The sequence below is a fragment of the Loxodonta africana genome, chromosome 4 (genome assembly GCF_030014295.1).
Source record: "Loxodonta africana isolate mLoxAfr1 chromosome 4, mLoxAfr1.hap2, whole genome shotgun sequence".
In the NCBI taxonomy this organism is placed as follows: Eukaryota; Metazoa; Chordata; class Mammalia; order Proboscidea; family Elephantidae; genus Loxodonta; species Loxodonta africana.
This window is the reverse complement of record NC_087345.1, coordinates 26,391,798-26,535,976: the sequence shown is the minus strand read 5'-3', so window position 1 is coordinate 26,535,976 and position 144,179 is coordinate 26,391,798. Positions and strand designations below refer to the sequence as shown.

The window sequence follows — 144,179 nt, the reverse complement described above, 5'->3', positions numbered from 1 at the left end:
TTTTTTAAGATCAAAACGTATAAATATTTTGCTGTGTAGATTGGCATAAACCCAGGACTAATGGCTGCTTACAAAGGGCATCATTACCCTGGACCTGGAAACCATTTTTGTAAGTGATTGCTTTTCTTACTACTTTACTTTTAGACTAGACTTCTTTGTTTATAGTTGTTTTTTGTTTTTGACCAAAAAGAGAGACTAAATGTGTGTGACATGTTTGCTTGTTTTGTGTTTGAGTGTGTGTATATACATAAAAGTGATGGTTTGAAATGATACATTGCTGCTAATGTTTTGGTTTAAGAGAGGCACAAGAAGTGATTTCTGTTCGAATTGTTCTCAATGAGTTTTACTACTTTTGACTTTTTTTTTAAATGATTTTAAAAACTGTTATCTGTAGATGTGGTAACAATAGTGCATCTTTGTGGTGGTACAGACAGAGTAAATGCCCTTTCCAGATTTCTGCTGGCCTTATTTCCTAGGAGAGAAACACATTGATCATTGGCAATCAAGTTGTAATAGTTACAAATGCTGTGATGGAAGACATTCTCTATTTACACTAGCACAAAATAGTATTAACCCAAAAAAAACCCATTGCTGCTCCTTATAACTATTACCAAAAAACCAAACCCATTGGCACACAGTTGATTCTGACTCATAGAGGCCCTGTGAGGACAGAGTAGAACTGCCCCATACAGTTTCCAAGGAGCTCGTGGTAGACTCAAACTGCCGACCTTTTGGTTAGCGGCTGTAGCTCTTAACCACAACACCACCAGGGCTTCCATAACTATTACAGTGACCTTTAAAACCAGGTGTAACTACTGCCGTATTATCCTGAATATAAGTTGTTTTATGTGACAGTGCCTAGTAGAGCAAGGCATGTGACAGGCCCTCAGAAAATAGCTGATTAGCTTAAAAAAAAAAAAAAAAACCCTTTGAGTCGATTCTGACTCATAGCAACCCTGTAGGACAGAGTAGAACTGCCCCATAGGGTTTCCAAGGAGCGGCTGGTGGATTTGAACTGCCGACATTTTTGGTTAACAGTCGAGCTCTTAACCACCACACCACCAGCGCTCCAAATGATAGTATGCATTTTTAGAACTGACTAGAGAAATTTGAACTTACTTCCTCCACTTTCAAGATGTTTGACTGTTTTCTGTCCATGGGTTGGTTTATCTTTGAAAGGAAAATTAATGGTTTCAAAGTTTCCTACCCTGACCAGCTGTGTATTCTTGAACAGGCATTTGTTTACCATATATACTTGTTAAAAGTAGTCTCTATCTCCTAAAATGGTGTGATGGTTAAATGAGATAATCCATGTAAAGGGCTTAGCATAGTTGTTGTTGTGAGGCGCCATCAAGTTGATTCTGACTCATAGTGACCCTGTGTACAACAGAACGAAACACTGCCCAGTCCTCCGCCATCCTCACGATTGTTATGTTTGAACCCCTTGTTGCGGCCACTGTGTCAGTTCATCTCATTGAGCATCTTCCTCCTTTTCGCTGACCTTCTACTTTACCAAGCATGATGTCCTTCTCAAGGGCTGATCCCTCCTGAAAACACGTCCAAAGTACGTGAGACAGTGTGTCACCACCCTTGCTTCTAAGGAGCATTCTGGCTGTATTTCTTCTAAGACAGATTGGTTTGTTCTTTTGGTAGTCCATGGTATATTCAGTATCTTTGCCAACACCATAATTCAAAAGCATCGATTATTCCTCGGTCTTACTCATTCATTGTCCAGCTTTCACACACATATGAAGCAATTGAAAAGACCATGGCTTGGGTCCAGGTGACATCTTTGCTTTTCAACACTTTTTAGCATAGTACCCAGAATGTATTAATCGCTCAGTATAGTATTTGGTCTGTGTTATCAGTTTAAAAATGTCCTCAAGTTGTTTTGGTTTTTTATTTCGAGATTAGAATGTAGATTACTACAGTACATCACTTCATTGGGGAAAAACCTTCAACCTTACACAGAAATAAATGAAACTCCTCTCTTTTGCAGGGAAGTGTCTATTTATGTCAGGGCTGAGTGAGGTCCAACTGAGTCATATGGATGACCACACTTTACCAGGGAAGTATGGTATTGGATTTACCAATATGGTGGAAAGGACAACCCCAGGCAGCAAGGATCTTTCCAGGTAATTACATAACATTTTTTTTTTTTTTGAAAAGTTGAGACCTTCGCCATGCTGGTGGCTCAGATACTCTAGATGCGTTTAGTTTAAGCTGAGTTCAACAAATAGGTGATTTGACCTCTTGTTGAAAATTGCCTGAACTTAGCATATTACAAACATTGTTGTATTTATATTTTGATGCCTTTTTAATTCAATTTTAGTAAAGAATTTCGTGAAGGAGGACGTATTCTAGTGCAGAAATTACAGAAATATCAGCCACGAATAGCGGTGTTTAATGGAAAATGTAAGATTTACTTTTAAATTTGAGCTTTTTTTTTTGCTGATATTATGGGCAATATAAATATGTTTGTATTTCATTTTAGGTATTTATGAAATTTTTAGTAAAGAAGTTTTTGGAGTAAAGGTTAAGAACTTAGAATTTGGACTTCAACCACATAAGATCCCAGACACAGAAACTGTAAGTCTTTAAAAATGCATTTGTAAATCAACTAAATGATTTTTTTCAAGCTGTTTTTCCATTTTTCTTTGTCTTACTCGTTGTAGTTTATGCTATAAAAACCTCACACTGTTTTCTTGAGTACTATTAGGTATCAACTTGAACTAATATTTACACATTAATTCAGATATTGTCATAGTTTTATTAAAAAGGGAAACATTTGTTACCCAAATGGCTTAATGATGTTATATTAATTGGCTAAAATATTGAGAGGTGTTGACTCACATACTATTCAAAACATTTAATGGCATCTACTTGTCAAATTGAAGCCCTTACTTGATTGTGAACAAATATGTAAATTGAGACACGATCTTGATTACTAAAGCTGCTAATCGCGCCCTGTTTATGTATCTTATCCCAACTCCATTTTAAAGCCATATAAATAGTACTTTCCAGTTGCAGGCATCCAGCCAGCCTGACTGGCATTTGGCCTAGTGTTTATGCATAAGGGCAGGATGAAATAACACAGTGGTTTTCAAGTTCTTACTTTCTGCAGAGCTGCTGCAGACACTTGTTTCAAATTTTGCTTCTTAAATAGTTCAACTTTTGTGTAAAACTTTTGCTTGTACATGTGTACACACATGTACAGACCTATGTATTGTGCACTGCCAGATTTTGGGGGAAACCTCAGAATAAAGTTTCTCCCACCTACATACATTTAAAGTCTCCTTTTAAAATTTCTTCTGTTATTCTTATAAATATTTGACTGGTAAAGTAGGTTGTAGCACTGGTCTTTCCTTGAATTAAGGCCTCCCCTCGTCTACTTGGGTGAAGTTGTATGAGTGAGTTCACTACTTCCTGTAGTGCACTGCAGACTTGTCCATTAAGTGCCACACAAGGCTCACATACATCTCTTGGATCTGCAATTATAGTAGTGCCATAATCAGTAAACTTGAATCATGTTGTGATGGTTAGTTTTACCTCTTATAATAAGCTGTGGGTGCATTTATCTCTTTAAATTTATTCCTTATCATGGATTTTGAGCAGTTAATAGATTGTGTTAATGAATGAGTTTTGAAACAAAAAAAAACCCTGCTTTTGAAAGTTGCTAGTCACTTGAAGAATATTTGGAGATTGGGGAATATGCTATTACAAAACCTGGTACCACAGGGCACCTACATTATCTTTATGAATCAGGATTTTCTAAATATTGCATAACCAAAACAAAATATTTTTTCTGTAATACGTGCTATGGAGGCTAATTTAAAAGTTACAGCTAATATCCATAATTCAGCAGCCTTACTCTCATGTTTTGTTGGTAGAGATATAAATTGGTACAAGTTCTGTGAAGGGCAATCTGTCATGATCAACCAGAATGATAAATGAAATGTCTTTCTCCCTAGCCATTCCACTTCTAGGAATTTGTCCAACAGATATACTCACATGTATTTAAAGTTAAATATGTACAATGTTATTCACTGTAACTTCTAATACCAAAAGATTGTAAACAACCTAAATATCCGCAGTTGGGCTCTGGTTAAATTACTAAACTAGTACACAGCTCTAGATAAAATAGCTGTTTTTATATAGGTATTTGATATAGGATCATCTCTGAGGTCATTGTGGAGTGAAAAAAACAAGGTGCAGAACAGGAAATAGGGCATGTTAACCATTTGCATGTTCCTTGAAAGGGATGAGAGAATATGTGTCAAGACACATTTGATTGTACCTTGATTGCTTTTGGGATAGGGTTGGGAGGGAAGGTTTTTCATTGCATGCCTAGTATACCCTTTTGTACCTTTTAAATTGTGAGACATGTATTTGCTATTAAAAAGAAAATACTGGTAATTGATAGATGAACACTTGAGGGGGGGAAGCCTCATTGTTTTGATTTACTTACTTTGTAATAAGCATTACAAATTTGAACTTAAGCACTACTACTCTTGACTGATTTTATATATGTTGATGTAATAAGTAACAATTTATTAACCCCACTAAAGGTAAATTTTCTAATCTCAATAAAGAGTGGATTCAGAAGAATTATAAGACTCTTGTAACTCTAAAATTTTATGATTCTAGCTGTGCTATGTTATGCCGTCATCCAGTGCAAGATGTGCTCAGTTTCCTCGAGCCCAAGACAAAGTTCATTACTACATTAAACTGAAGGACTTAAGAGATCAGTTGAAAGGCATTGAACGAAACACAGACGTTCAGGAGGTGCGATACACGTTTGACTTACAGCTTGCCCAAGGTATGTTACCATCATCATCCCTTGGATTCTTTTCGTGTATATGCACATCACAGAAAGTATGTTGGGGATTTAAAAGCCAGGAGGAAAGAAAAAAATTACTGCATCTGTAGCCAGGGTGCTTTAATGATGGGTGTTACAATCTCCTTTGACCAGTGTCTTCCATCTACTCTGGATACTGTTGCAGACACTGAGGATCTGAGAGACATTGCAGCCCACCTAAAATGAAATGTAATAGGTTTTTACAACTTGTGTGAGAGAATTTAGCATACATTACAAAGAGTTTCAATATATGAGAGACATGTATTTGATATGTTTATGTGAGCATTCAGGGGAAAAAAAAAAATTATTTTTCCTGATTTCTGAATAAACCTGTTTCGAAGACTAGGGTACAAAATCCGTTTTAAATTCTCTTTACTCTCCTCACAGAGGATGCAAAGAAGATGGCTGTTAAGGAAGAAAAATACGATCCGGGTTATGAAGCAGCGTATGGTGGTGCTTATGTTGAAAATCCATGCAATAGTGAACCTTGCAGCTTCTCTTCAAATGGACTAGGTATGTCCCCTCCCTATGTTTGTTCATTTCAAATACTTGATTTTATCAGGATTGTGGGGGGAATTATCAATATAAATTATTGAACAGTGGGAATGGTCATATAATAATCTAGAGACTGATGATGAAAATTTAATGGTTATTTGATGTTTAGTTACACAAACTTTTACAGCTCATTTTCTTGAAATTACTGACTCGAAGTCATCCTCTTGTGTTTTCTTCTTGGAATAACAGACGAGGATTTATAAGTCCCGAATCTGAAAAAAGAACACTTCTAGTTCCATTCAAGAAGCTTGCTTAACTATTTTAAAAGCAGTTCTCCTTCAGTGGACTGTTAAAATCTTCTAATTTGATTATTTGAAATGTTTAAATGGAATAAACTAACACTCTTCTTCCCGACCCCTCCCAGTAGCTGACAGTGCAGAATTACATGGAGAATCAACTTTGAGTGACATTCCAAACGGACAGTGGATGACCCAGTTGTTTACAGACCAGATTCCTTCCTTTAATAATCACTGTGGGATGCAAGCCCAGGAAGAAGGAAACCATGCTTAAGAATGGTGCTTCTCAACTCTGCATAAGTGCTGCAGTTTTAATGCGGTGATCAAGAAGTGAACCTCAGTTTGCTAACTGAATTATTTTACTAGTATTCTACTCTAGTGGTATAATCAGAGTACAGAGAACAGTTCTGTGATAGAATCAACTGTATGAACTAGGTAGTTTGGAAGGAAGAAGTAGGATTTTTTTGTGTGTATGAGTTTTTATATATGACTTAACCATCATTCCAGTTTTTTATAAACTGTATTTCATTTATGAAGAAATTGATATTCTTTTGCAAGTCACTTTTAATCTGTAATATTTAAATGCAACAGTCTGAATATTAATAGTTGATTTTTAACTTACTGTATATTATACACCATTATTCCTTTTATGCCTAAGGAGGGCATGCCAATAATAAGGATTATCACTGGTGAAGAGGCATAGGTGCTGGCTTTCATATAGGAAGCGAACCCTCAGTGGGGCCTCATTTGGTAGTTTTTAGAGGTGTTTGATGGTTCCCCGAGTCATATTCACACCTGGCCCTCTTTGCTTTACCAGTGGTGGGCATCTGTGAGAGATGCTTAGTAGTAGAAACTTGGAGTATGGACTTGCAGCAGCAAAGCCAAACCAGCCTTACCTGGCAGAATGTTGAGCCCTGGCCTTGGCCTCCACCCATCTGTTAATCCTCTAGTAGACAGAAACTATTCTGCTGGGATGGTAAGTTCCAGAGAATGCAGTAGACCTTTTAAATTTTGTCCCTTAAGAGAAGAAACTGAACTTCTCTCTCAGCGTCTACCCCTGATTCTGATATCGCCCCCCTTAGCTTTGTGGCCATGACGTGGGAAGTGGTAAGAAATGAACTTTCAAGCTGATAAGGTGCAGGAGGTGTTTGATCATCTTATTTAAACTGGTGCTTTATGTACATGGAATGTACATAAAATACATAATACAGAATTTTTCTCGCTAGGTAGATATCATAAGCCAGTAATTTAAAGAATCCTTTCTCTCCATCATGGCTGTTTATTACTGTGGACTAAGTGAACCTCATGGATAGGTTAATCAGAATTACATACTTTGTGATTTTCCAATGCCTTTTTCCTTGGTGCTACAGATGGTCCACAGCTACTAGGTCTGGTGGATATTAAAACTGGATATTCAGGTGCCGTTTGCATTCACCCCGATCAACCTGAATATTCTGATTTCAGACATATCCGGGGAGCATGCTGTTTTTTCAATATGAAATATTTATGAGGGTCCTCCCCCCACCCCCAGGAAATTATAAGGCCTTGTTCTTTCTCTTTATAATAAGAGAAACAAATTCTTGTTGTGAATCTAAATATGTTTTTTAGCTGTGGTTGTGATAGAACTTTTTTCCTTAAGTCTAGATCAGGCCGTGTAAAGGTCTTATTCATGTTATTTAAATGATGTACTGTACTGCTGTTTACATGGACATTGTGTGGGCGCTTTGAAGTGCCTTGCATCAGGGATTAGGAGCAATGGAATTATTTTTTCATGGGACTATGTAAAGCATGTAACTAGGTTTTGCTTTGGTGTATAACTATTGTAGCTTTGCAATAGTTTTTTTATTATTATTATTTAAGTGGAGAAAATACCCTTTAAATTATGACAGGCACTCAATAGAGAATGGGTTTAAGGGTTTTCCAAGCATACATACGATGATGGTGGTGTTTTTCATTAAACAATACAGATGAGTAGTAAATGTTGACTTACCATGTACATGAAGTATGAGAATTTTTCACTAAATAATATTGAAAAGGTTTTCAAATTCATTTGAAAATCTGATGGTTTTTACAATAAAGAATATTATGAATGGTTACCTTTAAGTTGCGGGCGTTTTCTTTTCCGTTTAAGCCTGAGATCAGTTTACTTTCTATTGTTAACATGAATAATAATATATGTAATGAAAATAAGATCTATGGATATTTGATTTTTTTCAGACATTCGTGTTTTAAACGTAATATTTCCATAAAAGACAATATTGGCACCTGCGTAGAAAAACACTTGCATGTAAAAATACATTTAGAAATACGTCATTAGAAATTAAAAAAAAAATGTCAATAGAATTGTCATTCAGGGTTAAGCAAACTGATTACTGATATCTCGATGGGATTATTTCTGTCCAACAATATATTTCACTCACACAAATTTTGAATTCCATACATACCACTTGTACTTAGGAAATAAATCAATACCTATATGGTCCAGGATACAATTTGTACACAGTAGTTTTTTGTTTTCTAGTATGCATCATCTGTTTCAAAGTACAGTTTATCTCCTTAATGTGCTAACATTTTTTTTTTCTAAAGGGTCTTGTTTTTACAATTTGTGTACATTTTTTTTGTTTTCTAGTAAGGATCATATGTATCAAAGTACTGTACATAAAGAACAGTGTTATAGTAGGCACAGATGGTCAGTTCCACAATTTTAACAGGAAATATTTAAAAGGTAGAGTTATATCAGCTGTCGTGGTGATGGAGTTTAAATATCCCTGCAGGGTCAGGAACAAACCAGCTTTCCCATAAGTCATTGTGAACACTCGGGAAGTCCCAAGGTTTATGTCTTCCATTCCAGTGGAGTAATTTAGCTTCCTGCAGAAAATGCTCCGAATATCTGGCATCTGGATTCCAGCCTTTGAACATGTTTAGAGGAAAATAATAGGCTTGTTAGAGAATAAAAATTTTATATTAAAAATTGAATACAAACTCATGGTAAAAAAAAAATTTTTAAACATGAAAAGGATATACGATGAAAAATTTTCCGCCTACCCCAAATCTGCAAAGCAACCATTGCCAAACAGTTTTTCACGAATCCTTCCATTGAATTTTCTACCTATGTATGTATGCGTACATAACCTATTGCCGTTGAGTCGATTCCGACTCATAGCAACCCTATAGGACAGAGGAGAACTGCCCCATAGGGTTTCCAAGGAGCACCTGGGGCATTCAAACTGCCAACCTTTTGGTTAGCAGCTGTAGCTCTTAACCACTGCCATGGTTTCCATGTGTGTGTATACATAAACATATATACATATATGTATACAGATAGATAGATAGATAGATAGATTTTTTTTTTTTTTAAAGAGGAGACTAAATAGCATACCACATAGAATATCTGCTGCTTTACCTTTTTAAATTACTGGCTTAGAAACTTTCCATAGCAACACTTGTGGATTTGCTGAATTCTTTTTTCTCTCTCTTTTTTTTTATTGTACTTTAGATGAAGGTTTACAGAACAAACTAGTTTCTCATTAAACAGTACACAATTGTTATATGACATTGGTTAACAACCCCATGACATAGCACTCTCCGTTCTCAACCTTGGGTTCCCTATTACCAGCTTTCCTGTTCCCTCTTGCCTTCTAGTCATTGCCCCTAGGCTGGTGTGCCCCTTTAGTCTCATTTTGTTTTATAGGCCTGTCCAATCTTTGGCTGACGGGTGAACCTCAGGAGTGACTTCATTACTGAGCTGAAAGGGTGTCCGGGGGCATATTCTCAGGGTTTCTCCAGTCTCTGTCAGGCCAGCAAGACTGGTTTTGCTTTTTGAGTTAGAATTTTGTCCTACATTTTTCTCCAGCTCCGTCCAGAACTATCTATTGTGATCCCTGTCAGAGTACTCAGTGGTGGTAGCCGGGCACCATTTAGTTGTACTGGACTGAGTCTGGTGGAGGCCGTGGTAGATTTGGTCCATTAGTCCTTTGGACTGATCTTTCCCTTGTATCTTTGGTTTTCTTTCTTCATCCTTGCTCCCGAAGACGTGAGACCAGTGGAGTATCCTAGATGGCTGCTCACAGGGTTTTAAGACCCCAGACGCTACGTCACTAAAGTAGAATGTAGAACATTTTCTTTATAAACTATGTTATGCCAATTGAGCTAGATGGTCCCCAGGATCATGGTCTCCACAGCCCTCAGCCCAGCAATTCGGTCCCTCAGGGAGTTTGGATATGTCTATGGAGCTTCCGGAAACCCTGGTGGCATAGTGGTTAAGTGGTACAGCTGCTAACCAAGAGGTCAGCAGTTCAAATCCGCCAGGCGCTCCTTGGAAACTCTATGGGGCAGTTCTACTCTGTCCTGTAGGGTCGCTATGAGTCGGAATCAACTCGACGGCAGTGGGTTTGGTTTGGTTTATGGAGCTTCCATGACCTTGCCTTGGACAAACTGTTCTGTCTTCCCCAGAGTTGTATACTCTCTTACCCTTCATCAAAGTTACCACTTGTCTATTTAGTGTTTTTCCATCCTCAACCCTCCCCTACCTTGTAACCACCAAAGATTGTTTCTTTTTGTGTGTAAACCTTTTTGTGAGTTTTTACAGTAGTGGTCTCATACTATATTCGTCCTTTTGTGATTGACTTTTTTCACTCAGCATAATGCCCTCAAGATTCATCCATGTTAAGAGATGCTTCACAGATCCATAGTTGTTCTTTTGTGTTGTGTATTACTCCATTGTGTGTATGTACCAGTTTGTTTATCCATTCATCTGTTGATGGGCATCTAGGTTGTTTCCATCTTTTTGCTATTGTGAACATGCCGCAGTGAACATGGGTGTACATATATCTATTCATATGACAACTCTTATTTCTCTAGGATATATTCCTAGGAGTGGGATTGCTGGATCATATGGTATTTCCATTCCTAGCTTTCTAAGGAAGCTCCATATCATTTTCCAAAATGGTTATATCATTTTGCATTCCCACCAGCAGTGCATAAGAGTTCTGATCTCTCTGCAGACTCTCCAACATCTCCAATGAGATGGTATCTCATTGTGGTTTTGATTTGCATTTCTCTGATGGCTGGAGATCATCAGCATTTCTTCATGTGTCTGTTATCCACTTGAATGTCGTCTTTGGTGAAGTATCTGTTCATTTCCTTTTCCCATTTTTTAATTGGATTATTTGTCTTTTTGTTGTAGAGGTGTTGGATTTTCTTGTAGATTTTAGAGATTAGACCTTTGTCTGATTTGTAATAGCCAATTTTTTTTTTCCCTGTCTGTAGGTTCTCTTTTTCCTCTTTTGGGAAAGTCTTTTGATGAGCGTAAGTGTTTAATTTTTAGAAGATCCCAGTTAACTAGCTTATCCTCTGGAGCTTGTGTGTTGTTAGTTGTGATTTGTATCCTGTTAATGCCGTGGATTAGGGCCTCTAGCGTTGATCACATTTTTTCCTCTATAAACTTCATAGTTTTTGGCTTTATATTTAGGTATTTGACCCATTTGGAGTTTATATGGCGTGAGGTATGGGTCCTGTTTCATTTTTTTGCAGATGGACATCCAGTTTTGGCAGCACCATTTGTTAAAAAGCCTGTCTTTTCCTACTCAATGGACTTTGGGCCCTTGTCTAAGATCAGGTGACATAGGTGAATGGATTTACATCTGGGTTCTTAGTTCTGTTCCTTTGGTCAATGCATCTGTCATTGTACTAGTACCAGGCTGTTTTGACTACCATAGCTATATAGTAGGTTCTGAGATCAGGTAGTGCGAGTCCTCCTACTTTATTCTTTTTCAATAGTGCTTTACTTATCTGGGACCTCTTCCTTTCCATATAAAGTTAATGATAAGTTTTTCATCTCTTTAAAGACTGTTGTTGGTATTTGGATTTGGTATTGCATTTGTAATCACTTTAGGTAGAATTGTCATTTTCACGATGTTGACTCTACCTATCCATGAGCATGGTACCTTTTTCCATTTATGTAGACCTCTTTTGGTTTCTTGCAGTAGTATTTTGTAGTTTTCTTTGTATAGGTCTTTTACATCCCTGGTTTGATTTATTCCCAAGTAAATAAAAAAATATATTATTTTATTTTTTTAGGGGCTATTATAAATTTTTTTTTATTATAAATGGTATTGTTTTCCTGATTTCCTTTTCATGGTACTCTTTATTGATGTATAGGAATCCAACTGATTTTTGTATGTTTACCTTGTATCCTGCTGTTCTGCTGAATCTTTCTGTGAGTTCCAGTAGTTTTCTCATGGAGTCTTTTGGATTTTCTTAGTATCATATCGTCCGCAAATAGGGACAGTTTAACTTCTTCATTACCAATTTGGATGCCCTTTATTTCTGTTTCTTGCCTTATTGCTCAAGCTAAGACTTCCAACACAATGTTAAATAGGAGTGGTGATAAAGAGCATCCTTGTCTTGTTCCTGTTCTCAAGGGGAATGTTTTCAGCCTCTCTCCATTGAGAACAATGTTGGCCGTTGGTTTTGCATAGATGTCCTTTATTATGTTGAGAAATTTCCCTTCTATACCTATTTTATTGAGAGTTTTTATCAGGAATGAGTGTTGGATGTTGTTGAATGCCTTTTCTGTGTCAATTGAGATGATCATGTGAGTCTTTCCTTTTGTTTATGTGATGGATTACATTGATTGATTTTCTACTGCTGAACCATCCATGCATACCTGATATGAATCCTACTTGGTCATGGTGTATTATTTTTTTGATATGATGCTGAATTGCATTGGCTAGAATTTTGTTGAAAACTTTTACATCTATATTCATGAGAGATATTGGTCTGTAATTTTCTTTTTTTGCGATGTCTTTGCTTGGTTTTGGTATCAGGGTTATGCTGGCTTCATAGAATGAATTCGGAAGTATCTCTTTCCTTTTCTATGTTCTGAAATAGTTTGAGTAGTACTGGAGTAAGCTCTTCTCTGAATGTTTGGTAGAATTCTTCAGTGAAGCCATCTGGGCCAGGGCTTTTTTTGGTTGGGAGTTTTTTTTTTTTTTTTTTTAATTACCTTTTCCATCTCTTCTCTTGTTATGGGTCTGTTTAGATTTTCAATGTCATTTTGTGTTAGTTTGGGTGGGTAGTGCTTCTCTAGAAATTTGTCCATTTCCTCTAGATTTTCAAATTTGTTGGAGTATAGTTTTTCATAACACTCTATTATGATGCTTTTTATTTCATTTGGGTCTGTTGTAATGTCCCCCATTTCATTTCTTATTTGGACTATTTGATTGAGTTCGCTTTTGTTTTTCTTTTGTGAATTTGGCCAGTGGTTTGTCAATTTTGTTGATCCTTTCAAAGAACCAACTTTTGGTTTTGTTGATTCTTTCTGTTGTTTTTCTAGGCTCTATTTCATTTATTTCTCCTCTGATCTTTGTTATTTCATTTCTTCTGGTGGCTGTGGGCTTCTTTTGCTGTTCTCTTTCTGTTTGTTCAAGTTGTGTAACTAATGTTTTGATTTTGTCCCTTTTTTCTTTTTTGATGTGTGCATCCAGTGCTATAAATTGACCTCTGAGGACTGCCTTTGCTGTGTCCCAAAGGTTTTGGTATGATGTGTTTTCATTCTCGTTTGATTCTAGGAACTTTTTGATTCCATCTTTGACTTCCTCTATTACCCAGTGGTTTTTAAGCAGGGTGTTATTCAGTTTCCATGTAATTGATTTTTTTTTCCCTTACCCTTCCTATTGTTAATTTCTACTTTGATGGCATTGTGGTCAGAGAAGATACTTTGTATTATCTCAGTGTTTTGGATTTTGTCAAGGGTTGCTCTGTGGCCTAAGATGTGGTCTATTCTGGATGTTCCATGTGCGTTGGAAAAGAATGTGTACTTTGCAGCTCTTGGGTGGAGTGTTCTATATATGTCTATGAGATCAAGTTGACTGATTGTGCTCCTTAGCCCTTCTGTATCTTTGTTGAGTTTCCTTCTAGATGTTCTGTCCTTTACTGAGAGTGGTGTGTTGAAGTCTGCTACTATTATTGTGGAAACTGTCAATTTCTCTTTTCAGTGCTGTTAGAGTTTATGTATTTTGGAGCCCTGTCATTGGGTGCATAGATGTTTATTATGGCTAAGTCTTCATGATGGATCGCTCTTTTAATCATTATATAGTGCCCTTCTTTGTCTTTTATGGTAGATTTTGTTTTAAAGTTTATCTTATCTGAGATTAGTATTGCCACTCCTGCTCTTTTTTGGTAGTTATTTGTTTGATGTATTTTTTCCATCCTTTAATTTTTAATACATTTACATCTTTGTTTCTAAGGTGTGTCTCTTTGTAGACAGCATATTGATGGATCCTGTTTTTTTAATCCATTCTGCCACTCTGTCTCTTTATGGGTGCATTTAGGCCATTTACATTCAGTGTCATTATTGACAGGTATGAGTTTATTGCTGTTATTTTGTAGTGCTTTTTTTTGTTGTGCTAACATTTACTTTGTTCCCCTTACTGTCCTGTGCTGAGTTCCTTTTGTTTGTGGATTTCTTTTTCATTTCTTTTGTTTTTGTAGATTTTGTTTTTATTGAGACTTTATGTTTTTCTTCTTTATTTCGATGAGTAGGTTTGTTAACTTTCTTTGTGGTTACCTTGAAATTTACCCTTATCTTCCTAAGTTTGGATTAGTCTACTATTACTTGGTATCGCCTTGCCTTCCTCTCCGTTAGAAAGTTCTATACCTATACCGTTTATTCCTTCTTTTATTGTTCTGACATTGTTGTCATTTACAGATTAGCCTCTCTGGTTCCCTGCTGCAATTGTTTTGGTTTTGGATAGTCCTTGAGAGTTCATTTCCTAGGTTGGTATCCGGCTGGTACAGTCTTGCATCCTAGATTCAAGCTGTGGCCTGATGTTGTTTGTTCTCAGATTGAAGGACTCCCTTTAATAATTCTTGTACCTTTGGTTTGGTTTTTACATATTCCCTTAATTTCTGTTTATCTGGAAATGTCCTAATTTCATCATCATATTTGAATGAGAGTTTTGCAGGATATATTATTCTTGGTTGGCCCTTTTTTCTTTCAAGGTTTTATATATATGTCATCGCATTGCCTTCTTGCCTGGATGGTTTCTGCCAAATAATCAGAGCTTAGTCTTATTGTTTCTCCTCTGAATGTGACTTTTTGTTTTTCTCAAGCTGCTCTCAGGATTTTTTCTTTGTCTTTGGTTTTAGCCAGTGTGATTATGATATGCCTTGGTGATTTTCTTTTGGGGGTCTATCCTATATGGGGTTCATTCAGCTTCTTGGATGGTCACCTTTTCATCTTTCATGATATTAGGGAAATTTTCTGTCAGCAATTCTCCAATGATCCTCTCTGTGTTTTCTGTTTTCTCCCCCTGTACTGGAAATCCGATCACTTGCAAATTTTTGCTTTTGATTGTATCCCACATAATTCTTGGGGTTTCTTCATTTTTCTTTGTTCTTTTTTCTGATTTTTCCTCAAACAGTTTGGTATCCAAGTGTTTGTTTGCAATTTTGCTCATCTTGTCTTCCATCATTTCAAACCTGTTCCTCAGCCCTTCTATGACACTGTCCATTTCTGAAATCTTGTTTATCATTTGGATTTCTAGTTGTTTTTGTATGATTTCTAGTTGTGAGTTTATTTTGGCATTTTGTTCCTGTATTATTTATCTGAATTCCTCCCATTTTTTTGTCTGTATTTTCCATGAATGTCTATTTTTTTTCCTCCTGTTTTTCTGTTTTTTGCTTCAACTGTTGGATAGCTCTGAATATTAGAGATCTGAATTCTCTATCTGGTAGTTCTAATACCTTTTCTTCTACTGGAAAGTTGTCTGGTATTTTCTTTTGGATGCCTGTTGGAACCATCCTGTCCTGTTTTTCTATGTTTTGATATTGTCTGCTGTCTTTGGGACATTCAGTAGTTATTTTCTTCATTTACTGATTGTAGATCTGTTTGTTTCATCCTAATTTTTTGTTTTATTTGGTTGTGTCTGAGCAAGCAGGCTGTGTGTTCCTTGTTGTTTACTCGTCTGTGGTCACAATACTTTTCATCTCCCTGTCCAATGGGCAGGGCCAGTCGCTCAGCTATGGTACAGCAGAGCAGGTCCAGCTGAAGAGGAGGATCTGGGATGGGTTATTTGTGGCACGTTCCAGGGCCAACAGAGTGTGCTGGGAATCAGTGCTGGGCAGGTTCCAATAGGTCATGCCTGTGCTGTTCAGGGGTGTGACATTCAGCACACGCTGTAGGTAGGCAGGAAGGTAGGGGGAGGTTGTGACGTGTGGAGCTAATATGGGTTTGGGAAAGAGGAGAGAGAAACAGGAGCCAAAAACAAACAACAACAAAAATAGTGCTAACGGTGTTGCTGTTGGAGTGGAGAGGTGAGAAACCGAGAAATGGAGAAAAACAAACAAAAAAAAGTAGTTAAAAATTTGGAAGAAAAAAAATAGTAAAAAGCCCCCAGGGGTCCCACTGATGCAGCTGCAAAGGCCGGGGAAGTGGCTCCCAGACTGTGCAGTATAACCTGGCTAGAGGGGGTACAGATGTCACACAGCACCATGTATTCAGGAGACAGGAAAAGAAGATAAGTATAGAGAGACAAGAGCTTAGAAATGAAGAAAGGAAAAAAGCAAAAAAAAAAAAAAAAGAAAGAAATGCCTCCAGGGATCCCACCTATGCAGCTGCGCAGATTAGGGGAGTGGCTCCTAAGCCATGTAGTGCAGCCCTGCTAGAAGGGGCTCCCAAGTCATGAAAAAAAAAAGAAAACAGAACAAAGTGAAAAAAATAATAATAAAGCCCCGAGCCACTGCTGCCAGCCCAGAAGCAAGGAGATAGAGCAGTAGAGAGGATGGGGGGTGGGGAAAGCATGTGTCACTGGTTACTGGGTGCTCTGTCTCCTGCTGGAAGCTCTGTGAAGCTGCTTTCCTGTGCTCCCTGTTTGCTGATCTCTGACAGGAGTCCAAGATGGCAAATCTGTGCTGCGTTTGCTGATAGAGGACCTCTGCACGTATCTCTCTCCCTGCTGTCTGTTGCTTTAAGCTAAATGTGTTTCATAAATTTTTAAAATCTTAAGCCTACCTTTTTAGACCCAAACTTAACCAGTTAAACCAAACGCGTTGCCATTGAATTGATTCCAACTCATATAGTGACCCTATAGGACAGCATGGAACTGCCCCATAGGGTTTCCAAGGCTGTAATCTTTATGGAAGCAGACTGCCACATCTTTCTCCCATGGAGCTGCTAGTAGGTTCAAACCCCAGACCTTTCAGTTAGCAGCCAAGTGTTTAACCAGTGCGCCACCAGGGCACCTTAGACCCAAACTTAACATCCCTTAATGTCGAGTGGCTTTCTGCTCCAAAACACTCTCCAAACTAAAACCAAACCCGTTGCCATCAAGTCAATTCTGACTCATAGCAACCCTGTAGGAGAGAGTAGAACTGTCCCATAGGGTTCCAAAGGGCGTCTGGTGGATTTGAACTGCCGACCTTTTGATTAGCAGCCGAGCTCTTAGCCACTGTAAAACAGTCTAGTGGATTGTTTTCCAAATGATTTCTGTACAGATTTACTTTGCAGAACCACTCCTGATTCCAAAACCTTCAGTACAAGTGTAGGCTCTGTTCTACAGAGAAAAATGACTCATTTCCTTGGGAATATTCTGCCCCCTTTTACTTGTCAGTAAGTTAGATATTTCATAAAATGTAATACTGAGTCTCTGTTCCAAGATCATAAGATGCTCTAACCCTATTGATCCAAGGTTCATATAGCTGTTCCTACACAACATTTGTTATAGACATTCTGCTTCGATGGGATTTTTCTGTACATTTGTCAAATAGTAATGGTGGTATTTGATCTAACAGTGAACCCGACATTATTACAAATTAAGTAAGATGGACACTGGTGCCATTAACTTCCCTGGGTCACTGTTCTATGCACACACTCAGGAAAATGGTGCAGAAGTAAAGTGACATGAGATCATTAATAGGAGACAGGGGGCCCACCCTCCACAGTTAAGTACATCCTTTCTTTCAAGGACAGTAAAGGATATACTGGGATCCCTCGGTGATGCAAACAATTAAGCGTTCAACTACTAGCCAAAAGGTTGGTGGTTCGAACACACCCAGCGGCACCTTGGAAGAAAGGCCTGACCATATGCTTCCAAAAGGTCACAGGCTTTAAAACCCTATGGAGCACAGTTCTACTCTATACACATGGGGTTTCCACAAGTAACAATCAACTCAACAGCGACTAATAACAACAGGACATACTGCTTATTGTACTTGCAGGATTGTAAGAATTAGAAATATTCATCTTTATTCTCAGAACCTAGCCTAGTTCTTAGCAATGTACTGGGCACTTGGTAAACACAAGTCTTAACTCTCTCCAATTCTAAAATAGTTCTCAAACTCTGGAAAGAAGGTTTTTTAATAACTCTTTTGGCAGTGAAATCTGGACTTGAATTGACAGGGTATTTATGGTCCTCATCACACATTTTGCTACAAAAATTAATTCTGGGCTAATAGCTCAGACCCCACTGAGGGTATTGCGTAACATAGAACATGCACATCACCTTTTTTAAATCAAGACATTTCTAAATTTCTAAATGGGTCTGGCCCACTGGTTCTGGATAAGGGTAATAAGTTCACCAGGCCATGTGTTTGGGTGGAGAGCAGTGTATATTCTGTGCCAGACTCTGTCCTAAGCAATTTCCATCTATTAGGTAATTTATCCCTTACAAAAACTTTATAAGGTTCTATTAGCTTATGTTTACAAATTAGTAAACTAAGGCACAGAGAGCTTGAGTAACTCGCCCATGATCATAGGCAACAGCAGAGTTGGGATTCCAATCCATACCCTAGAGCCTATACTCCTGTAGTGAATCAATGACTGTTAAGGAACTCATATAGAGTATACAGTCCATAAAAACTGCTTTTTAAAAGATAAATTTTTAATGCCAGTTATCTAAATCCATCATAAACCGTTATGCTACTTCATTTGGTTTTGTCCTGCTATAGGCTACTACAGGAAAACCTGGTGGCATAGGGGTTAAGTGCTACAGCTGCTAACCAATCCTCCAGGTGCTTCTTGGAAACTCTATGGGGCAGTTCTACCCTGACCTGTAGGGTCACTATGCGTCGGAATTGACTCAATGGCAACGGATTTGATTTGAGGGTACTGCAAGAAGTAAAGGCAAGAGAAAAAGTTTTCACAGTGAGAGTTCTATTATAACAATAGCTAATGTCTTCTGAGCACATACCATATACTAGACATTAGTCTAATTCCTTTTCATGAATTCCTGGAAATCAGCCTTTCGGGTAAGCACGATTATCAACCTCATTTGAAGAATCTGGACACTGAGGGGTTAAATAACTCAACCAAGTTCACCTGGTGGATTTGAATTGAGGAACCTGGCTCTAGCACTCTCTTCACCCTGTTGCTCTCTGGTCTATGTATTTGCATTTTTTCCTAAAATACTTACCCAGGTGCCTTATGTGCCACAAAGGGTTGATTGCAGAGTATTTCCCGTGAAACACAATGAGCATGGGGGAGGTGGCCACCCCTCCACCCAGGGAGCTGCTGTAGAGGTTTTCCCTAAGAAACGAAATAGAAAAGTGACATACGGCAGGGAGCTTCCACAATCTTAAATACAACAGGGTTTAATACTTGAAAAAGATATGAGACATTCTTCCACTATATTTCACTTTTTTCCTCCAACTTTTTATTTTGAAAAACGTCATACCTACACAAAGTTGGAAGAATAACACCATGAACTGCCATATACCTCACTAAAATTTGCAGAGTTAATATTTTACCATTTTAAAACTCAGGGTTTTGTTTTGTTTTGTTTTTATGGCAAACACAGAAGATCAAATTCTGATCCTACATTAATATATTAGAATAATTTCAATCATATATTCAAGGTTATGACAGTATTTTTAAAAATCCAGATAAAAAAGACTGACAGGAAATATAATGACATGATAATAGTGGCCATGCTAGAGTTCTTTTCATTTTCTTGATTTTAAAACTTCTATAATGAAAAATTTCAAATTTTAAAAAATCCAACCCCAAAGACGAGAGTTGACTTTACAAAATAATCCTTAAAACAAATCTATGCAAGAAGGAGAAACTCAACTAAAATCAATGAGGATTTGCAGTGGAAAAGTTCACTAAGATTCTGGGAAAAGATGGAAGGTTACATTATTGAACTCAAATTTATGAGGAAAATGTTTGTATAATAAGGGACTCCTCATTTCACAGGCTTTCAAATTCCTCTGATTTATATTTGAGAACAGATTTTCATCTACTGTTCCCTTTTCTTTCTTGCTAGTGCCTCTGTAAGAAAATCTAAGATTTCTGTGAAATAACATTCTAATCTTTGAACTATGCATAGAAAATGAAATTGAAGAATTTTGTGCTCAGGCATGGAAAAATGTTAGGGAGGTCTACACATACTCCACATTTTTTTGCATCCACTTCTCCAGTTGTTTGGTGATACGCTGGTGCTTCCATTCGGTCATGTTGGCAACGATCACACCAGGATTGAAAGAGCAGGTGCTGGGGCTAATGCCAAGGTCTTTTATGGTCTTCTTCCGGTAATCCAGATATCCCATATATGTATTCTATAAAGAAACAGGATATGCATGAATTTGACCAAAGTATCTTATTAAAACCTTTGTTTCTGGAAAATGATCATTTTCTTGAAGGTATTGTACAGTATCTCCAGGTTTTCCTGCTGTGTCACTGGCCACTTCTTGTGTCCTTTGTTGGTTCCCCCTCATGTTTCCAACCTCTGAATACTTAGTGCCCCAGCCTCAGTGCCAGCACCTGTTCCTTTCTCTAGCACCAACTTCCTTGGCAGCCTCATCCAGTGTCATGGCTCTAAATACCATCCATGTTGACAGCCCTGACTTCTCCTCTGACTTCCCAACTCCTGCTACATCTTCCAACTCAATGTGTCCTACTGGATGCTTAGTAAGGCAATTCCAACTTACACCCAAAAACTGATACTGATCTTGTCCCCAAACCTTCCCTATAACCTGCCCCACCTCAATGCATGGCAACTCTGTCCATCTAGTTACTTGGGCAAAAAACCCAAGGTCATTGGGCGATCCTTGACTCCTCTTTCTCACTTCTCATCCAAATCAGCCAGCAAATCCTGTTGGTCCTACCTTCAAAACATATGCAGACAACTTGACCAAGGCAAAGGAAGACACTTAGAGGAACACATGGAAAGAAAAAAAAAAAGGCAACCACAGTAAATTCTATAGCATATACAACCCTATAAAATCAGTAAAAAATAATAACTTACAAGGAGATATATAGGCAGAGACGTATGCTGAATAGGGCAAAGAGGGTGTACAGGAGTATACACATGAACATATATGGGTTAGGCTGTGGATATTGTTACATACACATTTGTATGTCCGGCATGTATATTCACATAACAGAGCACATAGGAGGCAGTCATCGAAGCTTCCTAGACATATCCAAGCACCTCGAGGGACTGAGTTACTGTGCTAATGACTGGGAGCCAAGGTCTCAGGGGACATCTAGGTCAATTGACATTACAAGGTTTATAAAGACAATGTTCTAAATCCTACTTTGGCGAGTAGTGTCCGGGGTCTTAAAAGCTGGCGAGCAGCCATCTAAGATGCATCTATTGGTCCCACCACTTTAGAGCAAAGGAGAATAAAGAAAGCCAGACAGAAGGAAAATATTAGTCCAAAGGACTAATGGACCATGTGAACCATAGCCTCTATCAGGCTGCACCCAAAAGGACTAATGGTGCCCGGGTACCACCACTGGCCGGTCTAACAGGGACTACAACAGAAGGTCCCAGAGTGGGAGAAAACAGTAGAACAAAATCCAAATTCACAAAAAAAAGACCAGACTTACTGGTCTGACAGAGACTAGAGAAACCCCTGAGGGTATGGCCCCCAGACAGGCTTTTAACTCAGAATTGAGCCACTCCTGAAGTCCACCTTTCAGCCAAAGATTAGAAAAAAAAAAAAAAAAAAAAGATTAGACGGGCCTATAAAACAAAAACACGTGAGGAATGTGCGTCTTAGTTCAATCAAGTATAGGAGACCAAATGAGCAACACCTACCCAAAAGCAAAGATGAGAAGGCAGGAAGGGACCGGAAAACTAGACAAATGGACACAGGGAACCCAGGGTGGAAAGGGAGAGAGTGCTGTCACATTGTGGGGATTGCAACAAATGTCACAAAACAGTTTGGGTATAAATTTTCAAATGAGAAGCTAATTTACTCTGTAAACTTTCACCTAAAGCCCAGTAAAAACAAGCAAACAAACAACATAAAGAAGCTAACCACTTCTCGCTGCCTCCTTGCTACTTTCCTGGCCCAGGGCATAATTATCTCTCACTTGGAATCTGCAAGATCCCCCTCCCTGACCAGTGTTCCTGCTTCCACCCTTAACAATCCCACCCTGTCTCTAAGTTACTCCTCTGCTCAAAGCCCTCCAGTGGTTCCCCAATTCATTTGGAGTAAAAGCCAGGATTCCTGAAATAGCCTACCATGCCCTATACCACCCAGCCCCCATTCCCTCTGTAACTTCATCGGCTATTCTCCCCTTAATCCCTCTGCCAGATTGACCTCTTTGTTCCCTTAATACACCAGACACACCCCAGCCTCAGGACCTTTCCTCTTGCTATTATCTCTCCCTGGAATTCTTTCCTTTCAAATATCTGCAAAGGTGGCTTCCTCAATGTCACCATTTCAGTGGCTCCTTCCCTGACCAGGCTATTTCAAATGCAACACCCACCCCCATCATGATTCTTTATAAAATATTTTACTGATTTGTTTACTGTCTGTCTCTGCCCACCAGAATGTAAGCTACACAAAGGCAAGAATTTTAGTTTTGTTGTCTGCATTACCAGTACCTGGCACATAGGAAGCACTCGGTAAGTAGTTGTTGAGTAAATACACCATGAGGCAGGAGATATTGTTTCACCTCTATAGGCTGTCATAACCTATTTCAGTGTGATGCTCAAATAGGGCACAGAAATATTGGAAGCACTTGAGCACCTCCTATGTGCCAGGCACTGTTCTAAGAATTTTATATGCATTACTTCACTAATTGCATGAAACAACTTACATGTATTCACTTACTTAATCCTCACAGTAACTCTACAAGGAATGTATTATAGTTACCCCTATTTGGAAAATGAGGAAACAGACAATTAGTTAAGTAACCTGCCCAAAGTCAAAAAGCTAGTAAATGATGGAGCCAAGATTCAGGCAAAATTGGGTCTGGCCCCAGAACCTAGGCCTTAAAGTGTGTTCCACCTTAAATGTCACACACATAAAATTATTTGCTGGAGCTTTTGTTGAACAGCATTCACTTCTTAATAACCTAAATAAATAAAACAAAACCCACTGCCATCGAGTCGATTCCAACTCATAGTGACCCTGTAAGACAGAGTAGAACTGCCCCATAGAGTTTCCAAGAAGTGCCTGGCAGATTTGAACTGCCACCCTCTTGGTTAGCAGCCATAGCACTTAACCACTACACCACCAGGGTTTTCTTACTTCTTAATAGCACCTTGTATTTTAAAGGCATTCTTTGGGTTTCAATGTTACCCATAGGTTTGACTTTCCTCATTTCCACCAGGGTAAAGAAATCTTTACCCTTGAACAAAATCAATAGTTACTTCTACAGAAAGAAAGAAAAAAAAAGTGAACATCAAAACTCTGAAAATCAAATCAAAGTTCAGTGACGGTCTCCTTTCCAGAAAATACCATCTCTGCCATAGAGTGTGGTTATAAGCAACTTCAAAGACCACAACTCTCATTTCTGGAGCATTTACTTCATGCTGGACAGTTTTACATCATGTTATTTCATCATAAGGAGCCCTGGTGATACAATGGTGAAGCGCTCAGCTGCTTATCAAAAGGTTGGCAGTTTGAGCCCACCTAGCTGCTCCATGGAGAAAAGACCTGGCGATCTACTCCTGTAAAGATTACAGACTAGAAAACCCTACAAGGCAGTTCTACTGTGTCACGTGGGGCTGCTACTAGTTAGAATCCACTCCGTGGTTCATCATAACTCACAAAAACATAACTACATAGATATGTACTTTCCAGAGAAGGAAACTGAGGCTTTGCGGGGTTAAATGACTTGCCCCAGAGTCAGTAAGGGGTGGAGCTGGAGTCTGAACCTAAAGATCCTTAACCCTGTGCTGTTCTGCCTCCCAACAGTCCAAACTGACCATCAGGGCTCTTGAAGGTATAGATTACACTCATTTTGAGTTATGGGGAAGGAGACGAGAGGGGCAGGGTGAAGGAAGGATACCGGAGAGATGGCCCACCTGCAGCCCTACCAGTCTGGTTATGTCCTGAGTGGTGGGCAAATCGCAGTCATCGGAAAAAGCTGCCGCGTGGCCCAGGGCCAAGGTGGTATCGTACAGTTCTTGGATATCACCTGCATTTAGAAAAGCAAAGAGTTAAAATATTTTAGCATTTGTTTTAGTTAGAGCTAGATAGGGCCTTGGAGCTTAAGCAGCCCCTGATTTTGCTATGGGGGAAAAGTCTAAGATAGGCTCCTTGACTTCAAGTAACTTGGCAATTTATTTAATAAGAACAGCTCATATCAAAGCCACTTGTTAACAAATTTAGATCGGCATTGGCCAAATGTCTTTATTTCTGTTGCTAGGTAGGCAACACACCAATGCAATCCTATTTACATGTGGGAAAGACAGACTGCAACGTTTTAACCCCAAAACATAGCTCGCTCCTGAGAACATCATCAGGGAGACTTTATTCCCCATGGGTTAGGGATGCAGGAAAGGAAAAGCTACCAAGTTATTTATTGCAGACTTTGACAGTCAGAGAACGGTCCCGCAGAAAGTCAACTGACTGTCCAGGGACCTGAGTATCAGCCTCTGCTTTCAGGAGATTCCCACATTTTAAACAGTACTCACGTGACTTTAATAAGCCATGAAAATCACTGGACAACTAGCTATTTGGAGAAATGCAAACAGACAGGCATTCTACTTATCAGCTAGTGTTCTTGGCAGTCAGCAAGTATACCTTGTACAATGACATCATCGTCCACATAGATGACTTTCTCATGTTGGTGGATAAGCAGAGGGAGATAGAATCGAACAAAGTTCAGCTGTTAAAACAAGAGAAACAACAGTGAGGCAGAGACATATGGCTAAGTTCTTCCGAGGGTGCTGGAGATCAGCTTTGACCATGGCCGGGGCTCCGCTCCAGGTTGGGAGCAGAATCAAACAGGGGCTGCGAGGGTGCTTTGCTGAGCTTCCTTGTGCTCTCAGATCAATGGCTCTCCTAGATCCAGACCTCCCCACTGCTGAGGCTGTTCTCATTCTCTGTGACCTGCTGCAGTGGGGGCAGAGGCTTCCTAGCCAATCTTTTGTAAGATTGCCTGCCTTCCTCTACATTCAGTAATTCTGATGACTGTCAACTAAATCAGCCTTAAACACGCGTGCACGCACGCACACACACACGCGCACACACCATCCTAGCACCAAGCTCAACCTTAGCTCCTTGAACCAGAAAAAGGTCGGAGAAGCATGAGCTGGGGGTGGGAGCGCCAGTTTTATCAGTGACAACACCATTCTATTCTAAGTCCCAACTCCGCTCCCACTGTGACAGTAAATATCTGGAATTGAGAAAATACCGTATCATTAGACAGGAGGCTTATAATTTAGTCAATTTTCGCGGATGGATCTGAGTAACAATCTTGTAGAAAGTGGTTGTATTTTTTTGTAAAATTGTCATCAAAACCACTGATCTCTGTGCAGTAGAGAGAGGGTCCCTTTTGTAAGAACTCCTGGAATAAAATACTTTAACCTTTCCAAAGCTAGGGAAAAAGTTGGTGTCTCCTGAAAATACTATCTTATTTGATACTGTGAAGTATAGGATCCATCATGCTATTGTTTTTCCATAGCTGCTGGGATATTCCGTGCTAAATTTAATGCACACAGTACATACAACAGCCTACGTGTTCGGAATTTTTTTTCCTGGCCTCACTACCTGCCTCACCCCCACAGATATATTCATGCACTTAATGCTTATTTTTTATGCTTCATTTTTTCTTTAATAACTCCCTTATGTTTGGGTAAACCATTCTAAATCCTTTCTGGGCCAGGCGGTTTATAATTATAAATCAGCAGAGTTCAGTGAAGATGTAAGACAGTGAGGCTTCAGAAATATTCCATCCACATCCCCGTGGATGGTGCTCCTCCAGGTCTTGCGAGAACATTTCCACCTTGAACAAGGGGCTCGGCAAGGATTTTCCCCGGCAGGTGCGTGATTCCTACTCACAGGCTGGAGCAATTCAGGCCTTGAGGAGTCGGGTCTGATCTTCCCTTTGAGGACCAGGGGGTTGAATTCCACAACTTTAAAGTTTATTTCTCTCAGTTTAGAATGTTCAATCCATTTTCTAAAAAGACAAAACAAACAAATGAGACTCCATTGCCTAAGGGTCAATCTGTGGCCTACTTGTTAGCTGCCATGGAGTCGCCCCAGACTCATGGCAGCCCCATGCACAAGCTCAGCATCACAGCGACATGCAAGAGCTACTGACAGACAAGTGGTGGCTGCACATGAGCTGCATCACCAGGAATCGAACCTGGGTCTTCTGTATGAAAGGCAAGAATTCTACCACTGGACCCCCAATACTTCGTGTTTACTCCTCACAAAGTTAAAAATAAAATGTGCAAAATCTTAGAGTTTCGTCTATAAATCTTCCCGATTTTTCCCCCCACCTGGTCTGTCTTCAAATCTTTTATTTTCTTTCTTGTTCTTTCACATAACTCTTTCAGCAAAGGAAATGAAGCAAAATGGTAATAAGCAAATAGCTCCCAGGTCCAAATACTCTCTACAGGAAACTGGAAGATGAAGAAGGACAACATCAGCAAATGTTCCTTCTTTCTTCTAAAGCAGCATCTGTGAGTCTGGTTATCTGGTTTCCAGCCCACTGATAACCCAAGGGCTGTTAATACCAGGCTAAGTGAACAATCAGTGGCAACAAATGATGAGACAGTGAGAAATGACACACAAAAAATCTATAAGGCACACATAATCCTCAAAACACCAGCAACCAAGGGCCATTTAGAGTAGACAAATGTTGTATCTCAGTACCTACTGATAGTGTCGTTACCAAAAAAAAAAAACTGTAACTATTAAAAAATCTAAAAAAGCAAACCAGTTGCTGTCGAATCGATTTTGACTCATGGTGTCCCCGAGTGTGTCTAAGTAGAACTGCACTTCACAGGGTTTTCAGTAGCTGAGGTCTTTTGGAAGTAGATCACCGGCCTCCCTTTCAAGATGCCACTGGGTGAACTCGAAGGGACAATCTTTCCTTCAGTAGGCATGCACTTAAACATTTGCACCAAAGCAATATGTAAATACTTCCTCCTTATGAATGATGGACCTAACACAGAAATACCTTAAATTCTCCCTCATCAGTCCTAACTCCGACCCCTCCATTCTCCCAGAGATAGTCACTGTTAATGATTTGATATTTTTCCAGTTATTTTTCTTTACAGAAATGCACATAGATAAATAAATAAATAGACAGACAGATAGATGATACATACATACATACTTGTACACATTTATATTTTAGGATTTTTATTTTCAAAAAGTGGATCATGCTCTAAGAATTGTATTGCAAGCTGCTTTTTCCACTTAACAGTGTGCCTGGGGGATTTTCTTTGTCTGTGTATACAAATCGAATTACTTATTTTTTAATAGCTATATCACATTCCATAGCCCATTTAAACATTTCTTCATTGTTGGACATTTAAGAACTTTCCCATTTTTGACTATTTCTCATGTTGCTGAAATTAACATCATTTTACATATATTTTGGCAATATGTGCTAGAATTTTTGTAGCACAGATTCCTAGAAGTAGAAATGGTGAGTCACATAGTGCATATACATGCAACATTTTAACAGATATTGCCACACTGCCCTCTCAAAATGCTTTTCCAGTTTATGAGGTGTACATTGTGTAGAACAGGAATAAAAATGTCCATTTTCCTGCACTAGATAGTTTCAATCTTATTTAATTGCTGCCAATCAGATAAGTGAATAATTATATGCTATTTATTGTTTAAAAAAAATTAATTTGCGTTTCCATATTAGAAACATACAACATCTTTTCATGTTTATTGACAATTTGCATTTTTCCTTCTGTGAATTGCTCACAGGTTAAGAAAACAGAGGAAAGAGCAACTATTTCAGAAAGAAATATTCTTCATATAAGATAGTTAAGGACTCGTGGTGTCCCCAAATGTGTCAAAGTAGAACTGCACTTCATAGGGTTTTCAGTTGGAAATTGTCAAAAATGAAATAGAACGCATAAACTTCTCTGTCCTAGGCATTAGTGAGCTGAAATGGACTGGTACTGGCCATTTTGAATTGGACAATCATATGGTCTACCATGCCGGGAATGACAACTTAAAGAGGAATGGTATTGCATTCACAGTCAAAAGGAACGTTTCAAGATCTATCCTGAAGTACAATGCTGTCAGTGATAGGATAATATCCATATGCCTACAAGGAAGACCAGTTAATACAGCTGTTATTCAAATTTATGAACCAACCGCTAAGCCCAAAGATGAAGAAATTGAAGATTTTTAGCAATTTCTGCAGTTTGAAATTGATTGAACATGCAATCGGGATGCATTGATAATTACTAGTGATTGGAATGTGAAAGTTGGAAACAAAGAAGAAGGATCAGTAGTTGGAAAATAGGGCCTTATTGATAGAAACGATGCTGGAGATCACATGACAGAATTTTGCAAGACCACAACTTCTTCATTATAATAACCTTTTTTCACCAACACAAATGGCGACTAGACACATGGACCTTGCCAGATGGAATACACAGGAAACAAATCGACTACATCTGTGCAAACGGATGATGGAAATGCTCGATATCATCAGTTAGAACAAGGCCAGAGGGCAACAGTGGAACGGACCATGAATTGCTCATATGCAAGTTCAAGTTGAAACTGAAGAAAATTAGAAGAAGTCCACGAGAGCCAAAGTATGACCGTGAGTATGTAACACCTGAATTTAGAGACCATCTCAAGAATAGATTTGACGTGTTGAACACTAAACGTGTTGTGGGATGCCATCAAGGACATCATACATGAAGAAAGCAAAAGGTCATTCAACAGACAGGAAAGAAATAAAAGACCAAAATCGATGTCAGAAGAGACTCTGAAACTTGCTCTGGAACTTGGTGCAGCTAAAGCAAAAGGAAGAAACGATGAAGTAAAAGAACTGAACAGAAGATTTCAAAGGGTGACTTGAGAAGACAAAGTAAAGTATTATAATGACATGTGCAAAAAGAGCTAGAGATAGAAAACCAGAAGGGAAGAAGACGCTTGGCATTTCTCAAGCTGAAAGAACTGAAGAAAAAAATTCAAGCCTCAAGTTGCAATAGTGAAAGATTCTATGGGGAAAATATTAAAGACGTAGGAAATATCAAAAGAAGATGGAAGGAATACAGAGTCATTATACCAAAAAGAATTGGTTGACATTCAACCATTTCAAGAGGCAGCATATGATCAGGAACCGATGGTACTGAAGGAAGAAGTCCAAGCTGCACTGATGCCACTGGCAAAAAACAAGGCTCCAGGAATTGGCAGAATATCAATTGAGATGTTTCAATAAACGGATGGAGCACTGGAAGTGCTCACTCATCTATGCCAAGAAATTTGGGCAACCAACTGTAAAAGATCCATATTTATGCCTATTTCCAAGAAAGGTAATCCAACCGAATACAGAAATTAACAAGCAATATCATTAATATCACATGCAAGCAAAATTTTGCTGAAGATCATTCAAAAGCGGCTGCAGCAGTATATTGACAGGGAACTGCCAGAAATTTAGGCTGGTTTCAGATGTGGAACCAGGGATATCACTGCTGATGTCAGATGGATCCTGGATGAAAGCAGAGAATACCAGAAGGATGTTTACCTGTTGTTTAATGACTACACAAAGGCATTTGACTGTGTGAATCATAACAAATTATGGATAACGTTGTGAAGAATGGATATTCCAGGACACTTACTTGTACACATGAGGAACCTGTACATAGAGCAAGAGGCAGTTGCTCAGACAGAACAAGGGGATACTGCCCGGTTTAAAGTTAGGAGAGGTGTGCATCAGGGTTGCATCCTTTCACCATACCTACTCAATCTGTGTGCTGAGCAAATAATCCAAGAAGCAACAAGGTATTTCAGGATTGGAGGAAGACTCATTAACAACCTGAGATACGCAAATGACATGACTTTGGTTGCTGAAAGTGAAGAGGACTTGAAGTACTTACTGATGAAGATCAAAAACCACAGCCTTCAGTACGGATTACATCTCAACATAAAGAAAACAAAAATCCTCACAACTGGACCAGTGAGCAACATCATGATAAATGGAGAAAAGATTGAAGTTGTCGAGGATTTCATTTTACTTGGATCCACAATCAACACCTATGGAAGCAGCAGTCAAGAAATCAAAAGACACATTGCATTGGGCAAATCTGCTGCAAAGAAACTCTTTAAAGTGTGGAAAAGCAAAGATGTCACCTTGAAGACTAAGGTGCACCTGACCCAAGCTATGGTATTTTCAATAGCATCATATGCACAGGAAAACTGGTCAAGGAATAAGGAAGACGGAAGAATAATTGATACCTTTGAATTGTGGTGCTGGCAAAGAATATTGAATATACCATGGACTGCTAAAACAGTGACCAAATCCGTGTTGGAAGAAGTACAACCAGGATGCTCCTTAGAAGCAAGGATGGTGAGACTGCATCTGACATACTTTGGACATGTTGTCAGGAGGAATCAGTCCCTGGAGAAGGACATCATGCTTGGTAAAGTACAGGGTCAGCAGAAAAGAGGAAGATTCTCAACAAGATGGACTGACACAGTAGCTGCAACAATGGGCTGAAGCATAACAATGATTGTGAGCATGGCACAGGACCGGGCAGTGTTTCGTTCTGTTGTACCTAGGGTCACTATGAGTTGGAACCAACTTGACAGCACCTAAGGACAACATCGACAAGTTAAGGGTGTGGGCTCTTTGGTTTGTTAAACAAATTGCTTCTGCAGAATGATGCATTTCCATACCAGAATAATGAGGCTTTGCTGAAATTTCCCTATATCTGTCAGGTCACCACATAGACCTTAGGTCACCTCCTCATTAATTCTCATGACATGTATCAAACCAAAAAAGAAGGATACCCATTTAAGGAACGGTGAGGAAAATTAAAAGAAAATAGAAACCTCCAAAATCTACAATGTATAAATTACCGTATTCGAGACAGAGTATTCCGGAGTCCAACTACATAGAATAAAATGTTGGCATCAGTGTTGCTGTAGATGCTGTTGATGGCAGCCATAGCAGCACCCATTCTCCCTGCCGCTGCACAAATCACCACAGGGATTTCCTCTTCTACTTCCTCAGGAGTCTCAGAATCGTCATCTGGAAACATCAAAAGCAGTGTCTTGGAGCATGACTTAGAACAGGAAGGAATTTCACAATACAGCCAGTTTAACTTGTCTTCCACACTCATGGGGAAAGATGGCGCAGTGTGGAAGAGACTACCAATTGTTCTCCAATATCCATTTTCTCCTTCTTCCCTTAGAAACAGAACTCTGAATTTTACCTGGCACAGAGCCACCCATTAAGACCATTATTCCCGGACTTGCTTGCAGCTATATGTGACCAAGCTCTGACCAATGGAATATTAGTGCAAGTGAAGTGTGGAAATACTGAGTCGTCCCTTAAAAGGAATGTGCTTATTCTCCCCATTTCCCTTCCCGCTGGCTGGAACGTTGATATGATGGTGGGAGTTGGAGAAACCATCTTGGACCACAAGATGGAAGCTATCTACTGAGGACAGCAAAGAAATAAGATAGAAGGAGTCTTGATCTGGATGATTGTGGAACTGAAATATCAGACTTTTACTTAAAAGAGAAAACAAATAATTGAAAAAATATGTGAAGAGCTGAAAAACCTCATTTGATTCAACAATCCTCAACACTTCCCTGAAACAGATTATTTGCCTTGACTACACCCCTAAAAGACACACTGTGATTTTCCTTCCCCTATCCACCTTCTAATCAAGTTTCTCAAAAGTTTACAGCAAGAGAATGGAGGTAAATGAAAGTACATAACTAACACGCACAATGAATCACTTTTGTTTTGAGCACAGGCTATGATATAAAATATTAATGCCATAACATCATATTTTGGTACCACAATACAACTTTCAGGTATGAAGGATATTATCTTAATTACCAGCATGTAGAGTATCCACTGGAGACCCTGGGTAGTGCAAACAGTTAACACATTTGGCTGTTAACTGAAGGGTTGGTGGTTCAAGTTTACCCAGAGGCACCTCAAAAGAAAGGCCTGGCCGTCTACTTCCAATAAAGCACCCATTGAAAACCCTATGGAGCACGGTTCTACTCTGAGACACATGGGGTCACCATGAGTAGAAGCTGACACAATGGCAACTTTTTTTTTTTAAGTGTTCACTATTAAACGCTCATCTGATTATTACTTCAAGCAGTCTCTCTCTTTAGAGATACTTTTTTTGCAAAACCTCTATCACTCAGATCCAGCGTAGTTCTAAAAAAAAAGCTGACATGTAATTCAACAAACCTTTTTTACTGAAATTAACCACCAGCTACTGCACATTGTGAGATTTAAGAAACATTGAAGAGCCTCCCCTTTCTCCTCTTCCATATTTTCCATCATCTTGCCAATGCATTTGAAATTTCTACCACTAGAATAATTATTTTTGTTTTCACAGTATATTTACTGACATGAGAGAATGTTCATCATAACACGTTAAGGAGCAAAAGAATATATGAAATTCTTTTTCGTACGTGGCCCCAATCTGATACAAACATATTTGCCGATGGATCTACATCTATTTATGGAATTAGGAGTGATTTTCACTTTCTTCTTTGAGTTTGTTGTATTTTGCTAATTCTCAAAAGTAACTATGGGTTACTTTTATAAATCAAACAAACAAAAAAAAATACCAGACTCATTGGTTCTGACTCAGTGACCCTATAAGACAGAGTAGAAATGCCCCACAGGGTTTCCAAGGAGCGGCTGGTGAATTGGAACTGCCAACATTTTGGCTAGCAGCCATAGCTCTTAACTACTGCACCACTAGGACTTCACTTCTTTTTTTTTTAATTGTTATTGTGCTTTAAGTGAAAGTTTACAAATCAAGTCAGTCTCTCATACAAAACCTTATATAAACCTTATATACACCTTGCTAAATACTCCTAGTTGCTCTCCCCCTAATGAGACAGCACATTTCTTCTCTTCACCCTGTGTTTCCGTGTCCATTCAGCCAGCTTAGGACGTAACTTTTATAAACAGGAAAAAAATGGTTCTTAAAGAATTCTTCATTCTGGACCACGTTGTCACCTTGGGGCGGAGGGGTGGATCCCTCTAACCATGTGGTACACCACCTGCTGGCTGTGAGGCGATCTGCCTACCGTGCAAGTTTGACTATGTGTCTCCACAGCTTAAAATCCTCCAGTGGTTGCTATATGGTAAAGTTGCATGCCTTTGCCCTGCACACATGATTCCTCATAAGCAGCCTCCGCTTACTTCTCTAGCCTCTTTTCTGTTCCAGAAATATCAAACTTCCTGTAGTTCTTTGAACACCACACCACGTTCTCTCTTATCCTAATGCCTTTGCACAGGCTGTTCCCGGTGCCTGGACTGCTCTCGGCCTCTTTCTACATGGCTAAGAGGAGCCCTGGTGAGGCAACAGTTAAGTGCTTGGCTGCTAACTGAAAGGTTGGTGGTTCGAACCCACCCAGGAGCTACACGGGAAAAGGATCTGGCAATCTGCTCCCATAATGATGACAGCCTAGAAAACCCTACGGGGCAGTTCTACTCAGTCACAGGGATCAAGATCAGTCAAAAATCAGTTCAACGGCACCTAACAACAACACTTCTTATGTATTTATCTTCCATATGTAATACAGACATCAGATCCTCTAGGAAGCCTTTCATAGCTCCGTACACAAATTGGTGTTCCACTCCATCTGTGCTAACTCCTTCCTTGCTCAGGACTGAATTTACCAGCTGCCTTGCTATTTAATTGGTTACATGCCTTTCCCTTCTCTCCTATTACACTCGCTATCCTGCGAGGGCAGGGATGCTATCTTGTTCATCTCTGTATCCTTTACTTAACCCAGGGCCTGGTAGATTCTCAATACATTTTGGTTGGATGGGTGGATGAGCGGACGGACGGTTGGATGAGTTTTTAGATACTTTTACCTGAACACTTACCACATTGCACTGGGAGAATCTATTTCCGTGCCTGTCTCCTCCACTAGGCTGTAAGCTTGTTAGGCTATTCCCATAGAGTCTGTACCTAGGAAGCACTCAATGAAAGTTTGCTAAAATGAACTCAGTGGAATGGATGGATTGGTCCCAGAGAACAGGGCCCTGGAGGAATGATTTGTGGGCTGTAAGTGGGGAGCAAGGAGAGGGAGGGTTGAAAGGCTGGGTGGTACCTGGTTGTCAGGCTCAGGCTGAGGCTTTCAGCAGGTTGTAGGCATGATGAGGTCTGAGGTCAGAGGAAAGTGTTCCCCTGAGGGAGGGGGCACCACAGTAGAAGATCAAACGTGAGTTTACAGCTCCGCTGCAGAAACATTACACTGCCATGCTTTTTGAGAGTGCCTGTTAGTCAGAAAGGGAGCCCTGGTAGTGCTGGGGTTAAGCACCACGGCTGCTAACCAAAAGGTCAGCAGTTCGAATCCACCAGCTGCTCAAACGCATCAGCTGCTCCTTGGAAACGCTATGGGGCAGTTCTACTCTGCCCTATAGGGTTGCTGTGAGTCAGAATCGACTCAACGGGGCAACAGGTCGCTTAGTCAGAGAAGCCGGGAGGTAAACTACGCCAGAAGTATTGTTCTCTGCCAAGAAGTCTCCCCCGGACAGAATGAAGGAGTGCTGGAGAAAGGATGGGGGAGGTTTACCAACTGCAAAATCTTCACAAGTGCTCCAGCCTTGAAGCTTCTTTGGTACTGTACTATTTGGATCAATTGTACTAACTGATGCCTGAGCCAGCGCATTAAAGCCAAACCCATTTGATGTCCAATAAAACTTTCAAAAACATCATAGTGAAGGGAGAAATGGACTGGAAATAATATTGCCTTAGTCCATGACAACAAACAGCTCTTATCAAACTATGACCATTCCTGAAAAAGGTGAAATGTCTGCTCTCCCAATGCCAAACCTTTAAATCCCATTTCGAGTTAAGATTGTTTTAGCCAAATGTATAAACTTGCCTCACCCTGCATGGACTGGGAACGAATCAAAACTGGCCTCACTCCAAATGGGTTAGGAGTGAATCTCCAGCATGCTAGTCACAATGAAATTGTCAGGATATTACACGGAATGTCATTATCAGGAGATTACATGTTTCTCTTCAGCATACAGCTTCATAGGATGTCTGGACATTACCTTATACCACTGTTGTTGCTGTTAGCAACCCAACTCATGGCAATGCCATACACGACAGAAGGAAACACCACCTGGACCTGCACCATCCCCATGATCGGTTTTGGATCATGCTGTTGTGATCCATAGAGTTTTCACTGGCTGATTTTTGGAAGTAGATTGCCAGGCCTTTCTTCCTAGCCTGTCATAGTCTGGGAGCTCCATTGAAGCCTGTTTAGCATCATAGCAACACACAAGCCTCCACTGACAAGATGGGTGGTGGCTACATATGAAGTGCATTGGCCAGGAGTCAAACCTGGGTTTCTGTCATGGACTGAATTATGTCCCCCAAAAATGTGTGTATCAGCTTGGTTAGATCATGACTCCTGGTATTTGTGGTTGTCCTCCATTTTGGGATTGTAATTTTATGTTAAAGAGGATTAGGGTGGGATTGTACTACTCTTACCCTGGTCACATTCCTGATCCAATATAAAGGGAGTTTCCCCGGGTGTGGTCTGCACCACCTTTTAACTCTCAAGAGATAAAAGAAAAACGGAATCAAGCAGAGAGTTGGGAACCTCATACCATCAAGAAAGCAGTGCCAGGAGCAGAGTGCGTCCTTTGGACCTGAGGTTCCTGCGCTGACATCCTCCCAGCAAGGGAAGACTGATGACAAGGACCTTCCTCTAGAGCTGACAGAGAGAGAAAGCCTTCCCCTGGAGCTGGCACTCTGAATTTGGACTTCTAGCCTACTAGACTGCTAGAAAATAAATTTCTCTTCGTTAAAGCCACCCACTTGTGGTATATCTGTTATAGCAGCACTAGATGACTAAGACAGTTTCCCACGTAGAAGGCAAGAAATCTATCACCAAACCACCAATGCCTCAAACCAGTTGCCACTGAGTCAATTCCAACTCATGGCAACCCCATATATGCCAGAGTAGGCCTGTGCTCCGCTGGGTTTTCAATGGCTGATTTCTCGGATTCTTACATAGGCTGAAATTTGAACAACACTGGTCATTCCAGAGCACACCCAAGGGGTTGGCCTTGGGTGGATATTCTACAAGCAGGTCCTCTGGAGCTGAACAAATTATTGCTTCTATCTGAACCCAGCTATGGAAAGGACCCATGAGAATACATTTCAACCACATCCCCAGGTATTCTATCTCAATGTATTCCAGTGCCTGCTTACCTGCTTCGTTCTTAAGCACAGTCCCCTTATGAACCTTCTTATACAGAATCACACAGAGGGTCACAATCAGAAGGAAGAGCAACACCTGATTGACTGAAATAAAAATAGAAACATGTTAGAGCTTAGCCTATCAAACTGAAATCTTCCAGGAAAGTTTACGATGGCGGTGTGAGCAGATGCCCCCATGACATACAGGGTGGTGGCCTGGGACCTTTCTTTAAACAAATGGCACATGGAGTAAAGAGTTAACCTGGAACACTGCTGCTGCTCACGGATGCAGAGACTTAGTTTAATGAGGCTCCAGGGCTGAACACAGTCTGATGGCAGGGGCTTCCACCTTAGTGATCACATTATGCTGCCTTTGGAACCACATTCCATGCACGAATATTTTGTTTCAAATAATAGCCACCATTTATATAATGCTTATGATGAGCCAGTAGTTATCATGAATACATGTGCTTAGCTATTATAACACAGCTATTTCTCAATTCATTCCACAACTAGACAAAGATGAAGTGCAGAAAATTCTCACCCTGGGTAAGAGGTTAGAAGACTCCAACGTCTCTTCCAGTTCTAAGCCTCTAGGAACATCTGTTCCTCATCAGTGATACTTGCTCTTAGTACCTACCCGAGATGCAGGGTGGGTCAGGACAGTGTTTTTCCTCAGCATGAAACACATATCACGGGTTGCGCATGAGACGGTTTAGGAACGTTTGTGCTCCTAGCATTAAACCAAAGCCAAACTCGTTGCTGTCAAGTCAATTTTGACTCACAGCAGCCCCGTAGGACACAGTAGAGCTGCCCCATAGGGTTTTCACGGCAGTAAATCTTTAAGGAAGCAGACCGCCACATCTTTCTCCCGAGGAACAGCTGGTGGGTTCGAACTGCCAAACTTTTGGTTAGCAGCCGAGGACCTTTTTTAAGTTTTATTGTGCTTTAGGTGAAAGCTTACAGCTCAAGTTAGTTTCTCATTCAAAAATCTACACACATTTTGTTTTGTGACATTGGTTACAATCCCCACAATGTGTCAGCAGTCTGCCCCTTTCCAACCCAGGTTCTCTGTGTCCATTCATCCAGTTCCTGTCCCTTCCTGTGTTCTTGTCTTGCTTTTGGGCAGGAGGCCTCATGTACATGATTGAACTAAGAAGCAGGTTCCTTGCGTGTGTTATTGTTTGTTTTATAGGCCTGGCTAATCTTTGTCTGAAAAGTGGGCTTCGGGAGTGGTTTCAGTTCTGAGTTAGCAGAGTGTCTGGGGGCTATAGTCTTGGGGGTTCCTCCAGTCTCTGTCAGACCAGTAAGTCCAGTCTTTTTTTGTGAAATTGAGTTTTGTTCTACATTTTTCTCTTACTCTGCCTGGGACTCTCTGTTGCGATCCCTGTCAAAGCAGTTGGTGGTGGTAGCCAGGCATCATCTAGTTCTTCTGGGCCGTCAAGCACTTTAACTACTGCTCCACCAGGGTTATTTTGCTTCTAACATTAAAAAAAAAAAAAAAAAAAAAAGACTCATTGCTGTCAAGCCAATCCCGACTCATAACAACCCTACAGGACAGAGCAGAACTGCTCCATAGGGTTTCTAAGGAGCAGCTGGTAGATTCAAACTGTGGACCTTTTGGTTGGCAGCCATAGCTCTTAACCAATTCACCACCAGGGCTCTGCTTGTAGCATTAAGTAACACTAAATCACAGAATGAGAAAGTCAGTCCTTCTGATTTCCTGTGCATGCAGGCAATAGCAGCTAACCAGAATTGAGTAACACTGTTCTCATCATGAATATTTATACTGTTATTTCATTTAGAGTAAGGATGTTTGTTGTTTTTGTTGGGTGCCATCGAGTCACGCTCAGCTCACAGTGACCCTATGTACAACAGAATAAAACACTGTTCAGTTTTGCCCCATCCTCACAATCATTGCTATGTTTCAGCCCACTGTTGCAGCCACTGTATCAGTTTAACTCACGGAGGGTCTTCCTCTTTTTTGCTAACTCTTTACTTTACCAAGCTTGAGGTCCTTGTCCAGGGACCGGTCCCTCCTGACAACATGTCCAAAGTACGTGAGGCAAAGTTTTCCCAGCCTTGCTTCCAAAGAGCATTCTGGCTGTTCTTCTTCCAGGACAGATTTGTTCGTCCATGGTATATTCAACATTCTTCACCAACACTGGAATTCAAAGGCATCAATTCTCCTCCAGTCTTTCCTATTCATTGTCCAGTTGTCGCATGCATATGAGGCAATTGAAAATATCATGGCTTGGATCAGGCGCACCTTAGTCCTCAAAGTGACATCTTCGGTTTTCAACACTTTAAAGAGGTCTTTTGCAGCAGATCTGCCCAATGCAATACGTCATTTGATGTAAACTTTCTATTATAAAGTACACTTATAAATTTAAAAAATGAGTCCATTTAAAGAAAACATTAACTGATGCGTAGAATTGAGGGTACACAGATGGAGAAAAGTTGAGAAGGTAATACATTGCCATATGAGGTACAATAATGCCTGAAGTTTCAGAAATACTGGGATCTGAAGTCAGATTCCAACCCCATTTTTAACACGTCTTCGCTGTGTGGCCTTGGACAGATTACTTAACCTCTCTGAGTCTCTGTTTCTTTATTTGCCAAATGTTGTTGTTGTTAGTTGCCATCAAGTTGGTTCCAACTCATAGTGATCTTATGTACGACAGGATGAAACACTGCCCAGGCCTGTGCCATCCTTACAATAGTTGTTATGCTTGAGCCCACTGTTGCAACCACTGTGTCAATCCATCTTGTTGCGGGGTCTTCATCTTTTCTGCTGACCCTGTACTTTGCCAAGCATGATGTCCTTCTCCAGGGACTGATCCCTCCTGACAACATGTCCAAAGTATGTGAGACGTAGTTTTGCCATCCTTGCTTCTAAGGAGCATTCTGGTTTTATTTCTTCCATGACACATTTGTTTGTTCTTTTGGCAGTCCATGGTATATTCAGTATTCTTCACCAACACCACAATTCAAAGGCATCAATTCTTCTTCCGTCTTGCTTATTCACTGTTCAGCTTTCACATGCATATCATGCAATTGAAAATACCAGGGCTTGGGTCAGGCGCACCTTAGTCTTCCAGATGGCATCTTTGCTTTTCAACACTTTAAAGAGGTTCTTTGCAGCAGATCTGTCCAATGCAATGTGTCTTTTGACTTCTTGATTGCTGCTTCCATGGGTGTTGAGTGTGGATCCAAGTAAAATGAAATCCTTGACGACCTCAATCCTTTCTCTGTTTATTATGATGTGGTCTATTGGTCCAGTTGTGAGGATTTATGTCTTCTTTTTTTTTTTATGTTGAGGTGGTCTTTGATCTTCATCAGTAAGTGCTTCAAGTCCTCCTCAGTTTCAGCAAGCAAGGTTGTATCATCTGCATAACACAGGTTGTTAATGAGTCTTCCTCCAATCCTGACGCCCCATTCTTCTTTATGTAGTTCAGCTTCCTGGATTATTTGCTCAGCACACGGATTGAATAGGTGTGGTGAAAGGATACAACCCTGACGCACACCTTACCTGACTCTAAACCACGCAGTATCCCCTTGTTCTGTCCAAACAACTGCCTCTTGATCTATGTATAGGTTCCTCATGAGCACAACTAACTGTACATCCGCCAAATGGGGATTTAATAGTAATCATTACCTCACAGGGTTGTTTTGAGAGCTAACAGGGGCCACGCAGGCCCAGTAAAGACTTTATCTTTGTTATATATTATTATTTATTATTATTATGCATCAAGATATTTATATTTATTGGCCTCAGAGTGCTCTATTTTCTGAGCCCTAGGCCTTTGTCTTCTCATTTATATAAAGAAGGAGTTGGACAGTCTCCCTGGGTGCCTTTTAGAACTAACGTTCTGAGGCTCAATGATTCTACCTTTCTAATTTCTAGCTCCTCCCTGCCTTTCTGAATCCTCAAATTCACTCAGAGAACACCAGGTGCTGGATTTAGTTTAAAACAAAACCATAGAGAAGCAGAAGGTAAGTGACAGAGTTTCACAGTTTATAAATAGGTCTAATAAACATTCATCTGGCACAGCCAGTACGGGGGGGTGGGCCAGTGCCTACTATTTCTTGACCCTTTCAAACATGGCTGTTACTATTGAGGTAGGGTTGCCAGATAAAATAATTTTTTTAGTATAAGTATATTCCAAAATATGTGGGGCATACTTATGTCAAAAAATTATTCGTTGTTTATCTGAAATTCAAATTTAACTGGACATCCTTTATTTTTACTTGCTACGTCAGGCAGCTCTACCCTGAGGGTAACAGTAACACATTATTGTTGTTACGTGCTGTTGAGTTGGTGCCAATTCATGGAGACCCTACAAGACAGAGTAGAACTGCCCCATAGGGTTTCCAAGGAGTGGCTGGTGGATTTGAACTGCTGACCTTTTGTTTAGCAGCTGAGCTCTTAACCACTATGCCTCCAGGGTGTATTTCCCCCCCCAAATTGACAAACGACTAAATCTAAAATCAAGGGCAAATTCAGGTTTTGACAGGTCTGAATATTATACAATTTGAGGGGGCGCTTTAAGAATAAGAATACAAAATAAAAAATGCAAAATTAGACATGAATATGAATATTTACAGAGAGAAAATAAATTATATTTGTAAGTTTTATGAAAACATATGATCCCTCCCATGATAAGTCTACCTCTGGCCAAAATACTCAAAACTTTCCATAGGAATCATCCTGAAGTGATCCTGACAAGAATTGCCTATGGGAAAACTGTTTATGAAAATCAAATAAGATTTCCAAATGAGCCAAGACTCAGTTCTCTAAAACATTATATTCTTATTGTTATATTAAAAAGTCGTAATCTTACTTTTTCGTAAGAGAGCCATGTGTGTTCTCGTAGATAAGCACTGTAACCTGTGGGTTAAAGAAGAAAATTTTATTTAAAAGAAAATCAACTGAAAGTCATCAACATTTGTTAAGAACTATGTCTTCTTTGGAAGTCCAATATGTCGTGAATTGGACAATCATCCTTTATTTTTCTGAATCTAGAATTTTGGAATCAATATAAATATTTCTTGAAGGTCCAGCTCACCTTTGTGAAAGTGGCTTCGCTGGCTGTGCAAACCTTACAAAAGGCCCCCAAGAGTTTATCTTTTGTCTTCAAGTGTGTTTACTCACCACTGACCATTGCCATCCAGTCAATTCTGACCCATAGTGACCCCGCAGGGTTTCCAAGGCTGTAGATCTCTATGGAAGGAGGCTGCCCCATCTTTCTTCCATGTAGCCTCTGGTGGTTTCAAACCTCTGACCTTTTGGTTAGCAGTCGATCGCTTTAACCACTGCCCACTTTTCCAAAAAGAGCCCTGTCAGACTTCTGGGTCAATAGAGCAGGTGGCGATAACTAGAAGAAGCATCACACACTGGGATCTCTTTGATCCCACCATTGGCACCACCAGAGAAGTGAACATTCACACTGTGCTACAGCCTTTACACACATCATGTTGTTTAATTCCCAACTCTATGACATGGGTACTATCATTAACCCCAGTTTACAGATGAGGACACAGAGGCACAGACAAGTAGCTCCCCCAGAGTCAAAAACTTGTAAGTGGCAGAGTCTGACAACTCCCCTCCCCCAGTCTTTACTTCTAACTGTACTGGATGGAAGACAGGAATTCCATTTAAAAAAAAATAAAAAAACAAAAAAAAATCCAAGCCCGTTGCCATCGAGTTGATTCCAATTCACAGCGACCCTATAGAACAGAGCAGAACTGTCCCATAGGGTTTCCAAGGAACGGCTGGTGGATTCAAACTGCAGACCTTTTGGTTAGCAGCCGAGCTCTTAACCGCTGTGCTACGAGGGCTCCGGTATTCCATTATGTAATACAAAAAGGACATTGTACAGAAATACTACACCAAAACATTTGTGGAGAAAACAAAAGACAAAAACAAATAAACCAGTATCACTTCTGGATATTTGGCTGCACAGTGCCAAAAACTAGAGGACTGATTTTTTTTCTACAGTACATCCAGATGTTTGTGATAGTTAGATACAATTATGTTTACTTTCTCTTCTGTTACTCTTGCGTTAAATATTTGTCTCTTTTTGTGTCGTATAGTCAGGCTTATCCCATGTATTACGTTTGCTAATAAAGTAAACATAAGAAGATTTTTTTCGGTGTTAAAAAACATATCCAGCCCAAACACTGTGACTACTGTAAATACAATAATCCTCATTTACATTTCTACAACTGCCAGTTCTTTTATTGGAAGATCTCAGAACAGCCTCCTAGAAGCAGAAAACATGAATCACAGCTCGATTAAATCATCTGTGGCTGAGAAACATACCTGCAGTGGATGCTAACATTTATCCACGTCGTATCTAACTGCTATTTCCAAGCTTAAAATCTGATGCAAAGTGTAAATCACACAGTTTGGGGGGTGGGAGGTGGAAAATAAACCCAGGTCTGGATTAGCAGTTCAGACTGTGGAAAATTTACACACTGAGAATTCTGGATTTGCTGCGATGGCAAAAAAAAGGCCTGTTGGAATGCTATAATATCAACTGAGGAGTTTCTGAAGGCAACGTTTGTTTGGGACAGCCTGACACTTCTGATTTATTTTCTTGAGTCTACAGCAAAACAACGGCTGCAGGCAGGCCAGGGTAAAATGGAAAGACTGCCTCGCTGCTCCTAAACGTCTTTATTTACCTGGTGAATGCTGAGCGCAGGGCTTGGGCTCGGGGTCCAGAAGAGCTGCAGGGCAGAGCGTTCAAATTCTGCCTGGCCTGGGGCTGCTGCCCTTCAGGCTGCTTCTGCTGCTTCCAAAGACCCCACTGGAAATCCTGAAGAGATGGAACGCCCCAAGGCCAATATTACATTTCCAAGACAGCGTTACTTCTCCACCCGCCCCCTCTGCTTGCGTTGACTCTGGGGCAGCTCGGGTTTCTTCTACCCAGGCGGACGGCTGCTGGGAATCCAGACGTTGCGCTGGCAGAGTGAGGCGGGCCCTGAAACCACGTCCAGATGCTCTAGGCAGGCAGGTCCAGAGCAGCCAGACTTCCTCTCCTCTCCTTGGCCAGCAGTCAGCATGCAAACTGTTTCGACAACAGCACTCATTCAGGAGGAAAAGACTCAAAACCGTGAAAAGCAAATGCTTGGGGAATGAATTTCCACCACTGGTGGGGTCTAAATTAAACTTGGAAAGAGCAGAAGTGAGAAATAGAGTTCATACTAATTTCAAGAATATCTTCTTAGTCACTAACTTCTGAAATCTCTTCGTCATTAAAACTCTGTCGTCCTCAAATCAAAGCCCAGCTAACAACTACGGTCTCATTCTACCAAGGCGGTGATAGTGACAAAAGTTTCAAGATGGTATGTTTTGTGCACGAATGTGGAGAGGAATAAGACAGGGAACTGACATCAACCACACACAACTCTGCAATGTTTCTGCCTGGATTCTCAGAAGCCCAGAAAGTGGTGCCAGCACTTTGCCTGGGATCATGAAATTTATCTTTGCAATGGCCCTTGTCCCTATTTCCTATAAGGAAATGAGGGTCCCTCTGCTCACTGCCTCTTTCTATAGCAGTACGTCCGATACAAATACAACGCAAGTCACATTGTAATTCTAAATTTTCTAGTAGCCACATAAAGAAAAATACAAAGAGGTAAAACAGTGCTAATGATAATACTATATGTAACCCAATATATATAAAATGTTATTTCAAGACACAACCAATATAAAAATTTTAACAACAAAATGCTTTACTTTTTTTTTTGTACTAAGTCTGTGAAACCTGGTGTGTATTTTACACTTGCAGCACACCTCAGTTCAAACACCTAATTTTCACTGGAAACGTGATCTATACTTGCATTTCATAAAATTTAGTTTCAGACGTAGATTCACATATCCAGGTGGTTCCAAACATATTTACATTTTTTCTGATAGCTGAATCGAGTATCAGTTTTTCAGTTTAAATTAGTTAAAATTAAATAAAATTTAAAATTCAGTTCCTCAGTTAGATTAGTCACATTGTAGGTACTCAATAGCCGCATGTGGCTAGTGGCTACTGCACTGAACCAGTAAAATCAGTTGCAATCAAGTCAACTCCACCAACTCCAACTCGTGGTAACCCCGTGTGTAGCAGAGTAGAACCATGCTCCATAGGCTGATTTTTCAGATTGCCAGGCCTTTCTTCCAAGGAGCCTCTGAGCAGACTCGAACCTCCAACCTTTCAATTCGCAGCTGAAGGCCTTAACCATTTGCACCACCCAGGGACTTCTGTTGTATTGAATAGTGCAAGGCTAAAGGATTTAGTAGAGTTTTCTTAGACTTGAACTCAGAGTGTGGGACTATCTGGGATATTTTCCATTTGTATAGAACTTTGAACATTGCCAAAGCACTGTCACACGTTCTATTTCATCTTATTTTCACAACATTCCTGTTAGATAATTTTAGCAGATGTTATTTGCCCTAATTTGCAGATGAGCAAACTGAGGCACTGGGCACGTTCAAGTCCAAGTTCCCAAAACAAGTTAGTGAGGAAGCTAGGACTGGAATTCCCACTTAGCCCTTCTCTACTGTTTCCTGGCATGTTTCTAATACTAGATTTTAGTTTAGGGTCGAACAACATCCAGTAATTGCATTCTTCACTTGGTCATCCTTCAGCATGGAGTGGCTGTTTGTGCAGAATTATTGCCTGTTTTTTTTTGGCAGTGCTCTCTTACATATTCCTATAACATTTTTTTTTCTCTTACATATTCCTATAACAAAGCCTTCATGCAATGCAGCAGGTGTGTCATTTTTCTTTAGAGCAGGCTTGACATTGCCCTAGTCCTCTTCTCTCTTTACTCCCAGCAAGTTATAACCTACTTGAAGCCACAACTCCACTCAATATTTTAGCTAACAGACATAGTTGTAATGGTATTTATCTTTAGTTATAGCAAAAATACATTTTATGCATTGATCACCTGTGGGAAGTCAGAAGGTTCACTGGCAGCACAGGGTGTTGTGCTCCAAGTACTCTTGCTCCACACCTCATTGCACACATATGAGCAATAATACGATCAACACTTCATGGCCCAGGGCTTGCCGCTGCTCTTTGAGAACGATGTGCTCTCATGAGCAGCAGGACAATCTCTCAGACAAGCCCCAGACATCGTGGTGGATGGCATCTCAAGATGACTCTTGCCCATTCCAAACCAAAACCAAACCCGTTGCTGTCAATTCCAACTCATAGTGACCCTATAGGACAGAGCAGAACTGCATCATAGGATTTCCAAGGAGCGGCTAGTAGGTCCTAACTGCCAACTTTTGCCTAGCAGCCAAGCTCTTAGACACTGCATCATCAGGGCTCCATACCAGTTTTCTCCAAATATCATGTCTTCTTCTCCTTTCCATCTGTCGTTCACCTAGCAGAATGCCTGACCTAGGCAGTGAAAGAGATGTTGAACAAGCGGGTTCGGGGAGTGTGACTACAAAAGCACCCAAGAAGGGGACTCAAAACTGACGCAATAATTATGTTGCTTTCATAGACTCTGCCTGCTATTGCTATTCATATTAGCTTTGACACAGACCCGAATCTCTCTTTCTTTGTACACCTTCTCCCTGATCCCTTCAGTATCTGATTGCAGATTATTTCTCCTCTGTTTCTGCTGTGTCACGTTCTCAGGATGGAAAAGGCTTACTACCAGTGACCTAGATTTCCACACTGTATTTACAGATTCTTCCCTGGGAAAGAAATGAGAACAGAAATGGATATAAATGGCACTCTGACAGTGCAGTGGCTATAAGCATAGAGACAGACAGACGTAGGTGTTTGCTCAGGCATTTCACTTACAAGTTACTGAAGGTCTCACCTTGGCTTTCTTCACCTATAAAGTCCTTGCAGAGCTCTTGTGCAGGTTAAAAGACATCATGCACATAAAGCTCTCAGTAAGGTCTCAACACATGGAAGTTATTATTATTATTGTTGAATGAAGAAGCCCAAGTTGTAAACTAGGAAAAGGAATTTAAATGTAGGTTATTTGTAACTTAAAAAAAAAAAAGTCTAAATGCTTGCATTGCTTACACGGCTGGTGGTCTGCTTAGTATCTCTTCTCCTTCTTCCTTTCCTCCGTTCCAATAAAAATATGGTTTTATTTGGGGCTGCAGTGTGCCAGGTTAAATATACTCACCTCTTCAGACACCCTGCAGCAAGAGTGGCAAGTAAGCAGAAGTCTGCTGTCTGAGGCTTCCTAGATTGCTTTCCTGGCAAAGAGCTGCTTGGTGCCTTTTGCCCTTTCTTCCTGTTTGAAATCCAACCTGATGCCTGGAGATGGAGTAGCCACTTGCAGACCTGAGGATAAAAGGCCCACACTGGGCTGTTGAATACGGCCGCTTGGCTATGCAGAGAGAATGCAGTGTGGAATCAGTCAGGGTCCTAGCAGGACACAGATGACTCACTCAAATGAGGTAGTGAAGGAGAATTTTTTCAAAGGCGCTATTTAAAAAGATATAGTGAGTATTAGGGAAACAAACACCGTTAAGAGATGGTCCAATACCCTGGGGTTAGCACAGCAGGGAGCCATTACCAGCCCTAATCCTACAGGTAAGGGAAAGGAGTGGTTAGCAGGCCTGGGAGACAAAAGTTGTATGGAAAGCGCTACCCAACAGGAGCTGTGGGCTGTGACAGAGGGATATAGTCAACCTATAGTGACTTGCGTAAAGGCGACCAGGGGACTAATTACCCCAATCACACAATCTCCTGTTGGTGGTACCATACACAACTGGAAGCCAGAGGACAAGGGAACTCAAGTGATGAAATCTGTACAGATCAGCCTCCCAGAACACTGAGTGGGTGAAAGAAGGGTGGAAAGAAGGTCTGTATAAGCAAATGGAAATATTTTTAATCCCAGCAGAAATATGATTAGGGTCCCAGCAGAAATATAATTCGGGTCCCCTGGAGTTGTATGATTCAGCAGCTCTTTTTTTTATAACTTAAAAATGGCAGAGTAAGAACATGGGACGAACTTTAGTTCTTGATGGCATCAGGAGTCACCATAGCAATCCCGAACTACCTACCTATGGTAGTTTTTCTATGTGAGGAAAGTAAATCCTTATGTTCTTAAGTCATTGTGGTCAGGTCTCAGTTATATGCAGCTGACTGCAATCCTATGTGATATACACCATATGCATTTCACATGCATTTAAAATTTGTGATATCATTTGTCAACATGTATATCAGATTCACTATTAATTCAAGTTTATTTCTTAGTAGCTGTGGTGTGGTGGATCACTTTTACATGGCCTTTTTCTCCATGGTCTTGTAACTCGCACACAAGCGATTGGGTTGGACTATGCAAATAAGATAGTTGTGGCCCACCAAGGGGATCAGTCAGTTCTTCCATTCTGCTAGGCTTAAAAATGAGCCACCCCAGAGGTGAAAGGAGAGAGTCTCACCACCACCAAGAAAGAAGAGCCAGGAGTAGAGTGTATCCTTTGGACCTGGGACCCCTACACTGAGAATCTCCTGGAACCGGGAGAGAGACAGAGAGAGAGCTGTAATACTGAAGACGGCAAGAAGTGACAGCAGAGAAACAGCAGCAGGAGAGATGGCAGGAGACTGCATGGTGGGCTTCCCAGCCCACCACATGAGGAAGCTGAGTGTCTTTGGGCAGGAGGTTCACTGGCAGAGTAGGGTACCTCTGGGCACTTGGTGGAGCTAGATTTGCCAGCTGAAGGAGCTAGAGCTGAGGGCCTTAGGCCCAGGCTTACCAGGCAGAGTGAGGTGCCTCTAGGCACTTATCGGCAGAGCTAAATGGGCTTTGTAACGCTTTGTAACACTTGCCCAACCAGGGCAAAGGTTGAGAGCCAGAGAGAGGCGTGTCTGCAGGCACAGCTGAAAAGAGGCTGTCCTGATGGAAGAACTGCATCCTGAGTACTCCCAAGACTGCATTGCAACTTGTTACTTCCCTAATAAACCCCATAATCATGAGCATTGTCTGTGAGTTCTGTGTGGCCATTGCAATGAATTATTGAACTCAGCAGAAAAGTACAGACTGCCTCGGGAAGGACAGTTGGTGTCAGAATTGGTAAAAAAAAAAAAAAAGGGCTAGGGAGATGAGGGTCAAGCTGGCAAGCCTCTATTTATTGCCTCTGTCTCCCACAGCTGGGATCTGAGATCACCCACATGGGGCAGGAAGTACAACTACAGCAGCCTGAGTTTCCTTCCTCTTGCCTGGTGGGCTTCAGTTGTGGGTCCCTCCTTTTTGGCCTAAACTTATATGCTCTGGGCTCTTCCCTGCTACCCCCTGAGCAGCAGCATTTTGCTCCTACATCTGAGTCTTTGCAGAACCTGGGTTTCTTCTCATCCACATGATATGACTGTTTTTCTTTTTTGGCTTTTGTGTCCAGTTCCCTGTTCTGGTAACTGGTTTAGGCTTTACCTGGCCTGGAGCCCTGCCTTGGTCTTGCCAGCTGCCTTCTCCGTGCCTGGGCTCCAGTTCTAGCCAAGATCCATGGCTACAGCCCTGCAATCTGTGAACAGACTTCTCAGACACCATCTGCCTCCCTGCCTCAAAAACAACGTCTTCCCAGGCTCTCTGTTATTGTGTTCTGCCCACTTACTGGCATTCCCCAGTGCCTCTTCTCAGATTTCTGCCAATAACCCCTTGGCCTGAGTTCTCAATCAAGATTAAGTTATCCCTTGGACATTGCAACTTACACTTTTGGCTGGAAACACAGCACTGTCTGCCACTTCCCAGCACTAGACCTTCCTTCTAGGGCTGAATCTTCAGTGGCCTGTAGCTCAGGAGAAGGAGTAGAAACAGTAATAATATACTGAAAATGATGATGATGATAGAAATAAAACAACCTACTACTAAATGCTAAGTATATGCCAGGCATTGCATAAATACAGCACAATCCTTGCTTTACATGGCAACAGCACAGATTTCAAGTATCACAATTTAGTTAAATAACATCAGTTCCCCAACAACACAGCTCAAATTTCCATTACCACGGTATATTAACTGCGATTAATGGCACAAGTACAAATTTTCTGGCTAGCTTTTTAGTCCACAAAATTGCCGTGCAAATAACAGATATACATCATCATCAGGGACCAATCATATCATTTCTTTGAAAGTGTTCTGGTGATTGGTCACTGGCCATCTATTATTCTGTTCACATGCAGTCAGCAAAACATGTAGTTGTATTGCCCACTTGTCTACCAGTGATAAACTCCTGTGACACTTTACAAAATAGGATGAGCAAAAAGAAAGAATTGGCCCACAAAGATGAGAGTGTATGAAAGAAACAAAAATTGATAATGCTGGGAGTAAAATTCATACCCAAGGTGAATGAAGTTGTAGATGAAGGAGCTGACCATGGGAATGTTAACACCGCTACCATTCAAAGAATCCTAGATATGCCGCTGGAGACATTTGTACAGGCGAATTTAGGAGCATAAATGAGGAAAGTGGCTGTGATAGAAAAAGTGAAGATATTCCAAAGGAATGCTGGCAAAAACTTGAACTTAAAGGAATTCTCAGAGATATGCCATTGAAAACATAAAATATAAAATGCTGGAAGCGATACCAACTTAGAAAGTAGTATTATAATTCACCAAGGCATTCAAAAGATGCTCGCTCTGTATGGTGTTATACAACCAGAAGAACAAGACAAGCGCTATTCACACTGTTTGTTGCTAGGTGCCTTCGAGTTGGGTCAGACTCATAGTGGCCCTATGTACAACAGAACAAAACACTGCTGGGTCCTGTGCCATACTCACAATTGTTACTATGCTTGAGCCCATTGTTGCAGCCACTTGTCAATCCATCTCGTTGAGGGGTCTTCCCCTTTTCTGCTGATCCTGTACTTTACCAAGCATGATGTCCTTCTCCAAGGACTGGTCACTCCTGATAACATGTCCAAAGAACATGAGATGAAGTGTTGTCATCCTGCTTCCAAGGAGCACTCTGGCTGTACTTCTTCCAAGACAGATTTGTTCATTCTCCTGGCAGTCTGGGGTATATTCAATATTCTTCACCAACACCATAATTCAAAGGCATGGATTCTTCTTTGGTCTTCTTTATTCATTGCCCAGCTTTTGCATGCATATGAGTTGATTGAAAATACCGTGGCTTGCATCAGGCGCACCTTAGTCCTCAAAGTGACATCTTTGCTTTTCAACACTTTAAAGAGGTCTTTTGCAGCAGATTTATCCAATGTAATACGCTATTTCACTTCCTGACTGCTGTTTCCATGGGTGTTGATTGAGGATCCAAGTAAAATGAAATCCTTGGCAACTTCAATATTTTCTCCATTTATCATGATGTTGCTTATTGGTCCAGTTGTGAGGATTTTTTTCTTTTTCTTTATATTGAGGTGTAATCCATACTGAAGGTTGTAGTCTTTGATCTTCATCAGTAAGTGCTTCAAGTCCTCTTCGCTTTCAACAAGCAGGGTTGTGTCATCTGAATATCACAGGTTGTTAATGAGTATTCCTCCCATCCTGATGCCACGTTCTTCTTCATATAGTCCAGTTTCCTGGATTATTTGCTCAGCATATAGATTTAACAAGTATCATGAAATGATGCAACCCTCATGCACACCTTTCCTGATCTTAAACCACGCACTATCCTCTTGTTCTGTTCAAACGACTGCCTCTTGGTCTATGTACAGATTCCCCAATTAAGAGCACAATTAAGTGATATGGAATTCTCATCCTTTTTTTTTTTTTTAATTTTTATTGTGCTTTAAGTGAAAGTTTACAAATCAAGTTGGACTCTCATATAAAAATTTATGAACACCTTGCTATATACTCCTAAGTGCTCTCTCCCTGATGAGACAGCACACTCCTTCCCTCCACTCTCTTTTTTTGTGTCCATTCAGTCAGCTTCTGACCCCCTCTACCCTCTCATCTCCCGTCCAGACAGGCTTTGCCAACATAGTCTCATGAGTCTACTTGATCCAAGAAGCTCATTCTTCACCAATATCATTGTCTATCCCATAGTCCAGTCCAATCCCTGTCTGAAGAGTTGACTCTGGGAATGGTTCCTGTTTTGGGCTAACAGAAGGTCTGGGGACCATGACCTCCGGGGTCATTCTAGTCTCAATCAGACCATTAATTCTGGTCTTTCTACTAGAATTTGGGGTCTGCATCCCACTGCTCTCCTGCTCCCTCAGGGGTCCTTTGTTGTGTTCCCTGTCAGGACAGTCATCGGTTGTAGCAGGGCACCATCTAGTTCTTCTGGTCTCAGGCTAATGTAGTCTCTGCTTTATGTGGCCCTTTCTGCCTCTTGGGGTCATAATTATCTTGTGTCTTTGGTGTTCTTCATTCTCCTTTGCTCCAGGTGGGTTTAGACCAAGGAATTCTCATTCTTCATAATGTTATCCATAATTTGTTATGATCCACACAGCCAAATGCCTTTACATAGTCAATAAAACACAGGTAAACATCTTTTTGGTATTCTCTGCTTTCAGCCAAGAGCCACCTGACATCAGTAAAGATAGTCCTAATTCCACATCCTCTTTTGAATCTGGCTTGAATTTCTGGCAGTTCTCTGTCTATGTATTGCTGCAACCATTTTTGAATGATCTTCAGCAAAATTTTACTTGTATGTGATATTAATGATATTGTTTGATAATTTCTGCATTCTGTTGGATCACCTTTCTTTGGAATGGGCACAAATATGAATTTCTTCTAGTTGGTTGGCCGGGTAGCTGTCTTCCAAATTTTTTGTCATAGATGAGTGAGCACCTCCAGCACTGTATCCATTTCTTAAAACACCTCAATTTGTATTCTATCAACTCCTGGAGACTTGTTTTTCACCAGTGCAGCTTGGACTTCTTCCATCAATACCACGAATTGTTGATCATACGCTACCTCTTGACATGGTTGAATATTGACCAATTCTTTCTGGCACAGTGACTCAGTGTATTCCTCCCATCTTCTTTCGATGCATTCTACATCATTCAGTGTTTTGCCCATAGAATCCTTCAATATTGCAAATCGAGGCTTGAATTTTTTTCTTTAGTTCTTTCAATTTGAGAAATGCCAAGTGTGTTCTTCCCTTTTGGTTTTCTAACTCCAGGTCTTTGCACGTGTCATTATAATATTTTGTCTTCTAGAGCCACCCTTTGAAATCTTCTGTTCAGTTCTTTTACTTCATCATTTCTTCCATTTGCTTTAGCTATTCTAAGTTCAAGAGCAAGTTGCAGAGTCTTTTCTTACATGCATTTTGGTCTTTTCTTTCTTTCCTGTCTTTCTAATGACCTCTTGCTTTCTTCATGTATGATGTCCTTGATGTCATCCCACAACTCGTCTGGTCTTCAGTCATTAGTGTTCAATGTGTCAAATCTATTCTCGAGATGGACTCAGGAAAGAAGGAGGACAATTCAAACTACTCTTAATGAATTTTATAAAAAGAAATAAAACCCTTTAATTCCCAGTTTTCTAATGTTTTAAATTACAGTATACTAAATGTTTTATTTTTTTTTCTAAATGTTAGTTTTACCTTTTTCCCCATTTCCCTATATAACAGGGACAGTAAGAGAGCTTTTAATATTTTAACAAAAACTTTTAAAGGTCACAGAACAATTGTAATTTTTCCCATTGATAATTACAATTGCTTGGTACAATTTTAGCTTGCAGTCATTGAAACATGGTGTCAGGTTAAAATTGTTCCATGTGAAATTCTCTAACTGGAAACTGATGTGCTGGGTAAATGGCTGAATGTGCCTTTATCTGAATGTCAAACATCATTTCTTATACAGTGTTCATTCAGCACATTTTCAGGTAAAAAAAAAAATCATTTTATCGAAAAAGAAGGCATCATTGTCCAAAAATGCTATAACTTTACGGCAAACATTGTTAACTGAACAGTTATTGTGTGAGGTAACTCTATACTGTTGTTGTTGTTGTTAGGTGCCATTGAGTAGGTTCTGACTGATAGCAACCCTACGTACACTAGAACAAAACACTGCCTGGTCTGGTGCTATCCTTACATCCTTGCTATGCTTGAGCCCATATTTGCAGCCACTGCGTCAATCTATCTCATCAAGGGTCTTCCTCTCTTTTGCTGATTCTCTACCATATCAAGTAGGATGTCCTTCTTCAGGGACTGGTCCCTCTTGATAACATGTCCAAAGTACGTGACACAAAGTCTCACCATCCTCTCTTCTAAGGAGCATTCTAGCTGTACCTCCGAGACAGATTTGTTCATTCTTCTGACAGTCCATGGTATATTCAATATTCTTTGCCAACACCATAATTCAAAGGCATCAATTCTTCTTTGGTGATCTTTATTCATTGTCCAGCTTTTATATGCATACGAAGCGATTAAAAATACCATGGCATGGGTCAGGCACACCTTAGTCCTCCAAGTGACATGTTTGATTTTCAACACTTTAAAGAGGTCTTTTGCAGCAGATTTGCCCAATGCAATATGTCGTTTGATTTCTTGACTGCTGCTTCCATGGGCATTGATTGTGGATCCAAGTAAAATGAAATCCTTGAGAACTTCAATATTTTCTCTACTTCTCATGATGTGGCTTATTGGTCCAATTGTGAGGATTTTTGTTTTATGTTGAGGTGTAATCTATAGTGAAGGCTGTAGTCTTTGATGTTCATCAGCAAGTGCTTCAAATGCTTTTCACTTTCAGCAAGGAAGCAACTTTATGCTAGCAACCTTAAATATGCAAACTGTTACTTCCAGCATTTGTAACCAGACACATATATCAAGGCTCTAAAGGGGGAAAATTGCAAAACAGTACACAAAAAACTTCCACTAATGACTAGATAGTGGGGCATTTAATTTAATTCAATAAGAGTAGCCCTCTGATGGGTTTCAGGGAACTTCCTAACACTCTCTTCTGTTAGCCTCTACTTAAACTCTTTTGCCCCATTCTACCTCTGGCTCCCCACCCCACAGTCACTGTTTTGTTCTCAGCAAATGACCTTTCCTTCTACAACCCAGGGAAAATTGAGGCCATCATACATCGGCTCTCAGTTCCCTGCTCACCTCCTTTTCCAGGTTTCTCTATAACTCCCTTCCCACCAGTCTCACAAAAGAAGCATTCCTCCATTACTAAGCTATCTCCTACCTGTAGTTCAATTTTTTAAGTTTTTACTTTGAAATAATTCCAGATTTACAGAGGAGTTGCAAAGATAGTACAGACCATTTCCAAATACTTTCACCCAACTTGCCCTAATATTTTTATCTTACATAACCATGTTGCACATATCAAAACTAAGAAATTAACATTGATACAATTTTTTTTTTTTTTTTTACAGACTTTATTTGGATTTTTCCCAGTTTTTCTATTCATGCCCTTGTTCTACTCCAGGATTCACTACAGGATGCCACATTGCATTTGATTGTCATGTCTCCTTGTGGAGACTCATATCGACTCCATGTGACAGAGTAGAACTGCCCCATAGGGTTTTCTAGGCTGTGATCTTTTTTTTTTTTTTTTAAATCTTTAAGACAGCAAATTTTTCCCTTGAGGCTGCTGCTGGGTGGGTTTTAACTGCGAAGATTTCCATTAGCAGTCAAGCACTTAACTATTTTACCACCAGGGCTCCTTAGGTGTTGCAGCAGGTGTGCCACCAGGGCTCCTTCATGTCTCCTTGGTCTTCTCCAGTCTGTGACAGTTTCTTAGTCTTTCCTTATCTTTTACGACATTGACAGTTTTCAAAAGTACTGGTGATGTATTTTGTAGCATGTCCCTCACTTCGGGTTTGTCCAGTGTTTTCTCATTATTAGACTGAGGTTACGGATTTTGGGGAAGAACAGTACAGAGGTGAAGTGCCCTTCTTATCACATCATTTCATGGTATCTTATGATATTAGCATGACTTATCACTGGTGGTGTTAACCTTGATCATTTGGTTAAGGTGGTATTTGCCAGGTTTCTCTACTGTAAAGTTATTATTTTTTTCCTTTCCATATTCTATTTATTAGAAGTGGGCCATTAAGTCTAATTCACTCAAGAAAGGAATTAAGCTCTACTCCCTGAACAGAGAAGTACCAAAGAATTTATAGACATATGTTAAAATCACTGCACTATTTAATAAGTATTTGTGGGGAGATACTTTGAGGTCACACAAGAATCCTGTTTCTCCTAAAATTTTCCTCTGCTAGTTTTAGCACTCATCAGTGAATCTTGCCTGTAGCAATTATCAATGTGGTGTTCTAATGGTGATATCCTATTTCCCTCATTTCATCCGTATTTATTCATTGGAATTTGTCTGCAAGAAATATTGTCCATTCTTCCCCATTTATTTATTTGATCATTTCTATCAGTACTGAGTATAGGTATTTATTTTTATTCTTTGTGTTATAATCCAATACCATCATTATTTACTTTGTTGTTCAGACTGTTCCAGTTTTGTTCATCGGGAGCTCTTTAGGTTGGCTCCTGGGTCCTTTTGACATGCCTCTATCTCCCTCCCTTCCCCCACCCCCTCCCCTTTTTTTTGAGCATTTCCTCCCTTTTTGGCACTACAAGATGCTCCAGGCTCATCTTGTATTTTCTCTGCCTCACTCCTGGAATCAGTCTGGTTTCCTTTATTGAGAAAGGGTACTTAGAAACCAAAATCTGGGTGCTAGGTGTACCTGTTGCTAGAGAGGTGCCAATGCTTCTCGGTCCTTTCAGCAAACAATGCTAGGAAATATATGTATGTATACTTACATATGTATACACACATATCTATGTTTATTTCTGTATCTATCTCTCTATGTAGCAAAATAAACATGACTTCATACTCTAATCCAGCACCACAGGGTTCATTCTAGCCTTCCCTCCTTGCTTATTTGTAACTCCTTACTCTACAGCGAGAAACCTGGTTCTCATTATCTGTATTTACTTATTTGTTCAACCTTAGTATATATGTAAATTTATATGTAGTTTTTTTCCTCATAGATAGTATTCTATGAATTGGGCAAATTTTCAGTTAGGAGTTTTTGTATATTTATACTGGCTCTTGCTCTATGGTCCCAATTCTCCCTGAGGCAGGCATAGTTGGTTAGCTCAAACAATTGCTATCTCCAACCCTCCAATCCTTGCTTGGTTCGCATTACTAAGGCCACCTCCCAAAACAAAACAAGCTCCCAAGCAGAAACCACTGTTGTACCCACATGTTGCAGAGACTGCAAGATGGCTCCCAGTGTCTGCTCTCCCTTTCTTTCTCAAAACAGAATTTGAATAGTAGCTGGACACATGGCAATTCTAAATAGACACTACATTTCTGAAACTTCTTTCAACTAGATGCTGCCTTGTGACAAAATACTGGCCTACAAGATACACACAGAAGTAATGTGTATAATTTCAAAATGTGTTCTGGAGAAGGGACGATTCCTTTTCTTTACTCACTCCTGCTGACTGGAATGTAGATGGGATAGCTCAAGCTGCAGCAGCTATTCTGGACCATGAGCTAGAAGGAGCCTAGGTTCCTGATGACTTGGTGTGAACATAGCTGTCATGCTAGCATCAGGCTGACACCTCCAAAATTCATTTACATGAGAGAAACTTTTGAAGTCAGTTATTATTTTGGTATTTCTGCCACTGCAGCTAATGTAATCTTAATATATTAAATGACCCAGGTCTGGCTAACAAAAACTAAGGGGAAGTTTGATGGGTTGCTTTTGAGCAAAATGTTCTTCCTTCCCATAAGAAGAGATTCTTCTCTCCCCACCCTGGCTCTCCTCCTGTTTCCTGCCACTATGTGTTGGATAAGCAGCTTCTGTGCCAGAAAGCATTTACAAATGACATATTCCCATTGGTCTTCAGCCTTCCCCTTTCAACCGATCCTCTTTCAGGGCCCACAATTATACCCAAGTCTAATGTACCTGAAATAACAACTTAGCCTGTACCCATCTGTCGTAATCATCTCATGTTGCTATAACAGAAATACCACAAGTGGATGGCTTCAACAAAGAGAAATTTATTCTCTCACAGTTTAGTAGGTTACAAGTCTAAATTCAGGGTGTCAGCTCCAGAGGATGGCTCTCTCTCTGTCAGCTCTGGAGGAAGGCCCTTGTCATCAATCTTCCCTAGTCGAGGAACTCCTCAGGTGCAGGGACCCCAGGTTCAAAGGACATGCTCTGCTCCTACTGCTGCCTTCTTGCGGTATGAGGTCCCCTGTCTCTGCTTACTTCTCTCTTTCCTATCTCAAAAGAGATTGGCTTAAAACACTATGTAATCTTGTAGATCTCATCAATTTAACTGCCGCTAATCCATCTCATCAACATCATAGATACAGGATTCACAACGCACAGGGAAATTATATCAATCATGAAATAGAAGACAACCAAACAACACTGAGAACGACGGCCTAGCCAAGTTGACATATATTTTGGGGGGACACGATTCAATTCATGACAGACATCATTGTAGAACAGAAAACCAAAAAAAAAAAAAAAAAAAGGTAAAGTAGAGGGTCAGCAAAAAAACAGGAAGACCCTCAACGAGATGGACTGACACAGTGGCTGCAACAATGGACTCAAACATAGCAATGATTGTGAGGATGGTGCAGAACCAGGCAGGGTTTTATTCTGTTGAACATGGGTCATCATGAGTCAGAACCGACTTGACCATACCTAACAACATCTAACAACAACACACTCACCTCCCAGGTAGTTGCTTCCATTCTTGTGGTTTCAAAGATTGACGGTAGCTTTCTTGACAACTGGGGACCTATTCTAGACTCCTCAGTTAAGCAGAGGTGAGTCAAAGGTGCTTTGGTTAATACTTCTTTTCTGTTAGATTAAGCACATCCTCCCTAGTCCCGCAGTTCCTTATGTAAGATACCAATTACTACCTGTGGTCTCTTTCGCCTTAAGAATATTTTGCCTTCACCATTCCCCTAGTTAAGTGGTTCCCAGATTTACATATTTAATTTTTAAAAAATTTGCAACCCACACCTACTTACAATATCGTTCATAAAAGGATATTTTAACACCAAACTCTAAGGATCTAGTGCAGTCCTTTAAATTAAATACTTCTGGCTTTATGAAAAACTCACTGCTTTGCTCTAACGTTTCCTTTTTTTGCTGCAGATCCATAAAAACTTTATAACGGGAGCCCATGTTATGTATGTAACAAGGAAATGTATTAATGCACAAGCATTCATAACCTTTTTCCTTTGTTCCCCAGCCACCTTTCCTCCCTGCTCAAATTCTTTTTGGCCTTATTATGCATTTGGGTTAATGGAGTAAACTTGAAAAGAGAACTCGAAAAGCAGGAGCTGTAGAGAATAGTTAGAATTCCCTTAAAAAGGTAAAGAATCACTTCCAAAAAGAACACTTAGGTAGGCAAGAAGGCGAAGAGGCATGTCTAGGCTTGAGGGAGTTACGAGATGAGCTAGACATATGAGAGAAACCGAAAATGATGAAACGTGAAGAAAAAAGAATTTCAGGAAATTTGCTGTATATTGCGTGTAGTCCCCTTGGTACCTTCTTGAGAGTTGAGGTAGGGATTTAAATTTTCTTTTTCCTTTCTGTTGTACTTTCATCTTTTTTAGTGGGATTCCAGAACACAAGGTTGTTGATAGTTTAGTTGCCATGGAGTTGGTTACCACTCATGGCGACCACAGGTGTCTGAAGCAGATCACCATGCGTGTCGTCCGAGGCACCTCTGGATGGGTTCAAACTGCCTATCTTCTGGATAGTCCAGCGCTTAATCATCTGTGCCACCTGAGGGCCACGAATACAAGGCAAAGGCTTACGCATAGCTCAATGGCTCCAGGCAGAGGCTCTGGAATCTCGCAGCTCCCTGCGCCAACTGCCCAGATGCCCTCTCTCCCTCTCCAGCATTCTCGACGTCCCAGGGCCCGCCCTCGGCGTGCATGTCGCCCCCTCTGCGGAGACAGGTCTCCTCCGTGCGCTCACAGCACCTTGCACCTTTACTCCAGCTTTCCTCGCAGTGTGTTGTAACTGTTTAAAGGGTCTGACTCCCGGCTACACCGAGGGGCCCACCACGTTTCATCGCTCCCCATCCATCCCTGGGACCAGCACAGCGCAGCCTGGCACTTCACAGATCCTCAATTAAAGTGGCCGTGAAGGAAGACGCTGTACCTTCTGGGTGGGGAGGCGGGGAAAGGCTTTCCCCCTACAACTTGTTGCCAGGAACGCCTGGCTTAGCAGCGACGCCTGGTGGGGCGGGGAAGGGAGAAGACGGGGGGACACTTCCCCTGCCAAGTCGCCTCGGCCTCACCTCGCGCGCCCTCGGTCACTCAGCGCCCTCCCGGCGCACTGCCGGGGGCGGCTCCCCCGCCCTCCCCCGGGAGCCGGGCGCTGGGGCGGGCGCGGTGCATTGTGGGCAGAGGGGCGGGGGTTGGGAAGATGGCGGCTCCCAGCCTCCTCAACTGGAGGCGGGTTTCCTCCTTCACGGGGCCGGTCCCCCGCGCCCGGCACGGACACCGGGCCGTGGCCATCCGGGAGCTGATGATCATCTTTGGAGGGGGCAATGAGGGCATCGCGGACGAGCTGCACGTCTACAACACCGGTAGGCGCGGTCGCGGCAGCGGTTCCTCTGCCGAGTCTGCGGCCGCGGAGGGGGAGGGGAGGCGAGGCGGCAGCCCCGGGCCTGACAGCTGTCACCGCCTGGCTCCCGGGGCCACCGCGGTCACTGCCTACCCGGCCGGCTGGCAAGGAGCGCGATTCGGCCGGGCGGCCGCGGCCCGCCAGTGTCCCGGGCGGCAGCTCCATGTTCTGGGGCCGGCGGGGCGGGACCGGACCCCGAGCGGGGCGCGCCGGCCCTGAGGCGGGCGGTCCAGCGTCTCTCCCCCGCCCAGCCCCGCTGGCGGACGTACGCGAGAGAGTTTCCATCCGCCTGGGCCTTTCCCCGAAGTCTCGGCCACTCCAGGGCCCCGAGATCCCATCCCTGTCAAAACACCAAAACGACTGAAAACCAGAGCTCTGGGCCTTTCCGTCTTTGCCTTTCTTCAAACTCCCTTAGGAGGAGGAGAATCTTGGGGTTGACGAGGGAAAAAGGAGCCATTCTGGTACTTTCACCCCAAATACAGCCCCGTTGTTTGGCAGGTGGCAGTCACGATTTACCCTATTGGTAGCTTTCTAAACTGAGGGGGAAGTGGTTCGTGGGTGAGACCGGCGTTGTCACTGCATGTATAGGTAGGTGGTTGGGTGTGTGTGCCAAAGCTCAGCAGCGCAGCGTTCTTCTGGACTGGTCCTACTGTCATAGCTCCAGCACCACTGCAAATCCCTGCTGCCTCTGGCGGTGGAGGCTCAGCTGTTGAGTACTTCTGTGGCATAGAAAGGAGGTTGGGATTCCATTTTTCCCACTTAGAAATGCTCCGGCTATCATGTTTCTTTGGTGTAAGGCGAATTACTGAATTTTGAGTCTGTTGCAACCATCAGTACATTTTTTGTTTGACAAGGCCACTTAATCATAGTGGTCGTTTAAAGGTGAAAAAAACAGTGGAGTAGGGAAATTTTTACTTTTTGCCCTCTTCGCTTGCCAGCGCTCCAGCATATAAAGTTGAAAAGTTATTTGACAGTTTGATATAAAGTAAAAACTCTGGCTTAGACCTGGTTTGAATCCTGCTCTGCCAGTTGCCCAGGGTCAGAAGTATAGTCACTAAACCTTTGTAAGGCTCAGAGTTTTGATTTATGATTGTACCCACCCAGCCAGATTTTTGTAAGAAATGCTGTAGATCTGGGCGTCTCTACAGCAGTACGTTGACATTTGGGGCCAGGTAATTCTTTGTTGTTGGGGGCTTACCTGTGCATTGTAAGATGTTTAGTAGCTTCTGTCCACTAGATGCCAGGAGCACTCTCCCCTAGCACTCTCCTCCTCTCCCTCCTAGTTGTTAAAACCAAAAATGTCTCCTGACATTGCCAAATGGCCCCTGGGGAGCAGTCATTCCCAGTTGAGAACCACTGATATAGATGATACATGTAAAGCACATACCACATAGTATGTGGTAGCAGTTGTTTATTATAATTGGTTTTAATTTTATTTTGGCAACTAGTTACCAATCAGTGGTTCCTACCAGCTGTTCGGGGAGACATCCCTCCAGGCTGCGCTGCCCATGGATTTGTCTGTGATGGCACCAGAATATTAGTATTTGGGGGAATGGTTGAATATGGAAGATACAGCAATGAGTTATATGAGTTACAAGTAAGTGAATTTCAAATTTATTATCTCAATCTGAAGCTTTTATAACTCTTCAAACGATTGCAAAATATTTCATTAACATATTTAAAATAGTGTGAGCATCGCATATTACAGTTTCAAAGAAAATGTTTCCACTTAACTAAAAAGCATTAAGTTTCTAGTGTAAGCCTTTTTTTAATACCCAGTGCAACATTTCTAACATTAAGACATCTGTTACTTTAGTATCAGTTGTACATGTATTTAGGTTTTCGTATCTTAGGGCAGCAGTTCCAAACTTTAGCCTGAGACAGAGGCTCCTGGAGGACTTGTGAAAGCAGATTGTTGGGTTTTGCCCCTGGAGTTTCTGATTCAGATCTGTGGTGGAAGCCTGGCATTCGCATTTCTAACAAGTTCCTAGCGGTGCTGCTGGTCTGTAGGCCATACTTTGAACTACTGCCTTAATGTTGTAGAAATTGTTACCCTCACACCAATAATCGCTCCCCCCCGCCCCCTGCCGCCCGGTAATACATATAAAAAAAGGGTAATGGATTCATATAGTTTTTCTAAATTTGACTCTCTTTATTAAATCAGACTCTTCAACAGCCCTAGCTGACTTTTCTTCCTGAACTGTGCATGTGTTCAGGACCATAATTGTGAGGGCATCTGCTCTTTGGCCTGCACGTGTGGATTGTACCTATTTACAAGCAACCCATTTCAAAAATAGCTTCAGATAAAGAAAATACCAATAACCAGAGAATAAGTTTTGGAGTTTAGTTTGTTAAAGCAGCTTTATGTTTATTTAAAGGTTAAAATATATACCATTCATGGATTTCCTAATTTCAGAAAGTAGAAATACATAAATTATATTTAGTTAAAGCTATACATGATATTTATTTTTTCATTTAGAAAATACTTTAGAACTGTTAAAAAACCCAAAACCTATTGCCATCAAGTTGATTCTGACTGGTAGCAACCCTATAGGACAGAGTAGAACTGCCCCATAGAGTTTCCAAGGAGCGCCTGGTAGATTCAAACTGCCGACCTTTTGGTTAGCAGCAGTAGCACTTAACCACTATGCCACCAGGGTTTCCTTAGAGCTGTTAAAACAAAAAAAAACCAAAACCCAGTGTCGTCAAGTTGATTCCTACTCATAGCGACCCTATAGGACAGAGTAGAACTGCCGCCTAGAGTTTCAGAGGAGCGCCTGGTGGATTTGAACTGCTGACCCTTTGGTTAGCAGCCGTAGCACGTAGCCATTATGCCACCGGCATTTCTTTTTAGAACTGTTAGTGGTTATTATTATAAGCTTTCCATAGTTTGCCATTGCGGAAATCTGTGAATATGAAAGAATAGATTGAATTTCTATTGGAACATTTATTTTAATTCCAGAAATTAGCTTACTTGTCGTTTGTCTCAAAAATAACTTATTAGAGCCTTCTGATTGGATTTGGATTAAAATGTATTGGTCTGATGTTAAGGGACCTGGTCTGCTTCCGTAAAGATTTACAGTCTTGGAAAAGCTATGGGGCAGTTCTACTCTGTCATATAGGGTTGCTAAGAGTTGGGATCAACTTGACAGCTTTGGGTTTTTTTTTTCAGGGGGGAAAGGGGCTTCTGATGTTGCACTCCTGACAGTATAGGAGTATTTTTCTGGTTTTATCTTAGTGTACTTATGCTCTTTTTTAGGCAAGTCGTTGGTTGTGGAAGAAAATGAGACCCCAGCCCCCTTCTTCTGGTTTACCTCCTTGTCCTCGGCTTGGACATAGCTTTTCTTTATATGGTAACAAATGCTATTTGTTTGGTGGCCTGGCAAATGAAAGTGAAGATTCAAACAATAACGTTCCCAGGTATGCTGACTCTTTTTCAGACCAAATTCTTACTTTATGATTTAAATTAGGGACATTTGATTTCTTCCATCTCTAACTATTAAAAGGGATCAATCTTAGCCTTTTGCATTTAAACCTGAACAATGAACAAATCTGCCTTCCTGTGTTTTGCTTAGTCCCTGGAGGATATAGTTTTCGAAATTGCCCTTTCTAATCTGAAATAATCTTACTAAGTTGATATTAATGTAATTGCTTATATCAATATATTTGCATATATTGAGCTGTAACGTATTTTAGCTAGGTCGTAAATTATAATGAATAGTATTAGATGGCTATTTTATAATTAGGTTTCCCTGGGAATTTGGTGACAAAAATCTGACTATAAATTGAAGGCCATCATTTTCATTTTTCATACAGGAAGCTGTTAAAATGACTCACTAGCGAATACTTTTAGAACAAATCATCTCCTTTTTGCAAACAATTAATCACTGCTGCTTTTTTTCCCCCTGAATAGTGTTTTGATCACATGGTCATTATAGCACTCAGGATTTGGAGATTTAGAGCCTAAAAAGCTGTTTTCTGATTCTGGCTTCACTGATTAAGCCATGTGCATTCTTTAGAGCAAGTAATCCAAGCCTAGTAATCTAAGTTTTCCATCACTGTAAAATGGAAGTGATAAAAATATTTAATTTACATTGTCATTGTGATGGTTAAATAATATCATTGGCCTAATTTTCAAAGCACTTTCACGCAGCCCTCTAGCATATAGTACAATATGTAGTTGTCATCCCCAGTGTGTATCTTTTTACCTATACTAGATTGATGGTAGGGTCTTTAGCTTCCCCACCCCCAACTTTTAAAATCTGGAAAATAGAGAAAAGGAAAAAAAAGATTATTCTACCACACTATGCTAGATACTTAGGCTTTTAGCACATCTCTTCATTTTTCCATTAAAAAAAAACAGGTTTTTAAAATACACAATTATAAAACATTAAAGAGGTTAAAAATTATTCAGTTCTTCCTCACACTTGTTATTTTCTGTCTTTTTGATTATAGCCATTCTAGTGGGTGTGAAACGTGTCTCATTGTGGTTTCAATTTGCATTTTCCTAATGACTAATGATGTTGAACGTTTTTTTGTTTGCTTATTAGCCATTTTATCTCTCTTCTTTGGTGAAATGTCTATTCAAGACGTTTGCAAGTTTTTTAATTCGGTTGTTTGCAATCTTATTACTGAGTTATAAGAGTTCTTTATATATTCTGGATATAAGTATTTGTGTTTTTTTTTTTTTAATCAGGATTACAAATTGCAAATATTTTCTCCCATTCTGTGGCTTGTCTTTTCATTTTCTTAATGGTGCACTTAATGGTGGTGGTGATGTGTGTGTTTGTGTGTATGTGTGTATACGTGCACAACTGTCACCGCTATTTATTTTCAAAACTCCTGATAAAAACTCTGTACTCATTAAGCAATAACTCCCAATACCGCCTCCTTCAGAGCCTGGTATTAATGGTGTCTTTTGAACTGTAAAAGTTTTAATTTTGATGAAGTCCAGTTGATCAAAATTTTCTTTTATGGATCATGCTTTCAGTGTCATATTTAAGAACTCTGCTTAACACAAAATTATGAAGATTTTCTTCTAAAAATTTTATAGTTTTAGCTCTTACATTTAGGTCTGTGACTCATTTTGAGTTAATTTTTGTGTGCGGGATTAAGTAAGGGTCTAAATTCATCTTTTTTGTATGTGGCTATCCAGTTGTTCCAATACCATTTGTTGAAAAGGCTATCCTTTCTCCATTCATTTGCCTTGGCGTCTTTGTCAAAAATCAGTTGATCATAAACATAAAGGGTTATGGACTCTCCATTTCAGTTCCATTGATCTGTATGTTCATCCTTATGCTAGTACCACACTGTCTTGATAATTGTAGCATTACAGTAAGGTTTATCATAGGAAGGTGTAGATTCTCAAATTTTGTTCTTTTGCAAGAGTGTTTTGGCTCTTCTAGATTGTTTGTACTTCTATGTAAATTTTAGGATCAGCTTGCCAATTTTTACGAAAAATGCCTGGAATTTTGATAGGGATTGTGTTGAATCTACAGATCAGTTTGGAAAAAGTGCCGTTTTATTAATACTGGGTTTTCTAATCCATGAACATGAAATGCCTCGCCACTTATTTAGATCTTCTCTAATTTCTCTGAGCAATGTTTTATAGTTTTCAGTGTATGAGCCTTGCTTTTATTTTGTTAAATTTATTCCCAAATATTTTATTGTTTTTGATGCCATAGTGAATGAAACTGGTTTATTTCGTTTTTAGATTGTTTATTGGTACTATATGGAAATAACAATTTTTTTTTTAATATTGATCTTTTATCCTGAAACCTTGCTGAATTTATTTATTAGTTTTAATTGCTTTTTCATGGATTTCTGTTTTTATTATTGATCCTTTAAGTGTCCTTTATAAATTTTGTTTTATTTACTCCAAATAGTTATGTCATTTTTTTCATTTTAAATGTTTGTGTTATCTGTCCCATTCTTCTAATCAGACTTGCTAGTGATTTGTTATTTTATTGGTATTTTCAAACAGCTATTTCTTAGTTTTATTGACTTTTTCTTTTTCATTTATTTTTTTAATCTCTATTCTTTTTTTTCTGACTTCTTGATATGAATGCTTACTTAGTTCATTTATTTTCTGTTGTTTCCGAATAAAGGCTATACATTTTCCTCTGGATACTGTTTGGCTCTGTCCCATAGGTTTTGGTATATAGTGTTCTTAGTATAGTGTTCTTAGCATATATAGTGTTCTTAGTATCATTAATTTCTATTTCTTCTTTAATGTAAAAGTAATTTTTTTTTTCAAGTGGAAAATGTTGTTGTTGTTAATATCTGGTTTTATTATATCGTGGTTAGAAAATGTAGCCTAAGAAGTTTCTCCTTTTTGGAGTTTGTCTTTGTGGTCTCCTTTACAGTTAGTTTTTGTGATTATTTTATAGGTATTCTTAGAGACCTGGGCTCTTGATTGTTTGGATACAAGGTCATTTATACATTAAATCAACATTTTAAATTATTATTCAAATGCTTATTTATTTTGCAGGTCTAGGTGATATCAGTTTCTGAGTGACATATTAAAATCTCCCGTGGATTTGTGTTTTATTCTTACATATCTAATAATTTTTGTTTCACATATTTTTTATGAGATATTATGTGTATAAAGGTTGATTTTTGCTACCCTTACTTTATTTTTTTTGCACATTCCTGATACATTTGTTCAGTCCTTTATTTTTGACCTATGTGCATCATTTTGTTGTAGACTTACCTTTTGGAAGTAGTACTAAAAGTTAGCTAGTATGAACTGGTACAGCATTCTGGTTGGTGTCCATTCAGATTAGTTTAAGTCTATGCCAGGTCAGTTGTTAAATAGTTTTAATATCATCCTTGCTTTTAATAGCTTATGGCTAGATTCAGGGTCCTTTTGTTTCCCTTGCCTCCTTCTACTTCAAAGACTTGAAGGGAAGTTTTTCCTACCCTCATATTTTATGTTTTCCACCTACTCTGGTTTGTTGCTGCTTTTTCCCTCTTTTCCTGTGTTTGCTAGATTATTAAAAGTTGTAATGAGGTTGAACATTTTATATGTTTGTGTGTTTACATGTGTGTGTATAAATACACGTCTATATAATTTTTATTTCCTATTCTGTCAACTGTCAGTTTACATCTTTCTACCTATGTCTGTTGTGTGGTTGATCATTATCTTACTGATTTTGTAGGAGCTCTTTATGTTAAGGAAATTTGATCTTTTTTTGTGATGTGCACCAGTTTTTTTTAAAATACATACCTTGTCCTTGTTTTGTTTTTTAAACCATCTTATTAACTGCTTTCCATTTTCTATTCTTTGCTTCTTTTTTCTTTTCCTTACTTTTTCTTGATATATTATTTTTCTTTGACTCTTTTCCTGTAGTTATTTGAAAGTTATACATGCTAATTCTAGTTGTCCCTTAGTTGCTCCGAAATTAATGTATTTAAAGGGCTTGTCATCCTTGAGAATAAATTACTGCCATTTAGCATTCTTTTGCCTATCCTCTTATTCTGTATGTTCCATATATTCTTGAATTTTATTCTGTATTATAATAATATTAAGAAATTAAGTTTTTATAAGTCTTTCTTCATGATTCCTTAGATTTCACAACCACATTTATCAACATCGATTTAATGTTAACTATAAATTTCTAGTTTCTTTGTGCTACCATTTCTCTTATCCATTGTATTCTTTCTTGGACTTCTTATTTTTCCTGGATAACATCCTAGAATTATTTCCCCCCAAAACAATTATATGGCTGAACTATGAGGTTTTATACATCCTAAAATGTTTTAATTTTACACTCTAACTTGGATAATAATTTGGTAGGAAATAAACTCTTATAAAAGTCATTTTGCTCAAAACTTTGAAAACATCCATATCACAGCTGACAAATTTAATCCCAGTTTCTAAAGTAAAAAAAGCTGTCTAAGACGTTGCTATAGAGTGAAGAAAAAAAAAAGTTGTAACTTAGCCCTTGTACTATGGTTTCATTTATCCATATGTGGCTATCCATAGAGAGAGATGTCTGAAAGGTCTGAAATGTCATTAATAGTGATGGTTCTAGTTAACTATTGTCATGTAACAAACTGTCCCAAAACTTAATGATGTAAAACAACAGCCATTTTATTATGCTTATAGATTCTGTGGGTCAGGAATTCAGACAGGACACAGATGGGAAGGCCTGAATGGTCACTCTCTTATCTGGTACCTCAGCTGAGATGGCTGAAGGACAGACTTAATTGGGCCTGTCACCCTACATGCCTGCATGTAGCCCCTCCAGAACAATGATTTTGTGGAAGTTGGACTTCTCACATGGTGGTTCTTGGTGCCAGGATCGAGTGTTCTCATGAAGCTGCACTGGCCTTCTATGACCTAGGCTCAGGAGTCACATAGTGTCCTTTCAGCATACTCTATTGATTGAAGTAGTCACAATCTTCCCCAGATTCAAGAGGAGGAGACATAGACCACACCTCCTGATAGGAAGAGTGTCAGAAAATTAGCAGCTAGATTTTAAAGCCACCACAGCCATCATCGACAGGAGTATTGGCTAAATGATGGCAGGGATTTTTTCACATTTTTGTTCACTACTGGTCCCTGGTGCTTAGAGGAGTGCCTGGTACATATTACTGTTTGATAAATATGTGATGAATGAATGAGGTGTGGGGTTTCTGCTCTCCCAATACCTTTTTAGTACTGTGTGAATTCTTCACAGGAAGCATGTATTGTCTTTAGAAATAGAAGCAAAAATTAAAGCAAATAAATGGTATATGTTATCATAATGTTTTGATTTCTTTCATAATATTCTAGATACTTAAATGATTTCTATGAGTTGGAACTACAGCATGGTTCTGGTGTTGTGGGTTGGAGCATTCCAGTGACTAAAGGGATTGTGCCTTCTCCAAGAGAATCCCACACAGCCATTATATATTGCAAAAAAGATTCTGGAAGTCCTAAAATGTATGTTTTTGGGGGAATGTGTGGTGCTCGCCTGGATGACCTATGGCAACTTGAGTTAGGTAAGCTTAACTTGATTCAGGTTTGGGAATTGGTAATGATTGTTGGTGTTGTTAGTTGCTGTCTGGTCGATTGCAGCTCATGGCAACCTCATGTATGCAGAGTAGAATTGTTCCATAGCGTTTTTTAAAGGCTGTGACATTTCATGAGCACATTGCCAGGCTTGTCTTCAAGGAGCCTCTGGGTGGGTTCAAACCACTAGCCTTTCAGCTAATAGTTGAGTGCTTAGCTCTATGAGCCATCCAGGGTTATGATTAATAAAGGCAAATTAAAAATCCTTTGAAAAATATTTTTGATTGTAGTGTTTATTGAGTTGCACACACTTTATAACCAGTGCTTGTAGCCCCAGGGGCAGCTAAGGTATGATGTGCATGGTTGCTGATGAATCAGGTTGAACAAACTAATGTTAGATTTATGGTAGTAACTCTCCTGTGCTTCCTGAAGGTAAGGTACATATGTCTTGGTTTGCTGGGATGGTCCTTATTTATGCTTATTGTCCCATGTAATTATCAAGAATACCCTCTTCCACTCTCAAAAGTGCCCCAGTTGGGGATGATGAATTATATGGTTACCGTACTTACAAGAAAGGCAGCATTAGTAATGTTATATGCTAGTCAGTTAAAAAAAAAAAACCCTGGGTAAGCATTTCTAGGGTATAAGAAAGAGTGATAGGGATACTAAGAGTATATAACAGTACTCTTATTTAAAATTGTTAAAATCCTTAATCTTAATTTTTAATTGGTGACTCTCTGAGAATACCTTCATTATAAATATTAACATTCAAATGTAAATAGATTTCTGTGATTGGCAACTTAGGTCAGCTGGAAATGTTTAAGATGAAATTCAAATAACTGTCTTGAAACATTTTTGCTTCAATTTGGTAGTCCTCTTTTTTTTTTTTTTTTAACTGTAAATTGAGGTCATTTGCTGTTATTAGATCAAGTTGCTAATATACTTATTTTTACTTTTAGAAACTATGTCATGGTCAAAACCAGAGACTAAAGGAACAGTGCCACTTCCACGAAGCCTTCACACAGCCAATGTTATAGGAAACAAGTATGGTTTTGTTTTGTTTTTTTTTAACCATCTTAAGAAAGATACACACAAAGAAAAGTGATGCTGCTAGTTTCTTGGAAACAGGTTACTGAACTTAGCAATGTTTGATTGTGCTTACTGAAGCTAAAATAATGTTCCTACAGAAGCTAAAATACTTAATGTGCCATTTTTTCATCATACTTCCTCTTATACTTCTTCACATACCTCACAATGCTTGCACAGAGTAGGTATTACATAGTGTAAGGCACAGTGTTGTCAAGCTGATCTGCCTTCTTGAAAAGCTTGACACACCTAACTCACTGTTTTCTTTGTACATATTTTTGGTAGTGCTTGATCTGTACTCAGCACATACTCTCAGTGGTTATTCTTTGGACGGTAGTGTAGAGCTATGGTTAGAATACAAACTCCATAACCAGATTGGCTAAATGAAGTCTCAGCTCTGTACTTGTCCTGTGTGAGCTTTGGCAAGGAAACGTAATCTGCCTGTGCCTCAGTTTCTTCAGGTATAAAATGAGGAAAATAATAGAGCCTACTTTACAAGGTAGTTGTGAGAATTAAGTGGATCAATACATATAAAATGCTTAGAACAGTACCTGATATATAGAGAGCACCCTATAAAGGTTAGCTGTTTACTACCATCAACATGTCCTCTTGTTTATGCAACAGTGATCTGGGATTAGGAGTACTATCTAAGTGGAATTTGGTGAAGTATTTACTAGTATAGGGATTTAACCTTACAAATAATGTTTTAGAAAACTACTAGTTATAATTTAGAACCTCATTAGTTCTGTTTTAAAAATAGCCCCCAAACCAGTCTTTATTCTTAAACATAATCTTATACATTTTTTTATTAGCGTAACCCTTTTATAAAATGCAATTTTCCATTGGAACCCCAATACATAAAATAAAAATAGCACTTCTCTGGTTGGCAAGACGTCTCCTGGGTCCTGCACCTGGCCTGATGAGTCGTTTTCCTTCAGCAGCCATTAAGCATGTCTCAAGAACCCCTAGGCCCTGAAGAGAACATAGTTTAAAATTTTTTATTTGAGTGATATCAGTGACCCAAGTTATATGAAACTTAATCCTCTTTGGTTACCATATGCATACAATTCAAAATTTGACTGGGTGTCATAGATCACTGGGCACCCTTCTTATACCCTTAGTATATTATAGACAATATGGATTTATATATGTTCTATAATTGAAATTTTCCCCACATTAAATATCTTTTCAGAGAGAAATAACTATGATGTTGTATTGCCTCATAAAATTGTGAACTCTTGAAGGTAGACATCATTTTATTCATCATCTTATTCCCATTGCCTTGACAGTGACAAATGTGTGACTAGTCCTGAAGCTTTGAGTCAACAAATAAGCAATTTGTCCATTCTTCTCAGCATTTCAAGTCCAAAAAGTAACAATAAAACTTAAAAAAAAAAAATTAGCAACTACTTTATGTTCTTTTTTCTTTTGGTATTTCAGGATGTACATTTTTGGTGGATGGGTTCCATATAAAGGGGAAAATATTGAGACGTCACCTCATGATTGTGAATGGAGATGTACTAGTTCATTTTCTTACCTAAATCTGGGTGAGTCTTTTAAGAGTTACTTATTGAAATAAAATTTCTTAATAAAAGAATTTTTTGTCATTTTATTGTTTAAGGACCATAGCTTAGTCATTTCTCTGTTTCTCTATTTTTAGATACAGTTGAGTGGACCACCTTAGTATCAGATTCTCAGGAAGATAAGAAAAATTCAAGACCAAGACCAAGAGCTGGACACTGTGCTGTTGCAGTTGGCACTCGATTATATTTTTGGAGTGGAAGAGATGGCTACAAAAAAGCATTGAATAGTCAAGTTTGCTGCAAGGATCTTTGGTATCTTGATACTGGTAGGTAAGAGTACTTATTTAACAAAATTTGTCCTTTATGTATATAAATACTCAAATAATGTCTGTCTTTTGAGATTTGCTGTAACTGTCACCACCCTCTTTCCCGTAATTAAAAATAAATGGGAGAAATAGTATATGTAGATACTCCGCCCTCCAAGAGATGGAGCTTGTTTCTCCTCCCCTTGAGTGTGAGGGGGACTTAGTGACTCGCTTCCATAGAGTATGGAAAGGGGAAAAATAGTAACTTTACAGTGGAAAAACCTGGGAAACACCACCTTAATAAAGTGATCAAGGCTGACATTACTAGTGATATGTTATGTGGGTATCATTTACCCTCTGATATCATGCAAGTCGAAGGCACTTCACGTCTGTGGTATTCTTCCCAAATATCTATAACAACAGCCTAACCATGAGAAAGTATCACCGGACCCATATTGAGAGACATTCTGCAGGACATATGAACATTACTCTTCAAATGTTTCAGGGTCATGAACAGCAAAGAAGGACTGAAAAATAGCCGCAGATTGGAGGAGACTAAAGAAACGTGACAGCTAAATGAAATGTAGTATCCTGGATTGCATCCTGGAACAAAAAAGGGCATTAATTGAAAAACCAAGGAAATTTGAGTAGTCTGTAGTTTAGTTAGTAGTGTTACACTGTCTTAGTCGTCTAGTGCTGCTATAACAAATACCACAGGTGGATGGCTTTAACAAAGAGAAATTTATTCTCTCACTGTCTAGTAGGTTACAAATCCAATTCAGGGCATCAGCTCCAGGGGAAGGCCCACACCATCAGTTTTCCCCAGGTCTGGTAGTATTTCAGCACAGGAACCTCAGGTCCAAAGGATGCACTGTGCTCCCAGTGCTGCTTTCCTGGTGGTATGTAAGGTCCCCATGTCTTTCTGCTCACTTTCTTTTGTATCTCAAAAGAGATTGGCTTAAAACACTATCTAATCTTGTAGATCTCATGAATATAACTGCCACTAATCCATCTTAGGAAAACCTGGTGGCGTAGTGGTTAAGTGCTACAGTTGCTAGTCAAAGGGTCAGCAGTTTGAATCTGCCAGGCGCTCCTTGGAAACTCTATGGGGCAGTTCCACTCTGTCCTGTAGGGTTGCTATGAGTTGGAATCGACTTGACAGCACTGGGTTTGGTTTTTGGTTTGGTTTGAATCCATCTTATTACATCATAGTGATAGGATTTACATCACATAGGGAAATCATGTCATATGGTAAAATGGCAGGCAGTCATACAGTCATACAAGGGAATCATGACCTAACCAAGGTGATAGATATTTTGGGGGGACACCGTTCAATCTATGACATATACCAATGTTAATTTCTTAGTTTTGGCAAACGTACTATGATTATTTAACATGTTAACATGAAGGGAAGCTGGGTAAAGGGTATGCGAGAACGCTGTACTGCAACTTTTCTCTAAGTCTAAAATTATTCCAAAATAAAAAGTTTTAAAGAAAGTATTAGAACACCAATTTTTTTAAAAACTGGAACTCACATCCATTTTTCAATAAGTATTGATTGATTGACAACTGTGTATCTAGAATTATTCTAAATGCTGAGAATACAGCAGTGGACAAGACTAAGAATGTTCTGTTGTCAAAGAACTTAAGTTCTAGGCGGTGTGAGGGCAGGGAGGATGACGGGCACTAATCAAATAAATTAACAAAATAATACCAGTTCCTGGTAAGATAATAAGACACAACCATAAGACAGTGATAGGGGCTGCTGGGAATGAGGTAGGGTGGCTTCTTCAGAGTGGGTGATCAGAAAAGGCCTCCATGATGAGATGGTATTTGAGATGTGATCCAAACGGTCAGAAGGTGCTACCTATGTAAAAAGCTGGGGAAGGACACTGCAGGTCGTGTGAATAGCAAGTACGAGGGCCCCGAGATAGGAATACTTGGCATGTTAGGGAACGATTTGAACTGAGTGAACAAAGAAGAGAGTGTTGAAAAGGAGATTAGAGAGTGACCACAGGACAAATCATGTAGGGCCTGGAAAGCCATGATAGAGTTTAAATTGTATTTACAGTACAATGGGAAGTTATTTATAAGTTTAAAGGAGAGATGTGACATGATCTGATGTACATTTTGGAGTGCTCACAGGGAGTTGTATGGAAAATAAATTGTCAGGGGGGCAAAAGTGCAAGCAGGGAGACAAGCTAGGCAGCTTTGGCAGTAGCCAGAGCAGTGTCTTAGACTATAGCAGGGACAATAGAGATGGGGAGAAATGGATAAATTCAGAGTATATTTTGGAATTCTTGTTGACAGAACTGACTGATGAATTAGGCATGACAGGTGACAGAGCGACATGAAAGATGACTCCTAAGTTTTTAGCTTGAATAATTTGGTGGTGTTTTCATTTAGTGAGATGGGGAAGGCCGAGGGGAAAACAAATTTGTGGAAAAAATTGAGTTCCATTTTGTCCGCGCTAAGGATGTAGTAAGAATGTGAAATAGACAGTTGAATGAGTAAACAAGTCTAAAGTCCAGTAGAGAAATCAGATCTGGAAATATGTGTTGTTATAGGGGAAAAGCATGCAAAATGGGTAGACTCCATAGCATTCATTATAGCTTCAAAAAGATGCACTGTGACTTTAGTTTTTTTTTTTTTTTTTGATGTATAAATAGAAATCTCTGAAGGGATATACACCAAAGTATTATCTGAAAAGGACTGTACATTTTCTTAACAATTTTTCTCTTACCTATATTTTTTACAGTAATATGCTTTTGTAATATAAAAACAGTCTAATTTTAAAATTAAGGTAATCAAAAAATTAATAATGGAACAATTAAGTTAGAGACTAAATGTTTTCTGTGGGAGAAGCAAGGAAGAAAGAAGTATAAAAAATCCAACTTACTGATTCATCTTTGAAATCAAGAATTATCAACCAAGGTCCGATGATGGGCTTTGGTCTCAGAAATTGGATGAAAAAATGTGTGCATATGAATTTTGCTCAGTTGAGAATCCATCGCTGTAAGCAGATTCTCTAAGAGATTGGTGACTTAAAAAGGTTATAAATCATTGGCTCTGAATGGCCAGTTTTTCCATAAACCTTTCCATGAAAGATTTTAGACACCAGTGTCCATCTAAAAGTAACTGTGCCCACTATTGTAAAGTTGGCCTTATCTCTTGATAAGTTAGCATCAGTATTTGGGGGGATGAGGGACTCTTCATCTTGCATTTTTTCACTTTTAGTTAAACTTTGTGCATTCAGTGACAATTAAAAGAGTAATACAATTCTATAAGGCTTTTTATGAAAAATAGCAGTCCTTTGATTCCACCTTCCCCCCCTTTTCCTTGCCTCACAAGCATCTGCTTTCAACTCTGTTAAAGGATTCTTTGGGCATTTATTTTCATGACTCTATATAGCATGTGTGTATTGTTACTTCAACTTTTTTTCAGATTAGGTATAATGTCACTTTCTGCGGTGTATGTAAGGATTTATCTCTTCTTCCCACCATTCCTCTCCTCTCTCTCAGACACCCTCCCTATCTTCCAGCCTCTCAATATGTTTACACTAAAATTTTGTTAGATGAGTATTCAGTGTTTACACTATGACAGTATAAACACTATTCACAGTTAAACCATGCAGAATACTGTGAATTCCTTCCTTGCACAATTTTTTTATTTGCCATGAAGTAATAATAGTCACTTTTGTTTAAGTTTGTATGTATTTACCACTGATTCAATCCATATTCTTTGTCATTTGTTTAAATCATCTCTCATTTTGGTTAGATGCATCAGATATTCTGCCACATTTCATTGTCTTGAAAAAATTTCTGCTGTTCCAATCTGGGATGGTTACCTTCTACAGATCGAGCAGGGGCTGTCCTGGATTCTCTCTTCATCATCTTCCTGGAGATATATTTTGCCACTCACCTGTGCTGGATTCCCAGTTTCCTGGACCCCACATTTTTTCTCTTTCTTAAGCGTCTTAGTTATCTAGTGCTGCTATAACAGAAATACCACAAATAGATGGCTTTAACAAAGAGAAATTTATTTCTTTACAGCAAAGCAGGCTAAAAGTCCATATTCAGGGTGTCAGCTCCAGGGGAAGGCTTTCTCTCCCTGTTACTCCTCTTATCAATCTTCCCCCTAGACTAGGAGGTTCTCCATGTGGGGACCCCGGGTCCAAAGGACATGCTCTGCTCCCAGCACTGCTTTCTTTGTGGTATGAGGTCCCCCTGCCTCTCTGCTCACTTCTTTCTTTTATATCTCGAGATTTCCTCAAAACACAATCCAGTCTTGTAGATTGAGTCCTGCCTCACTAACACAACTGCCACCCATCTTCCCTCATTAACATCTTAGAGGAAGGATTTAAAACATATAGGAAAATCACACAATACTGGGACTCATGGCCCAGCCAAATTGATACATGTATTTTTGGGGGGACATAATTCAATCCATGACACTTAGCTTACTTCATTTTTCTGTGAAATACTTCCCAGGAAAAGGGTGCACAGGTGATACATTTATTTTGAGATCTTGCATTGTTTGAAAATGTGCTTAATCGTTCCTTCCCAGTTAACTGGTAGTTTGGATAGAAATAGAATGCTCCGTTGGAAATCATTATCCTTCAGGATTTTTAAGGCATTGTTCTGTCGTATTCAAGCTTCCAGTATTTTTATTGAGAGATCCAAACCACTTCTGATTTTTGGTCCTTTCAGAAGTGACCTTTTTCCCCCCTCTGGAAGCTTTCAGGATTTTCCCTTTGTCTCCACTGTTATTAAATTTTATGATAGTGTGCCTTGTTTCTCTGTTTTCAGTCTGTTGTGTTGAGTATTCAGGGGGCCTTTTTTCAGTCTGGAAATGCATGTATTTTATCTTTGGGTAGTTTTCCTGATTTATTTCATTGATTTGCACCCCCCTGTTTTCTCTGATCTCTCTTCAAGTAACTTCTGTTATATGGGTGGTATATTTCCTGGGCTTGTCCTATTACCAGTTTCTGCTTAGGTCTGGGTTGTCTTACTTTGAGAAACATAAATAAACTGGATTATGAATAGGATCACAGAGGAACTTACAGGAACAGTTAAAGGAATGAGGCTTAATTATCCTTTAAAACAGTCATCAATTTTTTTTCTTTTCTGTAAAGGGCCAGATAGTAAATAATTTAGATTATCAGGCCATGTGGTCTCTGTTACAACTACTCAGCTCTGCAGTTGTAGCTTCAAAGCAGCTGTAGACAATACATAAAAAAGGAGCATATCTATGTTCCACTACAACTTTATTTACAAAAATAGGCATGAGCTGGATTTGGCTCAGGGGCCATAATTTAATGACCCTAGGAGCCCTGGTGCCCTAGGAGCGATAGACTGCTAACCTAAAGGTCAGCAATTGGAATCCACCAGTTGCTCGTTAGAAACCCTGTGGGGCAGTTCTGCTCTGTCCTGTAGGGTCGCTGTGAGTTGAAATCAACTCAACGGCAGCGAGTTTGGTTTTGACTCTATACAGATACAAAAGAGGATGAGGATATTGTAGAAATAATCTCAGGTCCTTTTTTCCAGCCTTAAGATTTTATGACTGTTTTAGAAACGTTAGTAATATTTACTACTGAGGTCATTACCTGTTTTGATAGCACAAGTCTTGATAAGAGGATATTAATTTTAGAGAAATGATATTTTTCTAAAATATGTTCACGTAATCTCTGCTGACATTAGTATTTCTAAGATATATGCTTTTGGCTAAAAATTGGATCATAAAAAGTTTAGAACTTCTAAAGAAGGTAAAATAATGTAGCTATAACTGTGTAATACTTCGTTTTTCTCTCTACTTCTAGAGTTAAACATTTTTTCTGAATCTTATGACTCAGGTAGTTTGGAACTGGATTGTTTTGTTTACAGTTTTGTCTCTTTAAGGAATTAAATAGAGTCAGAACCCCGAATTATTTTCATTTGACCTATTATAGCTATGTTTGTCTGAGTAAAATTTCTCCCACTTGATAAACAGATGAAATATTCATTGCTGATGTTTTCAAAGTTCCTTGTCCCCACAGACTATGTGGCAAACTGTTGATAAATTTGAAGCTTAAGTGTACAATATGGATATTGTTCTTTAGAGAAACCATCAGCACCATCACAAGTACAACTGATCAAAGCCACTACCAACTCTTTCCATGTCAAGTGGGATGAAGTGCCTACAGTTGAGGGCTATCTTTTGCAGTTGAATACAGACTTGCCATACCAAGCGGCATCATCAGATTCTTCAGCAGCACCAACTATTCAAGGTAACATAATTTTCACGCTTTAAGAAAGCATGTATGCTTCTGTGCTTTTAACAAATACACTGCAGAAAAGTCTATGATTAGGTCTAGTTTATGAGATTTTATGATCTGATGATTCATTCCTGGTAACGGAAATATGTTGATTTTCCACTCTGAAACTTGACTGTCTTACCATTATGATATAGTAGACCATGGATATATAGAATTTTTTTTCTGCGGTTCGTTTGATGCAGTTTCTTAATTTGACATGCTACTTGACTTTCAGAGATGGTTTTAATTAGCTTTCATAAATATTTCAGCTTTTCTTCAAAAGTATTTTTAACCAGACAGGCACTTGGAAAGTAAAAGCAAATGTATTTTTACATGTCCTTTTAGAAAGGAGTCCAGTCAACTCTTAAGCAAACTCTTAAGAAACCATGAACTTTGATATATGTAACTTTTAAAAACATTTGATTATAATGTATTTTATTGAAGCTAATTTAGAGCGTGTCTCATTCGTATAGGAATCAGGATGGACCCTCACAGACAAGGCAGTAATAGCATCATTCCCAACAGTGTAAGTAAAAAAACGTGTGATGGTAGATGAATGTTTGTGGCTGTAGCCTCAATCTGTGTTACAAATTTTTGGCACATTACCCTAGGACAGGGTTTCTTAACCCTGGCTGCACGTCAGAATCTCTTCTGAGATTAAAAACAGATTCCCAAACTCTTCCCAAGCGCAGATCTAATGAAGCAAAATCTTCAGGATGATGGCTAGGCAGCTGTGTTTTTGAAGAGAGCTCCACAGATCATTTGTGACTGTAGCTGGGATTGAGAACCCCTAGCCAAGAGATTGAAGCCTGTCCTCATTTTATATAGCATCAGAGTCTAATCCATTATAATTTGTATTTTCAGTATTTTGAATTCCAGATTTTGACATTTGTAAATGTCATGCATACATACACACACTCGAAAATTCTGAAGATATACTTATGTGTATGAAACGCGTTTCTTCACTATGTATTTTGTTTACCTGAGAATATGAGTTGCTAAATTGAACACCTGTGTTTCTTTTAAAACTCAAACCTTAGCACTTTGGATTTGTGAGGTTTCTTCTTATTTACGAAGTGCTTCTCAGTAGGCCTTTGTGGAGACTAATAAATACGCTTACTAAGTGTCACTATTTTTAACTGGCAAACTGCTATCTGCATCCACAGTGGAACCCTTTTGAAGGAAAGTGATAGAGGTATAGGCTCACATATTATAAGCATGGCTGAGGACCAGTAATAAGCAGGAAAGGCTCTAGTGTGTCAGGAAGGCCATGTAACAAGTAAAGCTCATGCAATTTGTGAGCAGTTGCCTCAGCCTATTTTAATAAAAAAAAAAAAAAGACATATATATATTTGTATTGTATATCCATTTATATTATTATGTATACTATATGTATATGTGTTACTACAAGGTTTTTAATGAAATAGTTTCTTACTGTGTCCCTCCCTGTACCTGATTGTGCTCCCTACAGGCAACTACATTCAAGCATTTCTGCTGTTTTAGCTTTCTTCTGGTATCTACTTGTATACTTCTAGATGAAATCTTTTTACTAGCATTTCTTGACTATCTAGTTTTAGATCAGTTATCTTCAATAATGGAAGATGAAGATTTGAAGATCCCTTAAAATACTGCCTCTTCTCTCTTTTTCTCCTTCCTGCATACTTCAGATATTTTAGCTGAATCATTATTTGATGGTTTTGGTTATAACATTCACAGCTGAGCCATGCAGTGTGAATATTTTTTCTTTCTTATATTGCTTTTTATTTTTACCATTAAGTTCCACACTTTTTTATTTGCTTAGTTTTCTTCTTACCTATCATGAATACCCAAATTCTCCAATAAAATTATAAAACTGCTCTCAAAGTATTCAAACATCTGGGACTGAACTGCTGGACATGAAGGCTAAGGACCGTAGTCTTAGGGGACACCTAGGTCATTTGGCAAAACACAGTTCATAAAGATAATGTTCTACATCATAGCCTTGTGAGTAGCATCTGTGGTCTTAAAAGCTTGCAAATAGCTGCCTAAGCAGCAACTGTTGGTCTCTTCCCACAAAGGAGAACAAAGAAAACCAAAGACTCAGTGAAGCAATTAGTCCAAAGGACTGATGGCCTACAGGAACCATAGCCTTCTCTACCCTGAGACCAGAGCCAGGTGGTGTACTGCTACCACTACAGACCAGGATCATGATAGAAGGTCCTGGGTAGAATGAGTAAAAAACATAGAACAAGATTCAAATTAAAAAAAAAAAAGACCAGACTTACTGGTCTGAAAGAGATTAGATGAACCCCTGAGACTGTTGCCCTAAGACAAGCTTCTAACTTGAAACTATAGACACTCCTGGAGGCCACCTTTCAGCCAAATAATAGGCAGAGCTATAAGATAAACCATAGTATCTGTGAAGAGTGTGCTTCTCAGAACAATCTACTATACAAGACCAAAAGGGCAACATTTGCCCAAAACCAAAGACAAGAAGACAGGGAGGGACAGGAAAACCAGACTAATGGAAATGGGGAACCCAGGGAGAAAATGGGGAGAGTGCTGGTACATTGCAGGGATTGCAACCAAGGTCATGAAACAATTTGTGTAAGAATCATTGATTGGAAAATTAATTTGCTATGTAAACTTTCACCTAAAGCACAATCAAATGTTAAAAAAAAAAAGAATGTATAAGGTAGTTTCTTTTTTAGTATTTCCTCCTTGGACCCATCCCTCCTGGGGTCCCCTGTCTTTATGTTCTAGTGTGTTCTGGTCTTCTCTAGGCCTGCTAGTGTACTGGTCTTCTCTAGGCCTGCTGCACAGCCATCATCTTGGAACTTCCATTTGTTTCATCTTGTTGTTAGTTGTCATTCAGTTGGTTCCAACTCATAACGACCTGATGTATAACAGGACTGAACGTTGCCTGGTTCTGCACCATCCTCATGAACACTGGTATGTTTGAACCTATTGTGTTACTGTGTTAATCCATCTCATTGAGGGTTTCCCTTGTTTTTGCTGATGCTCTACTTTACCAGACATGAATGATGTTCTTCTGTAGTGCTTTGTTTTTCCTGATGATATATTCAAAGTTAGCAAGACTTGTCATCCTCACTCTAAGGAGCATTCTGGTGATATTGCTTCTAAGGCTGATTTGTTCTTCTGGCAGTCCATAGTATAGTCAATATTCTTTGCCAGCACTGCAGTTCAATGCGTCAGTTCTTCGTCTTTTTTTTTTTCATTGTTCAGCTTTTACATGTGTATGAGGCGATTGAAAAAACCAGGCACACCTTAGTCATCAAAGTGACATTGTTGCTTTTTAAAATTTTAAGGAGTTTTTTGTTGTTGTTTTGTTTTGTTCCAGCAGATTGGCCCGGTGCAATATGTTGTTTGATTTCTTGACTGCTGCTACCATGGGCGTTGATTGTTGATCCAAGGAGAATGAAATCTTTGACAGCTTCAGTTTCTTCACCCTTTATCATGTTTATCAGTCTGTGTTTCATCTTAAGAATTCCTTTTATCTCTTTCCATGTTTCCTGTATCTCATTTCTTCCTCTTTCTTGAAATTTTCCCTTGTTTTGCTGAAACCCTCCCTCCAGTAGTTTCCTGAAAAAGGGTTGATGAAAGGTAAACTTTTTGAGATCTTGCTGTACAAATGGCTTGTGGGAGGTGTCTGACCTCCTCCAACCCCACAAGGCAGAAGGAGAACCAAGATCAATAGCCCAGGGCTGATTCCTATGAGGTGGAGGTCAGACACACCTCATCTCTTTGCCATCTGTACTAATTCTGATACCAACTGTCCCGCCCACAGCACTCTCTACTGGGTTTGAAAATTCATTGCAATGGCCACACAGAACTCACAGACCATTCTCACAATTACAGGGCTTATTAGGGAAGTAACAGTTACAATTCAGGCTCAAGAGTGCTCAGGATACAGTTCTCGCATCAGGATAGCCTCTCCCCAGCTGTGCTTTCAGGCACGCTTCTCCCAGGCCCTCAGTCTCTGCCCAAAGGCACTCACTCAGCTTTCTCCATGGGCCGGGAAGCCCATCGAGCCATCTCCTGCTGCTGGGTCTCTCCTGCTGGTCCCTTCTTCCTTGGTGTCGGTGGGCTCATCCTCTCCACTCTGGGAATTGGCTCTCTTTTAATGCAAAACTGATCAATCCCCTTGGAAGGCCACAGTTACCCTATCATATGATCACCTGGGTAGAAGTTACAAGACCATGGCTTGAAGGCCACACACAAAAGTAATTAATCACACTGCACTTGTGTATCTGAAACTATGTTTCATCTAGTCACAGTTTGGCTGGGTTATAGAATTCTGTGTTGGAAACAGTTCCCTCCAAAATTTGAGGGCATTTTTCTACTGTCTTTTAGCATTCAGTGTTGCCACATGACTTCCTGATCCTTTATATGTGACCTAATTTTTTTCTTTTTACCCCCAGTATTTTGAAATTTCAACAATGATGTGCCTCAGGGTTTATCTTTTCATTTGTTGGGCTGTGTACTCATTGAACTTCATGATTCTGGAAACTCTTTGCTTTCATTATTGATTATTCTCTCTTTTTTTAAAACTCCTATTAATTGAATGATGTTCCTGAACTAGTCCTCTTATTTACTTTTTTCTCCTGTTTTCCACCTTTTTGTTTATTCTACTTTCAAAAAAATTTCTTTATTTTATATTATAAATCTTCTACCCAATTTTTAAATATATTCAAGCACATACTTAATTTCTAAAAGCCTGATCTTATTCTTTGTTTCTTTTTATAACATCTTATTCTTGCTTCAGAGCCCTGGTGGCACCCTGGTTAAGAGTTCAGCCGCTAACCAAAAGGTCAGCTGTTCGAATCCACCAGCCACTCCTTTGAAATTCTATGGAGCAGTTCTACTCTGTCATATAGGGTCACTATTGAGTCAGAATCAACTCAATGGCAGTGGGCTTTTTTTGATTTTATTCTTCTTGAATATAATATCTTCCTTTATCTCTTTAAGGAGATAAATTATGCTTAAATTTTTTCTTTTTTTGGAGTTTTAGTATGTAATATTTCTTTCAAGTTCTTTTTTTTTTCCTTTGGTCTCAGCCTTTCACAGTAGAGGCTTTCGTCAAATGTCTGGTGATGCTTGCCTCTTCTTTGATGAGGCATTAAGAAGGGACTTGGGAGCTCTATGTATGCAGGCATGGCTTGCTGATTAGTAGATCTTAGGGTGATTGGGGGAGCCTACAAATATCAGTATCTGTGGGTCTTTTCACTTGGGCCAATAAGTTTCCCCTGAGAACTTTCCCTTCTTACCTGGGGGTTATGTACCTGGCTGTCAGTATTCTGGGAGGCTGGTAAAGGACTGAGGGGAGGGTCTGTGTTCACCATGCACATTTTCACTCATTCCCTATTTTCAGAATGGGTTCCTCTTCTTTACCCTCACCTGAGGGACACTGTACCATAATCTAGAACCTCACATTTTAACCTTTCTGCCTCTTTTGCATCTTCAGTTAGTAAGGGGGAGAGGAATTTGTCTGCTGGCAGAGCAGGCCTGGAGCTATGACCACTTCTTAGACAGTCTTCCTTATTATCAGCCTCCTGTGTGTGTACTTACACTCTCGTTTGTTTTTTGTATACTTGCACTTTTCACCTTTGCTTCCAAAATACCTGATGCCTACAATTCTAGCCTTTCTGAGTTCTGTGGCACAAATGGTTTGTATCTTAGAGATTTTCCAGCTACAGGTGCTTAGCTTTCGCGTTTCTCTGTTTTACTTCTTCTTATCTACTATTGTCTCTTCTCCCATTCTCTCTCTCTTTTTTTTAAATAATATTTTATTGTGTTTTGGTAAAAGTTTAATAGCAAATTAGGTTTCCATTCAACAGTTTCTCCTCAGATTGTTCAGTGACATTGGTTACAATCTTCACAATGCATGAACATTCTCATTATTTCCGTTCTGGTTGTTCCATTTCCAGTAATTGAGTTTCCCTGGCCCCTTACCTTCTCATCTTTGTTTTTAAAGTAATTGTTGACCATTTCCCATTCTCTTTTTCCTTGTGAGTTTATACCTTCAGAGTTTTTTTTTTTTAATTACAATCATTTGAGTTAGTTTTTTTGAGGAATCTCCTGAAAGATATATGTTTAATCTACCATGTTTAACCAGGGCTTGTTTTTGTTTTACACAATTCTGATTAAATTATCTGATATTTAAGCAAAGAGCACATTAGTGACACTATAACATGGAGACTTTGGAATTAAATAAACTTAGGTTCAAGTTCCAGCTCTGCTACTTACCAGCTACCTGACTGTGGGTATATTACTTAAGTTCTCTGACCCTCAGTTCCTTCACCTATAAAATAGAGACTGTATTATCCAATTTAGATTGTTGTGAAGATTAAATGAGTTACAAAGTATATAAACATGTAGCACAATGCCTGGCACATAATGCCCTATGAATGGTTGTGGCTATCATCATCATCATTCATTAACAGCAGCACCATCACCACCAATTAGAAGGGAAGTACAGAGCATGTTACAGGACAAGTATCCGTACAGCCATGAGAAACTACTGTTGTTGTTAGGTGCTGTCAAGTCGATTCCAACTCATAGCAACCCCATGTACAATAGAACTTAACACTGGCCTGTCCTGTGCCATCCTCACAATTGTTGTTACGCTTGAGCCTATTGTTGCAGCCACTGTGAAAGTCCACCTTGTCATTGAGGGTCTTTCTCTTTTTCACTGACCGTCCACTTTACCAACATGATGTTTTTCTCCAGGGACTGGTTCCTCCTGATAAGATGTCCAAAGTATGTGAGATGAAATCTTGCCATCCTTGCTTCTAAGGAGTATTCTGGCTGTACTTCTTCCAAGACAGATTTGTTCATTCTTCTGGCATTCCATGGTATATTCAGTATTCTTTGCCAACCATAATTCAAAGGCATCAATTCTTCTTCCATCTTCCTTATTCATTGTCCAGCTTTCACAGGCATATGAGGCAATTGAAAATACTATGGCTTGAATCAGGTGTACCTTAGTCCTCAAAGTGACGTCTTTGCTTTTTAACACTTTAAATATGTCTTTTGCAGCAGATTTATCCAATGCAATACATCATTTGATTTCTTGACTGCTGCTTCCATGGGTGTTGATTTGTGGATCCAAGTAAAATGAAATCCTTGACAACTTCAGTCTTTTGTCTGTTTATCATGATGTTGCTTATTGGTCCAGTTGTGAGGATTTTTGTTTTCTTTATGTTGAGGTGTTATCTGTACTAAAGGCTGTAGTCTTTGATCTTCATCAATAAGTGCTTCAAGTCCTCTTCAGTTTTTTTTTTTTATTGAGAAACTATAATAATTAACAATAGTTAACAATAAAGTTGGAGACAGAAAAGTAATAAAAAGCAGGCGACTAAAAAAGGGCAACATATTGGGGTATTTGAATGAAGCCAGACCACTTTTATGGTCCAGGTTACCTGTAGGTATTACTATGTAATAACAGATGTTCACATTGATGACTTGAATTATAAAAAATTTGAATGTGTTAATTATAGTGTATTCAAGAAAAAGAAAGACATAATTAGGAAGACTCCTATTCAAAATGTTTAATAGTAAAGAATATTGAAATGTATAGGTATCAAATATTTATATCTATATGGAAAACTCAAAGCGGTTCACTTGCCTGAGGGTTCCATATAACCAAGATTTTATTTTTAGGAGTCATTTGATCTTTAGGATACGTACCTGACCTTTGTTAAGAAAATCTGACCAGAAAATTAAACTCAGTGGTGTTGGTGCTGTCTTTTACGTAACATAAGTACTTGTAATGTTGGCTACACATAAAACACAGATTTTTTTCCTTAAAATATGCCCTCTCTTTTCCTTTCAAAACTGGCCTTTTGAAGATGGAAATTAACTAAAAAGAAATCATTTTCTTGAACAGTTATAAAATATAAAGAATAACCCTATAGAAATTAAGCATATAATTTTAAAATTTTTATATTTTGGTAAACTTTTTATTTTCAAAACCATTTAAGTTTTAAGACTTAATTCTTGTTTTGTGCGTATTGAACATAGCTTGCTACAATAACCTATTTTCTTTCTTACAGATCCATGATACAGCAAACAGTACAAAAACTGAGCATACTGCTATGAAAGGAATTTTAATGAAAAACAACCCAGATCTCAAAGCATCAACTGATTCTAATGCCATTTTACTTTCATCTTCACCAACTAATGCTTCTAATCATAATAGTTGTATGGTGGATATCTTAAGGAAAAATGAAGGTATAATGATGGCATTTTACGTAAAACTAAAGCTTTTTATAGTATTGGTAGGAAATTTTAGGGTCTTTGAAAAAGTAAATGTTATGTGGTTTTGATCCATTTTCCTAATAAGTAAAATACCTACTATATTGAACCTAGTTAGAGTGATGTCAAAATACCAAGTAAGCACTTTGAATAGTAATGAATTAGTTATGAGCAATAGAATTTATTATTTTTTTTTTAATTTTAATGTGTTTTAGGTGAAAGTTTACAGTGCAAATTAGTTTTTCATTCAAAATTGTTATACACAAATTGTTTTGTGACTTTTGTTGCAATTACTGTAATGTCTCACCTTTTCGCTTTCCACCCTGGGTTCTCTGTGTCTATTCATGCAGTTTTTCTGTCCTTTCTTGCCTTCTTGTCATTGCTTTTGGGCAGGTGTTGCCCAATTGGTCTCTTATATTTGATTGAACTAGGAAGCATGTTCCTCATGTGTATTATTGTTTGTTTTATAGGCCTGTCTAATCTTTGGCTGAAAGAGAGCTATGGGGTTTAAATGAGGCAGAATTTGTTATATGACATTTGCTGGTGGCCAGTGTCACTATTCCATTACTGAGTTTTATTTGTTTATTTTTCTGTCATGCATAAAATCGTTATGTTTATTGCAAGGTAGTCATGGCAGGCATGCAAGACCTCAAGACGGTCATTTAGCATTGGAGAATCAGAATTAACAATTACGACGTTAGGTTACATGTTAGAGTTCTAATCTTTAGACTCTCGGCTTTTATCTTTAACAAGCGGTCTCGGGGAGGAGACTTGATCACCCCTCAAACTCAGAGGAGGTTCCCTGTAGCTGAGGTCCAAGGTCAGTTGTGAGCAGCATCTCAGCAGGCTTCTCAGTCCTCAGATGGTCAGAGAAAGCTTTTGCTTCTGTCTTCTCCGAAAATGAGCAGAAATTCATGGATTTATATACCCTATGTGCTGTCGTGTTCTACTATAATTGGTATGTTTTATTGTCAGTTAAGGAGTTGTATAACATATTCATGTTTGTTAATTTATATGATTTTTTATTGCCAGTTAGGGAATTGTTTTCTTGTTTTTTTTTTTTTTATTGTACTTTAGATGAAGGTTTACAGAACAGACTAGGTTCTTACTAAACAGTTAGTGCACATATTGTTTTGTGACATTGGTTAACAACCCCACGACATGTTAGCACCCTCCCTTCTCAACCTTCGGTTCCCTATTACCAGCTTCCCTGTCCCCACCTGCCTTCTAGTCCTGGCCTCTGAGCTGGTGTGCCTCTTTAGTCTTGTTTTATAGGCATGTGTAATCTTTGGATGAAGGCGAACCTACTGAGTTTTATTTTCGTAGCACTTTTAACTACTTGAAATTATTTGGTGCAGGGATCTTGTCTATTTTGTTCATCATTATTTTCTTAATACCCAGAACTGTGCCTGGTAAGTAGTGGTCACTTTGTAAACATTTGTTTAGCAAGTACTGGATTAGCCTCAGAAAGATAGAAGAAAGTTCCTTTTTGAGAACTGTTGATTGGCTCATCGCATTTATGAGACAGGTTGTGATATGGTAATGCTTACATTTAAAATGAGTTTATTCAAATATTCTGATGCCATTTCTGATATATAAAGCATTGCTTCTGATTTCAGTTTCAAAAATTATTATATAAATCTCGTTCTGATATATACCTGATATAGATACATGTGACTTTATTTTTAATCTGAAAAAATCATGATAGGTGATATGAATCTAATTCCTCTTTAGTGTTTCAAACTTAGCAAGATGAATATTCCTTTTATTTCCATTTCCCTTTATGAGTCTATGGTAGATAAAAATATCTGAGGAAAATGATTTCCTATCATTTTTCTCATTTTATTACTTGTGGAAGAGGAGAGCTGTTTTATTTTGTTGACTTTATGAGATAAGGGAATTATTTAGTCATAATTATAAAAGGTTGGTCCTGCCTGAATCTCAATTTAGCTTTCTTTCCTGTAGTGATTTCCTGTATATTTATCTTACAAACAAGTTTATACTCTTGAAAAGAAATACAAAAGAGCTTTGAGATTTTAGACTCTTAATGTATTCTAAATCCTACATAGTAAAGCAGTTTGAATAAGATTAATACTAAGCAAGTGGGGAAATCAGAGTGGTTACAGTAACAGTGCCTGGCACATCATAGGCATTCATATGTTTGAATGAATGTCTCCCTAGTCTCAGATGAACAGGAGGAGACTGGGTGTTTTCTCTGCAGGTTGGGGTAACTGCTGAAGGGTCTGTTTTAAAAAGTAAAGGAGTGACATGATGAGATTTTTTTTTTTTTTTTTAAAGAGCACTCAGCCTCGGGAAGAGCTCGAGTAGGAAACGATTGGGAGACTTGTTAGGAGGTTCTTTTAGGACTCCAGGAGATACATATAGAGACCGACTGAAGTAATGGGTGGAGTAGAGAGGAGAAAATACATGATTTAACAGACTTAGAAAGTAGCATTTATTAAACTTTGTGATTGGTTCCATGTGAGAAATGACAATGAGTTGAACATGAGTCCTGGTTTTTTAGGTTGGACATCTGGATGGATGATTATGCTCTTAAGATTAGAAATGCAGGAACAAGGACAAATTTGGGGAAAAGATAGGTTGAACTTTGAACTTTCCATTTTTGAGGCACTTGAGGAAGTTTTGGATAAGCAGCTAGATACCTAGGTATGGAGTCTAGAAGGTAGCCCTGGACTGTAAATAAAAATTTAGAAGTTAAGAGTACCTAAAATGTAAGTACCACAAGAGCGGGGAACTTGTCTGTCTTATTCATTGCAATATTCCCAGTACTTGGAACAGTACCTGCCACATATGTATTTGAGAAATGAGTGAGTCCATGAATGGACAGGAAAAATATGTAGAAGAAAAAAGAAGAGGCTTAGGAACACTAACATTTAAAGAGTCATTTCAAGAAGAGAAGCCAGCTAAAGAGATTGAGAAGCTTTTAGAGGGTTAGGAAGGGAACCCAAAAACAGTGGTATTGTATTTTTTTCCTTTATAGTGGGCATCACAGTTTGTGACTATACATTTTTAATTGTGTATGTTTGTCTCTTTCTACCACTGTACGTTCTATGAGGTAAAAACCATGCCTGCATTGTTCACCATTATAGAAACAAGAACAGTGTGTGTGGTAGATAGTAAACCTGTTGCCGTCCAGTCTATTCCAAATCATAGCAACTGTATATGACAGAGTAGAACTGCCTCATAGGGTTTGCAAAGCTGAAATCTTTATGGGAGCAGACTGCCACATCTTTCTTCTGCAGAGTGGCTGGTGAATTTGAACTGCCAGTCTTTTGTTTAACAGCCAAGCACTTAACCACTGTACCACCAGAGCTCTGTCTGATAAATAATAAACCCTCAATATGGTAAGATGAATATATGTAAGTCATAGAAGGAAATGGCTTCAGAAAGAATATACGGTCAGCATTGTTAATATTGCAGAAAGGTCAAGTAAATGAAAATTGAGTACTATCCCTTGGAAATCACTGCTGTTTGCTAGAGCCATTTCATTAGAGTAGTGTGCTAGAAACCAAATTTTGGGGAGCTCAGGGAAGCATAGATTGTTATAAAGGGAATTAGTGATGGGAGATAGTAACCAGAGAGTATTTGTGGTGTCAAGAAGGAGATGTGTTTGTTTGCTTGAAAGACTTGATTATATTTATGGACTTAGAGTGAGACACTACTAATGAAGAAGAGTCTGAAAACCTTGGAGAGAGAGGAATGATGAAAGAGAGTCAAAAAATATGGGGGAGGAAGGTCAGCTCATCCTCTGAAACAGAAAAGAAGACAGGGAGGATAGGCACTGTCATAAATATTTTCTAGTTTGGGGTGGAAGTAGACAGAAGGTTGAGAAAATTCATGCTTGATGATCTCAGTTTTTTTTTCTCTAAAATAAGAGGCAAGGCCATTTGCTGATAATTCTTAAATCTGTGATTTATTATGGAGTTTGAGAACAGTGATTCAGTATTTAGAATAGAAGAGGGAGCTGAGGTATTAGACATCCATTATAGATATAATATACTTTATATTTTTATAGATTTTATTCATAATTGTTGTTGTTAGGTGGCATTGAGTAGGTTTCAACTCATGGCAACCCTGTGTGCAACAGAATGAAACACTGCCCGGTCCTGTGCCATCCTCACAATCATTGTTATGCTTGAACCCGTTGTTGCAGCTACTGTGTCAGTCCATCTTGTTGAGGGTCTTCCTCTTTTTCGCTGACCCTCTACTTTACCAAGCGTGATATCCTTCTCCAGGGACTTATCCCTGCTGATAATATGTCCAAAGTATGTGAGATGTACTCAGTCTCACCAACCTTGCTTCTAAGGAGCATCCTGGTTGTACTTCTTCTAAGATACGTTTGTGTGTTCTTTCTTTACCAAGACCACAACTCACAGGCGTCAGTTCTTCTTTGGTCTTCCTTATTCACTGTCTAGCTTTCACGTGTGTAACAGGCAGTTGAAAACACCATGGCTTGGGTCAGGTGCACCTTAGTCCTGAAGGTAATATCTTTGCTTTTCAACACTTTGGAGAGGTCTTTTGCAGCAGATTTGCCCAGTGCAATACGTTTTGTGATTTCTTGACTGCTGCTTCCATGGGCATTGATTATGGATCCAAGTAAAATGAAATCTTTGACAACGTCAATATTTTCTCCATTTATCATGATGTTGCTTATTGGTCCAGTCGTGAGGATTTTTGTTTTCTTTATGTTGAGGTGTGATCCATATTGAAGGCTGTGGTCTTTGATCTTTATCAGTAAGTGCTTCAAGTCCTCTTTACTTTCAGCAAGCAAGGTTGTGTTATCTGCATAACGCAGGTTGTTAATGAGTCTTCCTCCAATCCTAAGGTCCCATTCTTCTTCATATAGTCCAGCTTCCCAGATTAACATAATGGTAAATTTATATGAATGCCAATTTGAGGTACTTATGTTTCTGATTTTAAAATTGAAAATGCCAAGACTTATATGACAAGAACTGTAAGACAGAACAGTTATCTACAGGTATTATATTAATAATTGCTCCTTTCCCTTTAATTGTAGGTCCTCACACTTCAGCAAGTGTAGGTGTTCTAAGTAGTTGCCTGGGCTTAAGAACAGTAATCCCTGAAACTTCTGTATCCAGTACTGTTTGCAGCGCACAAACTATGGTAACCCAGCAGACCATTAAAACTGAATCATCCAGTACAAATGGGGCAGTTGTTAAAGATGAAACTTCACTAACAGCATTCAGTACCAAATCTGAAGGTTTGAAATGTGTTTCACATACTGTATTTTGAGCCATTTATGTATAGAAATTCATCAATTCATTTGTCTTAGGTGGGAATTGTATTTCATCTTGGATTGAATTATATATAAGCAGATAAAGCATTTCAATTAAAATCACCAACGGTATGTTCTGTACTGCCTTACATGAAATATTTAGATTAGCACATGAATAAATTCAAAATTTTTTTCCCTTAGAAAAAATTAGTTGTAGACTATGGATCAGCAGTTCTCCCAGCTGAATCACTGTATAATTTTGTAAATTTTTGTTTTAATAACTTTTGTAATAGGAATTATGTTTCATCTTTGGTAAACATTCTCAGAAATTTTAGCTTAGTCATCAAACCTTTGAAAAAAGAACTTGTTGAGTTCATTCGATTTAAGGGTTCTGTATTTCTAATAATTGTGATTTTTCTCCTCTGGTTATTTTTTTGTATTTATGAAGCATATTTTAATGTGTCTGTTTGATAAGTGATTGTGTAAGTCTGATTTGTTGTTTTATTTTTAGTTGATGAAACATGTGCACTGCCTGCAATTAAGATCAGCCGTGTAGAGACCCATGCTGCAGCAACAGTTCTGTTTTCTGTAAGTACGAGACCTGGTGATGATGCATGTTTACATAGGAGTATGTTTTTAAATGCTAAGCAGCTTCTAAATAAATTCATAAAAAGGTCCTATCTTAGTAATGGATAGACATAAATTTAGAATTGAATGGTTGGATAGAAAAACCTCCACAATATAATATTCAGTGAAAAAAGCTAGATAAAAATTATATATATATATACTGTGGTCCCAATTTTGTTAAAAAATATATACAATACATGCACTCAAGCTCTCGCATGTGCCCACACACATACATGCCAAAATATTAGATGACTCTAGCCGGGTAGTGGGACCACAGATAACTTGTACTATCTCATTTATGCTTTCTATAATTTTCTGTACTGAAAATGTGTTCTTTTTATAATTAGAAATATGTGTGTGTGTGCACATGTACATGCATGTGTGTGTATATATATAAAATATTACATATATTACATTCATGGTTTAAAGAGTAAATGGTAGAATATGTTATGGAACATAAAACCTGGATGGCTCATTGCCAGCTACGTAATAGGAGCACAAGAGAATATTGTAATATTGGGTTAGACATACATGTAGTATAGCTGAATAATCTCTGATGTTGGCACCAAGTATTGTTTTATGGAAGGCTAGAAGTGGTCCGCATGGCACCACACTTAAAATGCTAGGAGTGTGCCTCACAAATATACCAAGGTTGTCTTAATTAGATAAATATGAGGATAATATATACTTTTTAAGAATTTTTTTTTCATTTTAGTCATTTCATCTTTACTACTATGTGCAAGAATTTTTATTTGACCTAATATTTACCTTTTAGAATCTTTAAGAATTATCTATAGTTTTCTTTCAATCATGATTTTATGGATTTTGATCATATTTTACCTTCATTAGCTTTCACCTTTCCAGAATGTTAAGACCTAGTGTTCATAGAGTCTTCTCAGGGAAGGATTATTAAAATGAATTTTTTTCTCTTAACATGTGTTTTGCAGTGCATCAGCCAGAATATTATTTGTTATTTTAGTAGGAGCCAGTTGTTTTATAAAAATTGTTGAAGAGAGTTTTTACAGCCTTAAAAAATGAAAAGTTTTAAACCACCTTTTTTTTAATCCTTAAAGACTTCTAGTTAGCTCACTTTGTCATGTGTGATAGCCTAAATAACAAGTAATGTGAATTATAAGCATGTACCTCTGCTGTTATATATTTAAGACAGAAATAAATAACTGAAGTGCACATTTGTTTTGAGCTTCTGGAAACAGTGTCTCATTTATAAAGAAGATGGCTTAAAAAGGTTAGTTCCAGGGATAAGTATAATTCACTTATCACTAAATGTAGCTTAAGGTAGAGGAAGTTTATTTGTTTTAAAAAAGCAGGGTAAAAACTGTAAAACTGTATAATATGTTCCTCTTTAGTGAATTTATAAACTAAAAGTATATTCAAATTGCATTTTAGTTTTGAACATTTTTTCTCCTTTTAGGTTTGGAGAATCACAGGTATTTCAAATGCAAGGATCACTGAATTTCTGCTAGCTGTTTTTGAATCTAGAAATGAGCCAGCTTGGAATGAATTTTTCTTTATTGCTCGTTTGGAGCAAGTTGTAATGTCACACCAAATTGGATTACATTTTCTGAGAGAGTCTCTGAAGTGACAATGTTCTATAAAACAGCTGGCATTTAACATACCACTGATTTGAGAGCATGCTAACTCCAGCTAGGTTGGTAGTACAGAGCTGCTGGCTTGGAGAATGCCTGTCACTCCCCATGTTTGAATTAGCATCCCTGTTTCCCTGTCAATTGACCTCATCTCTTAAGACTTTATTTACTTAGGAACTATTATTAACGTTGTGGTGTTTACCCATATACCCACTTATAGATCACTGCATGGATTTATTAGCTATTGAAATTTTGTATATGATCAGTAAGAATCGTCATAAACTTCTCTCTCTCTGAAATTAGAAAGAGGCTTCTTCAAATCCAGTGGCCACGGTGAAAACAGGAGAACGACAGTGGTGTGATGTGGGAATTTTTAAAAATAACACAGCTTTGGTGAGCCAGTTTTATTTGCTGCCAAAAGGGAAGCAAAGCATCGCAAAGGTAGCTATTGATACTTTTTCCACACTGAGTTATAAGACTCAAGAATGAGGTTTTTTTATAGCTCTGATTCAACTCACTTGAATGAATGAATTTGGGATCTGTTCACAATCTATAATTAAGAGTTTTGTATACCTGTTTATCAGTGCGCTGGTGGCACCAGTGGTTAAGCGTTCAGTTGCTAACCAAAATGTCAGCAATTTGAATCTACCAGCGACTCCTTGGAAACCCTATGGGGGCAGTTCTACTCTGTCCTATAGGGTTGCCACGAATCGAAACCGACTCAACAGCAACAGGTGTGGTTTTTGTTTTTTTTTTAATACCTGTTTATCTTGTATTCTTTTTTAAGACTCTTTTTTATAAAATATATCACAAGCGTGTAATTAAAAAATTTTTATACAATTACGGGGCTGGATTCTGAGGTGTAGTCTAGTCTGGCCAGCACAGATAAGGGCTTTTTTGTTTTTGTTTCTATAATCTCTAATTTTGTTACCCAGTATGTTTCGAGAATGGAATCAGTTATTGGGAGATATCTTTTATTTCTGATTTCACAATTTTAAAGACTTTAATAGAATAAAAGTCTCTGCATTCCGTTAAATACAATCTAATTTTCCCTTGATGCTGAAGCCCCTTAAGTGGACTTCTTATGTATATGTGAGACGTTAGCCCTTAAAGAATTATAGAATAGATAACAAGTCCAAAGCATATCGGACTTATTTTTTTCTGAGTTGGGGAATTTCAGGCAGCGAATTGCCAAAGAAATGGTTATCCATTTTGAATTTCCTGAAGGTCTAAAAAAGTAGAGACTAAATCATTTATCAATTTATTTTAGTTTCTCAAATATTACTTCTCATGCCTCCCTTTTTCATATTGAATTTTTCCAAGCCTTGACAAAAATAAAAGTATTGGTTAATAATGTGTTAGTAGTATGCATCATTAAAGTTCTGGCTATAGTTCAACTTAATATATAAAGAAATACCCATGTTTAAGGGCCTACTAGCTACCTGACTTTCCCCAAAAGAAAAAAAAAAAGGCGTAAAATTTAGAGCTAGTATACTTGGGTTTGAATACTAATTCCATTATTCAGCAATGACCTTGGGGAAATCACTTGCATAACCTCTCTGAGACTCAGTTTCCTCATTTACAAAATGGGGGTGACAAAAGAGTTGGAATCAACTCGAAAGTAACAAGTTTGGTTTTATTCCGTTAAAGTGGGGCGTTGCATGGTGCTACCTGTCTTATAGGGGTGTTGTAAGAGCTAAAGAGGATATTTAAAAATTATTTGAAAGTTGTTAAGTCTTATGACATTCCTACCTAGATTACATGTAATGTAATTATGTATTCAGTTTAACATTTATTCAGTGTCTGCTGAATATTATTTTTTATCATAGTGAATTATATGTAACAAGAAATTGCCATTTTAACCATTTAAAGTTCAAGTCAGTGACATTACATTCACCATGTTGTGCAGTCGTTATTTCTGTTCCCAAAAGTTTTTCATCACCCCATACAGAAACTCAGTACCCCTTAAGCAGTAACTCCTGTTTGCTCCCTCCCCCCAGCTGCTTTCTGTCTCTATGCATTTGCCTATTCTAGATATTTCATATAAATAAGTGGGATCATATGGTATTTGTTCTTTCGCGTGACTTTTTTTACTCAGCATATTTTTAAGGTTCATCCATGTTGTATCATGTATGAGAACACCCTTTCTATTTGTGGTTTATGGCTGAATAATATTCCGTTATATACGTATATGTCATGTAATATAGTGCACTTATGAAAATACTTCACTGGGGAGGGTGCAGTTGGCAAAAACATATAACATGCCTGTTATTTGTGTAAAAATATAATACCTAGGAGTGGGATTGCTAGGTCATACGGCAATTCTGTGTTTAACTTTTTGAGGAACTCCCACACTTTTCCACAGCAGCTGTACCATTTTGCATTCCCACCACCAATGCATGAGGATTCCAGTTTCTCCACATCCTCACCAACACTTGTTATTTCCATTTTTCTGACAGTAGCCATACTGGTGGGTGTGAAGTGGTCTGTCATTGTGGTTGGGATCTGCATCTCCCTAATGACATTGAGCATCTTTTCATGTGCCTTTTGGCCATTTGTATATCTTCTTTGGTGAATTAATTGCCACTTTTCCTTAACTTTTGCATATTTTGTATTTTAGGTAGGAAATGCAGACGTGCCTGACTACAGTTTACTTAAGAAACAAGATCTTGTTCCAGGCACAGGATACAGATTCAGGGTTGCTGCAATCAATGGTTGTGGGATAGGCCCTTTCAGCAGAATCAGTGAATTTAAAACTTGTATTCCTGGTTTTCCTGGAGCTCCTTCTGCAGTCAGAATTTCAAAGGTGAGAAAATGAAGTCAAGGCTTGTTGGTGATTTAAATTATTTGAAACTTTGTAGATGTAGTAAAATTGCCAGTTTAGAGGTTCTTGTTAGCATCTAATGAAATGAAAGTTATCCAGAAGTGAGTGGTTTGAAAAATATTTTTTTGCTGATCGTTCATGATATTTGTAAGGACCAGATTTCAAGCAGAATTACAGCATCCAAATCACAGAAAGGGAGGGAAATCTGGTGTGTTTCTTTTTATTAGCTTTGTTCTTGTTACAGAACTAAAAAATGTGTGCTGGAGAGTCTTAAAACACACTACTATATTGGATTATATTTTATCCTAAGGTTCTAAAAAAAATGCCCCTCCTTAAAAAGGAAAAGGTCTGCTTTCAGGGAGGGAAAAAGCCTCTTATGGATATGTCAACCCAAGACAACCCTCTAGTTTGATGATTTTCAAGAAGAACTCGCAGAACTCAAAAAAGCTGCTATATTCACAGCTATGGTTTACTCATAGCGACCTTTATGGTTTCTTACAGTGAAAGAATATGTATTAAAATCAGCAAAGGAAAAAGGTGCGTAGCAGAGTCCAAAAGAAACCAGGCATAAGCTTCCAGTTGTCCTCTCTCAGTGGAGTTTGGGACAGAACTTAATTCTCCTAGCAATGATGTATGACAACATGTACAAACTATTGCCAACTAGAGAAGTTCACTTGAGCCTAGATGTCCAGGATTTTTTTTTAGGAATCAGTCATGTAGTCATGGAGAGCCTGTGTGACTGACCTAAACAACTCAGTCTCCAATGCGTCCCCCCCCACCCCCAGCCCAAAGGAGGTCAAACTGATACCATGTGGCCCAGGGACCCAGGCGAACAAAAACAAGCATTCACCATAAATCACACTGTTAGCATAAACTATCTGGGGCCCACGACCCCATGTGTGTATATATTAGTATATATAAAGCCAGAAGAATTTATGTTGTTGTTGTTAGATGCCGTTCAGTTGGTTCTTGCTCGTAGCGACCCTGTGTGTACAACAGAACAAAACACTGCCTGGTCTTGAGCCCTCCTCACAATCATTGTGATGTTTGAGCCCATTTTTGCAGCCACTGTGTCAGTCCACCTTGTTGAGGGTCTTTCTCTTTTTTGCTGATCCTTTACCAAACATGACATCCTTCTCCAGGGACTGGTCCTGGACAACATGTCCAAAGTACATAAGACAGAGTCTTGCCATCCTCACTTTGAAGGAGCATTCTGGCTGTACTTCTTCCAAGACAGATTTGTTCATTCTTCTGGCAGTCCGTGGTATATTCAGTATGCTTCACCAGCACCATAACTCAAAGGCATCAATTCTTCTTCAGTCTTCCTTATTCATTGTCCGGCTTTCACATGCATATGAGGCAATTGAAAATACCATGGCTTGGATCAGGCACACCTGAGTCCTCAAAGTGATATCTCTGCTTTTCAACATTTTAAAGAAGTTTTTGCAGCAGATTTGCTCAGTGCAATACATCGTTTGATTTTTTGACTGCTGCTTCCGTGGAGGTTGATTGCGGATCCAAGTAAAATGAAATCCTTGACAACTTCAGAGTTTTCTCTGTTTTCTCATGTTACTTACCTGTCCAGTTGTAAGGATGTTTTGTTTTCTTTACGCTGAGGTGTAATTCATACTGAAGGCTGTAGTCCTTGATTCCTATCTTTTATAAAGGGCATATAATTTAGTTACCCTAGAGTTATTACCAGGTAGGATATTCCAAGGGCTTAGAGATTATGTCCTGGGAATGATCAGGAGCCAGTCCTTTCTTTCCTATGTGCAGTTTGAATACTCCAGATGTGCTGAGCCAACCCTTTACTGCACAGTGAGCACCCCAAGCCCGCTGAGTTAACCCTCTATTGCACATTGGGGTATTACAGGCAGACATTTAAGCTTAGTTGTGTTTTTGAAAAATGGGCGTGAATTAAACATTTTAGATAGGTTTTTTTAAAATCAATAATAAAAGATCTAACATCTAATGCAAATATTTTAGCAAAAAGCAACATTCTGTGTTCTAAAGATAGATTCAGCGTAACAGGTGATAATTAGAGAAAACTTTAGAACCTTTTACTTGTTTTTTTTTTTCCTCCTTCAAGAACGTTGAGGGTATCCACCTTTCCTGGGAACCTCCAACTTCACCCTCTGGAAATATTTTGGAATATTCAGCCTACCTGGCTATCCGTACAGCACAGATACAAGATAATCCAAGTCAGCTTGTGTTTATGAGGATTTATTGTGGTCTTAAGACCTCATGTGTAGTAACTGCCGGGCAGCTTGCAAACGCACACATTGATTACACATCCAGGCCGGCCATTGTGTTCAGGATATCAGCAAAGAACGAAAAGGGCTATGGACCAGCTACCCAAGTTCGATGGCTTCAAGGTAACAATAGGAAAGCACCTTTAAGTTGAACTGGTTTTTTACTGAAGTTGTTGTAATGATGACTATTTATTAGTAACTGGTTATGAAGATTTGTCATTTAAAAGAGTTATTCTTTGATTGTATTTCTAGCAGTTATGAATTTGAGTTTGTAAGTTCTTAAAATGTATTTGCTCAATTCTAGATCCAAATAAAAATAGAAAAGCAAAGACTCTGAAAATTAGTACATACATATATGCATATATGCGTATGTATATATTAGTATATGTAAAGCCAAAAGACTTTGACCCCAATATCTTTTATAAAGGCTGTGTAACTCAGTTATCCTGGAGTTATTGAGATGATTGTAGTAACTGGCTGTTGTACTTTATGCTCTTACGTAGTGTTCTCTACACTGTAAATACCCTCTTTACGTTCTCTCTCTAACTTCGTTCTCCATGAGCAGTGGTCCTCTAACAACTGTCTCCTATTGAATAATAATTATGATACTAATTTTAGGAACCATTTGATTCTTTTTTGCTTATTTACAGTTAGCAGAAAGCTTAAGAAAATTTTTTTAAAAGTTCAGAAACTCTCTTTTTGAATTCTTACTATTTTCTAAGGATCATGATAAAATACAAAAAGAATAATGGATTTCTTGATTCTTATCAGGCCAATACATTTAATGTATATTTGACCAAAACACTTCACTTAAACTGGCCCTCAGTTTCCTCATTAGTAAATGAGGTAGTTAAAAGACTTTCTCTTTAAGGTCCTTTTCAGCACTAAAATTCTGTATCTTCATGAGAAGTGAGGTATATTCTGAACATTTCAACATCTGTCTTAATCACTTTAACTTTGCTTTCCCTGAAATTAAAACCTTCATAATTTAAAATTCAAAATTAAAGTCTCTGTCCTCCTATTGCAGAAAGAAGCACCTTAACAGGACACAAGTTTTGAAATAGTGTTTTAAACATTTGTAAGATTTTGTAAATGCTCCAAATGTTTTATTTTTGCATTGTTTTTATCTTGAAATTGTATAAACTTTTTTACAACTGAAATATAAGCATTAGACAGCTTACTCAGGTTCCATTATAACCTTAAAGATACAGATAGGTGTTATGAACACTCTGCTAGCAGTAACATGTTTTAAACCTTTAGGAATTTCACAGTTCTACTGCCTGTTCAAATCTGGGATGAATATACAAGAGCAATAATTGCAGAAAAGATAGTTCAGACTAAGAGCTGCATTAGCTGCAGGGGCACAGTCTGTCCTCTAAAGCCACATCACCTTACGCCAGCTTAGGTGGACTGAGTAGCTGTGTCCTCAGACTTTATGTACAATACCCTCAGTAAAGATGGATTTCATTGTGCAGAACTGATATTATATGTGTGTTCCAGTGACTAATTTAAAATGTATAGAATATTTTAATATATAATTTTTATAAAGAACTGGGATTTTTATACTACAGTATTTGTAATTCATGTGTCTCACAAAGTTTCTCTTGAAGAAAATATGCAAACTGTTAGACACATAGAGAGTGATTTCTGAACTCTAAAGGTAAAATAAATGCACTACTATGGTGTTGGTAGAATACCTTTTCTTGTGGCTCTATGAATCCTTAATCTTTAAATGTGTACTTTACAAACAATGTTTACAAGGAGCTCCTCCCATTTGTTATTCCAGCAGGTCCCTTGGTGAGAGCTTCATTCTGCATTTGCTTAACTCATATGCTTTGCTTTTGGCATATGCTTGCTTTTTGCACTAGTAGAATTTTAACTTACCTCATTATTATGTTTGTAATCATTTGTATAGCTTCCATAATGTGTCTGATATAGGCTAAACAAATATTTAACCAAAGTTAAAGATAAAATAAATGGTAAGCAATTTTGCACATATTAAATACTAGGGTTTGTCGTGTGTGTATATTTAGTTGAAAAAACAGTAAGAATGGGAAGTTATAGTAAATGTATATTTCAAGCTCAATTATTTTAATAATGTATTTGCTTTATTAGGAAAAGCCTGCTTTTTAACCCCTTCTTTTGTATTAATCTGTATTATTTAGCAATTTGCATCTTAAAGCACTTCTCTCTCTCTCTTTTTTTTTTTTAAATATTTTTTGTTGTAAAATTGAAGCACTTCCCTTAATGACAAGGGATAAGTTGATTTTAAGCAAAGGATAGAGTATTTGTTTGAGTGTGCACGGTTACACCTATTTAGTATTTTCAGGTCTTTGGTTTACTTTGCTTAAATGCCTCTACTTTTCTAGACCAGGAATATGAAGCTATAGTTCTAACATACAACTTATTTTTCAGAGGGAAGGGCAGTCTTTCTATACCAAGGGATTTGTTAAAATAATAAATGTTTTCACTTTGAGAATTAGCCCAGATTCTGTTGTCATTTTTTGGTGTTTGTACACTAAGCACCAGTCACATTTATCTCTCTGAAAAATGATTGGTGACTGAAAGATGCCATTGAGAAATCTCTGTGGCTTTGACATTAGTAGTTAATATGAGATCTTAGAGCTGTGTGTTCATGAATAGAATGGATTGGGGGTAAATAAAGAGAGAAGTGCATTTAGCTTCTTATCATTTGCACATTTTCTAAGTAAAGATCCTGTTGTGTAGCAGTAGACCATGTCATGCATGTATCTTCCGTAAGAGGATTTACAATGAGTTAAGTTACTTTCTTTAGTCCCCTGGTTGAATAAGGAATTCAGATGTAGCAAGCTTTTATGCCACATCCTCTTCCTGCACTCTGCAACTTTGATTTACATATATAGTAAAAAAATGTTTCATGTTGCATGCTCTTAGAATTATGTTTTCTAAGATACTGTATTGGCTTCATTTTAGTTTAGTAAACCATTTTGGCAATTTTAACTATAAATCAGGCAAATATAAGCTCAATTTTATCTGAAATTTTTAAAAAATTAAAATAATCTGATTGCATGTCACCCTCCACCTCATAACCATATTACATAAATATAATCATCTATAGAAAGGTAAAACCGTTGATCCATTATTTCGAAAACTTGTAGACTAGCAAAGATTTTTTCTGATTAGAGATATGGTCTTTTCTAAAGATGCTTTTATTTAAGGAAAAAAAAAAGCTGCAGCATTTGTAACATAAAAATAATTTGTAACTTTGGATATAAAGAGATTATTAGTATTTAAAATAATTGTAGTCATCTAATGAAATAGATTGCAAAATAGACTCGGTCTTTGTGTTTTCCAAGAACTGATTTTAGGCAGTTTTATGTATTGTGTACCAATGTTATGTAAAATAAAGCACCTTTTCTACTATATAAGCAGTTATATATGTTATTTATTTTGAACTACGTGAAAGGAAAATTAGTGATGTCAGAGAAAATCTGTAGAAAAATTGATTCTGTGTCATTCATTTTAAGTAAGAATATAAGCATTCTCTAAATTGAGAGTTGATTTTGTCTAAAAACTTGTTTCTAAGTTAGTTGGTTCTAACTGGGAATTATTTTCTCATAGAAACAAGATGCCTATCTAACCCTTATTGTAGCTGAACTAGTATGCTTGAAAGTAAAAAGGCAAATGGCTCTAAGGAGTTGTTGTCACCACTTTTTTCTTTTATGTACTGTTAATTTTTTTTCCTTTATCCTTTTTGCCTTTTTTTAATTCACGGCAGCCAGGCTTGTGCCCCACTACTCCATCAAAATAGCTCTTACAGAGGGCAGAGATAACCTTCTATTTCCCAAATCCCATGAACTCTTTCATCATGCTTCATCTTGTTGTTCGAAGCTTTTACCCACTCCCTTGACATTTTCAGGTTTTTTTAGTTTCTGTGATACCATGCTGTCTGTCTTTCCTTATGCACTTACTCCTGTTTTCAATCCCCTTCTTCACCTTCACTTCTTTTCTCAAGATTCATGTCAGATGTTGCCAGCCTGATGAAGCATTTCCTGACTACCTTAGTTATCTAGTGCTGCTATAACAGAAATACCACACGTGGATGGCTTTAACAAAACAGAACTTTACTCTCTTGCAGTCTAGGAGGCTAGAAGTCCAAATTCAGGGTGCCAGCTCCAGGGGACGGGTTTCTGTCTATGTTGGCTCTGGGGAAAGGTCCTTGTCATCAATCTTCCCCTGGTCTAGGAGCGTCTCAGTGCAGGGACTCTGGGCCCAAAGGACGCACTGCTCTCCTTGTTCTTCATTCTTTGTGGCATGAGGTCCCCTGGTCTCTCTGCTCCTTTCTCTCTTTTATATTGCAAAAGAGAATGACTCAAGGTACAGTGTAATCTTGTAGGTTGAGTCCTGCCTCATTAACATAACTGCCTCTAATCCTTCATTAACATCACAGACGTACGATTTACAACACTTAGGAAAATCACATCAGATGACAAAATGGTGGACAGTCACGCAGTACTGAAAATCATGGTCTAGCCAAGTTGACACACATTTTTGGGGTACACAATTCAATCCATAGCACTGACATACTCCACTTCCAGGTAGATTTGACCCCTTCTTTTTGTGTTCCCACTGCCCTTTGTTAAATCTTGCATCATAGCAGCCTAAAAGCTATGTGCCCTTATTTGTTAGCATTGTCCTTTTCCCCCTGCCAGATGGTAGGTCTTTGAGGCGGACTGGGTCTTTATATCCTTCTGTATCAGCCATTTAGCTGGTACTTAAATATTTCAACAAACAGTTAAAGAAAATCCCCACCTTTACACTTTTCCATACCCTCCACTTGGGAGAAAAATGTGACAGTCTGTTTCTGTAAAGATTTACAGCCTTGGAAACCCTATGGAGCAGTTGTACTCTGTCCTACAAGGTTGCCATGAGTTGGAATCGACTTGATGGCAATGGATTTTATACTTCCACGCCCCACTCTCATGTTGAGATCAAAATGAGAGGGAGGCTTTGAAAAGGAAAGAGGTTTTAACAGGTTTAACAAGCCCCTGGAGAAAATACAAACTGTATAGCCTTGTCTTACCCTACCCTCCGATTAGTGAGGCTCCTAAGAGAAGGTCAGGGATAAATAAGCGATGTGTCACATATTTGCTGGGCTAAAGGGGATTTAATGTAGGTTTTTATGGATCTCAAGAAGAGGACTTTGATCTAAAAAGACCTGAGTATTTAAGGAGATCGATGGGTATATCTGGATTATGATTTTTAACATAACGTGATCAGGAAAATGAGCTAAAAATCTTTCAAAAGTTAGTCTCTCTAATATCCATGTAGTGAAGCCATGGACAATTATCTAGCACTAGATAAAAAAACCTAAGGGGTCTTGGTGACAGTGGTTAAGAGCTCGGCTGCTGTCTGAAAGGTTAGCATATCAAACCCCACCAGCTGCTCCATGGGAGAAAAGACCTGGCGATCTTCTCTTATAAGTATTATAGCCTAGGGAACCCTGTGGGGCAGTTCTACTCTGTCCTATAGGGTTGCAGTGAGTTGGAATCGACTGGATGGCACACAACAGCAGAAAATAAACTACCTGCTTATTTAAGCCCAGGACACTGCTGGAGAACACGGAAGACCAGAATTAGACCTGTACCAGATTCTGTTACATATCAGGTCAGGTCGGTGTTGTCACCTCTGAGCTCGTAGGACAAAGATTTTTACCCTACAGGAAGATAAGGTGACATTGGCACACCTTCCTTCCAAGCCATCCGGTTACATTTGTGAGTCCCTATACTTACATATTTCTGTAACTCTAAAAAAAATCCACCCAGTGCCTCTGTAACTCTAGAAAAGGCTTATTTTGATCATGCCTGGAAATATGAACTGCAGCATTCTGGGGAAAAACAAATTCTGTAAACTGGATGAAGAAAGAAAAGGCTATAAAATCTCAGGAATCAGTAACCTTGTTCAAAATAGAATTCTATATCTAATTTAGTATCCATTTGTTTCCCCCTTATTGTCTGTCTGCAGAAGTAAAATCAGGAAAATGTCCACTTGTGGCTCCATTAAAAGATCGTGAATCTGAACAAAGACCATCTGAAACTGAGTGTGAAATTCTTTTATGTATTGTTATCTTGGATAAATTGAATTCAGCAAGGGTCTGGTACTTAAAGGTAGTTTTAAATTCAAAGTCTGGCTATGACTCCTGTCTTGGGCCTGAAATTCTAAAGTCTTGTGAATACAATATTAGGAGGCCTTTGACCATGGGGGAAACCCTGGTGGCGTAGTGGTTAAGTGCTACGGCTGCTAACCAAAACATCGGCAGTTCAAATCTGCAAGGCGCTCCTTGGAAACTCTGTGGGGCAGTTCTACTCTGTCCTATAGGGTCGCTATGAGTTGGAATCGTCTCGACGGCACTGGGTTTGGTTTTGGTTGGTTGACCATGGGTAGAGAGAAGGCTGTGGAGTCACAGGTATGAGGTTGTGGAGGCTACAGAAGTATTCTTTATTTACTGATTTGATTTGCTGATTTGACAAGTTTCTATAGATTGCCTAGTTATGTCAGGGTGTTTACATATAACCTCTGAAGATAAAAGTGCAGAAAGTATGAGTTAGTGGCTTATCAGATATGGAAGCTGTAACAGAGAAGGAACCTGGTCTCCTTACCGCCAAGAAGCAGGAAGCTAAAGAATACTTCAGTCCTCAGCCTGAGAATTTGGGAAGGCATAAGGAGCCCTTCACGTTTGAGCACATACAGGTTAAAAAGAAAAGGTAGCAGTTGGTTTTTGTTTATTGAACACAGAGTAACCCTGTCCCCTAGTAAATCACGGCCCAAAAATGTCCAGCTCTGACCAGGAGGATTATCCCTTCCCTTCCTCCTCCTCTAGTGGGGAAGAATTAGGTCTGGGGTAGAGAGCAAAGCAGATGCTCCTTCCTGGCATTTCCCTACCTGGGAGAGAGAGTGAAGTCCCCTAAGACCCTGAGAAGGTTTCCCTCCTAATTTCGTTTTCATGTTGGGAAAGGGGCAAAAAGCTACAGGTATAATAATTGCCATACAATATAACAAAGGTGTGGGTGAGCCACTTATGCCACCATAGCATGCAAGAGAGGGGTTTTTTTAAGGGTGAAACATAGACAGGGAAGGCAGCAACAGCTGGCATAGGAAGAAGATGGCCAAAGCTCATTTTCATGACTGGCAAGCTAAGGATTATGTTTGTTTTTTCGTTGCCGTCGAGTCGATTCCGACTCATAGCAACCCTAGAGGACAGAGTAGAACTGCCCCATAGAGTTTCCAAGGAGCACCTGGTAGATTTGAACTGCCGATGTTTTGGTTAGCAGCCGTAGCACTTAACCACTACGCCACCAGGGTTTCCAAAGGTTTATATGTAGGCTTTGATAAATAACAACAGAAACGGTTGCCGTCAGTTGATCCCAAACCCATGTGTGTCAGAGTAGAGCTATGCTCCATAGGGTTTTCAATGGATGATTTTCAGAAAGAGATCACAAGGCCTTTCTTCTGTGGCACCTCTGGATGGATTGAAACCTCCCATCTTCCCATTAGCAGCCAAGTGCGTTGACCATTTGATAGAGAAGGCTAAAGCAGGTGTCTGAGTGGAGTTCCGAAGGTCCAACTGCTTGATCCAAAATGAGCCTGCCACCAGCTGCATTTTAGCACCCCTTGGTGACATTGTCCATTCCTGCTTAAATATGGGTAAGATTCTGGGTCCTGCAACTGCCTGGGGCTTTTAAAATAGCTACAGCAATTCCTAGAAATTCTGATGAGATGGCAGCCTCAGGTTAGACCCAGTTAGGGAGATTGGACCTGGAGAATATACTTTCTACTTCCTCTTTCCCTGGGAATGGGTTGCTGGCCATTTCCTGCTGGGCCTAGTCAACCCCATGCACTAACTCCCTGCCCCAAGATAATAACTTCAGCAGCCCTGTTTGGGTAAAGGGGATGGGTGGAGTGTTTGAAGGTCTGTCTTTTTTCCCCCCAGAACTTTTGAATTGTGTATCAAAATACCTAGCTAATTCTCCCAGTCAGGAGAAATTGCACATGGACTATGTCATATTTAGCCTGCAAAACGGCATTGCCAGTGATGAACTTGGCAAAAGGTCTCGATTGCAAAATTGTTATGCCATTTTATGACCAACCTGGCACCTGTTATTGACCAGTGTGGAGAAACAGTTAATGTCACCACCACATACCTTCCGTATTTTATGAATATTTAACACATGAACGTGTTATTAGGAGAATGTGCCAAAGGGAATTTGTACTTTTGAAAGTCAAGAGAATTCAGTAAAGAGGTGGTGTCTGTCAGTTTATTTTGGAGGTTTGCATCACCTATGGTTTCATTCTCTGCGTTTTACAAATAATTTTACCCACCTGAGCAAAATAACCAATTAACCAATTTAAGTATTGCTTTTCTAAGTTGACTCTGTGCCAACTTAGAAAAGCAATACTTAAAACTGCCATCTCTTTGAATCTTGAACCCTAGGGGAATCTAGTTAACGTCTTTGAGGAATAATTTCTACTCTTTTTTTTTTTTTTCGTTTATCATGTCCTTCTTCCCCACTAGCTATAATTGGCTGACTTGCAAAGCACAGCAGCGGCTGAAACATTGAGCTCCCTCTCTTTTTTGATGAGAGGATGTATTACTTACATCTTTTTTCTTTTATTTGTTGTGAAATGGTACATGTAAAAGTATACAGATTGTACATGTATGATTTGGTTACTAAAATGATCACACATAAACTAGCCTTCAGCTTAAGAACTAGAACACTCTCAGCTGCCTAGAAGCCCCTATTTGTCTTCTCTGGCCCAACACACGCCACATGAGGTAAACGTGATTCAGAATTTTTTGCTAATAATTACCTTGGTTTTGTGTGTGTGTGGGTTTCCATCTATGTGTACCCAGTGCGTATAGTTCCCTAAATTATATATTGTTTAGTTTTACCTGTTTTTGAACTTTTGTATGAATGAAAACATACTGTATGTATTCTGTGACTTTTTTCTGACATTGTTTTTGAGATTCCCATCCATGTTTATGCATGTAATGGTATTTCATTTATTTTCACTGTTGAGTAGTATTCCGCTGAGTGATGATTAAAACACCCACCAGTGCCCTCGAGTCAATTCTGACAATTTATTTATCTGTTCTGCTATTTACAGGCTTCTGGTTTGTTTTCAGTTTTTTGCTATTATGAACAATGCTGCTATGAACTTTCTGCCCAGTTACAGTGTAAGCTCCGCATGGGCAGGGTTTTGTCTCTTTTGTATTCACAGTGTCTGGGACAATGCCTACACATGGTAGTGCTCCCTAAGTATTTGAGAAATGAGTGGATTCTTGCATGTGTCTCCTGGTACACATGTGCAAGGGTTGCTCTAGGGCAACTGTTTTCAAAGCGTGGTCCAAGGACCCCGGGGGACCTTGAGACCCTTTCAAGGGAGTCTGTGAAGGCAAAAAAGTGTTTTCACAATAATACTAAGATGTTATTTGTCTTTTTCACTCTCATTTTTTCATGAGTTTAAGTATTTTTCAGGTATATGATGCCATCACCCTGACATCTAATAGAGTGTATACTTGTGTTTTAAAAAAGTCTTTGTTTTCGTTTCCAGTATGGTAAATATTGATCTGTATAACCCACATAAACAAAAACTCTTTGGGGTCCTCAGTAATTTTTAGGAAAGTAAAGAGGCTCTGAGACCAAAAATTTAAGAAGTGCTGCTCTCAGGAGTGGTTTTTACTTGGTAATGCTAATTGCTTTCTAAAGCATTTGTGCCAGTTTATACTCCCACTGGCAGTAGTTTGAAGTTCCCATGGCCCCACATCTTAGCAAACATTTGGTCTTCATTTACTGTCTTTCATATTTGCCAATTGAGTGGCCGTTATTTTTTTTTTTATATATGGTATCTTAACTGTGGGTTTAATGTAGTTATGTTTCATGTGTTTGGATTCTTCTGTGAAATACCTAGTCATGTTTTTTCTATTGGGTTATGTGTCATTTTTCATTGATTCATATGATTTCTTTATGTATTCTGAACACCAATCCTTTGTCAATTAAATGTGTTGCATATATCTTCTCCCAGTTTGTGTATTTATCTTTTGGAATTGTATTGAACTTGTTGATCAACTTGGAGAAAATTGACACCTTTTCAGTATTGAGTCTTCCTAGCTGAGAACATTGTATATCTCTCCATTTATTAGGTCTTCTGTAATGCCTCTCAATAAACTGTAATATTTTTCTCCATAAAGGCCTTCACGTCTTATATTAGATTTCTTCCTAGGAATTGTTTTTTAATGCTATGATAATTTTTTAAAGCTTTATTTTAATACACTTTCTACATTGTTGCTATTTATAGAAATATTGTTGCTATATATTAATTTTGGATCTGGCACAGTAGTCAGGTGCTCAGCTGCTAACTGAAAGGTCAGTGGTTCAAACCTACCAGCTGTTCAGTAAAGATTTACAGCCTTGGAAGTCCTATGGAACACTTCTGCTGTATCCTATAAGGTCACTATGAGTTGGAATCAACTCGATGGCAGTGGGTTTTTAGGGGGGTATATATTAATTTTGGATTCAGCAACCATGCCAAACATATTCTTTTGAGTTTTTTATGTCATCATGTCATCTGCAAATAATGACAGTTTTCTGCCTTTCTGATTTATGCCCTTTTTTTTTTTTTTTAATTATACTTCAGGTGAAAGTTTACAGCTCAAGTTAAATTCTCATACAAAAATATATACATATATTGTTATGTGACATAGGTTGCAACACTCCCCCTTTCCACCCCAGGTTTCTTGTGCCCATTCAACCAGCTCCTGTCCCTTCCTGCCTTCTCATCCTGCCTCTAGGCAGGAGCCGCCCATTTGGTCTCATGTATCTGATTGAAACAAGAAGCTCATACCTCTCAAGTATTATTTTTTTATTTGTAGTCCAGTGTAATCTTTGTCTGAAAAGTAGGCTTCAGGAATGGTTTTAGTTCTGGATTAACAGAGCGTCCGTCTGCAGGCCATAGTTTCAGGAGTCTTTATACCTTTTTAAAAAAATTTTTTTTTCTTTTATTTCTGTACTAGCTAGGACCTGAACTTATGATGGTGCACATCCTTGTCTTAGTCCTGATTTTAAAGGGAATGTTTTCAACATTTCACTGTTTAGTTTTTTTCCCCCATAAATGGCCTTGATCAGTTTAAGGAGGGTCTCTTCTATTTCTCCTTTGCTATTAGTTTTATTATGAATGAGTATTGCATTTTATTGCCTTTTTTGCATCTATCTATTTAAATGATTATTTTCTCTTATAATCTGTTAATGTGTTAAATTATGGTGGTCTACTTTTTAATATTAAGCTAGCCTTTAATTCCTAGTATAAACCCAACTTGGTCATGAGGAATGTGCGTGTGCATGTGTGTTTTAACACATTGCTGAACTCAATTGGCCAATATTTTGTTTAGGAGTTTTGCACCTATGTGAAATTAGCCTGTAATACTCATTTCATGTACTGTCCTTGTTTGGTTTTGGTATCAAGGTTATATTAGCCATATGCAGTGAGTTTTTCAATTTTCTGGAAGCATTCATTTAAGATTGGAACTAGTCCTTAAAAGCATTTGGTCATTGTGAGGGAATTTTTAGCTACTGATGCATTGTTTTAACAAGTTGTAGAATCGTTAGTACTTTATATTCTTGAGTCAGTTTTGATAAATTGAATGAATGTACCCAGTTGATAAGTTGAATTTATGAATTTATCCCTAATCCTAGAGATTTATTCATTTCATCTTAATTTTAGTATGTATGAAGTTATCCATATTATCCTTGTATCTTTTTAGTCTCCACGGTATCTGTAGTTAGGGCCTTTTTTTCATTCCTATTAGTTTATTTGTGCCTTCTCATTTTTTCTTGATAAATACTTACAGGTTTGTATGTTTGACCCACTGTCGTTGTTAGGTACCATCAAGTCAATTCTGACTCAAAGCTACAGGACGGAGTAGAACTGCCCCATAGGGGTTCCAAGGAGCGGCTGGTGGATTTGAACTACCGATCTTTTGGTTAGCAGCTGAGCTTTTAACCACTCTGCCGTCAGGGCTCCTTTGACCTACTACTTATTTTAAAAGCGTATTTTAAAATTTTCAAATGATGGTAGTTCTAGTTGTTGATTTCAACTTTTGCTTCTAATTTAATTTCATTTTGTCAAAGAAACTGACCTGTATGATTTCAGTACTGAAATTTGAGACCAGGTTTATGACCATCTGTGGTCAGTTTTCATAAATGTTCCATGTGTGCTTAAAAAGAATGTATATTCCCCAATTGTTGAGTATAGTGTTCTATAAATACCCATTCCACCCATTGTCCTTGAGTCAATTCCAACTCATAGCAACCCTATAGGACAGAGTGGAACTGCCCATTGGGTTTCCAAGGCTGAAATCTTTACGGAAGCAGACTGCTACATATTTCTCCCACGGAGCGGCTGGTGGGTTCCAACTGCTGACCTTTCAGTTAGCAGCTGAGCACTTAACCACTGCACCACCAGTGCACATTAGTGTTCTGTAATTCTCCATTAAATCAAACCTTAGTTGTGCTGTTCAGATCTTCTGTTCACTGGTTTATTTTGTACTTGATTTCTCCTTACTGAAGAGTCTCAAAAGATCTCATTATGATAGAGGATTTCTCAGGTTCTCTTGAAGTTGTCAATATTTGCTTTTTCTTTTGACTTTTAGGTACATACTAATTTAAAATCGTTAAATCTTCTTGGTGAATTGAACCTTGTGTTATTAGGTAGTGACTTTATCTCTTGTAATGCTTGTTGCCTTGTTTTGTTGTTGTTACTTAATATAGCAATCTTTTGGTTAGTTCTTGATATATTTTAGATTATTTCTTTGGCATTATATTTCGAGTTTGCAAAGACACACCAAAAACACAAGGCCAAAGATAATCTGTCTTAACTAGATGGTCTAGTTCACTTGTACCTGTTGTGATTACAAATATATTTGGATTTATCTCTAGCCCCTCATATGTTACCTATTGTCCTGGGTTTTTTTGTGTGTGTGCTTGTCATCCACTTCCCCTGCCTTCTTGCCCTTTTATTTATTTTCTTATTTTTTCCCCTTCTCTATTTATTGGATTTTTAATTACTGCATTTGTTTTCCATATTAGTTCTATTTGGTTAACAAATCTTGTTTGTTCTCTGTGTAATCTGTCGTTCATATTCTCTGTGCTTCTCTTGCGTTTCTTCAAACATCATCAGTGTTCCCTGTGATTTTCCCTTGAGTTTTATGATGTTTTAATTTTCCTTGGAAAACAGGAATTATTTGAAGCAGGCTGAGGTTGATAACTGTGAATTTGTTTGCTCCGCCAGACACCTGGGCGCTACCAACCTTGGACCACTTTAAATGATCAGCTTGAAAGTTCTGTAATTTCAGGTCAGAAATCACCTTGAGGGCTGACCTGTGGCTAGGGAGTTAAGGATGGTGATTTTTTCCCCTTCCACCCAGTACCAAAAGTGAGACAGGCAACATTTCTTGCTGTCCACCTCTCTTAGGCTTTATCTCCAGGCCCCCTTCTGCTGCTATCAAAGTTAAAGTTTAGGACTCCAGAATTCAACTGAAATCCTTAGGGCCAAAGCAGGCTTTGGGTGCTGGCTTACCTCACAGGTGTCCTGTTTCTGCTTCATTTTTGGAGTTCTGTAGATTCCTCTGATGTCAACTCAGTGATACATTTTCAAAGATTAAAAGATTTTCTTATATTATTTTTTATATTTTATTCAGCATTTGGGTTTTTTTTTCTAACTGGGAGTCATCGAAGTTATCTAGACTGCCTTACCCCCGGAAACAGAAGTCTAGAGTAAAATTTTTTTCACTTTGCCCTTGATATGAGTAGGAAACATGGTACTTTGTAGTCTACAGAATTCTAGGATGCCTAGTTCTCTCCCCTGCATTGTCCCACAAGATAGCCCTTTTATGGTCTAGGGGACTGTTGCTTGCAAGGTTGGAAATGTACAGGAAGCAACCATTTTTTAAAGCTATATTCTTCCTCCAAAGTAAGGAATGGCTGTGCCGTTTCCTTAAATGGCTGTTAGGCCAAATATTACTTCTTCCTGTTCTTTGATTGATTGCTTTGGTCTGAAAAAGGATTTGGGTTTCGTTTCTTGTAAACCTAACACTGGAGATTATATATGCATGAATGAGCCTTCCTGGCATACCTGTCCAACTGAAAAGGCACTGTTATGACTTATCTTTGCACAACAACTACCCAGTGTTCAAGGTTCAGAAATAAGCCTTCATTCAGATGTACTCTGAAATTGGGCCCTGGAAAACACGGGCAAAAGACACAAACCTGTTATTGCTTGCTCTTAGGACATTCAAAGAAGGCCTAAGTTATACCTAAGAGGCAAAAGCTTATGCCACAGTGCTGGAATTTTATAATCTTAGTGTATTTTTGTAGAATATAGAGGAATACCTATTAACACATAATTTGCACCCCTAAAACTAATACATGGCCATTAAGCTTCTAGAGGCAGTGCCAACACATATTTTACAGACTTTATTCTTGTTTGGCACATGTGCTGGCATTAACCTTGAAAACAGAGTTCTTGCAGCACATTGCTTGCATAGGTGTCTGTTTAAAGTACAAAAGAGAATAGTCCCTGGAGTCAGGTCTGGGAAAGCTGTAGCTGTGTTACCAGGCAAGCTTCCATTATTAAAGACGATGGCCAGAAGTAAACATTTAGTTTTTACCTATAGAATTTTTACCCACCTGCCTATAACTAGGGTTCTTAAGGAATGATAGTTGTTTTGTTGTGTTCTATATGGCTGGCAAAATTTCTGTTCGTAAAAATCTCAGATTGTATAAATGTATGTGAGGCTTATCTGTGCAAATGTGTAAAATGTAGAATAGTTTCGGAACATTAAAAAAAAGCCCGTTAAAAATGGAATGCAACAAAAGACAATAACCAGAAGCCAGAGAAATGAATCCATCCCAATGCCATTTGTGACCTATGGTTTGAAGGGATTCTGCCTTATGGTTTTAAGAATCCTTAAAATCAGGTACAAAGAGAAGCATACTCTTTGAAGAACTGCCTACAGAAGCCCACATATAGGCTGAGTTACAGACCTGCTGTTTTGAGAGGTGTTTATTTCTGTATTTGGTGGTTTTAACAAATGTTTAAAAAGCTTTCTTGATGAAGTTTAAGCTGAAGCCTAAAGGGTGAGTGACACTGAGCCAGGCGAAGGAAGAGGAAGAATATTCTAGGCAGAGAGAAGTATATGTGTTAAGGCCATGGCAGGAAGGATTGGGGGAGGCAGAGTACTTGGCAACAAGGAGCCAAGATATCAAGATGACTAGAACGTGGCGAACAAGAAGCTAAACTTGATGAGGTAAGCACAGGTAACCTTTCCAGTTCTAAAAGAAGCCACAGATTAAAACTGAGTATTTTTCAGTGTCGTACAGCTTCAAAGACAAAGTTAGGAGGGTCGTCCCATTTTTAACTCAATAAGCACATTGTATGATTTACTATGAGTTTAAGGTCAATGTATACAAATTATTAGCTTATAAGAAATGAAAATAACATATAGGTTATCTAATTCAGGAAGACCAAAAATATAATTTGAAACAGACTAGATTTTGGTATAGATCATACCCAATTATCACTTATCTCAGTGGCTCAAAAGGTTTATTTTATCACATAAAACAGCAAATATTGTCTTGTTTTGGACTGTTGATAAAATAACCAACAATTTCCCCTAAGGAAAAGTATATGTATTTTTAAAATCTTGCACTTTCAAGATTTCATTCTTGGCAAATTGTAGAAACTTTTTTTTCTTTCATTTTTCATGCCAAAAGGCTATTGCTGTAAAAATCCTTTTTTAGTTGGGCCCTTGTAACGATGTTCAGTTAGTATTAAAGGTAAATGCTATTTCCTTTAATTCACAAAGACAATCCAGAAAACAGTCGATAAGGTATGTTTTTGGAAAAAACACTGTATAAATATTATACTGTAGGAGAAGAGAAAACAAAGTACAAATAGCTTAAGACAACAACGTATCAAAGTATATGACTTAGGAAAGTAGAATTTTTAAAAATAATTCTACCTGGACTAAAGCATCTCCGCTATAACGAGGAATGAGGTAGTGAGGGGAAAAGAAGCTAGTCATGTCTGTATCTGACTTAAGTCACTGAAGCGCATTTCTCTTAGATATTCATAAATGCAATATTTACAAAATTATAAAAAAGTTTTTTAGGTTAAGGTGGGAGCTTATACTTAAAAAGTCCTGAGGTGGGGGGCGGGGGATGATGTTCAATTAAATGCAACATAGGCCAAATAAGAAGCCAGCACTAATTCTCACATGTATAAAGAGATTTTGTACCTGATACATACAAAATCTCAAATTTTCTTTTGTCAGAGTATGAAGGTCATATAACCCCAAATTTACCTGATTTAACATTTTAGTTAGTACTTACTGGTGATTGGAATGCGAAAGTTAGAAACGAAGAAGGATCAGTAGTTGGAAAATATGGTCTCGGTGACAGAAACAATGCTGGAGATCGCATGATAGAATTTTCTAAGACCAACAACTTCTTCATTGCAAATACCTTTTTTCACCAACATGAATGGCAACTGTACACAAGGACCTCGCCAGCTGGAATACAAAGGAATCAAATCGACTACATCTGTGGAAAAAGACTATGGGATTCAATATCATAAGTCAGAACAAGGCCAGGGGCCAAATGAGGAAAAGACTATTGCTCCTATGCAAGTTCAAGTTGAAACTGAAGAAAATTACAAGTCCACGAAAGCCAAAGTACGACCTTGAGTATATCCCACCTGAATTTAGAGACCATCTCAAGAATGGATTTGACGCATTGAATACTATTGACCAAAGACCAAACGAGTTGTGGAATGACATCAAGAACATCATACATGAAGAAAGCAAGAGGTCATTAAAAAGACACGAAAGAAAGGACCCAAATGGATGCCAGAAGAGACTCTGAAACTTGCTCTTGAACATCGAACAGCTAAAGCAAAAGGAAGAAATGATGAAGCAAAAGAACTGAACAGAAGATTTCAAAGGGTGACTTGATTGAGAAGACAAAGCATTATAATGACATGTGCGAAGAGCTGGAGTTAGAAAACCAAAAGGGAAGAACACGCTCGGCATTTCTCAAGCTGAAAGAACTAAAGAAAAAATTCATGCCTCGAGTTGCAATAGTGAAGGATTCTATGGGCAAAATATTAAACAACGCAGGAAGCATCAAAAGAAGATGGAAGGAATACACAGTCATTATACCAAGAAGAATTAGCCAACATTAACCATTTCAAGAGGTAGCATATGATCAGGAACCAATGGTACTGAAGGAAGAAGTCCAAGCTGCACTGAAGGCATTGGTGAAAAACAAGGTTCCAGGAATTGACGGAATATCGAGATGTTTCAACAAACGGATGAAGCACTGGAATTACTCATTCTTCTGTGCCAAGAAATTTGGAAGACAGCTACCTGGCCAACCAACTGGAAGAGATCCATATTTGTGCCTATTCCCAAGAAAGGTGATCCAACTGAATGTATAAATTATCGAACAATATCAATATCACACGCAAGCAAAATTTTGCTGAAGATCATTCAAAAGGGGCTGCAGCAGTATATCGACAGGGAACTGCCAGAAATTCAGGCTGAATTCAGAAGAGGACATGGAACCAGGGATGTCATTGCTGATGTCAGGTGGATCCTGGCTGAAAGGAGAGAATACCAGAAAGATGTTTACCTGTGTTTTATTGACTATGCAAAGGCATTTGACTGTGTAGATCATAACAAATTATGGATAGCACTGCAAAGAATGGGAATTCCAGAACACTTAATTGTGCTCATGAGGAACCTGTACTTAGACCAAGAGGCAGTTGCTCAGACAGAACAAGGGGATACTGATTGGTTTAAAGTCAGGAAAGGTGTGCGTCAGGGTTGTATCCTTTCACCATACCTATTCAATCTGTATGCTAAGCAAATAATCTGAGAAGCGGGACTATATGAAGAATGGGACATCAGGATTGAAGGAAGATTATTAACAACTTGCATTATGCAGATGACACAACTTTGCTTGCTGAAAGTGAAGAGGACTTGAAGCACTTACTGATGAAGATCAAAGACCACAGCATTCAGTATGGATTACACCTCAAAGAAAACAAAAATCCTCACAACTGGACCAATAAGCAGTATCATGATAAATGGAGAAAAGACCGAAGTTGTCAAGGATTTCATTTTACTTGGATCCACAATCAACAGCCATGGAAGCAGCAGTCAAGAAATCAAAAGACGCGTTGCATTGGGCAAAGGACCTCTTTAAAGTATTGAAAAGCAAAGATGTCACCTTGAAGACTAAGGTGTGCCTGACTCAAGCCATGGTATTTTCAATCACATCATATGTATGCAAAGCCTGGATAATGAAGAAAGAAGACCAAAGAAGAATTGATGCCTTTGAATTGTGGTGTTGGCGAAGAATACTGAATATACCATGGACTGGCAAAAGAACGAACAAATCCATTTTGGAAGAAGTACAACCACCAGAATGTGCCTCAGAAGAATGGTGAGACTGTGTCTTACATACTTTGGACATGTTGTCAGGAGGGATCAGTCCCTGGAGAAAGATATTATGCTCAGTGAAGTACAGGATCAGTGGAAAAGAGGACCTTCAACGAGATAGACTGACAAGACTGCAACAATGGGCTCAAGCATAACAAGGATTGTGAGCATGGCACAGGACTGGGCAGTGTTTCATTCTGTGGTACACAGGGTCACCATAAGCTGGAAACCACTTGATGGCACCTAACAACAACAGTACCAGCAAATTATTAATTTTAGAATTTGTTTGGGTGTATATACTTATACAAATTTTAAAACTTAATATTAGCTGTTTCATCTTGATTGTTTACTCACAGTCCAATCTTTGAATTGATTTTAGAGAAAGAATTTGATGACCAAATACCAGGTGATTTTATCAGTTATATCTGGGGTTTATATAGTGACATACTGCCTGGATCAAAAGGATTATATTTCAGAAACATACCCATATATAAATATCAAAAGCCTTAAAATTTTCCATGTTAACCTAGTAATTCTAAGAGTTTATTTCAAGAAAACAGCTATGGATGTGCACAAGATTCAGTGAAATGTAAATAGCTGAAATGTCCAACAGAGGATTACATAAATTATGGTTCAGTCATACAAGAGAATAATAAACCAGTAAAAATAATGTGGAAGACTATGTAATGGCCTGAAAAGATGTTCAGAATATATTAAGTGAAAAAAGCAAGCTATAAAACAGTATGTGCAGTATGAGCCATTTTTATAAAATATACACATATTTAACAAAGTAAAAGGACAAATGATATTTACCAAATTAACATTGGTTATTTCAACACAGTAGATGGTTGATTTTGCTTAATCCTACCCCCTTTTATTTTCCTATCGGAATTTTCTCTAAATGAAGATTTTTTTTTAAGTGGGGGTTGAGGGGTGAGAGAAGTAATTAACCTCAGATTAGCCCAAATACATCCCCCCCAAAAGGCTCCTTCTAGCGAAGTAAATGCTTCTTTTCAGCCCGTATCTGAGAAATCACTTCTACCATGTAAATCTGAGTGTCCTTCAAAGATGCAATTCACTCAAACTATACAATAGCGGTAATTGATACTTAAAACAGAGAAACTCAAGTTAATTATCACCAAAAAGAACAGATGAGAAAATAAAGATCCTCGCCTTGAAAAGGAACAACTCAAGTACATACCACTAAATTATCCAAAGTTACATTATCTAAGTTTAGTTTATTGCAAAGATCAAGACAGCACAGTAGAAGCTGGCGGCTTCTGTTTGACAACATTCACAGCATTCACTCTGTCCTTCACTTCATTCATTCATCCATGCAAAAGGTATGTACACACAATGAGTCTGATGTTTCCTGGTTCCCAGAGTAGAACAGGAAACTTGACATTTCAATTAAAAAGGTAAAATGAGGATATTTACCATCAGACTATAAAATTCCTCTTCTGGAATTCAAATACTATAGTATTTGAAGATACTCTTTGAAAAAAGAATATACAAAATGAAAGGGGCACCATTTCAAAAGCACTGGGACTACATTAAACTTAAATGAATTCCAACACTCATAATAATATAACTCAAAAGCAAATCTAGTCTTAACAAAAAGCTGCAATAACTATGACGATTTAACAGGCACAATGAACAGTGTAAACACTGTTTATGGGCACCAAGTTTAACAGGGTAGACAATATTTGCTTCTGCATTCACACTGAAGTTTTCAATTACATTTTTTAAAAAATGGTGCTGCTTAAGCTAAGAAAGTTTTACCAAAAAAAAAAAAGGTTTTTTAAATTTTAATAAATACATCAAAAGCTAAAAATCTAGCTAGATTGCCATGCAAGATATCGTATAACCAAGACAAACTCAAATTTATAATAAAGGCAACTTGCATTCAAAATGAACTCTACCCTTATTTTTATTAAAAGGGCAAACATCATGAATTAACCCAGCTGCTTACTTGAATTACAAAAGTAACATGATTCAATATGAAAATAAGAAACTGTCTACAAATCTCTTGACAGTAATAAATTGCAATATACAATGCATACAGGAGTCATACAGTGCAACAAACTTTCATACAAAACGAAAATATTTTAATACCTTTAAAATCCAATTTTTTCTTTAAAATCATTCATGAAAAAGACTCTCAGGTCAGAATTAACACCTCAATTAGTCAAGCATCAGGAAGCTACATTACAGCTATTTAATATACAAAGAGACATCTCTTAGCCGGTCCCTTCTTCCTAACGTCTCTGTTCTGGAATCGTACAGCCTCTTTCGTTTCTCAACACTCCCCATTCCATTATTTCTTCAGATCATGAAAACTGAATCTGTTGAACACCAGAAATCTAAGAACAGAAATTTTAAATTACAAGGATTTGAAGGAAAAAAGCTTTAAAGTAACATATGCATGTTATAAACATTAAACGAATAAAAATGATTGGCAATGAAAAATAAGTCTCCTTTCCACTCCAGATCTCTATTCCCTCTACCCAGAGGCAGCTACTTTATTAAAACTTCTTGTCTGTTTTTCTAAAACTTGTCTATGCAAATATTCCTGTACAGTCGAATTCTGACTCACAGCGACCCTATATCAGACAGAGTAGAACTGCCCCATATGGTTTTTCTAAGGCTGCAATCTTTAATGATGCAGACTGCTGCATCTTTCTCCCATGGAGTGGCTGGTGGTTTCGAACTGCTGACTTTTCAGTTACCGGCTTAGTGCTTAACCCCTGTGCCACCAGAGCTCCCTATGCAAACATAAACACTTGTTATATATTTTTAACCATTAAGAGACAATTATATATTTTAAGAAAACAATTTTTAACAACCTTCTCTATTTTACCAGGTCCTTAATAATAATAAAGTGCTGAAATTAACTACCTCAGATAAAAATCAGTAGCTATAAAAACATTTTTAAAATAGTTTAAAATACAAAGATAGTACTGTACCTGTTGATACGATGTTGTGTAAACCATTACATTTTGTTGTTGACCATCTGCAGTTATTAAACCAGCTGGTAACTGGTTAGCTAAGAGACAAAAAAAAAAAAAAAAAGTTAAAGAGAGAAAAGAACTGCATCTAGTTTCTTGGCCATTAATGTCTCATTACAATTCTACTTCTCAATGTAATCTTGGACAACATCATAAACTCCCAAATTTTCCATTTTTAAAAATGCTGCCTCAAAAGCCCTTTTTTTTTTTATTATGTTTCTTCAACTTTCTGAATTTTCATATCCCTTCCAAAAAAAAAAAAAAATTTTTTTTTTTTTAAAGTGTACTTGAGCTAATCACCCATGTATACAAATCTGGCATGGCATTTCTGGTTCATGGTTACAGCTACACCATGAGGTTTGGCTGGAGACAACATGTACATCAACCAAGTGATGCAGCACATATATAAGAGAAATATATATATAATATATGCAGATATATTTTATATGAAAAATATAATCACCATAGACTTTTTACTTCACTAATATTTAATCTTTAAAAAAGAAATCTTCAGTTAGAATTTACTGAAATCACAAGATTTTTATATTACAAACTACAATTCTCTATATTCCTATCTCATACAAACTTCACCAAAAATTAGGGACTATGGGAAGTCAGAACTACCAGTGAAGAATTATGTCTTCAGGGTTAAAATGTCTATGTATATCATTCACTGACTTCAAATATAAGGGCATGAATTAATAACTATTCAACATAGTACCGTTTCAAAATACTCAGTGCTGATAGTCCAAAAGTACCACTACAGACATTTAGCAGTAGTCAGAGCAAACAATCTACATGACGTGTGAGAACAAATGTAGTTGCATAAATGTATCTGAACACTCCTTACTAAATGCCTCCTCTGTAAGCTCTTCACTTAGTCCATCTGTAGCTGTGACTGCTCCACCGATTCCTTTCTCTCCTTTCATGGCCTGGGGGAACAAAACCAAAAAAGTAGTCACTGGTAGTTAAATGAAACTGTTCTCCAAATGAGAATGCTCAATTACTGCCTAAAATTAGGAGCTTCTACTATTACGAACATTCAAGAGTATTTATTAACATTTCTGGTTAATTACATGTGAAGAGGTTCTGCAAAATGCTAACTTTATATAAAGTGGTATCATTACAAGATAGTGTTAGCGAATGACCCAGAAAACAAACTATTTATAGATTAAAAAGAAAAAAAATTCTAATTCTACAGCACATCAAAGGGATAAAGAGAACTCTACTTAATTACAGATAAAGAAGTATACAAAATACCATAAATATTCAGCTTATAAATCTACTACAAATCTTATAAAGACATTACTATACCGAAAGAACTTAGGAACCTACAGTCAACTATTATTTTATACACAGTATATATGTATTATCAGTTAACTTATATATATATACATATATATGTGTGTGGTGTGTGTGTGTGTATGTATATATATATGTGCTACAGCTGCTAACAAAAAGGTCAGCAGTTTGAATCTACCAGGCACTGCTTGGAAATGCTACAGTCAGTTCTACTTTGACCTATACGGTCACTATGAGTAGGAATCAACTCGACAGCAATGCGTTTGGTTGGTTGTTTTTTATATGTATACATATATACACAAAAGGAGCCCTGGTGGCACAGTGGTTACATGCTCAGCTGCTAAACAAAAGGTCAGCAGTTTGAACCAACCAGCCACTCCATGAGAGAAAGATGTGGCGGTCTGTTTCTGTAAAGATTACAGCCTTGGAAACCCCATGGGGCATTTCTACTCTGTCCTGCAGGGTTGCTATGAGCTAGAATTGACTCAACAGCAGTGGGTTTGGTTTTTTGTTTTTGGTGGTACAGTGGTTAAGTGCTCAGCTGCTAAGTGAAAGGTCGGCAGTTAGAACCCACCACCCACTCCACAGGAGGAAGATGTGGCAGTCTGCTTCCGTAATGATTAAAACCTTGGAAACCCTTATGGGGCAGTTCTACTCTGTCTTACAGGGTTGCTATCAACTGGAATCAACTTGATGGCAATGGGTTGGTTTTTGTTTTTGTTTTTTTAATATACAAAATTTAGACGAAAGACCTCTAAAGATTCTGTTCACTCTAAGGCTCTCTGATACTAGAGATTTGTAAAACTGCTATGAGGAATTTACACATTCTCTACCCACTTTAATCATTCCATGCAGGTATCACTAAGTTAACCGGATCCTAACACTAAACATACTGTTTTAAGAAAATACTTTGAAAACAATATGAATCTGACACCCAGGTTGAAGTGTGGAATTAAATAAACTGACCTCAATTTATTTTTACAAAATTCATACCACAAGCAAAGGTAAACCTAATAGGAAATGTAGAGGAATTCAATCAACAATAAGAAAGGAATATAGTTATAATTTCCTCTTCTCATTATCTAAAAAGCCTCAAGCTTTGAGATGCTCTCTCTCTTGAATTAACTACAATAGTAAGAGCAGGAGCTAACGATTTATTGAATGCTCACTATATGCCAAGCTAAGTGCTGTCCATGGATTATTTTACTTAGCCCTCTTAATAACTGTGAGGTAGGTACTATTAATAGCCTCACTTTCAGATGAGAAAACTGAAGCTCAAAGTACTTCAATAATCTGCCCAAGCTCAGAGTTCATATTGGCAGAGCTATTCTGAATCCATAGTCCATGCTCTTAATCATTACATAACTATGCGTGTAGTTAATAATAAACAAAGGAAAAAAAGGGATTACTATTTAAGTACAGTAAGATAAGTGACTACACATTTCTTCTGAGAAATGGCACATATTTGGTATAAAATTATTTTTAATAATACATTTAAAAAGTTAGTCAACAGTGGATATTATTTTTTTTTTAAAGCATAACGGAAGACGTTCTACTTACCTCTCTGAATTTCTGAAGGTATAACTTCAGAGGTTCTACATAACTGTCAAAGCCCAACGTAGACATGGCAAAGAGAATATCTTCCCCATTGATTGTCTTCCGTTTCTCTTGATGGCATCTTTCACTTGCTTCAGATGTTATAAAGCTGATGAACTCACTTACACATTCTTGAACACATTCTTTGGCATCTTTTGCAATCTGAAGAGAAAAATCATATGTAAATTTGCAGGAAACTAACTATCACCTTCCTAACAACCCACAAAAATAAATGCTGCTCAGAAGACTACACTGTCCACTTCATGACTGTTAACCTTTAATTTCTGAATTGTATGCTAATAATACTAACACATCATGGGCTATCAAAATTTCAACCCTCGTAATTTTTAAGCCTTGAGCCAAAAATATCCCCTGAAGTCTTCTTATAACTAAAAAAAAAAAAAAACAATAGCTTAAATAGTAGAAAATGTCTGCCTTCAGCACTGTGTTCTTTTAAGAACTACCTATATGGGATCAAACTGACAACAGCAACTCGAAAGGTCAGACAGAAAACTAGGGAATAGTGAGTTTTTCTTAATGGGGAGGACCAATTTGGAAAAGGAGGTGAGAATGGTTGTACAACTTGAAGGATATAATCAGTGTCACTGAATTGTACATGTTAGAAACTACTGAACTGATATATGTTCTGCTCTATATATTCTCTCAACAACACACAAAAAAATTATAAAAAATTCCAACTCCCAGTCACAATAAAAACTCCTAAGTGAGAGAAGCCTTGACAGATATTCACAGAAAACAGAAAAAAGATACAAATCTATAGTGGTACAGGTATAAAACAGCAACCACTGGCTGTCCCTACTCCTGCATACACAGTGAACACTTACTAACCAAGTGCCTGAAGAAAATCAATCCTGTCACATATGTAATTAAAAATGTATGCAGACTTAAGTATCACTTCTCTGCCCTGCATTTCCATGAGTAAGGACACTTGTCTTAGAAGTAAGTGAAATGATATATGGTGACTTTTTTACTAGTAAAGACATGAAGTGTCAGGTACAAATTTTGAGTTTATTTAAAAGCCTACATCTGGATGCACATACCTGCCCCCTCATGATAAAAACCATTCCCTCTTAAGAGTCTCAGGTCTGAAAGTGAAGCTCTAAAACACTAACCCATGCAATTCCAAAGTCACTTCTATCTGGAGTGACACTCAAAATCTTTGATGAACATCACACCTTCACCTCCACGCCTGCTTTATGTACTGGAGACAAGTAAACAAGAGTTGCATAAATGCAGCCAAGCAAGGTAACAATGCATGCCACATACGTAATTTTAACATTTCTAGTAGCCACGTTAAAAAAAGAAAAAAGACACGGGTGAAATTTAATAATATATTTTATTTAAGCCAATATATCCAAACTATTACCATTTCTACATAGAATCTAATATTTTAAAAATTGAGATAGTTAACACTGTTTTCATCCTAAGTCTTCAAAATCTGCTGTATATGTTACATTTGCGTAATATGACAATTTAGACTAGCCACATTTCGAGTGCTCAGAGCCATATGTGGTGTCTTCCCACAAAACTACTTGGGAAAAAAAAAAAGTTGAATTTAAAGGCATGTTAGTAGTTGTAATTATTTTAAAATACTTGTTTCCATAATACAAAGTTAAAAAAAAAAAAATCCTTACTACACCTGTATCAGCTTATGACCCAACTTTGCTGCAACATCATAGAAATTACAAACTTCCTATGTCCAAACCAGACGGTTCTGGCAATATACCTATTTTTTTTTTTAAAAGAATCTTAATTTTATGTTATCTGCTCCCAATAAATTGGGAGTGGGAGAGTATCTGGGGACATGACAGAACTAAAAATAGAACGGAGTTCAGTAACTAAGTACAAAGAGTTGAAAGAAATATTTGATTTGCTGAAAGGCTGAGTGACTAAAATCAATAGCTAATTATATTATGTATCCAGGTGGCTTTACGTTCCTTGCTCCTCCCTCACCCCAAGCACCTAGTTAAGTTTTCTCATCTACATCATTACCTTTCCTGTTTGAGGTATGGCATTTTTCATTATCCTTGCCACATTTGCAATTGGGAGATATATATCTTGTTCTCTGAAACTTTCTTTTGAACCATTCGTGTCTTCATGATCATTCATGCTGTCCTCAGTATCTAAAGGAAAATAATTTAGGTTTAAAGCTTCTCATCATTTTTACTTCATGATATAGAAGACTACCTGGAACGATCTAGAATAAGAACCATTCTAGTTCATTTCGTAAGCTTCTGGGAATTAGTTAGGATAGCAGTTCTTTTCAGTTTTCTCAGGGCCAAAACTGAGCCTCGTCCTTAGTATCAAACTCATTGCCCACAATACTTTTATCTTCAACTTTACCTACTAAAATCCTACCTACCTGTTCTTCAAGAAGCTCAAAAGACATCTCCACAGCACCTTCAGGAATTATCCCTCCTTCCACAAAATACCACAACCGCTTCTCTGTGTCTTTTCTCTGACACATTTTATAATTCTGTTTCCGCACTCCCCTATTAGATTTTTGTTACTTGATGTCAGGTGTTGGCTTGTGCCCTTCTTAGGACCCGGTACAGCACCTTCCACAGAGGAGGTACTCATAAACAACTGTTGCATGACTTAGCTATGAAACTGAAACTACAATCTAAGCCTCCTTAAATATTGCTAGATTTATGTTTATTCAAAGTCAAGTTTACACAGAATGAAAAAACTGGCCTTGAATATTACTGATTCATTTAGATTATTATTAATGTAGTAACTAGTTTTTCTGCTTTGTTTTGTTTTATTGTGGTGAATACGAATATATATAAGAAATACAAAAAATTTGCCCATGTACAATTCAGTATACCCATTGCTATTGAGTCCATTCCGACTAACAGCTACCCTGTAAGACAGAGCAGAATTGCCCCCACAGGGTTTCCAAGGAGCACCTGGTGGATTCGAACTGCCTACCTTTTGGTTAGCAGCTGTAGCTCTTAACCACTATGCCACCAAGGTTTCCTACAATTCAGTATAGTAACTAGTTTTTGAACAAAGTTATAGCAGTAGTCCCATGGTTCTTTTAAAAAGTGAAATTTCAAGTTATACAGATCTAGATATAACTAAAGCTTTCACAGTATCAATAACATCTTTTTATGGCTAAATGCGATATCCTGTAAGTAAACTTCCCACTCTTTATATGTATTAAATAGAAAAGGCACTTAAACTGATCCAATTTACATGTTTTGAGTTTAAAATAATGCTATCAAAATTAATAATTTGAGTATATGCCTTAGAATGAAATGACTCCTCCCTGCCAAAAAAACTGCCCCCTCAAAAACATATCTTAATTTTTTTTTAATTCTACAAATCAGAAGGCTGCAAATATATATATATATTTTTCTGACAGGCCAGCTTAATACTGCTGTTTTAATACCTAAGATAGTTCAAACTTAATAGGGAGTAAAAAACAAAAATCAGCTTGTACGTAAGTACTAGAAATATAATAACTGGTAACAACTCACCCTCTAAAGAACTATTTATCATGTCAATTGAATAAGAATTTGTCATATTTAATACTTAAATAGGAAATCAACAATACATTTTCAAAGACACTGTACAAGTAAAAAAAAAGGCATACTTTTATAGTAGAAAAATTGTTTTCCTAGGACTCAAAACTCTTGAGGACTGCTTCTAATAAAAATGGCATGGCATGGCTTTCTAGACTTTCACTGAACTGTGACACAAGAATGCTAATTTTCCTGGAAATAAAAAAGTAACCTAGAACATTGTATTAATATAATTTCCACTTTCTAATTGATTTTTGTTGGAAACCCTGGTGGCATAGTGGTTAAGTGCTACGGCTGCTAACCAAAGGGTCGGCAGTTCAAATCCACCAGGCGCTCCTTGGAAACTCTATGGGGCAGTTCTACTCTGTCCTAAAGGGTCGCTATGAGTCGGAATCAACTTGACAGCACCGGGTTGGGGTTTTTAATTGATTTCTACTTTCGAATTTATTTGTATCTGTGGCTTTCTTACCATCATGAGGCTGTATAACATAATGGCTTCCTCCAATATAGTCTGCAGAAATTCCTAGTTGAGAAGCATCTGTTGTAGAACTGTCACCGTCCATCTATGAGGGAAAAGAGCTTTTCAGTACTCTTCAATAAAAGTTACATTAAAAACCATGAATAGATTCAATATTCAAAAACTGTCAGAGGATGGTCCAGTTAAATTTTTCATAGCCTTAAGCTTACTAAAACATTTCTATTTCTCCATTTGGAAACCTTTCAATAATGTGCCAGTTTTTACGATTTTCCTACCCACCCTCCAAAAGTGTAAGTATAAGACCAATAAGAAAATAAAACCAGGAAACAAACTAAAACACATGCCTCTTTCTTTTTAATTATATAATCCTCAAATATAGTATAGGCAATCCTGACTTGCAACCTAATTTATCCCTGAAATGATAATCAAAGCCAAAATCAGTGTAGTAGTCAACTGTAAGTCACCTGTAGCCATCACTTCCAGCTCTCTGATATTTCTGTACAAACTCTTCCTAACAAGGAAACCCTTTTGCGCTTGGACAAACTTTCTTTGCTATCTCAGAGAAGTTCCAAAACAGACAATGTCTTGGTTCAAACTGTTGCTCGGTATAGAAACATATGGATTCCCTACACAATTCTGTACCCACGCAGTCTATATTTTGAACCAGCCCATCACCTCTGCTTCTTGTCAAAGGTTAGTTTTCTCTTCCTCCTACCTTTTTGATTTTTTAAAGAAAAAAAAGGAGGGGTCAGGAGATTAGAGACCTGCTTATAAAGAAAAGAACAGTATAGGCATAATCAAGAATGAGAGATTAAATGTCTATTTTTAAAGAAGCCTGTTTAATTAATTTTTCTCAGAGCTAAAAGAATTCCAAGAGGAAAAACCTGGGGGGAAAACTGAGTCATATGCCCTGAACTGGCTCTATTCTATCTCCCCATCATGGCAAATCACAGGCGTCATCAGGCACTTACCAGCTTTTCTGCTTTGCAAATAATAATACCCCAAACAGTAAGGTGCTATTTGTGGGCAAAAAAACTAAAAATACAGTATCTGAATTAAAACAGCAAAATGTCCACACAACTAGAGAAATTAAGTTGGAATTAAGTATAATTTATAATGCTTTCAGACCAAATAAAGAAGAGATACTTGATCCTAAATGCTTATCAATACCCAGGATCCAGCACAAACTTAATGTTATTAATTACAATATTTTAGTGCCTGTATAACACATTGCTGCTTTTTCCATCTCTGTTGGATATTTTATCTAATATTAAAATACCAAGCTAGTTTCCAAGTATTCAATAACATGGCATTTCTTTCATGCATCTGTTGACTGTAATATCTAATTGTAAGTACAGATATGTTTCCATGATTTAAATAGTTGTCTTAAAGGGGTAGAGAATTACATACCTTTAATTATTTATAAAAGCACAGACACCTATTTGATCCTTTTTAGTGGCCTGCAAGAGGTAAATAACGAAGTTGGTGAGCTGACTGTGATTCCCCTACTGATCCCTGAAAACAAGCATCTCTATCAGCTGAATATATATTTCTGTATAAGACAGAAATAACAATACCACCTTCAACAACTAATATAAATGCATGTGAAACATTACCTAAGTATAAAATGTTAGTTTGATCTTAAAATGCTAATAAGAAAGTAGGACAGTAGCCTGTAACAGACACAATGATGGATTAGCCATGAAAGAGAGCTCAATCAGGCTAGCTGTGAGTTGGCTAGTTTTCACGATGCCCTAAGGGAGTCCCTGGGTGGCACGAATGGTTAAGAGGCTTGATGACTAGCAGAAGGCATGGCAGTCTGAACTGACCCAGAAGTGCCTCGGAAGACAGGCCTGGTGACCTGCTTCCAAAAGGTCACAGCCTTCAAAACCCTATATATATTCAACAGGCACCTAACAACGACAAGGGAGACCAAGGTGCAGGAGACAGGACCAAAGAGGTTGTTTCAGAATGTACCATTGGATACAAATTTTTTATAGGGGAAAAAGAAGTAACAGAAATTCTTTGCCGAATGAATGCCCACAGGATACAAGTCCCTTTAAATCTGCCGATGAGCCAGACACTGTTCGAATAACTAGCTGGATATGGGAGATGAGTTAGTTTGTATAGCACAAGCAAAAGTTTTAAATGCAAAAAGTTTAAATCATATTATTATTTTGTCACGCCCTGGAATTAGCAAGATTAATAGCATTAACCTCAGTCTTCTAAAAATGAGGATAAGCGTATTTCAAAGAATTGTCAGAATGAAATAAAGCAGAGAAAACTGCAAAGGACAGTGTATGGCATGCAGTGTACTCAGCAGACGTCTGGTCTCATGATCCCTGCTTAACTGTCTGTCTCTGGGTCTACAAGTTCTAGCTTTTCTGTCATTTCACCATACCTTTGTCTTCCTCTCCTCTTTCTGCCATTAAAATTCCAGCCCATACTTTGACCCAATGTTTCCCCTGGAATCTTCCCTGATTTACCCAATTCTGCATTCCAAAAATTAATGTTACCTTCCTTAAAGCCCCATGGCACTCAGAGCCTTTCAATCAATAAATCAGCCTAACCTTTGATGCTTACAATATGCTAGCCACTCTCATATATATAAGGAACAAGGGGGAAAACTTGATACTAAACAGGAAAATGAATCCCAGTGGTTTCCTCTAAGCCTGAAATTTCCTGTAAAAATTTACAAAACAGATTATAGATTCTAAGAAGGCCAGTCAACAAATATTTACTGAGTGAGCACTTAGTATCATCTGGGCTGTGCTCTGTGCTGGTGACACAGGAGTCAACAACACAGACAAGGTCTCTGTCCTTACCTGGCGAAGATAAACATTACATAAACTGGAGGGCAGGGTGAAGAGGTGGGGGAAGGTAGCCTATTAATAATACTTCCAGGGCACAGGCTTTGGAATCAGATCACCTGGTTTGAATTCCCTGCTACTACTAGCCATGTGACCTTGAGCAAGTTAACCTTCCCAGGTTTTTTCATATATAGAATAAGGATGAGAGGAGGAGTCACCTCTCAGGGCTCCTGTACAGATGAGGAGATGACCCATGTGAAGACTCAGCACAGTACAATGGAGGTACTCAATAAATCTTATATACAGCTATTAAATAATTACAAATAATTAACTCATTGCTAGTGCCAAGTGCTAAGAAAAACATCTGTTCTGTGAGCTCATTCTAAAAGGGACCTCAAGGAAGGCTGTCTCGGGAAAGGACATTTAAACTGAGCCTGAAAAATGAGCAGAAGTTAGTCAGGCAAAGAAAGGCAGGAAAAGAATGCTGCAGGCAGAGGGAACAGAGAAATATAGCACTAGTAGATTGGAACAAGCTAGGTAGGGACTAAATCAAGTGGTACTTTGTGGACAAGAATGAATCAAAGAGTTTTAAGCAGAAGAGTGCAGATTTTTTTTTTAAAAAAAAAGATCACGCTGCAGTCCAGTACAGACAACGAAACCGAGGGAAGCATAATGCTGCATGCATCCTGGGAAGATGATGATCATTCCCAGTATCTGGTCCAGGGCAACTGCACTAGAGATCGAGAGACGCAGAGGAGCTAGAGAGCTTTTTAGCAGAGAGATCGACAAGATTCAGTGACTGACTTAACACGAGCTAGACCAAGGACCAAGGATAACGCTGGGATTCTTGCAGCTGGGTAGACAGATGGCTATCACTGCAGAGAATGGGAGACAAAAGGCATAGGAGGCTGGGCAGTGTAAAGAAAATAGTTGACACTGGAGACCATAAATTTACACTGGTATCACTATGTCCACTTGTGACATTCACAGCCCGGTGTAAGCCTAGAGAAGCTAAAGTGTTGGATTTCATCCACAACTGGTTTTCATTCAGGTATGTGCCACAAAGGGGGAAAAGCATGCAGGATAATAAGAAATGATGACTCATGAAATCTAAGGGAACTGAATCCCATTAAGTTAATGTTAATGACTACTCTAATTATTTGGCTGAACTGATAATACTGTTCTCTAAAATATTAAGTAAAATAAATGGTCAGCTGGCTAAACTAATAAATTTGTATTTGATAATTTTTTGATGTGGCAGTATTTTAAATGTACTTATAAGTTATTGCATAAACAGTAAATAATGCCTTCATTAATAAGCTTAACACTTATTGAACACTTTCTAAGTATCTCATGCAATGCTCATAGCCCTCCGAAGCAGGTGAGAAAATTGAGGTATACAACACCAACTTGCCCCACATGATACAGCTAGTAAATGGGACTGAACTCCAGGGTGTCAGATGCCAAGTAGTTTACAGTATTGGTTCCTGGTAGTTTTTTCTACAGTCCTTTAAGCCTAAATCTTTATAATTTTCCTCCTCTAAATTTCCAACCTTGATTGTATATTGAAAACATTTAAAATCGCTTCTCAAACACGGACAGTATTTGTGAAACGGTAAGAAAACGCACCCTGGTTTTGGCCTTGTCTTACCAGGAGACAGGTAAGGAGCACTGTCTCTTAGAACAGACTGCTGGGTTTGAAGCTAAGTTCCCCTCTCCTTTTACTTGCGGTGTGTCTTTGAACAAGTTACACAGGACCCTTTGTACTTTAGCTTCCCATTATTTAAATGGGTCGTTAGGAGAAATAAGCAAAACTATTGTATAAAAGGAAACTCTGGTGGCATAGTGGTTAAGCGCTACAGCTGCTAACCAAAAGGTTGGCCGTTCAATTCCACCAGGCACTCCTTGGAAACTCTATGGGGCAGTCTACTCTGTCCTATAGGGTTGCTATGAGTCAAAATCAACTCCATGGCAATGGGTTTCGTTTTGATTTTTTTATTGTATAAAAAGCACTTGGCAAAGCACAGGATACACAGTGAGAACTCAATAAACGTAATCTAGTATTGTTATTGTCGTTTCGAATATAGTTCTCATGATTCTTTCTAGGCACAATGTTTTCTCTCTCTCTTGACCTCGTTCATCTGTTTTCTGAATCATGCTGTTGTTGCTGTTAGGTGCCACTGGGTTGACTTTCAACTTACAGACACCCCATGTGACACATAGTAGAACTGCCCCATAGGGTTTTCTAGGCTGTAATCTTTATAGGAGCAGATTGCCAGGTTCTTTTCTCCTGTGGAGCCGCTGGGTGGGTTTGAACCACCAATCTTTTGGTTAGCGGCCGAGCACTTAACTGTTGCACCACCAGGGCTCCTTTTCTGGATCATATTCATTTTTCTCTGAGGATAAGAAATAATAGAATTCCTCTTCTCTAATGTGCCTGCAGTCCTCCTTACCAGCTTTTCCACTCTTCCTTAAACAGGCTTTGTCTCCTTCATTAAACACATAAAAGTACACATAGATACATTAAACCTTAAGTCTCCACACACATCCTTGTCAGCTGTCATTCCTACCTGAACACAGTCCTTACACACCTCTTCCTCCCTTTTTAAACTCCATGGCATGTGCTTTTAGACCCCAACACAATACTGATACCTCTCTTAAAAGCTGCCAGTGATCTTGCCTTTATCCTACTTGACTGTTCTTTGTAGTGCTGGCCACTGCTGACCTCACATTTATATTTGAATTCTCTTCTCCCTGGATTTCCAAAGCAATACTCTTGCCTGGTTTATCCTCTCCTACCTAGCCCCTAATTGTTGGTTTCATCCAAGGTTATCATTGTGTCTTTCTTCCCTTACTGTCTTAATGAGCTCATTAAGTATCAATTCTCTGCTCATAAGTCCCAAATCTACAGCCAATATCCTGCTGCCACTCAAGCAAGCTATGCCTATAGAACATGTCTAGTCTAATATCCCCATCATTGCAAACTTCAGATACAGGAAAATGAAACTTACCTTTCCCATCCCCTGCAGAAAGGAGAAGGGGTCTCCTTTCCCACTACTGTAATTCTATCAAGCAACACTATCCTTCCACTCTCCTAGGCTAAAAATACCAGAGCCATCTTAGGTTCTTCCATCTTCTTCAAGCTCTACCTACCTGTTGTCTCTTTTAAAATGTCTCCTGGATACACCATTCCTTTTCTATTTCCACTGAATTACTACCCAACCTGCCTTACATATTGTTCTTAGGCTAATCTTGTTAAAATACCAAGGAGCCCTGGTAGCACAGTGGTAAAGTACTCATCTGCTAACCGAAAGGTTGGCGGTTCGAACCCACCAGCTGCTCTGCGACAGAAAGATAAGGCAGTCTGCTTCCGTAAAGATTACAGCCTTGGAACCCGTATGGGGCGGTTCCACTCTGCCCTACAGGGCTGCTATGAGTCAGAATCAACTCCATGACAATAAAAAAGACAATATGTTTGGTTTTTTCAGGTTTTATGGCTCTTGAAAGGAGTCACAGTGGTGCAATGGTTAAACACTCAGCTGCTAGCCTGCTAACCGAAAAGTTGCAGTTCAAATCTACCAGCGGCTCAGAAGGAGAAAAGACTTGGCAATCTGCTCCTATAAAGATTACAGCCTAGGAAACCCTAGGGGGCAGTTCTACTCTGTCATATGGGGCTGCTACGAGTCAAATCAACTTGACAACACACAACAACGTAGCTCTTGAACCAATAATGGTTCCTCCTGAAAGTCTTCTGCATCAAATCCAAAACTAGTATCAAGCCTTTGCATAAGTGCTTCCCCACGGAACCTAATTAAACTTGCTTCTTGCTCACCTAGTTCTACCTTCAGGGCTGATAAAATCTTAGTGCTAGAATGTGCCTTACTTAAGGACACTAAGTGCAGTTTTTCATTTTAGGAGTTAGGCAACCATGGTTCCAAGAAGTTGTGACATGCCCGAGGTCAAAGACACAGTAGCAGATCCAGAACTCAGCGTCTAGATGACCTAACTGCTATCTCTCCACTACACTATCCTGTGAAATCCTCACTTAGACCGTGCAGATCTACGCTCATCCCCTGAACATAATCTCTTCATCCCTGCTTCCATGCCTCTGCTTTTGGTGATAGCATCTTTCCACCTCCCTGCGAGAATGCCCTCCACTATCCAAATCCCATCTGTTCTTCAAGGCTAGGTTTAAGGCCTACACACCCCCTCCCTGAGGACACCTCCCCGAGTACCCAGGCCTACCACACCTCTCCTTCGCACCTGAGCTGCACTTGGAGCCAGCATTCTCAGTTCGGCACATCACTGTCCTCTAAGGATTCCACTCAACTAAAGCCCTGCCAGGTAAACAGCCAGCCTCTTAAGAGCTGGGACAGGCTGTTTACCCTGTAGCCTCTATAGCACTTAGGGCCCCACAGGAAACACTATATGTGAGCGACTGATAATAAGGAAGCAACAGGAATGAGCAAAGAGGTACTGTCTGTCTAAGCTTGGAAGGCATTCATTCTAACAGTAATCTCCAATATAAATCAGTTATAATTTTGTTTCCAGCCAGTTACTGGAAAAATCTAATTAACAACCAAAATGACCAACCACACTTACTGTCATGAAATACTGTCAGAACCGTGTTGTCAGTGGTGCTTAAGAATGCCTCTAAAGAGGTGGCTTTGCCAATTTCAACCTAAAAGAAAAACATTCATTAGTGGTAAAAATGTATAGCCTACAGGCTTTCTTCCTAGGAAGATTAAAGAGGGCACCTATTGTTTTGCCTACTATTCTTACTTCACTGGAGTGCACGGTAACAAACGGTGCAAAAGGCAGACACCCAACAATGTTTGCTAAACTGAAAGATTTATTTTGGAGAACTTATTAAAAAAAAGTTCATTCTATGAGGGGAGGGAGGATATTACTTTTCCAACATATCCTTGAACTTAGTCATGTTCATTATATATTCATCACAACACGCCAAATGGGAACCAAATTATATAGAAGGCAAGAGATCAAAAATTACACATCTAAATTACTTAAAATATTGACACCCAAAACATCCCACTTATCAACTTTATTTTTTTTGATGATGGTTCTCACAATGTTTCAGAGTAATTTAAGGGCTCAAAAAAACGGGAAAATTTTCTCTCAGAATATAATGCTTTTAAATGAAATATCATCTCAGATTATACTGGAAAGAACATACATCCACTGCCCAGAGAACATACAAATAGCATAATCAATTAAGATGCCTATTTATAATCTTAAGGCATCATCATTTTGGACAAAAACTGCATCTGGATAACACTTCTGTTTCACTCAGGTATACACAGCTGAATAAATTAGTATTCATTACCGTGTTACCATCTCCATTTCTCATTTGCTCTTTTCCTTTTCTCAAGTGAAACAACTAAATGGGGGTGGGGAGGTGGGCAAAACAAAAACACATTCTTTCAGTGTTAATTTTAGAAGGAGAAGAGATATTTGCATGCATTCAAGCATGAAATCTAGTAAATAGCAGAAAAAACTGTAGCCACTGAATTGCATTTTTTAAATGCCATTAAAAAGGTCCAAGGCAGCAAAGACTGCCGGACATTGTCTACTCTGCTATAATCTTCAAAGCAATTTCTAATTTGTTTTCAAATACTGTCCTCTTTTTAACCACAAAACTGCCCATAAAATCCCTTCCTTGTAGCTGTGTTATATCCTCAGATTATCTTTGCAAAAAAAAAAAAAATATATATATCTCTTTAGAACACTTAGTTTAAAATATAGGAGCTACACATACTTCTATATTTTGTTTGGAATGGGGGGAAGGGAGGGAACCACGCCTCACCACAGTCACTCACCCAAATAGTTCAGTATATATTCAGATGAAACGTATTAAAGGACACTATCAACTCATACGGTATACAGTTTCTTCAAGGCAGGTTATGATATATGCAAAAGCTCAAGGGAACGCATACATCTGTTCAATGTTTGAAAAAAATGCAAATTTGTATCCAAGAAAAGCAGTAGTCCCTCCCTCCCCCCGCCCCCCCCCCCCCCCATTGGCATCAACAACCAGTTTCGCATCAATACAATCCTTAGATAAAGCTACAAGGGGAGTGCGGGGGAAGGAAAAATTGCCTTGAAAGGAATTCTATCTGAACTTTCAATACTTTACAAATAAAATCCCTATTTACTACTGCAATTTACATTGATCAGTTTACCTCATCACTTGATGCTGCTGATTATTTACATACTAAGAGAGCTGAACCCACCCCAGTGACTGGCGGCATGAACCGTGGAACTGGGGAGCACATGCGGGTTAGTGGGATGCCATTTTTTTTCTTTTTTTTTTAAAGGTCGCCTGTTACCTAATCTTGTTTAAATTATGTTGGTACAGTACTTTGGGCGAGATTACGGTTTGTGGGTGCTCTGTAATTCTTTGTTCTCCGGGACTGCTGCTGCTTAGGGTCCGGCGTATCCTCCCCGCCTCCCACCACCAATGATTAAAACCTCAGTTCAATCCGAAAGGCTTCCTTCCCACCTTCGGGGCAAGTCCAGGGACCGCAAGCCGCCAGATGGCTGCATTCTTTACGTGTAAACCAAATCCATTCCTTCCTCCCGGGGACCTGGCTTCCTCCCCACGACGGTGGCGGGGCGCCCCCGACCCCACGACCCGGTCCGGCCGAGCGGTCAGCACCGCGTGCGCGGGGCGGGCGACCCCGGCGCGCATCTCCCGACTCGCCCCGCCGCGGACCGGCCAGGCCCCGGACCCCGCAGCCCACGCCGCTGCCTGCCCGCCTGCCCGCCCGTCCGCCCGCCCGTCGCGCTGCGCCCGGGATGCCGCGGGCGGACAAAGCGGCCGGGCCCACCAGGCCCCGGCGGGCGGGCGGGCAGGGGGCACTCCTCGGGGCCCCCGCGCGGCGGCCGGGGCCAAGGGCGCTCCTTCGGCCGGGCCGCCGCGCCGGGGTCGGGGTCGAGGTTCCGGGCCAGCCCCCCCGGGCCAGTCCCCGCACAAAATGGAGCCGCCCCGGGGCGCCGCTGCGAGAGGCCCGACAGCACCTCGGAGCCCGACGGCGGCGAGCGGGAGGCGGCCTGGCCCGCGTCCCGCCGCTCCTCGGCCCGGCGCACAAAGAGCGGCGCCGCGGCCCCGCGCCGCTGCCCGGCCAGGCCCGCAGCTGGAGCGGCCTCGCAGGCGCCGGCCCGGCCCCGGCCCGGCCCGGGCGGGAGGGAGGCGAGTGCCCCCGGCAGCGGCGGCGTTGGCGGCGGGGACGGAGCCGGGAGGAGACGGACATTTCATTCGAGCTAAAGTGGAGTCGGTTTAGGAGCGATCATTGGCCGAAGCGAGACACAAACCTCCAATGCAGCCCTGGTTGGCTCCCGTCTCCAATCGGCTGTTTGGTTGGACAGAAAATGGCTGCGAAGGAACCAGTCCCAGCGCGGAGCTCCGCTTCCAGGACTCGGCTTCCCCTCCCTCCGCCGCGGGCCGCTTCCCTCGGCGCGTCACCCTCCCTCCGCACCTCCCGCGCGCAGCCCCGCCCCCGGACGCGGCCCCGCCCCCGGCCCGCCCCGGCGCCCGCCCAGCCCGCGGAGAGGCGGCCGCTGCGAAGGGATGCGGGCCGGCTGCAGCGCCTCCGGCGGCTGCGCGGTGCGGGCGGGCGGCCTGCGGGCTCTGCGGGGGCTTCCGGGAGCCAGTGCCAGGGCGCGCTGTTAAGGCCTGTGCGGTCTTTCTTCCCCCAGAGTTTCCCAGGCCTGTGCGAAGCAGGAGGTCTCAGGCCTCCCTCTGTTTTTAACCCCATTTACTCCCTCACGTGGAATTGTCTCGCCCGCCTGGTTTAAGCTTGCCTGCGCCTCGATTTTTAAGGAGAAACCACGGGCATAAGCCGCTGGTTAGGGCCACACCCGAGCCACGGGGTTGGCTGGAACGGCGGGTACCTCCTGGACCGCCTTCAGCACCTTGTGTCCCTGCGAACGCAGCCAAAAGTACAATGCCCTCTCTCACTGGACCGTTGAGCTCCGGTGCTAGCTCTTCAGATTTCAACTAAAGATACAACCCCTCTTTCAGGTTTAACAGGTTGGTCAGTTTAGTCAGCTTTCACCCCGAACTTAAAATGTTGCATTTCCTACCGTTCCCCAGAGTCGTTGCAATCTGACATGTGGCTTTTCCCAACCAGATGACTTGTTGGCTGCAAGAATCCATGGCCCAGTATTGCCTAGTGCAGCCCAGCTGCTCCCGCTCTGTCTTTCCCTGACTGCAGCCTGGGTCGGACTTGCCTCGCTTCTCTAGGCTGCGTCTATCACAGATGGGCGGTGACACCGCAGACCACAGGATTTCTGCGCCGGGAGCTGGGGTCGCGGTCCCTCTACTTCACTGAACAAGTGGCCTGGTGCCGCCTGAAACTTCTCAGCTTTAATCACATAAAAATATGTAGGCACGTTTTATTTACAGAGCTCTTACTGTTTTTCTGCAGACTTTAAAATTTCCAGGGCAAATAAGAAAGCAAGGACAAATGAAATCGCCCAAATTATTCCCAGAGCAATGCCACTAAGAAATCAGAAAACGTGGTTTGAATTCCAGCTCCCCCACTTCCTGGCTTGTGATGTTGGCCAAATTTCTTTACCTCTCCGTAATAGTTTTCTCACCTCTAAAATGGGGGTAATCGTAGCTACTTCTTAGGGTTGTTTGGAATTAATGTAAAGTTAATGCACATAGAAAGCCCCCCAAATAAGTTGATTTTTATATGACATAAATTTCAATCCCCATCGTACCTCTTTTTAACTGTTATTTGCCAAAAGTGAGTAAAATTGACCTGAGTTTAACTGCTCCCTTTATGTTTACCCATAAATTGGAATTGTAGGAGTGAAATGATGTGCTCAAAGGCAGGAAAGAGAAAAAAGAAAGTAATAGAATTGGGAGAAGTATGTCTAATCCACAAGATCTCAAAGATGACTACTTTCTCTGAGTTAATCTCATATGCCTTCAGTTACCATTGATCTAACCTTCATGCTTAGTTTCAAATTTAACAAAAAGATTATTTAGCTCCTACTGGAGTCCCTGAGTGAAGCAAATGGTTAAGTGCCCAACTATTAGCTGGAATGTTGGCAGTTCGAGTCCACCTCGGAAGACAGGCCTGGTGATCTGCTTCCTAAAGGTCACAGCCATGAAAATCCTGTGGAGCAATTCTACTCTGCACACATGGGGTCTCCAAGAGTCTAAATCAACTTAACAGCAATTAACAACAACTGTTTACAAAGAACCATGCAAGGAAGGAGGCCTAATGGCAAAGTGGTTAAGCACTCAGCTGCTAACTGAAAGGTTGAAGTTCAAACCCACTGACCATTCTGAGCGAGAAAGATGTGGCAATCTGCTTCCGTAAAGATTATAGCCTTGGAAATCCTTTGGAGGCAATTCTATTCTGTGCTATAGCATTGCTATGAGTTGGAATCAACTTGTACAATGGGGCTACAAAGGTGAATAAAGCAGGGCTTCCAACCCCAGATACACTGAATCAAAATCTACATTTTAACACGATCCCCAGGTGATTCTTATGTGTAGTAAACTTTGAGAACCACTGCTCTACTAGTGGTTCCCAGAATTGGTCCCTAACCAGCAGTATGGGCCTTGCCTGGAAACTTGTTAGAAGGAATAAAGTAATCTCCTTTTTTTTTCTTCTTTACTCCGGAGGGAGAGATGGAGTCTAGTCCACACCTGCTCTGCAGTTGAATCCCAGGTCTTCCTCCCTTGCCATTCTGTGATCTTGGGCAAATTGTGTTTTCTGTGCCTTTCATGCCCCTATTCAGAAAACCCTCAGTGAGCCATTTTTCATGGTCAATTTTTTTTTTTTTTTTTTTAAGGGAAAGAGAGAGAGATCACAGTTTAGTCTTGGAAAGGACATTTAGCTAACCTAGTCTTCACATTCCAGGTGAGAAGACAGGTGATTGTGTATGTTTCTAGTCCATCCACCACAGGCTGCACCTTGGTTTATACCACTATTTATGTAGGAGTCATAACTGGGCAAACAATAAAACAGAATCTCCAGCACAAGGAAGGCTTTACAGTCAGATTTTATTTTATTACTTTAATGAGGCCTCGTAAGATTCCTGTGATGAGTCCAAAGGACTAATGGACAACAACTACCACAGCCTCCACCAGATTAAGACCAGCACAACCAGACAGTGCCCAGCTACCCACCACCAGCCGCTCTGACAGAGATCACAATAGAGGGTCCTGGACAGAGCTGGAAAAAAATGTAGAACAAAATTCTAACTCACAAAAAAAGACCAGACTTACTAGTCTGAGACTGAAGAAACCAGGAGAGTATGGCCCCCAGGCACCCTTTTAACTCAGTACTGATGTCACTGCTGAGGTTCACCCTTCAGCCAAAGATTAGACAGGCCCATAAAACAAACAATAACACACATAGTTCAACCATGTATACACAGTAAATGGACACACCAGCCCAGGGGAAAGGATGAGAAGGCAGGAGGGGATAGGAAAGCTGGATGAATGGAAATGGGGAGCCCAAGGTCAAGGAGAGAGTGCTGGCATGTCGGTGGGGTTGGCAACCAATGTCACAAAACAATATGTGCATTAATTATTTAATGAGAAACTAATCTGCTCTGTAATCCTTCATCTAAAGCACAATTAAAAATAATAATAATAAAAAAAAGATTGCCATGATGATAAAAAACCAGTGCTGTTGAGACAATTCTGACTCATAGCGACCCTATAGGACAGAGTAGAACTGCCCCATAGAGTTTCCAAGGAGCGCCTGGCGGATTTGAACGGCTGACCCTTTGCTTAGCATCTGCAGTGTCTACTATAATATTGTCTCCACTTCAGACTTCCTGGTTCTGCTCTTGCCCTTCTCTTCCCAGTCCACTCTATGCACTGAAGGTCTGGAAGGATCTGGCCCCTGCTTCCCTCTCCCACTCCAGTTGGTGCATCTTCCCCTACCTCCAGGCCTCTAGGGCTGTGCTCCTCACATACACTGGGCTCTGACCTTAAGATCTTAACTGGTTCCTCTTCACCTTCCATGTCTTCCCTCCTCAGAGAGGCCCTTCCTGACCCCTCCTTCTAAAATTGCCCCACCCAGTCACTTCTTTCTATCATGGCACTCAGTTACATTATCCTAAAAACCAGTTGCTCTGATACATGCTGCAGTGTGGATGAACATTGAAAACATTATGCTGAGTGAAATACGTCAGTCACAAAAGGACAAGTACTGTATAATCCCACTTACATGAAGCAGGCAAATGCAGAGACCAAAGCTTATTAGTGGTTGCCAGGCATGGGAGGAAGAGAGAAAGAGGGAGTCATTGCTTAGGGGACACTGAGTTTCTGTTAATAGTGGTGGAATAATTTGGAAAAGGATAGTGGTAATGGTTGCATAACATGATAAACATAATCAATGTCACTGAACATGTAAAAATTGTTGAACTGGCAAATGTTTTGTTATATATATTTTTACCACAATAAAACACACTCACACAAACAGTTGCTGTCAAGCGATTCCAACTCATGATGACCCCATGTGTGTTGTGTGTCAGAATAAAACTGTGCTCCATAGGGTTTTCAGTGGCTGGTTTTTCAGAAGTAAATCACCAGGTCCTTCTTCCGAGGCACCTATGGGTGGACTTGAACCCCAGTTAGCAGCTGAGCACCTTAACCATTTACACCACCTAGGAACTCCTTAACAGCACTTGTTGTTCTGTGCCATCAAGTCGATTCTGATTCACAGTGACCCTATAGAGTAGAACTGTCCCATAGGGTTTCCAAGGAGCAGCTGGTGGACTCGAACTGCCAAACTTTTGGTTAGCAGCCGAGCTCTTAACCGCTTCACCACCAGGGCTCCTAACACTACCTAGGGACTCATTAACAACCTGCATTATGCAGATGACACAACCTTGCTTGCTGAAAGTGAAGAGGACCTGAAGCACTTACTGATGAAGATCAAAGACCACAGCCCTCAGTATGGACTACGCCTCAACATAAAAAAATCCTCACAACTGGAGCAATAAGCAACATCATGATAAACAGAGAAAAGACTGAAGTTGTCAAGGATTTCATTTTACTTGGATCCGTAATCAACACCCACAGAAGAAGCAGTCAAGAAATCAAGAGTCATTGCATTGGGCAAATCTGCTGCAAAAGACCTCTTTAAAAGTGTTGAAAAGCAAAGATGTCACCTTGAAGACTAAGGTGTGCCTGACCCAAGCCATTGTATTTTCAGTCACCTCATATGCACATGAAGGCTGGACAATGAATAAGGAAGCCTGAAGAAGAATGGATGCCTTTGAATTGTGGTATTGGTGAAGAATACTGAATATACTATGGACAGCCAAAAGCACAAACAAATCTGCCTCGGAGGAAGTACAGCCAGATGCACCTTAGAAGCTTTTGACATGTTATCAGGAGGGATCAGTCCCTGGAGAAGTATATCACGCTTGGTAAAGTACAGGGTCAATGAAAAAGAGGAAGACCCTCAAGGAGGTGGATTGACACATGTGGCTGCAAGAATGGGCTCAAGCATAACAACGATTTTGAGGATGGCACAGGACGGGGCAGTGTTTCGTTTTCTTTACGTTGAGGTGCAATCCATACTGAAGGCTGTGGTCTTTGATCTTCATTAGTAAGTGCTTCAAGTCCTCTTCACTTTCAGCAAGCAAAGTTGTGTCATCTGCATAACAGAGGTTGTTTATAAGTCTTCCTCCAATCCTGATGCCCCGTTCTTCTTCAAAGAGTCCAGCTTCTCGGAATTTGTTCAGCCCACAGATTGAATAGGTACGGTGAAAGGATACAGCCCTGACGCGCACCTTTCCTGACTTTAAACCACACAGTATCCCCTTGTCCTGTCCGAACAACTGCCTCTTGATCTATGTACAGGCTCCTCATGAGCACAATTAAGTGTTCTGGAATTCCCATTCTTCGAAATGTTATCCATAGTTTGTTGTGATCCACACAGTCGAATGCCTTTGCATAGTCAATAAAACACACAGGTAAACATCTTTCTGATGGCCAATAAGCACATGAAAAGATACTCAGTATCCTTAGTCAAAAGAAGAATGCAAATCAAAATCACAATAGGATACCACTTCATACCCACTTGATGGCTAGAATCAAAAACACGGACAACAAATGTTGGCAAGAATGTGGAGATACCAAAGCCCTCATACACTGCTGGCGGGAAGGTAAAATGGTGCAAACATTGTGGAAAAGCATTTGGTGGTTTCTCAAAACATTAAATGTAGAGTTACCATTTGATCCAGCAATTCTACTCCTACGTATATGCCCAAGAGAAATGAAAACGTACATCCACACAAAAATTTATACGTGAGTGTCTTAGGCTGAGTTCTTTAGAGAAGCAAACCAGTGAAGTGCAAGAGAGAGGAAGAGAAAGATTTACCTCAAGGAAATGGCTTATGTGGTTGTAAAGGCTGGCAAGTTCCAAGTCCGTGGGTCAGGTGTCAGGCTGGAGGTGTCTCCTGACTCAGGTAGTTGCAGGGGCTGATGAATCCAAGATCAGCAGGTACAACAGCAGGCTGCTGGCCCAAGTCCCAAGAACTGGAGGTCAGATGCTGAGGAACCCAATGCAGGAACCGGAGCAGAGCAAAAGCCAGCCAGCTTTGTCAGAAAGTCCACATATTTTTGATGTAGGCCACACCCTCAAAGAAACTCCTTCTCAACTGATTGGCTATTCATAGCAGATCTCATCATTGAGGTGATTATGTTATATTATAACTAGTCATAGAGGTGGTTACATCATTATGTGACTGCCAGACATCATAACTGCCAAGCCATTGAGAATCATGGCCCAGCCAAGTTGACACACAACCTTATCGATCATAATGAGTAATTTTAGAAGTATTATTCACAATGGCCAAAAAGTGAAAACCACCCAAATGTCCATCAATGATGAATGAATAAATAAAATATGGTATATTCATAAAATGGAATATTACTCTGCAGTAAAAAGAAATGGAGTACTGATACATGCTGCACCCTGGATGAACCTTGAAAACATTATGCTAAGTGAATGAAGCCAGTTGTTTTATATAATTCCATTTATATGAAATGCCCATAATAGACAAATCTATAGAGACAAAAAGTAGATTAGTGATTGCTTAGGGCTGGGAGGAAT

At 39.2% G+C, this 144,179-nt stretch overlaps 4 protein-coding genes across 15 annotated transcripts in view; 2 read left to right on the top strand and 2 right to left on the bottom strand.

Moving 5' to 3' along the window:
- TDG (thymine DNA glycosylase) overlaps positions 1-7,745 on the top strand; it is a 22,517-nt gene extending 14,772 nt beyond the window's left edge. For 2 of the 3 annotated variants that reach the window (XM_010599787.3, XM_023539031.2), the window contains exons 4-10: positions 40-109; positions 2,000-2,135; positions 2,333-2,415; positions 2,495-2,589; positions 4,648-4,819; positions 5,246-5,371; positions 5,778-7,745. In XM_010599787.3, coding sequence (XP_010598089.1) covers positions 40-109; positions 2,000-2,135; positions 2,333-2,415; positions 2,495-2,589; positions 4,648-4,819; positions 5,246-5,371; positions 5,778-5,923 — 828 coding nt within the window. In that variant the 3' untranslated portion in view covers positions 5,924-7,745. The remainder of the gene's footprint in view (positions 1-39; positions 110-1,999; positions 2,136-2,332; positions 2,416-2,494; positions 2,590-4,647; positions 4,820-5,245; positions 5,372-5,777) is intronic. The other variant, XM_003405302.4, reaches the window with a different exon arrangement.
- Positions 7,746-8,038: 293 nt separating this feature from the next.
- Positions 8,039-43,807, bottom strand: GLT8D2 (glycosyltransferase 8 domain containing 2). The gene is made up of 10 exons (XM_003405637.4): positions 42,942-43,807; positions 41,099-41,145; positions 36,267-36,359; positions 30,904-31,075; positions 25,897-26,014; positions 24,637-24,721; positions 23,916-24,028; positions 20,039-20,205; positions 19,062-19,174; positions 8,039-8,558 (listed from the first exon to the last, which is right to left on the bottom strand). Exons 2-10 carry the CDS (start codon positions 41,115-41,117, stop codon positions 8,386-8,388), a joined length of 1,053 nt encoding a protein of 350 aa, XP_003405685.1. The 5' UTR covers positions 41,118-41,145; positions 42,942-43,807; the 3' UTR covers positions 8,039-8,385.
- Positions 43,808-59,536: 15,729 nt separating this feature from the next.
- On the top strand, positions 59,537-119,136 carry HCFC2 (host cell factor C2). Of its 3 annotated transcripts, XM_003405303.4 has the most exons (15): positions 59,537-59,720; positions 61,207-61,355; positions 63,018-63,178; positions 68,538-68,746; positions 69,716-69,800; positions 71,283-71,389; positions 71,503-71,691; positions 77,768-77,935; positions 78,436-78,488; positions 86,017-86,194; positions 91,257-91,460; positions 91,987-92,063; positions 94,013-94,150; positions 96,330-96,515; positions 98,623-119,136. In XM_003405303.4, exons 1-15 carry the CDS (start codon positions 59,558-59,560, stop codon positions 98,935-98,937), a joined length of 2,382 nt encoding a protein of 793 aa, XP_003405351.1. In that variant the 5' UTR covers positions 59,537-59,557; the 3' UTR covers positions 98,938-119,136. The 3 variants fall into 3 exon arrangements, 2 of the variants coding, with proteins under 2 accessions (XP_003405351.1, XP_023394810.1); XR_002783653.2 differs by lacking the exons at positions 96,330-96,515; positions 98,623-119,136 and adding an exon at positions 93,267-93,348 and having other exon boundaries at positions 94,013-94,123; XM_023539042.2 differs by lacking the exon at positions 61,207-61,355 and having other exon boundaries at positions 59,567-59,720.
- A 96-nt stretch (positions 119,137-119,232) lies between these two features.
- Positions 119,233-137,520, bottom strand: NFYB (nuclear transcription factor Y subunit beta). 8 transcript variants are annotated; one of them, XM_010599817.3, is made up of 10 exons: positions 136,583-136,733; positions 135,900-136,018; positions 134,665-134,743; positions 128,663-128,712; positions 127,244-127,337; positions 125,240-125,370; positions 123,191-123,388; positions 121,179-121,260; positions 120,287-120,366; positions 119,233-119,683 (listed from the first exon to the last, which is right to left on the bottom strand). In XM_010599817.3, the coding sequence occupies exons 5-10, from the start codon at positions 127,335-127,337 to the stop codon at positions 119,651-119,653; spliced, it is 618 nt and encodes a 205-aa protein (XP_010598119.1). In that variant the 5' UTR covers positions 128,663-128,712; positions 134,665-134,743; positions 135,900-136,018; positions 136,583-136,733; the 3' UTR covers positions 119,233-119,650. The 8 variants fall into 8 exon arrangements, with proteins under 8 accessions (XP_010598119.1, XP_064139749.1, XP_064139748.1 ...); XM_064283679.1 differs by lacking the exons at positions 135,900-136,018; positions 136,583-136,733 and adding an exon at positions 137,395-137,520; XM_064283678.1 differs by lacking the exons at positions 128,663-128,712; positions 136,583-136,733 and adding an exon at positions 137,395-137,490.
- Between the last annotated feature and the right edge of the window lie 6,659 nt (positions 137,521-144,179).

Bases quoted from the DNA above. Each gene is read 5' to 3' on its own strand.
- GLT8D2 (XM_003405637.4), bottom strand. The intron at 26,015-30,903 runs GTAATTTATACA...TTGTCTTTTTAG, and splicing joins AATACTCTGTCTCGAATACG to AAAATGGATTGAACATTCTA. The intron at 20,206-23,915 runs GTGGGCCATCTC...GTTTCTTTATAG, and splicing joins CCAGACTGGTAGGGCTGCAG to AATACATATATGGGATATCT.
- HCFC2 (XM_003405303.4), top strand. From the start codon at position 59,558: ATGGCGGCTCCCAGCCTCCTCAACTGGAGGCGGGTTTCCTCCTTCACG. The intron at 86,195-91,256 runs GTATAATGATGG...CTTTAATTGTAG, and splicing joins TATCTTAAGGAAAAATGAAG to GTCCTCACACTTCAGCAAGT. The intron at 94,151-96,329 runs GTAGCTATTGAT...TTTGTATTTTAG, and splicing joins GGAAGCAAAGCATCGCAAAG to GTAGGAAATGCAGACGTGCC.
- NFYB (XM_064283677.1), bottom strand. The intron at 125,371-127,243 runs GTAAGAAAGCCA...ATTTTCCTTTAG, and splicing joins TGTTATACAGCCTCATGATG to ATACTGAGGACAGCATGAAT. The intron at 121,261-123,190 runs GTAAGTAGAACG...TTGTTCCCCCAG, and splicing joins ACCTTCAGAAATTCAGAGAG to GCCATGAAAGGAGAGAAAGG.